This window comes from Gossypium hirsutum, chromosome D07, assembly GCF_007990345.1.
Source record: "Gossypium hirsutum isolate 1008001.06 chromosome D07, Gossypium_hirsutum_v2.1, whole genome shotgun sequence".
NCBI classification, from domain to species: Eukaryota; Viridiplantae; Streptophyta; class Magnoliopsida; order Malvales; family Malvaceae; genus Gossypium; species Gossypium hirsutum.
This window is the reverse complement of record NC_053443.1, coordinates 13,737,920-13,882,098: the sequence shown is the minus strand read 5'-3', so window position 1 is coordinate 13,882,098 and position 144,179 is coordinate 13,737,920. Positions and strand designations below refer to the sequence as shown.

The 144,179-nt window shown below is 33.4% G+C and overlaps 7 protein-coding genes, 1 long non-coding RNA gene and 1 pseudogene across 11 annotated transcripts; 5 read left to right on the top strand and 4 right to left on the bottom strand.

The window, feature by feature from the left end:
* The first annotated feature begins 8,592 nt into the window (after window positions 1-8,592).
* LOC107954095 (abscisic acid 8'-hydroxylase 2) lies at window positions 8,593-13,051 on the top strand. Of its 3 annotated transcripts, none has more exons than XM_041097539.1 (8): window positions 8,593-8,909; window positions 8,998-9,193; window positions 9,404-9,553; window positions 9,643-9,894; window positions 10,016-10,105; window positions 10,183-10,368; window positions 10,700-10,818; window positions 12,654-13,051. In XM_041097539.1, the coding sequence occupies exons 1-8, from the start codon at window positions 8,647-8,649 to the stop codon at window positions 12,769-12,771; spliced, it is 1,374 nt and encodes a 457-aa protein (XP_040953473.1). In that variant the 5' UTR covers window positions 8,593-8,646; the 3' UTR covers window positions 12,772-13,051. The 3 variants fall into 3 exon arrangements, with proteins under 3 accessions (XP_040953473.1, XP_016745061.1, XP_040953472.1); XM_016889572.2 differs by having other exon boundaries at window positions 8,998-9,316; window positions 12,675-13,051; XM_041097538.1 differs by having other exon boundaries at window positions 8,998-9,316.
* Window positions 13,052-21,809: 8,758 nt separating this feature from the next.
* On the bottom strand, window positions 21,810-25,181 carry LOC107954094 (scarecrow-like protein 34). The gene is made up of 2 exons (XM_016889571.2): window positions 24,850-25,181; window positions 21,810-24,537 (listed from the first exon to the last, which is right to left on the bottom strand). The coding sequence occupies exon 2, from the start codon at window positions 24,509-24,511 to the stop codon at window positions 22,154-22,156; it is 2,358 nt and encodes a 785-aa protein (XP_016745060.1). The 5' UTR covers window positions 24,512-24,537; window positions 24,850-25,181; the 3' UTR covers window positions 21,810-22,153.
* A 9,844-nt stretch (window positions 25,182-35,025) lies between these two features.
* Window positions 35,026-38,876, bottom strand: LOC107956634 (scarecrow-like protein 14). Of its 2 annotated transcripts, none has more exons than XM_041097536.1 (2): window positions 38,702-38,876; window positions 35,026-38,556 (listed from the first exon to the last, which is right to left on the bottom strand). In XM_041097536.1, the coding sequence occupies exon 2, from the start codon at window positions 37,593-37,595 to the stop codon at window positions 35,292-35,294; it is 2,304 nt and encodes a 767-aa protein (XP_040953470.1). In that variant the 5' UTR covers window positions 37,596-38,556; window positions 38,702-38,876; the 3' UTR covers window positions 35,026-35,291. The 2 variants fall into 2 exon arrangements, with proteins under 2 accessions (XP_040953470.1, XP_040953471.1); XM_041097537.1 differs by lacking the exon at window positions 38,702-38,876 and having other exon boundaries at window positions 35,026-37,390; window positions 37,984-38,106.
* Window positions 38,877-64,342: 25,466 nt separating this feature from the next.
* LOC121219141 (respirasome Complex Assembly Factor 1) lies at window positions 64,343-71,367 on the top strand. Its single transcript, XM_041096819.1, has 5 exons — window positions 64,343-64,364; window positions 69,700-69,806; window positions 70,064-70,167; window positions 70,889-71,018; window positions 71,136-71,367. The coding sequence occupies exons 1-5, from the start codon at window positions 64,343-64,345 to the stop codon at window positions 71,172-71,174; spliced, it is 402 nt and encodes a 133-aa protein (XP_040952753.1). The 3' UTR covers window positions 71,175-71,367.
* Window positions 71,368-72,064: 697 nt separating this feature from the next.
* Window positions 72,065-74,474, bottom strand: LOC107954092 (PGR5-like protein 1A, chloroplastic). Its single transcript, XM_016889569.2, has 7 exons — window positions 73,917-74,474; window positions 73,767-73,829; window positions 73,577-73,663; window positions 72,994-73,231; window positions 72,842-72,915; window positions 72,592-72,690; window positions 72,065-72,347 (listed from the first exon to the last, which is right to left on the bottom strand). Exons 1-7 carry the CDS (start codon window positions 74,136-74,138, stop codon window positions 72,261-72,263), a joined length of 870 nt encoding a protein of 289 aa, XP_016745058.1. The 5' UTR covers window positions 74,139-74,474; the 3' UTR covers window positions 72,065-72,260.
* Window positions 74,475-75,059: 585 nt separating this feature from the next.
* Window positions 75,060-77,748, bottom strand: LOC107954091 (xyloglucan galactosyltransferase KATAMARI1 homolog; annotated as a pseudogene).
* Window positions 77,749-87,706: 9,958 nt separating this feature from the next.
* On the top strand, window positions 87,707-88,422 carry LOC121219420 (uncharacterized). Its single transcript, XR_005916140.1, has 2 exons — window positions 87,707-87,823; window positions 88,136-88,422. It is a non-coding gene; the product is annotated as an uncharacterized lncRNA (long non-coding RNA).
* Window positions 88,423-105,432: 17,010 nt separating this feature from the next.
* Window positions 105,433-107,294, top strand: LOC107940043 (expansin-A4). Its single transcript, XM_041097535.1, has 3 exons — window positions 105,433-105,947; window positions 106,029-106,347; window positions 106,641-107,294. Exons 1-3 carry the CDS (start codon window positions 105,794-105,796, stop codon window positions 106,948-106,950), a joined length of 783 nt encoding a protein of 260 aa, XP_040953469.1. The 5' UTR covers window positions 105,433-105,793; the 3' UTR covers window positions 106,951-107,294.
* A 27,739-nt stretch (window positions 107,295-135,033) lies between these two features.
* On the top strand, window positions 135,034-135,562 carry LOC107956024 (flowering-promoting factor 1). The gene has a single exon (XM_016891782.2). It carries the CDS (start codon window positions 135,081-135,083, stop codon window positions 135,459-135,461), a length of 381 nt encoding a protein of 126 aa, XP_016747271.1. The 5' UTR covers window positions 135,034-135,080; the 3' UTR covers window positions 135,462-135,562.
* Window positions 135,563-144,179: the final 8,617 nt, after the last annotated feature.

Here is a 144,179-nt window from a genome sequence, read left to right as displayed (position 1 = left end):
TTACACCAAGGCCGTATCCTCTCGTCCTTCCATGCAAGTCAGGACCCATCAAAATTTCATAAACTTCATTTTCAAGGGCTATCCTTTCCTCCTTCGTCATGGGTTCCTCTATTTCTGAAACAATTTTCTCTAGTTCAGTCAATGCCTTTTACTATCAAGCAGTATAAACCAACATATTATATCAAATTATTATATGGTCATAAACAAGTAGCATAATTCACACAATGCAATGTGTCTAGGTCACTTATACATACATAGAGTTTCTCAGCATGCTCATTTAAGAATGTGCCATCATCCTTGTAGTGTTGATAATGAAAATGTTTAAGTCGAGAAATTTTTCTATGCTTTTCTTCCTCCTAGAAAATCATTACCAAAACAATAATGTATAAATATAAGTTTATCGTAAAGAAATACAAAATTATTGATTAAGAAGTAAAAAAAACTTACACATATCCAGTTTCGTTCAACAAAAGTCATTGGCCCCGTAGTATGAACAAATTTCATATGGGCATGTGATGTTGCTTCAATCTTCGACAATCTCTGTCAACATTCAAAGTAGGAAATAATGTATATATATATGCGTAAGTACACAAATATGCATTTAATGCACAAACATGTTGCTAACTAGGTAATGAACATCTCAATAAAATTCAGCCTGTCAACATTCAGGCTATACTTGATCTCTGCCATTTAATCTCTGTCATATTCAGCCTCTACTTGCAAATCATTACAAAAAATTCAACTAGACATTTAATCTCTGTCAACATTGAGCATATACTTGTAAGTCATTGTAACACCCCTAACCCGTTTCTTTGACCGAATTAGGGTTACGAAGCATTATTGTACAAAACAGAACCTTAAACTTCAAAATAAAACAATAATTCAACTTAAGTATAAATTTTCAATAACTCATTCCAATTATAGCAAACATACACATTTGGGCCTTAAATCGAGCTTTCGGGACCCTAAAAATAATTTAAAAATGATCAGGGATAATTTTTAATAAATAAAAAAATTTTAGGAAAAACTTGAAAAATTGAGAAAGCAGAGGTCACACGGCCGTGTGGCTAGGCCATGTGACATGGCTCAGACCGTGTGGATATTCGAAGTAGGGACACACCACTTATCATGCAGATGCAATATGTCATACAATCAATGAGCATATCATGTTTAATATTATGGTTTCAACACCACAACATGCGTTTCAGTAAACAGAATCGATGTATGCCTTGCATACTTTTCATTTTACAATAACGGTGGCATGCGTACATGCTTTCCATACAGTCATTTTCACATATGGTATGTAATTTAAATACATACATGTTCAATGTCATTCATGGCATATTACATGCATATCAATCAACGTTTCAAAATTCAGCATGCTATACATGTATACAGTACATACAATTTCATTAGGACTTAGCAATCAAAGATTTGACATACTAATATATGATCAACCAATTACAGCATAAAGTCACACATCACACACAACTTAAACACTATAATAGCCTAATTTTTAGTGATGTCGAAAACAGTGGTTCGAGGCCACCAAATTCGACGAATAAGCTTGTAAATTTTATTATTTAGTATTTACGAGCCAAATGTGATTTTAGAAAGATTTTTGAATTAGTAATTTATGTTTTAGAAGAATTTATTAGGTCAAGTGGTTTTAGAAAATGAGGTATCGAGACCTCGTTTCTATAAACCAAGCCGTAAATATTTTTATAAATATTTATGGAGTGTCATTAAGGTGGTATTAAAGTTTCACTAGAAAATTTTAACGTTTTAATAGTTAATTAATTAAAAAGAACTAAATTGAACAAGGTGCAAAACTTGTGAATTATAGGAAATAAGTGATTAAATAGCTTGATAAATAAATAAGGGAGGACTTAAGGAGCAATTAAGCCTCAAGTAAAGGCATGAGGCGGCATAAGCTGAGAAATAAATAAAAATAAAGTGAATCAAGGGCAAAATTGTAAATTTTATGAAATTATAATTAAATAAATTGGATTCTAAAGTTTTCTAGGCCATTCTTCTTCATAATTTCGGCCAAAAACCATGGGAAAGAGCTTTTAAGCTAGTTTTGCATATTTTTACTGCATGTAAGTCTAATTCTTGCCCTTTTCTTGTAATTTTATATTTTTAAGACTTTTACAATTAGATCCAATTAGCTATTTCATTATTTTTTGATTTTATTGGAAATTTTGAACGTTTCCGTTGATGAATACTGGATGCTTTCGATGAAATAACATGGATTTAGATCTTTAATTTTGTTATATGATGATTTTATAAGGTTATTTTGTTAGATATTGATTTTAGGATGAAATTGTAAAAAGATTAAATATTAGGGTTTGGTATTAAATTTTTGTTTATCAAGGGCTGTATGATAGCTTAGAATATTTAGATAAATTATCAATTAAGAAAAATTAGTTCATTTGATAGACTAATTAGTAAAGGGACTAAATTGCAAAAGTTGTAAAAGTTAGGGTAATTGTGTAATTTTAAAAATTGAAGGATATTAATGGTGAAGTGAATTGGAATTGAAATATATGCTAATGAACGAGTAATTTTATATTTTAGATAAAGAGCCCGTAGATACTCGTGAAAAAGAGAAATTAGCAAAATAGTCCCTGAACTTCTACAAATCTTACAATTTAACCCAGGTAAGTTCGTATAGTTAAACTTTAATAATTATATTGAATTTATGAATGATATTATGTATTTAGTATATTGTTGAAAATGAAATATTGTTAAATTATAAATTTGAAGTGAATATCCGGTTTAAATGGAACGCGAGATTGACTACAATCGTTGTATGGCAAAAGACAGCAAAGGAAGAATTGACAGAAAATTACCCAAGTAAACCGAGGTTCAGCATTTGTTGCGAACTTTCATGTTTATTTTCCGTTTAGCTTTCACGAGCTTCTATTTAACTCATATGAGTTTCTGTTCAACCCTAATGGGTTTCCATTCAGCTCTATTGAGCTTTTGTTTAACCCTTATAGGTTTCTGTTCAGCTCTAATGAGCTTTTGTTCAACCCTTATGGGTTTCTGTTTAGCGCTTACGTGCTTCTGTTTAGCCTTCGGGCTTCTAAAAACGATGTACTCATATCCGTAAGCCGTTCTTTGATTTGGTAAGATTTGGTAAGTGACTTATGTAATTAAAATTGGGAGACTTATTGATATTATTGATATTGGTTTGAAATAAGCATATTCATCGATTGAAGTTGTGGTTGACAGGGAGTTTTAATTGAATGAATTTATTTAATTGATTTATTATAATTTGTTCGGTAATATCTATGTTTAACCCATCAAACTTACTAAGCTTCATTAAGCTTACTCGTGTTATTTAATGTTTTTGTAGATTTTTGTAAGGTCGGAAGATTGGATCAGCGCATCAAGTCACACTATCCAGCTTATTCTGATAGTTTTTAAAGGGTTCAACATGGTTTATATGGCATTTATAGGGATTGATGTGGATTAGATTTAAGTTGACATGTTTAGATGTTATGAATGATGTTTTGTTTACATAATCAACCTAAATATATATATTTTTTAATTTAGAAATAAAGTAAATTATGACATGGTTATGATGGATATATGCTTATAGGTATTTATTTAGTAGTAATCCCTTAGTAAAATTTGTTAAATAGACTAAATAGGAAAGTTTGAGTATTTAAGATATAAGTGATAATATTTTGTATATAATACATTATTTTGGCTTGTTTTGAATGTTTGGTTGTGGTATCTTGATGTGTTAAAATGTTGTATATAGGTTGACATCTAAATGGGTGAGAAATGTGGCATTAAAATGACTTATTTTTGTCCACACGGGCAGAGACACGGGCGTATGTCTCAGTTGTGTGTGACACATGGCCTAGTACATGGGCATGTGGTTGGGCTGTGTGTCCCCTGTATCTTTAAAATTTAGAAATAGAATACCTAGGTTTTCGCACACGACCTAGCACACGGGTGTGCAGCTTGGCCATGTGACCTCTGCACCTTAATTTCATAAATTAGTATGCTCACACGGCCTAGCACACGGGCGTATGGCTTGGCTGTGTGATCCAAGTCAGAGAGTTACACGAGCATGAACACGGGTTGGGACACGATCGTGTACCTCATTTCGAATGCCCACATGGCCTAAGACACAGGCGTGTCTCTTGGCCATGTGAGCCACACGGGCGTGTGACCCCTGTACCTAAGGAAAAATTTTGAAATTTTGAGAGAAATTCTTTAAGTTTCCGGTTTAGTCTCGACTTACTTTTAATGTGTATTTTGGGCCTCGAGGGCTCATGCAATGGACAATATGAGTAATTTATGATTGGTTTCTGATATGTATATTAAATGTTATGAAATGTTCGTATTTTATCTGAAAAGTTCCGGTAATGCTCCGTAACCAAGTTCCGGCAACGAATAAGGGTTAGGGGTGTTACATACACAATTCATTAAGTCCCAATAGGACATTTAAAAATCAAGCTATCTATTTAAATACGTACCTCGCTCGACTCCTTATCTACTAGCACTTAGGCCATTCGGTCATTCCAAAACCAGCAAGCAAATTTAGCAACACTAATCTGTAAAGTTCGCACTTAATATTTAGATGAGCCTAGATGCGAATTGCACTTAATACAATTAAATATGATTTAAGACATCCTTGAAACACCCCTAAATGGTTTGGTCTAGATAGCACCACACTTTTGCATTTTCAGACTCAATCTAACAAGCAAACTTACACTGTACTGATACGAAACGTGAGTGTGAACGAGATATGTTATCATTATTGATCCGGGACGTTAAAATCAGTTCCTAAATCAGAAATAATACACAAAATCAGCAAGCAAAAATCAATTTAAGGCCTGAAGACATTAAACCAAGAACAACAAAATCAATAAAATAATATCGACACAATATCTCGTTTAAATTCGCACTTACGCTTTCATTGGTTACTAGATCTGAGATAATGATTTAAGCGAACTTGAATGCACTCAAATTAGCCAAGTAAAAGGCTTTTTTACTAGTGGAAAAATGAAGAGAAATTATGTTTAAAAGGAAAAAAAAAGCAAAAAATTTCAACAACCAAACGTGATGCTCAAAGGGCAACAACACCACTACATACAACAACAAAGGGGGCTGGCTTGAGCAGCACAAAGGGAGATTTTTGGGCAGCGGAAGGGATGATTTTAGGGTGGAAAACAACAGTAAAATAGCAACAAAAATAGACACAAAAGGGAAAGGAAAAGAGGAGAAAAGGAAATCTAACCGACACCACCACAAGTGGAGGAGAGGGGCAGTAATGGTAAAGAAAAGACGATTTTTGGTGACCAAGTCAGCAATATAATGTCTAGGAAAATGGCAGCAAAATCATAGGAAAAAAGAGAGCAAATGGACGACAAAAGGGGGAAAAAGAATTAATGAATAAGAAAAAATATAGAAGAATAAGGAAGGGATGAAAAGGACTACAAGTGTAGAAGCAAAAGAGAGAAAAACTAAAAAATAAATGAAAGAAATAAAACATATATACCTAGGGTTTAACTAGGTTGGGTGGCTCAACATAGGAGAGTTGGAATAAAAATAGCAAAATTAATAATTCGCAAGGGAAGGGTTTGAACACAAGTCTCAAAGTCTAACTCACTAATGCTTTACCATAAAGTCAATTACTCATTCTTGAAATAATTCTACAAAATTTAAATTTAAAACATAGGATGTTACAGATATGGTAGAGTATTTTTGACAATCGGGATAAAGAGATACTTCACAATCATCCATAAGATTGATAACTTCCTCGGTGGTTCGTCTAACACCCTCAGAAGGAAGCAAAGTGGAATCAATACCACCTCCACCATTAACATGATCACCGTGACTAAATTCATCCCTGTCATGTACTGTCACATTTAATCCAATAGCCTAATTTATCAAGTCCCTAGTTCTTAAATAAATATTAGTATCATTCAAACTTTTCGTATGACTTGCCATATTAGGGGAATTTGGTGGTAAAATTGACGCAAAAATTTCTCCATGAAAAGTCCATCTCTTATACCCCTTTACAAAACCATATAGACAAAGATGATTATGTACAGCTTCAAGACAGAGAACTTTATTAGAGCACTTCTTGCACGGACTATATATGTTATAGTTGTTTGTGCAGTTTTCGGTGGCATATTCAATGAATGAAGCTATTCCATTCAAGTAAACCATGCTAAATCTAAGAGCATCAACCCAACTTTTGTCCAATGTCTACATCATAAATAATATAGTGACTTAGTCATTTCAGCGAATATATAAGGTACATGTTCAGTAACAAAGTTATTCATTATTTGCATACATACAGATGAAATACTTATATCATAAATTTATTCATGCAATGGATATTTGGGATAATATATATAAACGTAAACAAAAACCCCCATTAAACTTGATATAAGTGAATTTGAAATCATATGGATTGATAAATTTTCAAGATAGTGAATATGGACATACCATTGTCTCTATTCCAAAATCGTGAATTTGTAAGGAAGCAAAAATTAGGGAGATTGAGAGATTGGCGTTAGAAGAAAGAAAGCAAGATTCAAGAGACCTACGAAGAAAGCAAGAACATAACATTTTGGTGTTTAAGTTGTGGAAAACAATTTAGAGACCTATGGAGATGATGACGGACGTCTCTAAAATCAACAACTTAGGAGACGCGAGATAGCGTCTCCATAAGTAATGTAGAGAGACACATCCTAGTGTTTTCATTGGTTAGTTCCAAGGAGACGCGATAGAAGCGTCTCCTTAAGTTAGACATAAGGAGACGTGCCGCGGTGATGTCTCTTTAATGCCTACCTAAGGAGATGCTACTTATGTGCATCTCTACATATTGATGCGAGTCAATTTAAGAAGACGCAATCCTGACGTGTCTCAAGTCATTTGTTACCTTTGACATATTTTGTTGTAGTGATAGTTGTGGGGATGAGTCAGAGGTCAGAGGTCATACGAGCACTATTGTTACATGTTGGTTATTTTTATGGTACATACTGTATGGTCCTTGTCCTGTGTTGTAGCTTATTTTGCCTTAACACTATTGTCCTTAAGGCTAGATGATAGTTAAGGTTATTTGTTTTTGAACAAGAAGTCTTGGGTGATCAAATTTAGGCTAGTGGTACCTCGTGAGAGATCGTCATAAAGGGGTAAGGGTACCTTGCAAGGGGTCATTGCGAAGGGTCAAACACAAACTGTTTGTAGATCTGTCACATGCTCTGTGGTACTGTACGTGCTTTGTGGTAACGAGATATAACAAATTTGATCTCTAAACAATTCCTACCTTGTCCCTTACTTAAAAAATATATATATATCTTGAATTATTTTAAAACTTATTAAATAAATATTAAAAAACTTATTGAATAAATAAATAAATTTTTAATTTTTAAAAAAATTATTAATGATAAAAATTGAAATTCATAATTTTTTGTATTTATATTAAATATCACATCAATATCAAAATGTTATTTTTATCGGTCATTGACTATATAATTTATTGAAATTCAATATTAAAAGTAGTAAAGTACTTTAAAATTATATTGGTCCAAACCAGCAGATCAAATAAAACCAATAAATTCAAAGTTACATAATTTTCTTAAACTTGGAAATTTTCATTGAAAGAAAAAATTACCAAAAACCTAGAAAAATATTTCCTGCTATCACCTAAAAAAGTGTGCGAAGAATTTTGTTACAGTTGTCTTTAGATTTTGTTGGAATTTTTCAAATTTTCTGAATAACTAATTATAATTGGGTTTGGTTTTTAGTTTAATAAAATGAGTTTTGTTTTATAGTTTTTGACTATTTTTGATAAACTTTCAAGATCTTTTTCATAAATATTTTTTAAAAAAATAATTTTTAAATTATTACACTATTTTAAATATAAATGATTTATTTTAATATCACAAAAATTAAATTAATTATATATTAAATGAAAAACAGAATATCATCCAAATACCTGTATTTGAATCAATTTTTGATTTATGAAAGTCATTATTTGGATAGAAAAAGAAAACTTAAAATTAAAATCCCAAATAAGTAGAGGCATTTGCAAAGACAACCATCTGTCACCTCCTGTGAATAAAAAATAACATGATTTGTAGTGAAATGGACATAAAAATTATGATTAATATGTATTTAAAATAATTGTATAAAATTGCTAAACACACACACAAGACATGAAATACATCATTTAAAATAATTATATATTATGATTAATATATATATACATATATATTTATAATTGAATCCCTTGAAACAAATAAATTAAGCCAAAATTAGGGGAAGTCATAGAGCCATCCCAGCAGATAGGTTTAAATTCGTTGCTATAGATATTCCTAAAATAGCAAAATTGAAAAGAAGTCCAAGAAGTGGGGCCATTGAAACAAAGGAACCCATCCGCTTCTCATCTTCGTAGAAAGTTCTTTTTAGTAAAGGGGAAAAGTAAATGAGAATTGAAAGAAGCTAAATTGAAGTGTTCCCAAAAATGTGGTGACGCGTGTCAAACAGGTGCCCCACGTATGAAAAGACCACTTCATCCTTCAACAGCTATTATATAAATCCCACCACCTATTCCCCCATTCATAGCCCCTCCCATCTCTTTCTTCATTCCATTCTCATTCTGTAACCATGCAACTCCAACTTTTCTTCCCATTTCCATCACCATCACCACCACCACTACCCCAAACTCCCACCCTTATTATTACATCAACTCTGTTCTCTTCTTTCTTCTTCTTCTTCTTGGTGGTGCTGGTGCTGTTCTCTAGTCATCAAAGGCGACAACCCAAGGGTAAAATTCTGCCACCTGGTTCGATGGGTTGGCCTTATATTGGAGAGACTCTCAAGTTTTACACCCAGAATCCAGATTCCTTCTTTGCCAACCGACGAAGAAGGTGCACATAGAAACAAATACCACCTATGAAAAATGGAACACACAAGCTAATGATAGAAAACTCTACCTCTTTTTTTCTTTTTTTATAGGTATGGGGATACATTCAAAACTCACATATTGGGGTGTCCCTGTGTGATGATTTCAAGCCCTGAGGCAGCAAGGATAGTTCTAGTGACAAAGGCTCATCTTTTCAAACCAACATATCCACCAAGCAAAGAGAAGATGATAGGGCCTCAGGCTCTATTCTTTCACCAAGGTGCCTATCATTCAAGGCTGAAGAAATTGGTACTGGCAGCCTTTTTACCTTCTGTAATTAGAGGTTCAGTTTCAGAGATTGAACAAATTGTTTTGAAATTTCTACCAACTTGGGAGAATACCACAATTAACACTTTACAAGAAATGAAGAGAGTATGTCGGTTTCTTCTAACTAGTAACCATTTTTAATTATCACCATTTTTATTTTTTATTTTGGTTCTTATTCGTTGGCATGCTCAGTACGCTTTTGATGTAGCAATGATTTCTGCCTTCGGCCATAAACGAGATTCAGAAATGAAAGGGATCAAGCAACTGTATCAATGCCTGGAAAAGGGTTACAATTCTATGCCACTAGATCTTCCAGGAACTCCTTTCCACAAAGCAATGAAGGTAATTTCTTTTTTCCATTCAGATTCTTTCAAGTTGAACTACCTCTCCATTCTAACGACTTCAATCACCTCGTCTGTTCTAAAAAAAAGGCTAGGAAGCAGTTGAATGAGACCCTGAGAAGATTGATACAGGAGAGAAGAGGAAATGAGAAAGCAGGAGGAGGAGGGTTGCTGGGAAATTTGTTGGGGGCCAAAAACCACAAGGTTGATCAACTCAGTGATTCCCAGATTGCTGATAATGTAATTGGAGTCATCTTTGCTGCTCATGACACCACTGCAAGTGTCTTAACATGGGTTTTAAAGTACTTGCATGACAATCGAGATTTACTAGAAGCTGTCACCGTAAATTTTCTTTTCCTTCCTCGTATATGATATTCAAGTTTTAAATAAAAAAAGAGGAGCAGTCAAATCTTGTTTGTATATCCCAATAAATATACACATTCAATGTCAATCTATATCGCAGAGAGAACAAGATGGTATTCAACGTAAAATAATTGAAGAAAACCGCAGGCTTACGTGGGATGATACAAGGCACATGCCATTGACTACCAGGGTACATAATCATTTTCACATTAAATTAAAAGAAATTCCATTTTAAGAAGGATCTTAATTAAATAAACTGGATTTCAGGTGATTCAAGAGACACTAAGAAGAGCAAGTATTCTATCATTCACGTTTAGAGAAGCAGTGGAAGATGTTGAGTTTGAAGGGTATTATATCCCAAAAGGTTGGAAAGTTCTTCCCCTCTTCAGAACCATTCACCATTGCGCTGATTTCTTTCCTCAACCCGAAAAATTCGACCCTTCAAGATTCGAGGTGAGTGAGTGACCCGCATTCAACACCAATATTTGTTCACTTTACATATATCATTGCCATGTTTAAATAAATTTGGAATCCCTGACCAAGATTCGTGAAGTGGGACATCCAATATCCGGTTTAGACAGAAATATAAGGTTATCAATGAATTATCTAATTTTTCCTGCTTTTGGTTCTGTCCTTTTTCGTGTTTTTAGTGTGTTCTTGATGAAATTTAAAAGATTCCGAGACACGTGAGTTGATTTCGTTGGCTAGTAACAGTGCAATTTGAACCTAAACTAGATTATTACATTGTCATTCATATGTTAATGTTTTGTTGTGATGTTTGCAGGTGCCACTGAGACCCAACACGTTTATTCCTTTTGGCAATGGAGTTCACTCTTGTCCAGGCAGTGAACTGGCTAAGCTTGAGATGCTTGTTCTTCTTCACCACCTCACCACTAGTTACAGGTACCCATTTATTCTCTCTTTTTCACCCTGAATTTTTTGTTTAACCCTCCAATTGAAGAGCATAATCATTTTCGCTCTCTCTCTCTCTCTCTCTCTCTGAAAACATAAGATGAAAAATAAAGCCACGTATTTTATTGTTTTTCGGGTCTACTCATAGTTGACTAAAACGGCGATTACATAGTTAAAGTGGTCCTCTTGCTTCCTTAGGCTCTAGAAATGGTCCTAATTGATTAGTACTTTTAGAGCATCTAAAGCTTCTGTTTTTTTTCAATTTAGTACGATGATAAATTTAGCTATTAAAATTTATAATTATTTTATTAATTTAGTTCTATTTTTTACTTAAATTTAATTATTATTTTTCAAAAAAGAGAGAAATCGTGTTTTCTTTAACAAAAATATTATTTAAAATATTAATTTTTTAATATCGTTGGTGCGAGAATTGCATGACAATTCATGTGTGTTTTATGCTAACATAATATGTTTTGTCTTATATACCATATTAATAAATAATTTAAAATTTATAAAAATAACAAATAATTCAAAATTCAAAAAAGTATATGTAGATTATCATGATGACTTTCACGTTTAAAATTTAACATGTTAATCAATATTTCTGTTAAAAACATCTTGACTCTTTTTTAAAAAGTTGATAATTAATTTTAACAATTTTTAAAAGAAAATTAAAATTAAAATTTAATTAAAAAATTAAATTGAAAAAATTTAAGCTAAATTTAATATTATTCATTCCAATTTTTGAACACCAAGTCGGTGGTACTTGTAAGTAAGACACATGTTCATAAATCATTTAATTGAGCACCGAATTCTAAAGTGAGCTCAGCTCGACTCCACTCCACTCCAATATATCGTGGATATTTTCAGAGGTGGCTGTGGTAGCTTTCGAGCCAACAAAAGATTTGGCCTTACAGGTGGCTACCATGCGCAACATTGTTTGACCAGACACTACCAAACCTTTGGAAAACAAAAACCTCATGTCGTGTTTGAGCCAAAACAATGTTTTGAAGGCATTATGTTTATCCAAATTCAGTTGTATGTCAACATGTCATGCTTAACATAGAAAACAATTGGGATTAGATAATAGTGAAGAAAGTATAATGATAGACAAATCAACTAGTTTTAAATTTTTAATGAAGTTAAAGGAAGATATTAAGACATAGAAATGAAAACCAAGTTTGGTTTGTCGACAATCTAGAATACAAGAGTGGGACCCTGTATTAATCATCAGCTTATTGCAAAACATAATGGGACTCCGTCCATGTTTTTGAGACATATGTTTGTTTGCAGTCCACATCAGGGATTCAAAGCCAGTGAATCCTTGTAGTCTTGTCCTTCCTCGTATCTTGTAATATGATGAACATAAAAAAAGAGGGGACTCCCCTCTTGACTTTTGAGTTAAAAGAAGAAAATGACGGATTTTAGCCAGCTGGAAAGTCTCGATTAAATGGCTATAAGACATGCATGTAGGGTTTTGCAAGCTATTATGAACGTATGCATTCAGTGGCAACCTCTCTCATTTGAAACCACGGCTTTGATCTGCAAGTTTTACGCCACACCATTTGTTAGTTTGTCGTTTTCTAACAAGATGATTTCAGTGCATTTTTTTGGGACATGTTGCACAGTATGAATTGCTTGTTTATTTTGAAATGGTTATCTACTAAAATTGGGATTATAGAAAGGAAAAGCTGCATGACGAGGATAACTATAAATAGTTAGCAAGTTTGAAGTTTTAACACATGTTGCCATCAATATTGTTTTCAGTATATTTTTCTTATTGACAAATACGGAGATCTTGCAGCCGTTTTCATTGAAATATTTAGCCCTTCAAATTTTGACTGCAGGTGGCAAGTTGTGGGAGATGAAGATGGAATCCAATATGGTCCCTTTCCAGTGCCCAAACGGGGCTTACCTGTAAAGGTCACCCCCCTGCAAAAATAAACACTAGGATTTTAGGATTTGTACTCTATCAAGATTGAAAAGTCCTTCAATGGGAGCCAACACAGTTGCGAGTTAGCCCTCCTTGAACCTTTTTTTGTTGTTGTTGTTGTTGTAAAATTTGTCTTTGTAAAATCTTTCGTAATTGCTTAAAAAGATTTATTTAGATATGGGTTTTCATTTTGTTTTTGGGCATGGCTTATTCTGGTAAAGTAAATGTATGGTGTATAAAAACAAAAGAATAAGAAAAAGAGAAAAACAGAAAGTGAGTGCAATGGTGCATTTGAAAGCAAGTTGGTTTGTTGTTGAAGATGGAATCTGTGTGGCTTGGAAGGTGGATAAAGTAGTAGCTATCAATATTCCCAGATTTTTTGCTCTCAGCATTGGTCTGGTTTCGGCTGGTGCAAATAGAGCCCAGACATAACCTTTGTCTAGAACGGATTTTGGCCCATAGAAAGTTACCACCAAGTATCCGATTGCCTAGCACGTGGCACTAGTGGGTCCTGCACGTCCGTGTCCCACGTCACCCTGAGTTTCAGCACAAGTTTACTCCATACAGTTTTGTGAATTTTGTTTAATTCTTTATTTATTGTTTTGTATTGGGTTTGATTTTACATTATAATTACTGTATTTGTGTGTGTTTGTAATAATAACTTTGAAAAAAAAAAAAAACAAGAAAAAGAGATTTTGAAAGGGATGGTCCAATTCTTATCAAGTTCCGTGATCTTTTATTACAAGGCATTGAACCAACTCTTGTGACTTTTTAACAAATTACTTTCATTCACAACATGTTTGTAGTACACAAGTTCCTGACATTGTCCCATCAAAACGTGAAAAAGGAAAAAAAAACTCTGATACCCCTCACCGGTGTTGTTGAGGTGGATATCATGTGTCTTGAGTTTGGACTGTTCCTATTGTTGGATGGTAACTAGTAGTTCACATTTGAACTTTGCTGGTTCTATGCATTCGATGAGGGATTTGTAGCCAGTCCTCTCTTAGGTTAGGTTCTTAAAGTACTTAAAAGATGGGAAGGATGGCGTCCACTTCCATCAGGCAAATTGCCGCACATGTCAGTAGACATGGCATTTAGCCCACCAACTGAGCAGAAATTAAAGACAGATCACATGAACAAACTGCTTAGTTTTTTGAGCAGAAAAATATTTTCTCTAATCCAAACGCTCCAAACTATGCAGTCAAGTAACATTTTAACTAGATCTATTTATTTATTTATTATAAGAGAGTTTTGTCTATTATTATGATTGTTTTAGAACGAATGCAACTTGACTCATTTGTTTGTCGGGTGTTCCTTAGCCAGCGTAGTATCTTTTGGCTTTCGGTTCCGTTGGGTTGGGTTGGGTTGGGTTGGGTGTAGGGTTTTTTACTTAAATATATTTTAAAAAATTAAATACCTAAATGAGTTGTCAGCTAGATTAATTACTGAAATGATACGTTTTCTTTAATCGCGCCTATTTGATAGGTGCGACTCAATTTTTATATTAAAAATATTTTTTAAATAAAATATTAATTTTTTAATAAAAATATTTTTAATATAAAAAATTGAGTCGCACCTATATTTAAATATATATACAGATAAAAATACAGTCAATAGGTCAAAATATGGGTAAAAAACGGGTCACGCCTGTCAGATAGGCGCGACCAATCGAGCCTAACAGTTAGGCGCGAATGGTCTGCCTGCACAGTCCCCCCTCTTGCAGCACCTGCTACTGCATGCCCCTGCCCCCTCTGCTTGCATAGTACCCCTCCTGCAGCAGCCGTGTCTAGTCCTTTCAATGGGAAAAAGTTACAAATGGGGGACCTTATAAGCATGGTCCCCCAAACCTCATCCACCGGAAGAGAGAAAGAAAAGAGAGAAAAAAGAAGAAGAAGAAGAAAGAAAGAAAGAAAGAAAGAAAAAAGTAATGTATTATTTTAATAAATAATTTTGTTTATAATTTAAAGAGTTTAATTAAGATATTGTGATTTTTTTTGTTATTAATTATTAATTATTAATTATTAATTATTTATGTTTAGTGTTTATAGTTTTGGATTAATATTTTGTATGAATGTAATTTTTTTGCTTTTTATAATTATTTTAAAATTAATTTGTTAGTAATTTAGGATTATGTTATAAATTTTTGTGTTTGTAATTATTTTAAAATTAATTTATTAGTAATTTAGGATTCAGTGAGTTTAACATATAAGTTTATAAAATAAATTGTTGTGTTTAATTTAGTGTTTGGTGAGTTTAACATATAAGTTTATAAAATAAATTAAAAATCAGTTCATCTGAAAATGAATTTGGACAAATGATGTTTAAGCTCATTTAATTTTTTTAAGTTATTGTTAAGTATTGGTATATTAATAGTTGCTGTTAACTTATTTAATTTTTTTATATCAAATTGGATATCAATTTGTCCAAGTTTAATCATAACTGACTCTTTTCATAAATTTATATACTTTAAAATTATTTTTATAAAAAAATGATTGTAGAAATATTGAAGAATATAAATCAATTATTAACATACCAATACTTAACAGCAACTTAAAAAATTAAAAAATTGATAATAATACATTAATAGTATCAATTAAAAGAGTTTCTCAAAACTCATAATTAAGATTCTTATTTTGAGCAATGGAGTAGAGTTTTGGCTGTGTGAAAAAATATGGGATATGGATATTTTTATCTACAATAACAAGTAGGATATGAATCTTCGAATTCTATTTAATGCACTTTTAGGGAATTTTTTTATTGTAGGTAAATTATGGAAAATTATTAGATATTTACCGTGTTTTGTTTCTGAAATTTGAAATAATTATTGTATTTTTTGAAACAAATTAAATGAATTTATTTTTTTTAATTGTAGATTTGCAGCAAATGGGTTTTTTGATTAATAATAATCACATATCAAGTACTATTAATGAGATTGTAATAAAACTTTTATTTGATACTCATGTTATTTGCTGAATTAAATTATATTGTATCAACTATTTTACTAATTTAATAATGTCAGGGTCCGTACCGCGTATTGAGGGGTCATGTTAATAGTGTAGGGATTTGCCAGATGAACGCCTAATACCATACTTAAAGTTAGTCGGGTTCAGATCAGTAGCATTAATCCGGACTTTTGATCTGCGATACAACTTGATTTCTGTTTTAGTCCAGTGATGGTGTCCGGAGACCCACACATTTCATTTGCCGTGTGGGGAGTGTACCGTCACTCTAGAGGATGTTGCACTACAGCTCGGGCTTCACTCTAGACAATGTTATTAACTGTGCAGTTCATTTGGATGTCGTATTCTGTTTCAAAAATTATGGCGGTTATTCTCATATCTGCCCATGTCCATTCAAACCTATGATGCATTAGCGCACTCATTATCAATTTTCAAGAAGTAGAGTGGTATCATGGCGATCGAGTACTCCAGCAGTTCGGTTGCATCCAGTATATCCCGACACTGCCAGTACGATTGGGAGAGATCCATGGGATGAGCGGGAGGGGGAGGTATGGAAATGATTGGGGAGAAGTGCATCAAGAATATATTAAGATGTGGAACAACCGATTAGGGAGGGTACATAAGATGGATCGTGCTTGGTATCTGCAACCCTCATTAGAGTACATGCAGTAGTATTGTGAGATAGGGAAACCATTTTTGTTTAGTAGAAGGTCAATGGTAGTCCTTCCGCATACGACACAAATTGGGCAACCCTTTCTAGATCCACATCATGCACCAGAGTCAGAGCCAGAGCTAGAGCCGGAGGCAGAGACGAAACTACATTCTGGAGATAGTTCTTATCATCCAGATTTGGGGGCGATGACTATTTCCCAGGCTCGTCAGGCCACGAATATCTTTCAGAGTTTGATATCTTTATCCCACTACCACCTCAGTACTCCAGTCATCCTAGCTCGTATCACTTCAGTACTCCGCTCCGTCCGGCCCGTATCCACTGTCGTACTCCACTCCTTCCGGCTCAAGTTCATCGATGGCGTTTGAGACATATGATTTTTCATCTATGTTACACACACCCCTACATACGGATGACGAGAATGTTGATCACCGTAATCGCCTGCAACGTGAACGTCGAGCTCCACAAAAATATACCCCTAGAGCCACACCATCAAACCATCAATTTTAGGGGGTTTTGTAATATAAATAACTTCATATTTATGTAATGAATTTTTTTGGCATTTTATTTATCAATTTAATTAATTTTTTTGTAATTTAAATAGGCAACTTTGTATTTATATAATAACTTTTTTGCCATCTTATTTATCAATTTTATGGATTTTATTTTGCAATTTCAATAAATAAACTTTATACTAACTATGTAAGTCAAATTAGTTTAACTACAACAAATTGTAGACAAATTTGTGATTCAATCCTCTCAGCATGTAATGAACTACATCTCAATTTCTACCCGATTGAGACGATTGTCCAACATGGTAGTTTCAGAGAGGGCATTTACTCCGATTATGACCGGCTAATCTGCATACGCCACACAGCTTTCAGTCAGATTTCTCCCTAATGTCCATTTTGTTATGGATTCTGGACGATTGCGGACAACCTTTCGGATTTCTAAGCAACCCTTTTGTCTGAGACAAGCTCGAAGGTCGTCGGAGGTACCTCTCAAGTAAATAAGTCAGGAAGCACGGGAAACTCGTTCTCCCATACACGCAACGTACGTTCGAGGGTGTACACTTCATCGATAAATTGTTCTATATTGAGCGAGACTTTAGCACAAGCTGCCACGACATGTGCACATGGATAATGAAGTGTTTGAAACCTCCTGCAATCACACCGTCTGTTTCAGAGATCAACTCCGTAGGACCTAGGTAGTATACCGGGTCAACGACCGATGGTCTCTGTAACTCAAAATGTTTCATTACGTCGTGAATATACTTCTACAGTCATCGACCTCACTATTCGACGATTTGTAACCATTGCATCCCTAACATCTTCAACAAATACGTGTCCTGCCTCCATCTAGTTAACTTGTTGCTGACCCATTCTTGACATCAAGGTAGCCAACCTGTAGAACGTAGCCGAGAAGACATATGAAACTGGAAGATGTCGTGTTTTTAACAACACAACGTTGATCCCCTCCACCAAGTTTGTGGTCATTTGACCATAACGAAAGCCCTCGTCAAAACTTTGAGCCCATTATCCCGGGTCCATGGTACCCAACCACTGTTGGCGAAAAATGTGTGGCTCTAGCTCGTGCATTGCATATGTATTAAGAAAATATAAGTTATAGTATTGCTCTAAAACATTAAAACTTATATCAAAAAGATAAGGTAATTCTTTTCCCATTCTCACAACTTGTCTCTTCCAGTTTGCATTCTTATAATCTCGCTAGAAGTTAGCCGCGATGTGCCGGATGTAGTAAACAGATCTCCATAGTACACCGAAACGCCTAATGGCTATTTCTTTCTATCGAAAATGGTGCAAATATTATCATTGCTAATAACATACCTCCGCAGATTGGTAAGGAAGAATTCTCACGATTCCATGTTCTCTTTATTGATGATGGCAAATGCTATCGGGAGCATGTTCCTATTGCCGTCTTGAGCAACTGCAAGAAGTAGGATCTGTGTGTATTATCCATATAGCTAGGTTCCATCTACTTGCACAAACAGTTTGTAGTGGGGAAATGTGCGCACACATGGATCAAACGTCCAGAACATCTGATGGAAATTTTTTTTTCTCGATTGTAGCTGGTCATCCGACCCGTAATAAGGTCATGTCTGTAACTCAATGACAGTCCTTGGCGTGTGTTCCTTCACAGTGGCTATCCATCTCTGTGACTCATTGTACGATGCATCGAAATCTCCGTACAATTGCTCCATTGCCATTTGTTTGGTTATCCATGCATTTCGGTATGATACTCGATACTGAAATCGTGTTTGTATTTCGGCAATCAGTACCGAAACTTTAATGGTTGGCATGTCTTTTACCATTGGCATGATGTACGTACAAATAGTTTTAGAGTCAAGTTTTCGATGATCTTCTGTCATGCGTGTTAAAGTGCATGTGTGAGGCCCAATAAATTTTCGTATCTTCCACATCTGTAACTTTTGGATAAATGCAGCTCGTATCCGCCAATTGCAGCCTTCTGCCGACCTTCAACACTCTCCAATATATAATGTTGGTTTAGACACGACGACTTTATAGTCTACTGATATATTCATTTTATACCGCTTAATGACAAATACGCATTCTTCCTTACTTTCGAATCTCTGGCCCATGAACAACTCCTCAGGATCAGAATATACGGCCATCCGGTGAACATGTAGTATTTTAGGGTACTCTAAAAACTCGGGGTTTATCCGAGACATGTGTGCCCCAGGATTATTGTGTATCACATTATAACGAATCTGGTTTCCGACTGAAGACGCGTTAACGTTTCATCCTCATTCATGCCTTCGTCGTCAATATCATCCGGGACCTCGTCCACATCAGGATCACTCTCACTATTGACTTCGTGAACAGCAGGATCACTACTATAGTATACATCATCACCAACCACATTAGTCTCGGGTGCAGCATTAAGATCAATATCAATCCTGTGTATAGTTGTTTGACTATCAGCATACGATATCGGAACCACCATAAACTGCTTTTGAACTCCATCTTCTTCACCTAATAGAGTGGGATCTTTAGTTGCCTCAACACCAGCTAACTCAGCAAATAACTTAATCGGTGTATTTTGGTTGCTCCGAGTCCCACAACAAAGAGCAACCATTGTCTCCACGCCTTCATCGTCTACAAGTTCCATTTCTATAAATTTTATTGGATCCGTCAAAACTGGAAACTTGTAGAAAAGTTTTGATATCCTTTTCCCACAATGTCTAGATATTTTTTCACTAATTTTTCCTTCATATCATCAAATGAGATATTTCTATTAAATCTCATTGCTACTTGTTTGCGACATTCAAATATACATCCCACGGTTGTTGTCAAAATTTCTCCATTGAAATAAACACATACAAAAAATCGATTCTCCATCTTCAATACTAGATCTGATAAAAAAAATTTCAAAATTCTTAAAACAATTTCGAAATGCAAAAAAATTACATAAAATTTTTAATGCAAAATTTTTCATTCAGAAGCTAACAAAATTAATAACCTAACAAAATAACTTTCAAATAATAAAATTACTAACAAGACTCTACATTCTGTTTAAAAAGAAATAAACCAAAATACCTTATCCTTCTTCTTGTTTTCCTTTCTTTTTTTCTTCTCCCTATCTTCTTATTTCCGTTCTGCTAAATTTTGTGTCTGTTCCTCTGCTAAATTTTATGTCTGTGCTCATTTGATTTTCGGAGGTATATATAGGGGAAAAATTAAGCAACAGTGGGCCCCACCATTCGCGCCTCTGAGTTAGACACAACTAGTCGCGCCTCTGAGATAGGCTCAACTAGTCACGCCTATTAAATAGGCGCAACCTGTATTTCTTATCTATACCCAGGTTATATATTGATCCGGGAAAAAATTAATAATATTTTATTGAACGAGAAAAAAAAATTTAATATAAAAAATTAATTCGCGCCTCTCAGATAGGCACGATTAAAGAAAACATACAATTTCGGTAATTAATCTAGCTGACAACCTATTTAAGTATTTAATTTTTTTAATATATTTGGGTAAAAAACTCGTTGGGTGTATATTTTCATTTATTGTCCGAGTATAATCTCTCACTGGTTATCCTTATGGACTCAAAATGAAGGAATTCAATTCCTTGTGGTGATCAAGATGCAGAACTGACATTGGGTGTTTGTTTATAATGGTATATTTAGAAATTCGTTGTAATATGAAGATTCTTGTAATAAGAGACAGATTGTATTTTATCTCTTTTATTTACAAAAATAAATAAATTAGACTCTGTACATTAAATAGATAAGCAAATTGATTTTTTTTTAAATTCATTCATTTATACTATTAAAAATTAACATTAGTTTATTTTTTGATATAACTTATAATGATTAATTTATCTATTTTTTAAGTAAATAAAGTAAAATGCAATCCGAGTCTAGTACCTCAAAGAAGCCTTTAGGACCATATCTCATACGAGTGGCCTACGCTTATGTCCTAACACTCCATCCAAGTTAACGTCCTAAGGCCAAGGATAGATGATCAATATGGAGCAAAGGACCCTATGCCTGGACTATATGTGTTCATTTCACCTGTCATGGAGGGTTGGGACAAGCTGGCGGAGTAGCTATGGCCGTTGAGAACAATGGGTAAGAAGAAATACAAAGGAAGAACACCAAATCCGCCATCAAGCAGTATATTGAATAAATAAAAGCATAAGATGCCACAACCCCCTCATAACCTTTATTGGTTGGACTGGCTGAAACTAAATGTTATGTTAACACAAAAAAAAAAGAAAAAGAAAAGCTGGTTTTAAACTCACAAAGTCCCAACCTTTCTCGTCTTCCTTTACTTCTTGCGACAAACCTAACTTGCACGAGATTCTCTCGTCTTCAACAAGTAAACTGGAAATCAAATCATTCAAAGAGCCATTGCAAAAGATGTTGAGTTTTTTGCCATCGCCTTAAATGTTAATGGTATTAACTGGAAGCAACCTGGTTTAAACTATACTTTGATGGATGATCCATAGGTAACCCGGGTATGGGTGGTTGATTGCTTCAGACACATCCCACTTGCAATTAGTGTTGAAGCTGAATTATGAGCACTCCGGGGTAGGTTTAAACATTGCCTACTCCCTCAACATTAGGGATGCCCCCATGATTGTTGTTAGTATGCAATGTTACAGGGAGGGAAATGGAAGCGCCAACACCCTTGCTTGCTTGGGAGAAAACCCACCCAGCCTGATATATCAATGGCCATCCTAATGCTTCTGTTATTTCTTCACAAAGAGTTTTAGTGATTTGCAGCAGTCAATGAAACTGACGTATCTCTCATGAAATCAAGAATAGAATCATTAATTAATTATGTACACTTAATACATTCAACAAGTTCCCACTCACCACCCCAAAAAAAAAAAAAATCAGTCAGCATGGCAACAAAGTACCAGGAAAGGGTTTCCACAAAAATTTGAACTTTCATAGACTAGCATTGATCTAATTCACTACATCAAACTCATACATAATATATTTACAATGGAAAACACGATTTGATCATAAAACATCTCAATGTGAAAGCTAGCAGGTAAATAGGTAGTACAGTCTCTAAAAAAACCAGCAGGAACTCCAAAGCTCTATTCGGCCCCTCATTCCACCTCCAAAATGACACCACAATGCACGATGCATAACTTGCAGTCGCAGGAATCTTGTGAGGAAGTGTTACCTATGTCCGTATTTTCAAGTCATCTTGTTCCTCAAAAGAGTATATTGGTCATGTTTATCGGTTCCAGCCCATATTCTGGTCAAGACTCCTCTGCAGGTACCCAACAGGAGGAAGCATAAAGAATCCTGCCTTTCCATCCCTGCAACAACCAGTGATTGTTTTCATCAATTACAAAATCTTTGTGGTACCAAGCCTTCAACTTATGCCGAAGTTTGGTCATTAGTTCCTGGTTCAATGGAAGTGGCTTGAACCCTGCTCTTGTCATCCGAATCTGCCATTGCTTGTATGTTTCTGGCCTCTGAACCCTTGCTGGACCCTCACATGCTACAACATTCACTGCTTCCTGCCCATAAAGCTCGCTCTCAAACATCAATCTTCCAGGCTCATCACGAGGTGATGTATTATCAAACATATCGAATACTGATGAAAGATGAAATAAAGCCTCCCTGAACCTTGTAACAAAGAAGGGAGAGTTGTATGATCCATTAATTATAGAGTGAACAAAAATATCAGGGTTCATTCTCCTGATCAATTTAAGCACAGCATTCCTCGGACAATCCACTTCGGCAGTCTCATCAAGCAGATTCTCAAACCGAAAAAGAGAATTTACAGCAAGCACCTCATTGCTATTAATCTTGATATCCTCAATTCGAATATTTTCCCAGTTTTGAGCTGCTATAGCCTTGTACTCAAACGGAACATTAAATCGCTCGCAATAATTTGCCAGGCGACGACCTGTTGCCTCAATCCTTTCCGTTGGGCGAAAACCACTTTGGGGAAGCTCTATTCCTGTTATGCGTAGCTTAGGAGGCCCACCAGGTCTATTTGAGAGATGCTGGATAAGAACCGGCCATTGGAAACCATACAGGATACCGAAATCTACGATATGAAGGGCACTTGCTTTCTCAGTCATGTAGTAAATCATTTTGTTTGCAAAGAAAATCGGTAGCTTCTTAAAAGGACAAGCACTAAGGTAGCCTTTGTAAGACTTCAACATATCGGCAGCTGTTGTCTTCTTGGAAGCTAGAGACATATAAAAGTTTTGCATTACAGTTCCACTGCCATCCATGCGTGCCTCAAGGCCATTCGCAAAGTAATGAGCCAACCTCTGAGTTCCGTCACCTAGAGGAGAAGAATTTTCTTTAATCTGCTTCAGCAGTTCACCAGCAGTTCTATGATCATTGGTGGAAACAGCCTGTGCACAGAGAATTAGAAGAGTCCTCAAATCCACTGTTTCTTTCTTCCCTTGTTTTTTGGAGCGAGGTTTCCCAGCACCGGATCCATTTGATTGTTCTTTCTGCCGCAAGGCTTTGTTTTCTGTGTGCTGTACACTTTCATTGTCATTGCAACATATAAATTGTCCTACAGGATAAAGTAACACCTTATCAAACATCTCCGACAATTCGCTCTCATCTGTATAAGTTGCAGATTGCTTGTTACTCCTCTCTTCTTCCAAATCCTCGAGATCCCGTCCATGGTTCTTCCTACCCCTCAACCCCTCATGCAGCTTCTCCCTCTCATCCTCACCCACCTTGACAACATCATTTGGAACCTTCCCCTTTTGCCCCGTAGGAAATACATTGCTTTCTAGACCAATCATCAGTTGATTGCTACTAGGGAGGAATTTACTGGCTTCCTCAAACCCTCTTTGGAACTGCAAGACAGATTCTTTATCGTTGAAGATGTTCTGAGCTAGAAGCTCGCTAATAGAAGATTCCATTGTCCTATTACCCGGGTTACTCAAGCTATTAGTTGAGTTGACGGAAACCTGTGAATTTGGCTGTTGCAAAGCAGGCTGGAAGTCATAGTCACCAGTAAGAGGAGGTTGTGACAAGGAAGAAGGCGACTCCCAAACCTCACCAACCACCTGATGATCATTATAATTACCAGTCCCATAATTGGTGCCAATACTAGCAGACCAATAGCCATTAGTACTACCAGAAAGATTACTTTCTGGGGCCTCCATATTCTGATTGAGCAAAGGTTGTGGTTCACTAGTTTGAGGATACGGCTCAACGAGGACTTCATATAATGATTTCTCAGTGTCTTTAAGAGCCAAATAGTTATTAAACATATGAGGCTCCTCCATGTTCTCTTCCATAAGCATCTGAGTTATGTACTTGAGAACTGGATCCGTTGAATCATTGTCATCCGAAGGTGACAAAGACTCCCCTTCCGGACTCCACCCTGTGGACGTAGAAATCGAGCTCCCATCTGTACTTACAGTGAGCGGTTGAACAAAAGTAACAGGGTCTGGTTCAGAAGGTGCAACAGCAGCATTCATGTTCAAAAAGTTAGGATCTGGAGAAGGGTCATTGAACTCGAATCCGATTGTGCCATTTGAGTACTGAACAGAATTGAGCCGAAGTGTATCATCTAAATCTTCAACACTAAAGCCGTTTATGTAATCAGAGAATTCAGTGAACTTTGGCTCCATGACCGACCATCTAAAATAACGCAATCCTACAATCCCAAAAACAGAGAATCAGAATTTGAAAAAAAGAAAAGAAAAGAAAAGAAACCCTAGAATCAGATGACACGACAGATAAAAGAAGCAACCTTTATGATGACCCAAAGACCAAAACCATTGAAGATTCAAACTTTCTGATATCTAAACAGATAAGATCACAAAACCACCGTAGAAAAGGGAACAGATAACAAAATAAGATAAACAAACGAATCATACAAAGATAAAACAAGTATCAGAGACAGACCGAATTCAAGAAAAGAAGATAAAAACTCTAATGATAAACAAGTAAAGCACTAACAAGGCACCTTAAAAGCCTTTTAAGATAGATGATGCAGAGGTGATGGTGTGTTGGTGAGAGAACCCGAACCCCTGAGATCCAAAGCCTGAACAGAAACGAAAGAAAACTTCAGTGTGAAAGAAAGAAACTTTAATATATAGAGGAATGATTAGAAGACATTTCAATGTATGGTGGAGACGATGGGAAAAGTGATGATGGGACCCGCTGTAATTTTTGCTTCTATTGGTTTAGTCAAAATGCTTATCTACTTTTACTTTGTTGTCTTTTCCTCTTTTGTTTTCTTCGAGACATCGTATCTCATCTTTTCTGGGTATGTCCAACACAAGCAAGTATTGTATAAGATTGAACCCCCCCCTCCCTATATCACTGTTTCAACTATTTTAGTAGTTGATTTTTACTAATTTCTTCCTATTGTTGGATTTCATTCATGTAAATTATTTATTGAAAAAAAAAAGTAAAATCATCAAAACTAAAAATTATAGGCTTTCCAATAGAATAGACGTATGTAGAAGTAAAAGTTGAAATGATTATTCTGTTATTAGCTTCTTCAAGATTATTTCAACAAAGTTCAATATTCATCATCCAAAAGGTATTGTACAAATAATAATAATAATAATAATAAAGAAAGAAAAAGAAATGGGGTACCTAATCCACCAAAACACTTTTCCTTCCAGTCAAATTCTGGAAGAAAAACAAACCTTTCTTCTTTTGAAATTTTAGTTAAGGGTCTGTTTGATTGCCAGTAAAATATTTTCCGTAAAATAATTTTTAGAAAATGTTTTACTTTTCTGTAAAATGATTTACTGGAAAATATTTTCTGGTGTTTGATTGAATCTATGTAAAATATTTTCTGCTGCTTGGCAGATTTTTTGAAAATATTTTTCGGAAAAGTTATTTTTACATATATTAATATATATTAATAAATTTTTATATTTTAAATTATTTTTACATATATTGCAATGATTTATTTATAATAATACTCAATTATTAAGCTACAATATTAATCGTTATAAATTGAAAAAAACTAATATCAAATAAATTATTTATAATTGTGTTAAAAAAACAAGTATTGAATAATTAAAAAAACAAGTTACTGGAAAATCGATAAACAGAAGCAGTTTTCTACCGGAAATGAAGGAAGGAATGAAGGAGGCGATAGACAGGAGAGCACGGAAAATGTCTTACGGAAATTGAAAGGGTAAGACATTTTCCCTAAAATGTAACCCATTTTCCCTTGTTTTGGAGTTCATTTTCCAAATGGAAAATGTTTTCCGCCAATCAAACGCTGGAAAAGTTGAAAATAATTTTCCGGAAAATCAATTCCGTCAATCAAACAGACCCTAAATCTCACCTTTGGTCCATCCAATATGCTTACTTTCACCCATGCTTCCTTTCGGGCCTTTTTCATTTTACAAAATGGTTAAATTTCACCTTGGCTCCCACTAAATATGCTTAAATTTAATATTTAATATTTAATATATACTTTAATTTTTAACATAATTTGGTCTTTATAATTTTTTTATGTTATTAATTTGTCCAAATAGTTAATATTATTAACTTTTCAATTAAAACATTACCTGATTACATATTATTTAAATATTAAATATCTTAGAAACTGACACGTGACTTCTTTAAATTTATGTTGATGCTTATCTTCTTCTCTTTTCCTTGCATATTTAGAAAAATTATTACATTTAAATTTTGGTCCTTCTATTATGCCTAAATTTTATATTTAACTACTACACTTTAATTTTTAATGTAATTTGATCCTTGTAGTTATATAATGTTATTAATTAGCTAAAATAGTTAATTTTTCTATTAAAACATTAGATTGTTATATATAATTTGAATGCGCTAAGGGTTTTACAGACTGATACATGGCTTTTTATTTCTTGTAGGTTTGCCTTGATTCTTTTTTTTTTGTATATTATAAGAAAATTACCAAATTTCAATTTTAGCCCGTACACTATGCTAAAATTTTAGATTTAACCTATATACCTTATTTTCTTTACATAATTTGATCTTTCTACTTTTATAATGTCATTAGCTAGTCTAAATATTTAACATTGTTAACTATTTTAATTAAAATGCTGACGTCACTTTTTCTCAGGAACATTGTTTCAACTAAAAAATACATTTTATCATGACGAGTTCCAATGGATATTTTTAAGAAAAATCTATATAAACATTTTCAATATTAATTTTATTGTTACATGACTACCAAATGATTTTTTAAATTTTAAAATGTCACACAAGTGAGTTTAATAGAAGAATTTTAATAGTGACTACGATTGGACCTAAATTTTTAAATCCAAATAAAATAAAAAATCTAAATTCTTGAAAATAAAAATAAACTTAAAGTATATTTTAACCTTTAAATTTATACTATATAATTTTATACAAGCAAATAAACAACCCAAAACAAAGTATGGCACTCATATTAGTAATATGTTAAAACTTGGGAAACAAGAATATCCAACACCAAAAACAGACAACAATAAATAATGTTATTATTATATGTATTACATGTGAACTCATGTGGAATATATTGATGTTTGATAGATTGTTTCAAAGTTTTGGGGCCACTTTGAATCTAAAAGCATTTGTTTGACTTTTATGCCAAAAATTGGCTCTCACTCACACACGCTTCGAGAAACTTGGGTTAAGAAATTTCTATCTTATTGGATCCCAACTTTTCAATTAGAGATAAAAGGGTTTAATCTACTAGAGTTTTCATGAGAGTTGTAATTCTCATTTTGTTCCTTTTATCTTTTATTGCTATTTATGTTATTTTGTTTTAGGTATATATATATGATTTTAATTATTATTTAATATGATATAATATTAATATATATTCCTCCAACACTTGGACACGTGTCAATAGTATAGATAACGTTGATCCTCCTGCTGACTTTGTTTAAGAAGATGTTTCACTAGACCATCCGTCATGATCAAAGGAGAACTAACCCTCCGGTCTCCCCAAAAAGGTTAGGCACCTTCAAGTTTGAATACATCCTAGACGCTATTAGGGCCCACATAAGTATAATCACCTCGTATTGATCGAATCAATAACAAAATTGAACCCCACTATGAATACAATGGACCTTCCATTTGTTGACATGTGACTCTCTCATAATGCTTCCTTTTTTTTTTCACTTTACAAAAATGGCTAAATTTCACCTTTGGTCCCTTTAATATGCTTACTATATACAAAGGAAAGTTCATTACGCGACTCTCTCACCCATGCTTCCATTTTTCCTTTTTTTTTCATTTTACAAAAATGATTAAATTTCACATTCGATCCTTTTAATATGCTTAAATTTGATATTTAATATTGTAAACTCCCTAACCCGGCCTAAACATTATGGCTAGAATGAGAAAGCTACGAATGGCTAAGCTATCCTACTAATACTTTTAACAATGCTAAACCAACTTATTTTAGGAAAACTGTGTTTGTTTCTTTGAGTTAGCTTAAACATTCATTTATTAGGTTGTATCTACTTTAGACTTCATTTTATTGTTATTAGTGACATTTTTAGAAAATCATTTGGTTTGTCGCTTTACTTTGTAAAAACTCAATGTAATCTAATGCAGCGAAAAATCATTGATTGAGTCAGATTTTACTTAGGCCGAATAACATACAATTACTAGTTATTAAATTCGAACCATTCGAATGAATAATACATGCATAAAAATCTTCAAAATAAAATAATCAAGCCACAGACCAGAAACTTAAAATTATAATTAAAAAAAACTAATAAAATACTTATTAAAAATACTTATTTAGAAATAGTCCAGTGTCTGAGGTGATACTTCGCGTGTTAGGTCCAGTCCTAGCTTCGAGGTTTACCTAAAAAGTTAAACACTATGGGGGGAATGAACTTGTGAAAACTTAGTTTAAGTCTAAGAGTTATTTAAACAAAAACACAACAATATAGTATGACGTAGGGACATCAACACAACGATTGTAATAAATATGACAATTTATCAATAGTGCATATATGCATTAACCAAAAGACCATAGGCCATCTTATGGAGTTCATATCAGTAAGAGTTCATATTAAACCATAACAATTAACAGAACGGAGTATGGGCATGGTATGATGCAAATGATGCAATGCAAAAGGTTTCTACCCAATCATCCGTGGATAAACCGCCAGTACAGTAATGCAGATAAAACTACCAATAAAAAAACAGCTATCAGTAAAAATGTGATAAATCGCCTAATCTCCTCAAATCTCCGGTGCAGTGCACTGACAACATTATTGTGGACTTTAAATGTCACCAGATCTCCATGGAACTCCTCCGTCAACCACAAATACCCACCCGATGCAGATGCAAAATGACATATAATTAGTGAGAATTTCACGCTACCAAAATCAATCTCGGTACAATGACATGCTTAACATGCGTATCAATAATTAGTGCCGGTGTATGCCTTGCATAATTTTCATTTAATAGTAACATTGGCATTCATACATGCTTTCAATAACATATTCAATTTCAAATTTTGCATATAGTTAGTCAACTCATTTCAAATTTTATTAATATGATAAATTCTAATTTTAGTTGAACTCTCCCTATATAAAGAGAGCATGGATCATTATTCTCATACACTTGAATTCAAAAAAAGTTGTAGAGAGAAAATTCTCTGAAGAAATTATTCAAAAAAATTTCTAGAGAAATCTTTTTATTTACAATTGACCTTAGAAGTTTAGAGAAATTACGAGATTGCCCCACTGATAATTTTGTCAAAAAAATTCTGTTTCAAAATTAGCTCACACTTAATAGACGTGAGCTTGAGGATAGCGGAGAAAACTATTTGGTTGAAGCGTTCATCCTAAACGAATCATAAATGTACGATTTTGATTAAATGATTATTACTTTAGATAACACAATCAAGTTATTATTTTTGAAAATTTTTTAAAACTCTGGTTTTCGCTTAAACCTATTTTTCACTACGTTTTTTGAACCCGATTTTCCAACATCTTGAACTATTGTGAATGGACCATTCCTCCTAGTTGGTTAGCATCGATGCATAATTATGATTGCTACTGTTAATACTGATAAGGTCAAGGGTTCTAGGTTTGGGTGTATGGGTTAAGTCTGTCGGCTTGGGATTGTTTCTGGTGTTCTTTCGTTGTTGGTCCTTGTTTCATGCTACTACATGGCTTAATATATGCTTCTTTCCATAAAAAAATAATATTGAAATTATAATATTTGATATCAATATTTTAAATATTAAAATTAAAAATTTATTATTAATATAATAATATTAGGTTTGATTGAAGCTAATTTTTATATCAAAAATAAAATTAATCATAAAGGAGTTCTTTTCGAAAAATGATTTATTCTTCTTAAAATGATAAGTTATTTTATAGGAAAAAAAAAGACTTATTTTTCATTGATCTGTAAGCCATTTTCCACTTACCAAATTGTTTTCTATGAAACAAACACTTGCAAATGAAGAAAACATTTTTTGTGAAACAAATGCACCTTTAATAACTTTATACTTGTTAGGCCCAAAAATACTAAGAGTGGGGTGAATTAGTATTTTAAAAATCTCTACAAATTTTTTTAAATGATAAGAAAATGAAAGAAAATTTGGACACTTCAATTTATAGTAATTTGATCCCAATTGTCTACGTCCACCACCTCAACTTCCATCACTAAGGATTTCCCAATTCACTACTAGAATTGATGAAAGGAGAAGGTATAACTTTTACAATCCTTATTTTTTTCACAAGGCCATGATAGAATCGCCCCTCTAGTTTTTATGGCTTAACTAGAACTCATCTTAGTTTTTATGGCTCAACTAAAACCCTCCCAATTTACATTTGTTGAAATGAAAGAGAGTAACCAAAGAGACCTCTACAAGGTGTGTGTTTACACAAATTAAGCTATCAATACAGAAATATGTGAATGATAAAAAGATTTGACATTAAGCTTCTAGAGAAAATTTACAAAAGAAATGACAGAATAAAGATTTGAATATTTTTCTCTTGATCTTGATGCATTGATCTCTCTCTATTGAGCCTCGAAGTATTTTTGAAGCGTATTTATACCAAGGAATAAGTCTGTTGATGTTTATGGTCATTGGGGATGAAATCTAATTGTTGGAAGCATTAATTTTAGGCTTAAAAATTGTCCGTGCATGTCATGTCTCAAAACCTGACAAGATGTTTCGAGACAAGTTCGAAAAATAGTTGTTGGCAGTTTATGTTTCAAGACATTCTGCTAGTCTTTAGGCATACAACTCTTGAAGCAAATTTTTGTTTCGAAGTTTTCATGTCTCGAGATATATGAACATATATCTTGAGACTTGCATACCAAAATCACTTAAAAATATTTTAAACGTCTTAGAACACTTTGATTTTAACCCAAAAACGTTTAGATAAATTAAAACATATTTTTGAGCATATTGGAAGCTTTTAAAAATGCTATGAAAATATTTAATAAAATTTTCGATCATATTTAAAAATATAATATATACAAAATTTATCTTAAATATTAGAAGAAAGCAAAGAACACTTTTTTTAATATATTAATAGTAAAGTTTAAATTTAAGACATAATTATATTTGTATGTATCCACTTTAAAGCACATGATCATGTCTCCATGATTCTCGCTTTCTCTCTTCAAATCTGCGTAGGATTCAAAATTTACTGTAGGAGACATTTTTGTTAAATGTTGATGAATTTATGTGTGGTGAATCTCCCAAAATCCCAATTCAAATATTATGTTGTAAATTATATACAATTCTATTATCATGTTTTTAATTAAGTAGTATCAATATCCACTTTGTTAAAAAAATAATTTAATAAATATTATTATGATGATATTTTTTTCCTAACAACTTTTCCTAAAATATGCTCCACTTTAAGAAATTAGTCTCGATTTAAAATTGTAAGTCTAATTGTTAACACCGTTTAAACCTTTTTGTTAAATTTAAGTTTATAATTACATCATCATTTTTTCTTGTTACATGACACTATCAAATGAGTATTTCTTTATTTCAAAATGTCACGTTAATTAATTTAATAGAAGAGTTCAAATGGTGTTAACAATTGGACTTGGATTTCGAAATATGAAGAGTAAAAAGATTAAATACCTAAAAATAAAAAGACTAAATTTTAAATGTACGAAGAGTATAAAAATTTAGAGCATATTCTAACCTTTAATATTTTCGTTTAAAATTTCTAAAAAAAAGAAGAAAATTATTACTAAAAATAAACCATATATCCAACAATAGAACCCATGAATAATGAAATTTTGTATATAAACCTTTTACTATCTCACTTAAAATTTAATTTAAATCTTTTTAATATCTTCCATGTCAATTCATGTTCAAGATTTCTAGATGTTCATTCCTTTGAACTTGCATTCTTTCTTCGATGAGTTTTATATAAGTAATTTGTCGTAATTTAATATGTTAAATTAGGCTCTCCATTACATAAGAGGAGTTTATTCTCAAGCAATTTAGGTGTCTTTTATTTATTTTTGTCGATTTGTAGTTTTTGTTGTTAATAAATTATTTTTATTAGTTTTATGCTCTTTTGACACCCAAATTGACCAAATGGTGCCATGGGAGACCCAACAATATGATTGAATGGTGTAGAAAGTCGATAAGGGCCCAAACTTGAAGAAATCATCATTTAGAGGGGGTATCACGACACTGAGGCATGAAAGCCGTGATACCCTTGACAATGCTGAAGTGAAGAAAATTGAGACTAACTATAGTGATATTGCGATGCCAAGAGTGGGTATCACGACATCGAGACCCCCAAAACTTTCAATTTCAATATTGTCTTGGGTATTGCAACACTAGAGCCTGCGTATCACGATGTCGCTACATAACGAGGAGCAAAATTGACTGCAAAGGTAGTTTTTGTCTAGCACCAACACCAATCAAAATACATCCAAAGGCATTTTGGTTCAAAATATTAGCTTGTAATAAGAAGTTAAAAGTTACTTTTGGCTGAGAACTAAGAGGTTGTTTAGTTTTACTTTTCTTTCATCTTTTTAGCTTTTTAATTGTCTTCTTCTTCATATTTTTAGGGTTTAGTTCTAAACTTTTCTGGTTTTTAGTTGTGTTAGTTGGTAGTTTGTTAGTTTTATTGTAGTTTTGTCTTAATTGTTGTTTAGTACTCAAACCTTCTTTGTATTATCATTTTAATCCATAAAATTTAATATAGCTCAGCTCTATTTCTTTTTTATAGTTAAAAACATGTTCTTTGATAGTATTTGTGACCTCCACTGTTGTCAACATTGTCTCTTCTAAGCAACCATCAAGAAATCACTAAGCTTTTTAAACCCTACTTTTGTGCTTAATCTAATGTATGCTTTGATTGTTTATTGGACTATTTTTTGTATGGAAATGATGTTAGGTGACTAAGTTTATGGTGGCTGGTTAATGGTTTGGTTAGTTTTTGGTATAAAGATTAAATTGTAAAAACTAGACTACATTGAATAACTTTCAAAACTTAGAATTGATGCCTCTAAGGGGACATATAGATGGGTGAGATCGAGAGGAGATCTTATTAAGCATCAATTCGTTTATACTGAGTTAGTTTGGTGAGGTTGAGAGATAAACCAAACTAAATAGTCTAATTTGGTAAAATTGAGCTGATTAGAAGTTTAAACTTTTTAGATCCCTAATCCAAAGACTAATCAACAATATGGAAGTCAACCGACCACTTTTTTTTGAATTGTTAATTGTTTAAATTTTTTTGTTTTACAATTTGGTCCTCCTTACTGTTAAGTAGGTACTTAGCTTAATTAACCCTGATAATGAATTGTCGTAATATAGAACTTAATGAGTAGTTAGCTAGACTTCTTTGTTGCATACTTGTCAATTAGGAATCACTTTGTCCTCGAACTCTCTTGGGTTCGATTCTTGGAATATTCCAGTGTTCTATTGTATCACTAAAAATATTACAACTCGATCTGTCACACTTGCAATATATCGCCCTATTATTGATTTTTTTTATGTTGATTATCAACTCCAGTGCGCGCAGTTGAGGGTTAATATGTAATTACCCCTGAACTTGTCCAAAAATACCTAATTGATATCTGAATTTTCTTTTGTACCTAGTTGATACCTAAACTTGTATTCCGTTACCTAGGTTGGTACCTCTATTCTAGCACCGTTAGTTTGTGCTGATATGACATTGATGGTCAATCCTATACTTACATGTGGTACCCTCTTAGAATGACACATGACGGACATAAATTAAAAAAAATTAAAAACTTTTAAAAAAATAGCAATGAATTTAAAAAAAAGTATAATTTTTTAGACAAGTTCATGTGCGAACTAAATACTTTTGGACAAGTTTAGAGGGCAAACTACATGTTAACCCTTAAAAAATTAATGTTGTTAACAAATTGGAGCAATGTATGTGACGAAATACAAATTTAAGTACCAACTAAGTAAAAAAAAAAGTCAAATACTAACTAAATACTTTTTAGACAAATTTACCCTTTTATATAATTTAATATTTCAATGAGAGCGCTAAGCTTTAAAAATGGGTGGTAAGCTTTAAAATAATCCTCACTCATCAAATTAAATTCATTTTGTTTGCTTTAGTAACCAATTATTATAGTGACTATGGAAAGATGCTACCTTTGGTTGATTAGTACATAAAATATTGCATTAAATTATATGCCAATCACCCCATATCGCCTGGTACATTGAACATTCCATGCACTTCAAAATAATTCATGATTAGCAATAGTGTTTGGTATTCAAGGTGTCAAATCATACAAACTTACATACAAATTGGGTATTAACATGGTTATATTATCTATTCAATTAGTATTTGTTTTTGGGTTAGTTGTCTTTGCTTACAGCAGAAATTGTGACATAAATTAACCTTAGTGGCGTATTGATAGTGAAATTTGGTAAATAAAAAAATAAAATAAAAAAACCCAAGAAATTAGCTAAGCCTTTGTTATTGAAAGAAACATAGTCTATGGATTGATTTAACTTTGCCTTTGTCAACATTAAGGAGAAGATACCACCTGCCCTGCGGTTTGTCAAAGCTGTATTGGACTTTGCTTAACCTCATATTTATGTAAATTAATGAACCCCCACCGCCCTGTTTGTTTCTTTTCGATTATGATGTTCTAGAAAAAAGTTAGCCATTTGGCACGTATTCAATGCTGTACGAAGCAAGGCCATGGATTATGGATAAACCAGTAGTCCTTGCATAATCTATGAAGTGGCACTGCACTAACTAGATTAGAGTACAAGAGTAGGTCAAATGAGCCGAAGGCACAATCTACAAAAGCTATGTAGCATGTTACACCATCATGTTAAGGAGCATTAAATGTAATCAATACAAGCCACTGCTACTTCATTCTGAGGTAAAAACAAAATTTTCTGATAGGTCATCCTAAAGATTGATGTCAATACCTGGCTTGAACGATGCTCTCGTTATAGCTTGCCTTTTAAACTGGATAAGATGCGGGTACCCAAGCAGAAGACGCGTAGATAATCCGACCCTTCCATCCCTGCAACATCCACCGCCCATCCACGTCCACCATAAAATCACTGTGGTAGCACTCCTTCACCTTTCCTCTAACTTTCTTCATGAGTTCAGGGTCTAATGGAAGCTGTGTAAATCCAGCCCTCACACTACGAACCTGCCATTGTTTGTATGCCTCCGGTCTTTCTACTCTTTCTGTGCCTTCGCATGCTACAATATTCATTATTTCTTGCCCGTAAAACTTTTGCTCGAGCATGGACCTCAAGTTATCTTCTTGAGAGATATTTGTCTCGGACATGTCAAATAGTGCAGAGAAATGGAAGAGTGCCTCCCGGAACCGTGTCACAAAAAAAGGGGCGTTGTAGGACCCATTAACAATGCTATGAACGAAAATATCAGGATTTATCTTCCGGATCAAGTTTAGAACGATATCCCTTGGACTGTTCAACACTACTGTCTCATCTAGTAGGTTCTTAAATCGAAACAGGCAATTCACAGCAATAACATCATTGGAATTAATCTTGAGGTCTTCAGTTTGGATTGTCTCCCATTTCTGTGCAACAGCATTGAACTCAAATGGAACATTATAACGCTCACAATACCTTGCCAAGCGATGGCCGGTCTCTTGGACAGCCTCAGCAGGCCTGAAGCCAGGCCTGGGAAACTCTATTCCCGTAATTCGTAATTTTGGAGGACCACCAGGTCTGTTTGCAAGGCAGTGGATTAGAGCTGGCCACTGAAAACCATAAAAAATACCAAAGTCTATCACATGGAGTGTCGTTGCTTTCTCTGCTACCTTAAAAATAGTGTTGTTTGCGAAAAATATTGCCATCTTCATGAAAGGGCAGGCAGATAAATAAACTTGGTAAGCTTTCAACATATCAGCAGCTGAAGTTCTTTTCACAGCCAGAGAGGAATAAATATGAGTTCCAGTCCCAGCTAAGCGTGCTTCAAGGGCATCGACAAAGCACTGAGCTAATCTCTGAGAGCCATCACCAGTGGGTGAAGAATGCTGCCTAATCTGCTTTATCAGTTCCTTAGCAGTCGCACCATCATCTCCTGAGACTGCTTGTGCACATAAAATCAGGAGAGTCCTCAAATCCACTACTTCTTTCTTCTTACCCTGTTTCTTGCCACGAGCCTTCCCGGATCCATTTATTTGCTCCTTTGGCTGCAATTTGCTTGGTCCATTGCGTGGAGTTTCATCAGCACCACAAGCAGGAGATTTTTCATTTCTTCCAGCACAAATGAGCACCTTATCAAACATGTCAGACAGCTCACTTTCATCCCCAGAAACCGCTGACTGTTTGTTATTCCTCCCTTCTTCAAAATCTTCATCTTCTCGATCATGATTCTTCTTTCCTGTCAACCGATGTGGTGAATACTCCTTCCAGTCACTCTCCATTTCGACTACCGTCACTGGAGCCTTCTGATTCAACTCTGCAGTCCATGCATTGCTCTTGAAATCGAAAGTCAGCTGATTACCTTTGGGTAGGAACTTACTAGCTTCCTCAACCCCCTTCTTGAAGTGCAATGCCAATTCACTCTCACTAAAATAATTTGGAATAGCAAGCTCATTCGAATTAGATCCCACCAACCCTTTCCCATTATTAGCAGTACCTTTTTGAAAACTAGCTGAAGACTGTGAAAAGGAATTCACAGAAGACTGAAAAACAAAGTTATCAGGAACACTTGCTTCGAATAAAGACGGCTTGTCATTGTTTTCCCCCAAATCACCATTCCACCGAGAATCAATAGACTTGCTAGTATTGGAACTAGAACCAGCATAAGTGCTATGATCACCGGACGTACGGAAAGAACAGTCATCAGGGCTGCTCTCAACACTATGGCCACTACAAAGAGGGGCTCGATTGCGAGGAGGATAGCTCTCACCAAGAACTTCATAAAGCGATTTTTCGGCAGCTTGAAGTGCCAACGAATCATGGAACAGACAGGGCTTCTCTTCCATGTCCTCTTCCAAAAGCACCTGGCTTATGTATTTGAGAACAGTGTCGGAGAAGTCACCGTCATCAGAAGGAGATGAAGAATCTCCCTCTTTGTCTGTGCTAAAAAATGAAGCATAAGTGCTAGAATTATTCAAACCAAGAGAAGGTAAAAATGGGGCACCTACAGAGCTTAAATCTAAAGATGGGTCATTTGATATAATCCCATTAGAAATCTCGGATTTAGGGTATCCATTTGAATAAGACATGCTAAACCCATTGTGGAACTTGAAATCGTTTATGGAATTGACCTCTGAACCCATAATTTACAGCCTAAACTAACAACCTAAATACAAACCATAATTCAGCACAAAAGCACGTTTTCTATCTAATCTCTAATAAGAATCCACAGACATAGAACCCCCCCCCCTCTCCATGTAGAAAAAAGAAACAATACCGTCTAAAATTCCAACAGAAAACTAAAGTTTAAGCCATACCTGAGACAACACAGAAGAAGAACCTAGGATCTAATAAAACAAGAGAAAGAAAAAAACGTTTTTTCTATTCTTCTGCTACTACTGTTTTTATTAAGGGATGGAGAACCGAAGAAAAGAGGGAGTCTATCAAAACCATTCCAGACCATAATAGTAAAATACCCAGAACAAGAAAAAAAAAAAAGAAAAACGAAAGCTTGTAAATAGGATGCCGCACCGCAACCCGCAAAATGAAAACGTCACGGCGTCACAATGGGTCAGTTTGGTCTCTCGGACAAACCAATCAACGTTGTTTGCTTGTTTCTGTATTCACCGAAGTCGATATTTAATACCGTGTGACAATACAGTCATAGTTTTACACGGCAGCTGTGGAAAATCAAATCTTCCACTTACAATAAATTAAATTAAACCATTTTTACTCTTCTCTATATATTTGGACAATTAGCATTTTCATCATTAAATCCTTATTTTATTAATAGATTTCATATAAATTTTTTCGTTTAATAAATATTAATATATATATAATATTTAAGATATTAAATTAAAAAAATAAATAAACACTAAGAACATAAAAGGTAGAATTGGAAGCAAGTTTAAGAGCATTTTCATTATCACACTCGATGTGTACAATATACTCAACTTTGCACAACATATCTCCCATCAGACTCTTCAACCCTTTCGTATTATTATTTATTACTTTGTACATGAAAGTTTGAGAAAGAAAGAGCAATTAGCTTCATATTGCTGTGAATGCATGTTTTATTTTGGTGTAGCTGCTCCAAAATTTTTCCTACAAGTCAAACCAGTGGAACTATTTTATAACTCATGCTTTAGGATTTTCATTTTGTTGAGTGATGAGTTATTAATAAATAAAAACACAATCCCAAGACACAGACCAGTTTAAGAAAACCCATTTAATAAACAGGGCAACTAACCTCATTTTGCATGGTGATTGGTCAGCACCAAGTTTTGTTCCCATGCCCTGCTTTCACCCTTTCTTATATTGATTGACATTATCGCCATTTTTTTTAATCTTGATCTTACTCACAGCTTTTATTTGACTATATTTATTTCTTTCATCCGGTCAGGAATATAACTACTTCATTAAATAAACCAAATTTAGAGCAGTTGTTCAATAAATATTGTAGGGGTAATGTGTGGGTCAGACATGCTTTGCTAGAAAAAGAATACAGACGGTCAAGATGCTAGCAGTTAGCTGTTAATTTGGTTGGAATTGAATTATAAAAACATATTATTAATTTTTAAATAATAAAATTGAGTGGGCTGGAGCAACTCAAAAACGGGAATCAATCAACAAGCTGTAAGATGGGAATGAAAGCAACCCACAGGGAACCAAACTAAACTAGAGGCTGAAATAAAATTAAAAAAATTATGAAGACCAAATCCAAAATTAAAAAGGATTAAATTGAATTGTTAAATGCAGTGGAAGGAATAAAAGAAGAACATAAAAAGGGTGTTGCAGACATAAAACGAAAGGCATTTATCTTTAAAAAAATCGAATTTTAACGTTTTCAATATGTAGTCGGTAAAGGTGTTGAAATCAGTCGGTCCCTCCTACAACTATCTTCAGAAAATTCAAAGACAGCTGGTTTGTTTTGTTTTGATACCCTTTCAGGTTCACATTTACAGGTAAAACCTGATGTTATCATCTCTTTCACATTCAAGGTGATTGTGATGTTTGGTTCAATCCTTGCAGCTCAAGAACTTTTTTCCCTTAATAATATAAAAAATATTAATAAACAAAATAGAACAATCTTTCTTTTTGTCAGCCAAAATTGTTTCAATCAACCGATTTTCATTTCTTTTCCCAATTTCGATAACCCCTGCTCATTAATCAAATCAGTTCTAAAACTTAAATGTTACCAGTAATTGACTGCTTCCATCAGACCCATTTTTGGTGTTTTCAGGTCGATTCCATCAATTGAAGAGACTAATGGGAGCTAAAATCAGTTCAATCAAACTAACTTCCGACGGTACAGATTGAAGAATCTAATTCTCCCACTTTACACTGAATCCGATTCTTCCCATCTTCAAAAAACAAAAATTAAATTATTTAAATACCTAAAAAAAAAATCAAAGTTTTGGGTCCCAAACCAATTCCGTATAAAGTTTTGAAGAATTGTTGGCGATCAAAAAATTCTCATTAAAGTTATGAAAAGCTTTTTAAATTTATTATATTAACTAATAATATTCATGCCCATGTATTAGATTCTCTAATTGTTGAATTTTAATCTAATTACCATTAATGGATATTGATAAAATTAAGTTTGATTTTGATGAGATTTGAAGTATGATTTTTGAGTACGTTAGGATTAAGTTAAAAGGTGTAGAAAAGTGTTGAAATTTATTAGAAATCCATTTAAGCTATGGTTGATTTATAATATTAGGAATTAAATTGAATGATTTGAACGTTGTTAAGAAATTATGTTATAGATTAAAAGTATGAGGTTCATAGTGATTACATATAAGATCTTGATTCAATGCTAAATATCAAAAGATATGATTATTTCGAATATAGAGACTAAAATGAATAAAATACAAATTATGTTAAATTATTGTGTTTTTTTTCATGTGTTTGTTTGAAATTAATATTATTTCTATTATCGAATTTATCGTACATAGCTAAAGACAACGTAAGTCATCTATAGATAAAGGAAAGGCGAAGGTTGTAGATGAGTAGCCTATTTTAATTTGTGCTTTCATGACTTTGAATTCAATATGTATGTGGTTCGTTTTAAATATGGTTTAATTAAGGTAACGTTGATACTTGTCTATTGATTTGATAATTATTCATGTTATGATTAAGATTAAATTAAAGATATGTGATGTGTTAACCAATGTTATGTATTGATATGTAAATGGTTTGATTGATATGAACTTGCTATATGATGGTTGCTATATGTAAAATACATATATATGTTGAGATGATGATTATCCTATTAAAGGTCTCGAATAATGTTGGGTACAATTGGGATGCCATGGGACTAGTGTATGAGATTTTACTTCGAACGTAACAATGAGACACTGAGTTTCAGATATATTGGTGTGATGGTTGGATAATCCGTGTATCCGTCTTGAGCTTGTGTCCAGTTAATAAGGATTATAAAACATGTACTTTGCTTATTAACATTGGATATTGATTGTTAAAGGTGAATTGTGAAAATGTACATTAATGATAAAGCGATGAAAGATAGCATGTGAAAGACCATGCAACCGGATTATTATAAGCCCTGAGGGCCGATACAGTAATAAAATGAATAAATAGATTCGTGATTTACATATGATTGAGATATAATGATAGGTGAATCAAATGTTGGTATATGACATGGTAATAAGCACAAAGCATGATATATTAAATACATGAGACAAGAAATGCAAACATGATTTAGATAGTACTCGAATTTTAAATTAAATGAATTTGATTAAATTTCTTATAATTGATTATTGTTTTAAATCATGATTACACCATTGAGCCCTATTGCTAAGTGCACAATTTGTGTAACACCTATACCCGACCTGATTGCCAGATTCGGGTACCAGATGCTACACCAACCCGAATAACTTAAACAGAACTTCCATTTTGAATTTAATTTCTTACTTTCATAACTCAAAAATTTTGGAAGTCTAAATACAAATCTTGTTCAAAACTGGTGGATAGCCCTTACGACCCAAATCCCAACATTTATTTACAATCTTTGGATTTTTACTCGAATATGGACATATTCAACCTGAACCTTGAGGCAAGGCTTCTATAGGGTGCCCCTCTATACATGTGAACAACTACAACCCCACCTGTTTTGGCGAAATTAGACTTGGTCCCTCATGATTCCTTTTTCTTTACCTAATCATACATTCAAGCAACAATTTCATGAGTTCAAACGAACTTAGTGATATATGCCCATAGATTATATATATGCATGGGTTCTGTGAAAATAAAACATCTAGCTAAAAATCAAACTCTCTTGTTTTTATAGTAGAATTTTCCAACTCGGCTGACAAGACTTGTGCCTCCATTACTCTAGGCCATTCATTGACGGACATGATCCTTGATGCTCATACTTAATACTCTGAACTAACGGTACTTATCATTCTTTTTCGATAACTGTTGAAATATGGGTCCTTGCCAGAACACTATCTTTATATAACATTCCCATCTCCTCGGAACACTAATGCTTACAGTGTAATCTTTACAATTCTCGCTCTTTCATTCCCTTTTAAAGTGAAGGGTTTATTGGTTCTACAGCTCCTGACTGGGTAGATTATTCGGATTATTATCTCTTTTCATGGTTCTGACGAACTTTCACCCGTCACTAGCCTTGGCGGACTCCATTAGTCCCTTAGCCTTGGGTTGGCACTTTCTTTTCTAAAGACTCTGGTAGGTTTTTCCTAACTCACATCTACTTGGTGGCTGACCTACTATTTTGCCAAAATTCTGTATCCCCCTAAGTAGTGTGGGATCCACATCCCCTTGGGCGGTCTCGAACTAAACGTAATACGTATACCTCTCTATCTAAGGAGTTACTTTCTCCTTTTATCCTTGTTAGTTTGAGACGTTCTTGGATCCACTCTTTTCATTGCCTTGGATGGATTCTCCATTCGCATACTGATCTGCGGACCCTCTAGTATAACCCTATGTTTATTGTCTTGGCGGATTACTCTATGTTTACTGTCCTGACAGACTACCCCAATTGCTATAGTCGAGCTATGATTTTACACCTTATACCTCTAAGAGGTGTTTCCACGAAGGACCTTACCGCTGTCGTAGTGTCGCCCCATAGAGCCCGTAAACTGTCGTCGCGATGTTGATTTATGGAACCTAATAACTGTTAATATCGTCTTATCATATGTCCACCTTGATGCTCGATCACAAAAGTGTCCCTCTACCCTTGCAAGGCTCGGAGCTTCGCACATCATGGTTTGCTCCAAGCAATCCCGGATGGCAAAATTAAAATGGAATTCCAATTTTTCTTTTTCCCTATTCTTCCATTTGTCGTCCTAACCTTGTTCCTCAAACATCACAGTGTCCCCTCCATAATGCCCAGAGCTTTACCATTACAGTTTACACATAGCAACACCGTATGGCAGTATCTAACATAAATTCCCATTTTCCAGGTCCTAACTTCATTTAAACCCTTTAATAATTCCCTTTCATGTTCCATTATTAAAACATGCGACATATGCTTTTCATAATCAAACATCATGGTTTCATAATCAAATCGAGTATACTAAACTAGTATGGCGGATACATGTGCCTATGAAATCTTTAACTTACTTAACATTACAAGGATAGGGTGTAGAAACTCATCTTGCTTCCTTAGTCTTAACAACTTTGTTTTGTCCAAACGCCAGAGCCTCTTTTATCCTAGCAGCTAACCATAACAACCACTTATTGGTTATCTTGAAGGTATTCAAACTTTAGAAACCCAAAATTTGTCGTTATAGAAGGCTTTTAAGAGTTCTTACCCTATCTCTTTCTTAAACCCATAAGTCTAGAAGGGTAAGAAAACTTACTAATTCCTCAATTTCTCTACTGTCAAACTTCAACTCGCACAACTACTATGGCATACAAAGCTTCCTGTAGTTAAATTCTCTTCTTCTTCAAAGTAACTTAAAGAAGATGATACTACATAAAGAAAAATGTGTAAACAGAATTGAAAAATTCTGTCTCTACACGTACCTACCTATGTATATACTCTTTTGGCGTGATTTCCACCGATTGCCACCACCATACGTTCTTAATAATTTTGTCTCTCACTATGAAACCAACAAGTTCAATCCTAACTAAACCAAAAATTGAGATCCAACTATTCACAATTCAGCCTCAGAGTTTTTCTAAATTTCTAATGGAGCCCGAAAATTTGCTAACCCCTTTCAATTTAGTCCTAACCATCCTTAAATTTTCAGGTCAGTAAGGATGTTCGAGTGTTACAATTTGTTCATTCTATGCGTAAGTCACGAACGAAAGTTTTTGTAGACTTAATCTCAAGCATCCAATTTCTCCAAACTCAACTAAGAAGACATCTTGATTCTTTTTTGTATGTACATGTGTATGTGTGTGCGTGTTTTAAATCTTGTAGCATGTACCTAAGTTAATTAGTATGCTTTTAAGTCAATATTTGGTACTTTGGTATTATGACCTATAAAGTTTTTAAAGGTTAAGTTTGAATGTGTTAATTAGTATATTAAACCTTAATGCTTTGGATGCTATGATTTAATGACGTTTGGTTGTGTTTACATGTGTTAATTTGGTGATTTTATATTGGGGCAATATTTTATTATGTTTTAGGTACAATTAGGTAAGGTTTGTATGCTTGAAAATGTGCATTTTAGGCCATTTGTGTAAGGTTTGTATGCTTGAAAAGGTTTGTATGAATTATATGATGATTAAATTGAATGTATTTGTGTTATAATAGCTTGAGTTGCTTCGACAATGTAATGTGACATAGCACATTCGAATCTGGCAATTGAGTTGGATGTGGGGTGTTAAACCTTCCATTATTATTATTATTACTTTATTAACTTAGTTACTTACTAAGTTACGTCATGAAAATAAATTATGCAAGTACAAACCGAAGGTGTCTCTTTTTCTTTTGCTTTCGACATCCTGTCATCGTCTTTGGCTACATACAAAAACTAAAATACATAAAAAATATCAATTATGAATTCAAGAAAAGGCATTAAAATAAAAACAATGAATATACATTCTTTCTTATTTAACCCACTAGGGCTTCAATATCCAATATTCTCGTTACTCACAACTCTTTCATTCAAATCTAATTGTAACTATAGAACTATGATATAGGGATCTCAAGCTATCTAAAAATACAATTATTTTCCAAAGTTCTTATCATATCACTCAAGCTTACTTAAACTTGCCAATGGTTACTCAAATAGCCCTAAATAAAGCTTCACTTACTACTAAACCCAGTATTTTCCCAACATGATTCCTTCATAAATCAAGCTTAAAAACAATTTTACATTCATGATTCCAATCTATTTCTCTCTCTCTCTCTCTACTTTAGTACATATTGATGTGGTGTAGTTTATGCTCAAATAGCCCTAAATAAAGCCTCACTTACTACTAATCCCAGTATTTTCCCAACATGTTTCTTTCATAAATCAAGCTTAAAAACAACTTTACATTCATGATTCCAATCTCTCTCTCTCTCTCTCTCTCTCTCTCTCTCTCTACTTTAGTGCATATTGATGTGGTGTAGTTTATGCTCTTATAAGCTCATTGGTGTGTGATCTGTCACAATTTGTTGTGGAAAATTAAGGTATTTTCAGCACTTAACGAGCTTGTTTTATAACATGTTTTTTTTATGTTTTTATCTAATTTTTGGTTTTTATTGCTTTGTGTTTAATTATGAAAAATAAGCGTTTTTATGCAATTTTGAGTTATGTCATGACCTAGTGGGCTACTATAGGCTTAGGGATGATCTAACGGCTCTATCTAGTATATAGGACATTATTTTTGAGCTTAAAAGATGAACGACGACTACAGCATCGCGACATCAAGAAATGGTGTCACAACACCGAACTTCAAAGCCAAAATACCTAGATTTTTTAAGGCAGTGTTGAGACACCGGTCTTATGGTGTCGCGACACAAAGTTACAAGCTAGAATTCTAATTAAGGTTATTTTAGTCCACACAATGCACCTTAATCAGATTTTTGGACCTTTTAGTAACCCTAATTAAGTTTGAGCATAAACTCCATAAATAGGCATGTTAAGTCTCATTTGAGGAGGCTTGGCCAAGTGATTCGTTTAGTTATTTTAGGGTTTTTACTTAGTTTTTATTTTATTTTCAATTTAGTCTTTTATATGCTTTTCTTCTTATTTCAACTTGGATTAGATTTCGATCTAAGGCTTTAATATAGTAGTTTTTGGTTATTTCTTTGTTGATTCCAATTGTAATAGAAGTGATCTTCATGACTATTAAAGGAGATTTCGCTTTCGAGCTCAAATTGATAGAAAAAATAAACTTATTTCTCTACCCCTTACTTTTATTTAATTTGCTGCTTTGCATGTTAAATATGAGTTTAGGGATTATAAGATTTAGATCCATGAATAGTTAATTTCCTTAGGGAGATTAATGAACGAATGTGTGAATAATTAATGAATGATTTAGAGTTTGAAATCCGAGTTAGTTGGTTTAAATTATGTGAGATTAAACCATAGGAAGTGATGCCCCTAAGAAGTAATTTAAGATAAATGAGATCGAGAGATAAGTTTACCTAGTAAATCATAATATATCCCGGTCAAGAAAGTGAGGACGAGAGGTAAGCGTGTATTGATCAATTAGTTAATTAGTTAGAGGTCAAGAGGTAAGAACTAGTTAATTACTAGCTAACTCGATAAAACCCAACTTATGAAGTTAATTAGGATCACTGAAGTAAGTTGATCTCCTGCTTGTTTTATTGTATTTATTTCGATTGTTAATTGGTTACTTTTTTTAGTGTAAATAATTTTTAGGTTAATTTGATTAATTGATGTTAATTTGGTTTTTTGTAATATAATTTTAAATCAGTACTATTTCGACTTATTAGTGTAGAAAATTAGTTTAGGTTTAATTCAACTTCCCTTAGGTATGATCCTCGAAATGCTTCCCAAAGTATTTTATTGTAACACTAATCTCTATTACAATTTGGCTCGTATATTTGCAGACACCGCTATTTAATTTTTTATCTATTTTGTTGTAGTATTTCCAGTCCAGACGTACACACGTCTAGCAGTGGTCAATGTGGTGGAGGGATGGGTTGTGCTACTATATGATTTTGCACTTCAGTACCCTTTGGTGTGGTGGAGGAGTCCTATGTATTCGAGTCATTTCCTAGTGTTTACTATAGGATAATCAAACTAAAAATTACATAATAATATGTGATTATGAATATAAAGTGAAAATTTATTCTAAAGTGAAAAAGGTTAACAAATTAAAAGAATATGTGTCTAGCAAAAAGGTTAAACCATGAGTCATAAGTCATAAGATTGAGATGCAACTATACGATTCCACATGGCTTTGGTAGAAAATTTAACAAAGGAAAATAAGGTTTGCAAATTGTACCTAAGGCAATATTTGAATTCATATGTGAATATAATGGTAAGCTAAGGCCAAAAAGGATAATGAACTTTGGATTAATCAATAATGTTATCCTCGATAGAAGTTTTGAATATGAATTACCAAGTGATCGACTAATAAGTTAAAAAAAGGTAAGTTGAGCCTCAAGGATTTGGTAATACGAAACGAGTCTATTTGAAACCTTAAATTTGATATGACTATATTGTATTAAATAAAATTAAAATGGCTCAACACTAATAATGAGATAGGATAAGTAGATTTATCTATTGAAACTTATTGAGCTCATCAAACTCACACATTAGTAGTTTAAAATGTTTAGGTACTAGATTCGTCAAGAAGTTGCAACTTCAAATAGGGAGCTTCACATCACCCTTCATTAGAGGTTGCTATGTATTCATAATGTCTAGTATAGTATGAGAACTTTGGCAGTACATAAGGACTTAGTTTGAAATGATATTTGTAATTTTGATTTGTAACTTGAATTCATAGAAAGTAGTTTTATTCCACTATTCATTTCAAATGCATGTATGCTTTTTATTTTTGAGTATAAATGAGATTATAAATTGATTTATAACTTTTTGGAACCCATTGATATAATATGACAATGTTTTCATGGATGTATGAAAGTTAAAAATATTTACAATACCACCTATGCAGTAGCTTGGGTTGCCTAGGCGGCTTCTTAACGTACAAATTTATAGTAATTATAGTATTGCCTAGGTGACAACCTAACATACCTTTTCTATTTAGATTTTAGTTAATTTCTTATAAATTCTCAAATGATTTCATAAACCTTTAATAAATGAAGTAACGTTGATACTTTACAAATCACTTAATTTTTTTCGTGTTAATAATGTAATGGCCCAAATTCAAGGTTATTGGAATAGTGGTTTCATAACCACAAATCCGATTTAAAGAGAAATTTATTTTAATATTTTTGCATGAATATGGATATGATAGGAAAATCGTATGAAAATATCGATAGAAAAATTTTACCGATTTAGTGGTTAGTTAGAAAAAGAAATTATTGAAGAAATTGGGTAAAAATAAGGTATCGAGACCTCAATCTCGTAAAACTGAGTCAAAAATATTTTTATAAATATTTATGAAGTGTTAGTAATATGGTATTAAAATTTCGTTAGAAAATTTTAATGTTTGGGTAGTCAATTAAGTGAAAATGATTAAATTGAAAAAGGTGTAAAAGTTACTAGAAGGATTAAATAGTTCAATTATTAAATGAAGAGGGACATAAATTGAAAATAATCCCAAAAGAAGATATTTTGGGCCGCATACGCTGAGAAAAGTCAGGAGAATTGAAGAATTATGGGTAAAATTAGAATATTGCAAAATTAACTTTAAAAGTTAGGACTAAAGTGGAATATCTAGAATTCTCTTTGTTTTTCTGCATTCTCATCAGCCAAAAAAACATCCTAAGGATTTCTTCAAGCTAGTTTTTCACAATTTTTGCACCAAGTGAGTTAATCCTTGCTTTTTCCTTGTAATTTTTGTGTTTCTAAGACTTTTACAACTAGGTCCTACTACTAAATTCATTAGTTTTTGATTTTATGAATGAATTTGAAAGTTGCTATGAATATGTTCTGGAAGTTTATGATGAAATAGGATGAAATTGAAGCTTTAATTTGTTTATGAGATGATATTATTAGATAATTTCAATAGAAATTTATTTGTAGGACTTACTTGTGAAAAAGTTTGGAATTAAAGTCTAGTGCTAAAATTATGAGTTCCAAAGCTTATAAAGTAGTTTAAAGTGATGGATAAAGAGTTAATTGAGAAAAATAAGCTCAATTGAGAGGCTAATTGAGCAGGGATGAAATTATCATTTATTGAAAGTTTAGGGAAAATGGTAATTAACATCATAAACTAAAACAGTTTTGGACAGCAGCAGTACTCTAACTTTGAAAAATCACCAAAAATTGTAGCGATCAAATTAGAGGATGAATAAAATATGAAATTAAATCTTATTGAGTCTAGTTTCTTATAAAAAAACAGTGTAAGTAATGGAATTGTAAATCATGAGATATAATAGATTTTGTGAGACAATGTCAGAATGAATTTGAGTTCCCCTATTCTGACTTTGGAAAATCATTAAAAATTGTAAAAAAAATATTATGAGTTATAATTCATATGATTAGAATCCTTAATGAGTCTATTTTCATAAGAAACAAATGGAAACATCATATGAATTCTGTACAATGAGATAATTAACTTTTAGTGAAGAGAGGTTGGAACTATCAAACAGTGAAACAGGGGAAACTTTAAAGAATAAACTGTACTTATTGGCTAAACCAAAAATTCTGAAAATTTTATGGTAAGAAGATATGTGAGTATAGTTTTTTGGAAAATTATCGGATCTTAATTTGGAGTTTTGTAGCTCAAGATATAAATAATTTAGTAACTGTGACTCAGTGAGACAGCTTTGAATGCACTATAAATAATAATGGAATTATAGAGAATGTTACATATGAACATGAAATGTATTAGATTAATGATTAAATTTATTTATTTAGATCCAGAAAATTCAAATACGAAGCTAGATCGAGGAAAATAAAAAGTTCGGGATTAGTAGATTTTTGGTTACGAACAAGTGTCGAGGTAAGTTCGTGTAACTTGAATTATATTCTTAAATGCCTGAAATGTTTGTTATTGATGTGAATATGATTTGAATGTTCATTATATGAAAATTGATGAAACATTGATATATTTGATAAAAAGGGGAAGAAATCCCGGTTAAATGGAAGGAAAATTCGATGGATCTCTGAAAAGGAATTGACGGTAAAAAAGATCTAGCCCGGACGGGTGATCCTATCTTAATATAGCTCTCCCGAAGAATATGTGGAAAATGGATTTAGCCCAGACGGGTAATCCGAATTGGGGTCTGAATTTAGCCTGGACTGGTAATTCAGATCCAAACTCATTAGAGTAATTGTCGTTGTAGGGGATTTAGCCTGGATTGGTAATCCCGACAATACTCTATGAGTTTATATTACAGGGGATTTAGCCTAGACTGGTAATCCCGCTGTAAGGATGATGTTCGCGGGAGTGTGCTCCCTGAAATGGAAATGTGCGCACATGAATATGAATTGACGGACCTGGATTTGTACACTAAAGTGTACCTCTGAAAATCCATCGAAATTCTGAGAAATTCAACGGGATAAATATGGAAAAATAACAAGGAAATGGAAATCATGGAATTGATGAGCTCATCAATCATGATATATATTATTGATACATGGAAATTATTGGGCTAATTTGAATGTTAAGTTTGTGCATGATAGGGGAATAATGTATTGAACGGGTGTATGAATGTTTATTGCATTGTATTGAAAATATTAGGTAAGTACAATTCTTGTTACATGAGCTTACTAAGCACAAAGTGCTTACCCTGTTTCCTTTTTCCTGTTTTGTAGTGTTAAGAGCTCAGAGGTCGGATTTGGTCAGAGACGCATCACACTATCAACCTCAAGATCTCGGTATATAAAGAAACTTTATTTTGGAAATCAATGGCATGTATAAGCTAGTAAAGTAGATGTTAATGTGAAATGAATGTATAGTTAGCCATTGGTATGGCTAACAAATTTTGGTTTTGGTAGGTGATGAGATTATCTTATGAATACGATAAATCTATCTTGAAAATATATTGAAATGGATTGGTTGTGTCGGATTGGTCTCGGTTTAAAATTTGCAAGGAAGATTAGATATTTATAAAGGGGTTATATTGAATTTAAAAAAAAATTATTCGGTAAAATTTGGTAATGCCTCATACTCTAATTTGGCGACGAATACGGTAGGGGGTATTACAAATAAAGTTTATAAGATTTTGAACTTTATTTTGATAAGAATTTAAATATTTTGTATAATTTTATAAAAATATTTTTAAGTTTAATTTTTTGAATAAATCAAAGTATCTGTCACGTTAATGCTCTGACAGCACCTCTCATTCATTGAGACAGGTGAAGATTGTTACATAATTTTAAATGGCTATTAATTCTAGTCATAACTATTATGATTAACAGAGTAAGTAAATATTTTAGAATGCCACTTGTTCTTTTAACACGAAAGCAAATGACAAACTCAAGCACTTGACCTTAATTCTTCAATCGATCACAACTCTAAGATTTAATTAACGGAGTATATGACACTTTATTGCTTTTTCTTCCTTTTTTTCAACTTCTTTTTAAAAAATTATCATTAAAAGGGAACTTGTGCGAATAAAGTATCCCAATCGATTTAGCAAAAACTAATCATCATGGAGTGTTCAATTCACATGATTTAACTCATATAATCGCACTGGCCTAAAGTGTTTCTTGTAAAGTTAAGTCATGGAATAAAATTCACGTAATGTCTAAATTCTTAAAATATCGAGGTAGTGAAATTCGTGCTACTGTTTGATAATAAAAACATGTATTCATGCGCAAAGATAAAGTAAGTTAATTGTCCTTGACAAAGTTTTGGACAAGACTTTTTCCACAACCAAAAACAGAAAAAAGAAATATCATCAATTTCAGAAGAAATTATTTTATGGTTCATTTCCACCACATTATTTATGATCCCGCCCAATTAAAAAAAGAAACATTATCTTTGATTTGGAAGTTTAGTCCAACTGCATATATGATGTGAAAAAAAAAGATGATGTGTTCATTTTTAATTGGACGAGACTATGAATGATGTGGTGAAAAAGATCCATAAAATAAATTCTTCAACTTCATGATAGGCAACAATAGATATTAATTAAGTTTCAATCTAAAGTCCCCCCACTTAATTCCACATTGTTCCAAATGTGATTACAAATGTACAAAAATAAAGGAAGGTAAAGAAATACTCCCCATATGATAGTTGGATATCGCGGGGTTGTATGAAAGACATATTTAGTTTGTGGCATGAAGGTAACTAGAGGAACTATACATAAGAATTAAAAAAAGTTAAAGTAAATAAATAAATAAGACAAAAATGGATAAAGATATGTTGATCGATTTTGATCATCTCGAATTTTTAATTCGTATTTCTTTCATATTTTGAAGTTGCAATCTTTAATATTCTCATTTGTTTAAGAAAAGGTAAGTGAGATAATGATGTAACGATTTCAATTTTAGAATCATTGTGTACAAAATGAATGAAAAAAGTTTCGAATGAGCAGATAGTACTAGATCTATAGTTTAGAGATTTCGGTGTCGCATAGGATAGATAGTTTTTAATCAAGAAAACTTTCATATTAACATTCCTGCAATGCACTAAAGATGACCTCTCTTGATCATGCAAATCAAATGAATGGTGAGCTAAAGAACCAATAGTATTTACTATGCAAACTTGGGTAACTTCACCAGGATGTTTAACAATATCATAAATATTAAAATTAACAATCTCACCATAGTAAGTATAGTGTTTTGGTTCTTACGATGCTAAGCAATGCTTTTCCTAACAAAAGGCTAGAAAGATCCGAAGAGTTTGTCATCCTTCAAGTCTACGGGAGAAATTGATAGAGATGAGGTTCAGAGTGATCCCTCCATCCTACATTATATGCGTTAGAATTTAGAAAATTTTACCTGTTGTTTACAATGTATATTTAATAGGAAATTTAATAAAATTTGAAGGTGTTACAAATTTAAAATTCCTTTCTAGATTAATAAATAAATTTATTTTTAAAATTTTAAAAACCTGCTCTCACCTAATTATTTCAGAAAATTTTTTTGTCGTCCCATCTAAAACCCTAACCCTAATCAACCTCAAAATCAATGAATGTTTTCTCTTTTACTTCTCATTTTCAATTAATTCCTATAAACTTTTTACTTCTTTTTTTCTTTCTTTCTTGCGAAGAGCCTTTGAGGAAAGCAATTAAAATTGACTATGAAAGAATCGGGGCAATTTACACAAAAAATCCCTTTTTTTAAAATCACCGAAATGAGCCCGGTATTTAATTATTTACCGGAATGGGCCATTTTCTGGCAAATCGCGGCCACGTCACGCGATTTTACCGTTTTTCCCATGTTAGGATTTTTTTGCTTTTAGGGTTTAGGGTTCAGGCTTTTTAAGGTTTTTAGGTCCTGGAAGAAATAATTTCGAGTTGACGTTTCTGAGCAAATAGTATAAAATCGCTTTTACCAGGATGTTTTATGAGAAGAATTTGTTAAATCGCGCCCACGTGGACGCGCTTTTGCTACAGTAGGTCCTGAAAAAATTATTTCGAGTTGACATTTCTGAGCAAATAGTATAAAAAACGCTTCAAGCAGGATGCTATTTGAGAAGAATTTCTGAAATCGCGCCCTCGTGGACGCGCTTTTACTACAGTTGGTCCTAGAAGAAATAATTTTGAGTTGATGCTTCTGAGCAAATAGTATAAAATCGCTTCTACCAGGATGCTTTATGAGAAGAATTTGTGAAATCGCGCCCACGTGGACGCGCTTTTGCTACAGTAGCATGTTTGGGTTGAGGCTATATGAGGCAAAAAAATGTTCTCAGAATGCATAAGTCATAGCAGAAACAATTTATAGAGGCTAAGAAGGTTAGAGTTTCAAATATGAGTGAACGTATTAGTGCTGTTATTTACTACGATGGTGAGGTTTGCCTTACCGAGAATGGTGTTGTTTTTTTGTCGGAGAATACGGTACGACTGGTTTTTAACCAAAACATAGATTTGACAGAACTTCGTAAAAGAATTAAGCGTAAAATTTTCGGAACGACGCCAATGAAAGTTCTATCTATCACGTATCGATTTTTTTTCTTCTGTTGATCCGGTGACATATGACTCGTTCGACATAAAAGGTGCTCGTAGCTTGGAGGCAATGGTGCAGACTCATCTTGCTAGTGGAGCACCTTATATTGAGTTATATGTACAATTTACATCACCAAATGATGTCCTTGCGACCGGTGTTCGAGATACATACACGACCCCTGGCCGACACTCGGTTAGCTGGTTACAAAATACGGAACAACCCATGTTTGGTAGCGGTGTCGAATGCACATCCCCTGCAAGACACTCTATCGGTGGATGGGACATGTACGTCGGTGGCTCGATGTTTGATGCTGGAAATACGTACTGGGGAACGGCATCAAGTTCTAGTGGGTGACAATCTACATCCAATTGGGGACGTTATCAAATGCCGAGAAGAAGGGATGATGTACTCCCTACGACGTCAACCGGTGAGGGGACCTCGTATGCTACAGATGATTATAGGTTAGAAGATGACTCCGATGTGGATCCACCTCGAGAGCCCGGGCCGGATGGTGCAGAAGTTGGCTTATTTTCTGAACCGGAGCCTATTCCAACAGAATTTGAAGATGCTGAACGGAGTTCAGATGAAGAAGAAAATCCACGATTCAGAGCATACTCACCTCCATCCCACATGCATAATGTCGATCTGTCTGCAGATGATGCGTTAGAGTTTCCAGATCTACCATACCGGTTGCGTGATCGTACAAGTTCGAGGGTAGATTCCGGTGAATTTGAAGTTGGTAATTAGTTTACCAACAAGGATAGTTTTATTGGTGCTTTGAAACAACATAGCATCAAAAATGGCGTTAACTACCACTCGTTAAATCCAAATCTGATAAGTTTGAGGCGAAGTGTGCGGTCCAAGACGGCACATGTTCATGGAAAATCTACACCTCATTAAGGAAAAGGACACGGTTGTGGGAGATTAAAAAGTATAAGGGTCCACATACATATGCTGCAGGTACAGTATTGACGGTTTCTGAATTATACTTTTATTATGCAATGTTGCATTATTTAATGTACTCGGTTTATAGGTGTTTCACAAGATCATCCCAAGATGGATTTAGCTATGTTAGCTAGCTTGATACTGCCCACGGTTAAAGCAGATCTCAAGACTTCAGTGCATGTGTTAATTGCCAATATTCGTAGCCAAATGGGGTACACGCCCTCTTACCGCAAGGCTTGGATAACTAAGCAAAAGGCGTTGGAGAAGATGCATAGTGGGTGGGACGCCTCATATAATGAAATATGGCAGTGGTGTCAGGTGCTAGAGAGATACGTCTCAGGTGCCATCACAGACCTTGAAACGGAACATGCGTAATACAACGACCGATTGCTACGTGGATGCCAAGTGTTTAAACGTCTGTTTTGGACCTTTAAGCAATGCCGAAACGCATTTCCATACTGCAAGTCGTTGGTACAAATTGACGGTACCTTTATGTTTGATAGGTATACTCATCGGCTATTGCTTGCAGTGGCATAGGATGGCGGTGGGAGAATTCTTCCAATTGCATTTGCAATAACACCGGGGGAGTCGTCTGGTGACTGGGATTTCTTTCTCTCTAGATTAAGGAGGCATGTGTGCCACCAACATGATATCTGTGTTATTTCAGATTGGGGCGCCAGTATACTAGCTGCATTTGATCGATAGGGAAGCTTATGGCAGCGCACGCACCATAGATATTGCCGAAGACACGTTGCTTCGAACTACTACATGCAATATCCATCTAAGAGCGAACGATGACAAGTGACCAACATGGGTATTTAGTCTATATCTGTGTTATTTCGTTTCTCAATATGAATTAATTTTGTAATACCCAATTTGCCCGGCCCAATAAAAAAATATTAAAAATCCATTAGTCCATTTACACTGCCCAATTACAACAAAAACTAAACCCAATTACAATGGCCCAAATACCTCAGCCTAATTACATTGAAACCCAAAACGGAAAACAATTTTCAGAAACCCCTAGGGTTTCCAGAATATCTCAGCCGCCGCTCCAGTGCCTCTTTGGCTCTCCTCGCCACACGCACGCCTCCACGCCACGCTCCTCCAGGCCGTACCTGCAGCAAACAACAAACAACAAGCAACCAAAAGGACAAAACAAAAAACAACAAAGGAGCAACAAATTTACAGCGAATTAAAATTTGTAACAAGAGAGAAAAAGAGAAGGAAAAACAGAAAAATAGGGATTTTTGTATTTTCTTTTTGGGCTATATAAAGCCAAATATGAAATTTGTAAGGGGTTACACAGAGACATTGAATACAAAAAAAAATTATTCAAAGAAATCAAAACAAAAAACTCGAAAGGTGATTGCAGATTTTTCTTCTTTTTTTTTCTTCTTTGGATTTTTTTTATTTCATTATTCGGGGGCAAAATAAAAGAAGAGAGGAGTTAAAGGATAGGAGCTTACCTGGCCGTCGGATCTCTGACCATCTCCGGTACAATCGGAGTCTTGGGGGAGGTCGAAGGTGCGAGAATGGTGCAGCCTTCAAGGGTTGGTACCTAGGGTTTTTTTTTTTGTTGGGGTGATAAATCTGATTTTAAGTTGTTTTAGGTTTTATTTATTTATTTTTTTAAAGTTTTTTAAAGCGTGAAACGACACCGTTTGAGACTCATTACAATGGCTACAAAACGGTGCCGTATCGTTCGACACCCGATGACCCGATCCAAATGCAGCGTGACCCGCGTGTTTTGGTAGGTGGAGGGTTATTTGCAACCATGACCCTCCACCTTGTAACAATATTTCAATTCAGTACTTTTTTATTTCATTTCTTTTTTAAATTTAATCTTTTATTTCATTTTTGTTTCGATTCGATCTGCAACAAAGTGCCGCGTTTTGAAGGATGGGGATATTTATCTTATGGTCCCCCTGTTATTCACGTATCTCGTTCCAGCCCCCGCATTTTGATTTATTTCCATTTGTTACCTTTAATTCTGCTTTAAGTTAAAATTCGACCCTTATTAAGTTGTTTTATATTTTCTTTTTTAAATATTCGTTATTCCATTATTATTTAAATATAGGAAATTTTAAATCTAATATTATTTTTAATATTTATACTTCATATCACTTTAAAGTTATTATACATAAGATTTATCGTATAATATTATTATGTACTATATTTTAAGTTTACTACATATTATTATTTTAAACATATTATGCATTATTTTTTTTATATTTCATCATGTATTATGTATTCATATTTTTGAAGTTATCGTGTATTATCATTCTAAAATTATTATGTATTATTACTTAAAAGTTATGATGTATTATTATTTTATTATTTGTACATATTTTTAACATATTTCATTTTATTTATAGAATTCTCCTTTATATTTTGTTGTGCTTTTTTTTAATTGTTCTTCATATAAATAAAAAGCTTAAATAAAAAGCTCCCTCTCGGGAATTTGATACGTTGTGTCCTAATGTATTGGATGTGGCATGTTGATTTCTCGAGACGAGAATTTTCCAAAAAATAATGAGGGCAATATTCAATGCTCGGAATTTTGAGAAATTGTGCCCTAATGTATTTGGCTTCGATTTTTCATCTGACTTAAAGCAATTGAATATCCTTTTTAAACTTCGCCGCACGAGTTTTGAAAATCAAAAGACAAGCTTATTCTCGAGGACTAAAAATGTCGTGTCCTAACGTATTGGGTGTGACATTTTATTACTTTGAGATAAGTAGGTCTTTAGCATCCGTTTTGATTTATCAAGACATCTTTTATAAAATTAACATTAATAAAAAAGGAAGTATCGTATTTTAAAATCTTTTCAAACTCTCGACACTACGACATTAAACAATCAATTCGGTACCAATTTTGGGCGTTACGAGGGTGCTAACCCTTCATCATATGTAACCGACTCCCGAACCTATTTTCTCAAAATTTGTAGACCTAAAATCGTTTTCAAGGTGATCTGATCACACCTCTTTAAAAGATCGATGACGACTCTAATTTTCGTCTTTTAAGTCGACAACTAAAATTTTTGTTTTCAAACAATGGTTTCGACAGCTTGGCGACTCCGCTGGGGACATTTAGAGAGTCAAGCCTCAAAATTGATTGTTTTTGTCTTATTGTCGAAAATTGAAAATTTGATTTCAAAAATTATGATCCTCTCTTTGTTTGTATGATTACTGTAAATTGAGCTCTATATTTTGGCATCATATTGCATAAAGGCTATTTAGTCTTGCCCTCTTAAGTGGGAGTGAGAAGCTACTCATTTGTGAGGTTTTCACCTTCGTGCAGGATAGTGAATTACTTCCGGGATACATCCGTACCTATGTCTTCGTGATATATTCATCTCCGTGCAGCCATAGGGAAATGTAATCCCCTGAACGAACTCGATCTATATGAGCCTATAACGGGTGAAGACTGAGGAATCTGTTGGTTCGGGTACCTTGACTTTAGAGCCAAACCACATATAGAAGACCTAGGAACCCATTCTAGGTAGAGCCACTCCAAACCCCTGGTACTTATCCAATTAGGTATTCTTTTTGTTTGCTTTTATTTTGTACTAACCCGTTTTGTTGTGTTTTGATTATGATTGCATTGCATTTGCATCTTAGGAAAGAGATATTGATTCAAGTCCGATTACTAAATTAGAAAGCTTATCATGGAATACAAATTTCTTGATAAGGTGGGAAATAATGCAACTGCCTGAATATATTCCGAGAAACACAAGAAAGGTGATGGAAGAGTTCGTGACTTTACTTTGCGGCCCGAGGATTCAACATGATTATCTAAGAGCCTTCGACGTTCCAATTCTCTTAAAGAAGCTGACGATTATTATGAGGATGGGCAGATAATGGATCGTGACCAGAATCAAGAAAAAGGAGCTAGCAGTGGCATCTGTTGGAAACTAGCGAGATTTAACGTATGGATGAAGGAAGGGATCGATGTTGTCTCTTAGAATATGAGGGCAAGGTCGTACATATATCCACTTTATGTAAAGAAATTTACCTTCTAGTAAAGTTTTTTAAATGTAATTGAATCAGAATCAACGTCTCTTTAGGCATTCATTTCATGCATCTGCATTACATAACATCATATGCATTAAAATTCATTGAAAGAGTCTAATTGAGTAAATTTATTACAGCTAATCTGGAAACCGACAAGAACTCACCAATTAAGCATCAATACGATACTCGTCAGAAAACTAAGAAAATGGGCCAAAGATTAGAGAAATTGGAGCAAATGCAAAAGGATATGCAAGAATGGTTACAAGTACAAATGCAAGAGCGGCTAGATAAAATCCAAGAAGACATGATAGAAAAACTGATCAAGGCTCAAAACGATGCGATGGCTGAATTGACCCATCTACTGACGGGAAGAGTAGATAAGGGAAATGGCCCTATGGCCAATCCTATAGAAGGTAATGAGGATCCATTGTGTTCTCCGGATTTTACTCCACCAAATGTACAAACCCAAGCTGAAATATACCCAAGAAGACCGTCTGTCACAATTATGTTGCAACAATTGCAAACAGGTGTCACAATCCCCATAATTTTCGAGGGAGGATCAAGTTTAAGCCCGGGAGAAAACCCAATTAATCCTATTATTCCCGATTTTGATGAAATAGCTGAAGAAGGAAAGGCGAACGCGGAATTGCCAAAACAGTGGGAAGATAGGTATAAATGGTTGGAGGAAAAATTCAAAGCCTTGGAAAGCGCTGATAGTAATCAGGGAATTGACGCCAAGGATCTAAGCGTAGTCCCAGACTTAGTACTTCCTCCCAAATTCAAAATGCTTGAATTGAAAAATATAATGGAACTAGCTGCCCCGAAGCCTATATCACCATGTTCTGTAGAAGGATGACTGGCTACATTAACAACGATCAGTTGTTAATACACTGCTTCCATGACAGTTTGGTTAGGGCAGCGTCCAAATGGTACAATCAATTGAGCCGTACCAAGATTGGTTCATGGTGAGGGACCTAGCTCAAGCATTAATGAGGCAATACAGTCATGTGACAGATATGGTTCCTGATAGAATCAATTTGCAAAACATGGAAAAGAAGCCAAGCGAAAGTTTTAGGCAATATGCATAGAGTTGGAGGGAGGTTGCAGTCCAGGTTCAGCCACCCCTCTTGGAGAAAGAGACGACAATGCTCTTCATCAATACACTGAAGGCCTCGCTCATCACGCATATGTTAGGAAGTGCAACAAAAAGCTTTTCTGACATAGTTATGAATGGTGAAATGATTGAGAATGCTATAAGAACCGGAAAAATTGAGGTGGAAGAGAGTAATAAGAGGTCAGCCCTAAGGAGAAGAGAAAATGAGGTGAACAACACAGATTACTCTAAATCAGTTACTGTGAGTTAACCAGGAAAGGTGGCTGATAATCAACAAAATTCATCAAGGCAAGATTCTGGCATGAAGACTGAGAAGTTCCAGTTTACGCCAATCCCAATATCATATAGGGAACTGTATCAAAATTTGTTTGATGCATATGTTGTCTCCCCTTTTCATGTGAAACCTCTACAACCTCCATACCCCAAATGGTATGATGCAAACGTACAATGTGACTACCATGCGGGAATTACGGGGCACTCAATAGAGAATTACACTGCCTTCAAAAAGCAAGTTGAAAGACTCATCAACATGGGTATTGTCAAGCTTGATGGCTCATCTAGTGCAGAAAGCCCGCTACCCAATCATGATTGATAATTGAGTGAATACAATGTATGAAGAGATGTTGGAAAACGTTCACATGAATCCCATGCATGAAGACACAACTGAAAAGGGTCCTTCTTAGATATTCGCCCTTATCAACTTGAAGGTGTTTTAAATAATTGGACTGCAGAAGAACTCGCTATAGTATTTAGAGCTTACGTAGAGTAATATTCAGAACACACTTGTTGCTTTTAGCCTAGAAGCAGTAAAAACTTCTTTATGAAATAGACTCATGTCTGAACGTTGTTATTTTAATGAAATACATCTTTGCGATCATTTTTGAGCAAATGTTCTTTCATTTCATCTGAATAATTATTTTGATTCCTTCATTCTTTCATTCATTCATAATTATACTACACAAATAAGTATTTATAAATTCATACATTTTTTATTCTTTGGTACCTACAATAGGTCCCTAGGTATCAATGTCATGAATGACACTGCTACAGACTTAGGATTTCTTTTCGAGCAAGACATGTATTTAGAAGGATCTCATGGCTTTAAAGATGACATAGATTGTGGCCTATCTCCAGACTTGTTGAGGATGGTAGAGCAGGAAGGAAAATTTTACCTCATGAGGAGACAAGGGAGATTGTGACCTTAAAGGAGGAAAAAGTAGTAAAATCAGAACATGGATAGTCGAAGAAATGAAGCGAGACCTTGTTCAAAGATGTCTTTCTATGATCATCCCAGGATATGTCTGGGTTAAGTGCTGACATTGAAATTTGCACAACAACACGATGTCAGAAATTTACAGTATGTTCAAGATTAACGTCATGAACTATGCAGTGAGAATTTCTTGCCAAGGCAACGCTTTTCTTTGGCTTATCACGGTTTTTCCATTGAAGTTGAGATCCCTTCTCTCCGAGTGTTGTCAGAACTAAATGAGGCAGAATGGATAAGGTTAAACTGGATCGAAGGAAAAAGGCTGTGAGTTATTCATCACGGTCAGATGTACTGGAAACGAATGATGCAAGCCTATTACAACAAGGTTCATCCTAGAGAATTCCACGAAGGTGACCTAATATTGGAAAAGATCCTCTCTCAACAAAAAGATTTTAGACATCAAATTGGGAAAGACCTTATGTTGTAGAGAAGACATTTTCCAAAAGAGCTTTGACTTTGAGTAAGATGGATGGAAAACCCGCCAAATCCTATAGACTCAGATTCAGTTAAGAAATACTTCACCTGAAAAAAGAGAAAGGATCAATGTGAAAACCCACAAAGGGCGCTTTGAGTTCAAAAAAAAATATCAAAGTGAAAACCCTCAAAGGGCACTTTAAGTCCAAAAAATGAAAAATGAAAAAAAATAAAAAGTAAAATGGAGAGGCCAAGGTGAAAACCCGCAAAGGGCGCCTTAAGACCAAAGGGAATTTGAGTCGAAAACCCAGAAAGGGCGACTCAAATTTTGGATCAGAATGGGGCACAAGGTGATCAGAACAACTTGAATTTTGACCGAATTGGGGTATGTGGTGATCTTCTTATACTTGAATCAACAGGAAAGGGTAAGCAACATCTTAGGGCATCAATAAAACACTGTAGATCTTCTAAACACATGTCAAACTCAGAATGGTCTTCAGAAAGTTTGTACAGAGAAGTTCCAGCTGCGATATCTGGGGCACCCAATTTTCATACTATTTATATTGAATTTGTTGTTCTTGGAATACTTTATTCTTTTCCAAGATACATATTCCCAATCAATTTTTTTGTTATCATTCTTTACTATTTTTGGTAATTTATTCCTTTCGAACTATGCTCAGAACCAATGTTATTTTTATCCATTGTTATGACCTTTTTGCAAGCATGTTGCATTGGAATAATGATTAATGGACTAATAAAACTTTCACAATGGAAGTTTTGCATATTACTTTAGAATTTTTTAAATAATATAGGAGCCTGAAATAGGACTATTGTTTAGAACGTACCAGGTTTAAAGGTTGGAAATCTGAAAAGGAAGAGTCTAAATTAAGACTTTCTCTTTGGATTTTATTGTCAAAACATTGATTGAACAAAGTGACAAGATGTCGTGTCGGTGATAGGGCTTCAATGAACAAGCAAGCAATAATCACCAAGTAATAAGCAGGGGTTTCCTTAAAGAAGAAAATCCTCCATATGTGCATAGGAATTTGGTATGACACACTGGGAATGGTGTAAATGACCAAAGAGTTTCACATCCTGTATCATTGAATTGTGATAGGAAAGGATTGAGGAAAAGCCACATATTTCTACCCTTGGATTACAGCAGAAGAATGATGGTACAAATTTTGGGCCCCAGTGGATTAAACTTGGAGGTTCACAGTGGGGGGCAACTTGGCTAAATGTTTCTTCAGAAAAGCTAGTCAAGCAAGAAGGCGTTGTAGCACGTTAGTCATAAAGCCTTAATAAACTTCGAACAATGATAACTTAAGCGATAAAGAAAGATCGTTGTCAAAAAAGTGACATTCTGCATTCATGCAAACATCATTCATACATACCTAGTTAGGAACATTTGGCTCATTCTGATCATGACATCCTAATCACTAGGCATAATTAGGTTCATAAAATGAATTATACATGTCATGTTCCCCAGAGAACAAACCGGTGAAACTATATGTCCTATCTCCCTGAACAGCAGTGGGATAGGTAGAAGATTGTGAGTCCTAGCTCCCTGACCAACAGTGGAATAGGTAAAAGACTGAAAGTCCTAACTCCCTGAAAAGCATTGGAATAGGCGGAAGATTGTAAATCCTAGCTCCCTGACCAACAGTGGAATAGGTGGAAGACTGTAAGTCCTAGCTCCCTGACCAGCAGTGGAATAGGTAAAAGATTGTTAGTCCTATCTCTCTGACCAGCAGTGGAATATGTGGAAGACTGTAAGTCTTAGCTCCCTGACCAGCAGTGGAATAGGTAGAAGATTGTAAGTCCTAGCTCCCTGAGCAGCTGTAGAGTAGGTTGAAAATTACAGATCTTATCTCCCTCGGTTGTAGTGGAGTAGGTTGAAGATAACAAATCTTGCCTTCCTGCATCGACAGCGAAGCAGATCGAAGACACAGCATTGCCTCCCTCGGTTGTAGTGGAGCAGGTTGAAGATAGCAGATCTTGTCTTCCTGCATCAACAGTGAAGCAGATCAAAGACACAAGCCTTGCCTCCCTCGATTGTAGTGGAGCAGGTTGAAGATAGCGGTCTTGCCTTCCTGCATCGATAGTGAAGCAGATCGAAGCCAATGGTCCTATCTCCCTGAAGTTGCAGTGGAGTGGATCGAAGTACAATTCCTATACCTCTGAAGATGCAGTAGGATAGAATGAGGCTACGTGAAGAAGAAGAGTACCAAGGTCCAGCACGACCGGGCAAAATTGGCCCTTTTAAGTCTTTGTTCTGTTCCTGTTACACAACAACGAGCAAAGATGGGCAGCTGTAATACCCAATTTGCCCGGCCCAATAAAAAAACAAAAAAATATTAAAAATCCATAAGTCCATTTACACTGCCTAATTACAACAAAAACTAAACCCAATTACAATGACCCAAATACCCCAGCCCAATTACGTTGAAACCCAAAACGGAAAACAATTTTCAGAAACCCCTAGGGTTTCCAGAATATCTCAGCTGCCGCTCCAGTGCCTCTTTGGCTCTTCTCGCAACACGCGCGCCTCCACGCCACGCTCTTCCAGGCCGTACCTGCAGCAAACAACAAACAACAAGCAACCAAAAGGACAAAACAAAAAACAACAAAGGAGCAACAAATTTACAGCGAATTAAAATTTGTAACAAGAGAGAAAAAGATAAGGAAAAATAGAAAAATAGGGATTTTTGTATTTTCTTTTTGAGCTATATAAAGCCAAATACGAAATTTGTAAGGGGTTACATAGAGACATTGAATACAAAAAAAATATTCAGAGAAATCAAAACAAAAAACTCGAAAAGTGATTGCAGATTTTTCTTCTTTCTTTTTCTTCTTTGGATTATTTTTATTTCATTATTCGAGTGCAAAATAAAAGAAGAGATGAGTTAAAGGATAGGAGCTTACCTGGCCGTCGGATCTCTGACCATCTCCGGTACAATTGGAGTCTTGGGGGAGGTCGAAGGCGTGAGAATGGCGCAGCCTTCAGGGGCTGGTACCTAGGGTTTTTTTTGTTGGGATGATAAATCAGATTTTAAGTTGGTTTAGGTTTTATTTATTTATTTTTTTAAAGTTTTTTAAAGCATGAAACGGCACCGTTTGAGACTCATTACAATGGCTTCAAAACGGTGCCATATCGTTCGACACCCGGTGACCCGATCCAAATGCAGCGTGACCCGCGTGTTTTGGTAGGTGTAGGGTTATTTGCAACCATGACCCTCCACCTTGTAACAGTATTTCAATTCGGTACTTTTTTATTTCATTTCCTTTTTAAATTTAATCTTTTATTTCATTTTTGTTTCGATTCGATCTGCAACAAAGTGCCGCGTTTTGAGGGACGGGAATATTTCCCTTATGGTTCCCCTGTTATTCGCGTATCTCGTTTCAACCCCCGCATTTTGATTTATTTCCATTTGTTACCTTTAATTCTGCTTTAAGTTAAAATTCGACCCTTATTAAGTTTTTTTATATTTTCTTTTTTAAATATTCGTTATTCCATTATTATTTAAATATAAGAAATTTTAAATCTAATATTATTTTTAATATTTATACTTCACATCACTTTAAAGTTATTATACATAAGATTTATCGTATAATATTATTATGTACTATATTTTAAGTTTACTACATATTATTATTTTAAACCTATTATGCATTATTATTTTTTATATTTCATCATGTATTATGTATTCATATTTTTGAAGTTATCGTGTATTATTATTCTAAAATTATTATGTATTATTACTTAAAAGTTATGCTGTATTATTTTATTATTTGTACATATTTTTAACGTATTTCATTTTATTTATAGAATTCTCCTTTATATTTTGTTGTGCTTTTTTTAATTGTTCTTCGTATTAATAAAAAGCCCCCTCTCGGGAATTTGATACGTTGTGTCCTAATGTATTGGATGTGACATGTTGATTTCTCGAGATGAGAATTTTCCAAAAAATAATGAGGGCAATATTCAATTCTCGGAATTTTGGGAAATTGTACCCTAACGTATTGGGCTGTGATTTTTCATCTGACTTAAAGCAATTGAATATCCTTTTTAAACTTCGCTGCACGAGTTTTGAAAATCAAAAGACAAGCTTATTCTCGAGGACTAAAAATGTCGAGTCCTAACGTATTGGGTGTGACATTTTATTACTTTGAGTTAAGTAGGTCTTTAGCATCCGTTTTGATTTATCTAGACATCTTTTATAAAATTAACATTAATAAAAAAGGAATGATCGTATTTTAAAATCTTTTCAAATTCTCGACACTAAGACATTAAATAATCAATTCGGTACCAATTTTGGGCGTTACGAGGGTGCTAACCCTTCCTCGTGCATAACCGACTCCCGAACCTATTTTTTCAAAATTTGTAGACCTAAAATTATTTTTAAGGTGATCTGATCACACATTTTTAAAAGATCGATGGTGACTATAATTTTCATCTTTTAAGTCGACAACTAAAATTTTTGTTTTCAAATAATGGTTTCGACAAGTTTTATTGGTAGAAGTGGTATAAACTATTTGCTATGTTCTTATATTGGCAGGGTATGAAATAAATAAAGATCGTTTTCACGAGATGTTGGCAATTTTACATTCAATTAACAGAGAAGGGGCGGACTACCTTTGTAACATACGTTTCGAACAGTTGGTACAACCATACGACGGCGGCCTACGATATGGCCATATGACGTCGAACCTGGCTGAATGCATAAATTCTGTTCTTAAAGGAATGCACCATCTACCAATAACATCGGTTGTGCGAGAGACATATTTTCGTTTGGCGGCGCTATTTCCAAAGCGAGCAGCAAGTTTTGCAGGCCAGATGCAGGGAGGCCATGTATGGTGCTGTAAGGTAGTTCAAGAAATTAACAAGGCTAAGGCGATGGCAAACACCATGCACACAGTGTGTAACGATCGAGACAATTTATAGTTTCGCATGACAGAGTTTGACAAACCGTACCAAGGTGTTGTTGGCGGGAAATATCGTGTACACTTACGAAATAGGACTTGTGACTGTGGGATGTTTGATGCACTTCGTTATCCATGTGCTCATGTTATTGCAGCTTGTCAGAATCTCCGTCTGAATCCGATGAGCTATGCGGGCAAAGTGTACAAATTAGAAAACATGTACAGCGTCTGGAGACACGTTTTCCCACCGGTCCCAGATGAACGTAAGTGGCCGCCCGTATCTTTTGCTCCTTTTAAGCTGTTACCGAATAGAGAATTGCGTCGTAAACCAAAGGGTCGACCTTGCTTGACTAGAATACGTAACAATATGGATATCCGAGAAAAAGCCAATCAACAGAAGTTGTGCGGATGGTGTAGGAATCCAGGCCATACAAGCCGATCATGGCCTAATCGGATTAGTTGAATATAATTGTAAATAAATTATATTTTTTTCAATTATTTATTGATAATTGTATTAATTGTTAGTAACAGTCAAAACATTTTTTCAAATCTAACATTATGTGAATGTAAAAATATTAACTGATAATTGTATTAATGGTTAGTAGAATTCTCAAATAATATCAAAATATTCAAAATATTTGTACAAATTGATTAATCTCATGTTATTACATCAAATAATATCAAAATAACTTAAAAAAATTTCTATTTTATTACATAAAATAATATCAAAATATTCAAAATATTTGTACAAATAAATTTAAATACGGCAATCAATGTCTATGCCATGGGGATTCAATGCCACATGGCGGCCGTCGACGGTTATGCACTAGATTCCTCCTTTCTCTAGCTTTCGGCGGTGGTTGTTGTTCCTTCGGCGGGGATTCTGGTTCTTTCGGTACGACATCTGGTTGTCAGACTTGGGACGATGATCCACCTTCAAAGAATAGTGTATGTGGAGGTGTTTGCATCACGAACGGCGATGGTGTTTGAAATACATACGTTGGTGGGGATTGGTAAAAAGGAGAGCTCCCCGATAGCCCCTATTGCGATCTCTCGTGCGCCGCTGGCCTATACATCGGCGGTCGACTCGGCATAACAGTAAATGGAGCTAAACCGGGCATTTCGCTCCAACTTGCCATAGGACTCGAAAAAGGATACATATAAGGGTTAGGATACATATAAGGGCTAGGAAACGCACCTGGCATCATCTGAAAAGGCAGTTGCGTGGGTATGATCGGTTGATCTACTGGGTCGGGTGACTGTGTCGATGCTCTCGTTGGGCCTGGTGATTGCACGGCCTCTAATGATGAGTCGGGTGAATGTCTGGGCCTCGTTGAGGGGATTCCTTCGTCATCTTGTCATCTTGGATTTAGAGGCCCGCGCCTTTCCCTTTCGATACGTATTTGCCGCTGCCTCTCCTCTGGCGTCAGTAAATATGGCTTGCCATGGATCCTAAATCATGGCATGTATTCCGGAACGCATGCTAACTCTAGAACGATGATTGGTTCCCGAGTAGGTATATATTCATACCGATCTTCCCACATTTCCATGTACTCAGACCAGTATCTCGGCCAATCCGTATTCAATTACCGAAGGTCGACTTTGTGTTGATCGTCAAACACCTTAGGATCTACGGGAATCGGTTGTCTACATCCAAACTGTCGTAGCACTCTGTCTGACTGGTGCGGCTCCACGGTTGCGTAGTTGATTAACATGACTTTCACGTGCCAAGCTTGTGAATTTTGTAAGAACTCTTCCGGAATTACTGCCCGAATTGTCGGATCCTCGTATGGTGTCCATTGAAACTATATGAAAATGATAGAAATATTAGTTATATACATAATTCTAAATACTAAATACTAAATACCAATCGACTAGCGAATGTATGGAAATATCTATTTTATTTAATACTTACTTGTGCTTCCGACCGTTGGTCCAATAGAAGCCGTATATCTTCAAGAGAGGTAGGTAATCGAGCATGACTTGCCGGATGGTTCCACCTAATTAAATAAATTTTTAGCATACTTTTATTTTTAAAATCTACATAATAATTGTAAAATCTAATATAAAATTTACCTCGTTATGAGTGGGAATGTATATGGGTGGTCCACTCAAGGACGTAGAAATGGAAAGCGAAACTGTGCTCATGACTGCAGTAGTGATAGGCAACCTCCGATTTTTGTTCTCCTCAGTCGCGTCGCCCTGCACATCTCCCGATATAATGTTGCAAAGACAGCAGACCCCCAACTCAATTCACCGGCTGCTCTAAAATCAACGAGTTTCAGCAGCCATCTTAGATGTACCCGGCTCCGTAATGTGTCGAGCATCAGATAACCTCTAATTAATTGAAGAATGTATGCCCGAGCATATCGGATTCTTTCAATTTCGGTTGAATCTTCATCCGGATCAGGGAATGTGTCACGTAACCAGCCCATCTCGATCTTACCTCCCTCCATTTTCTCCGGAATAGCGCCCAAAAGCTCGTAGCACACCGCCCCCCAATAGCTAGATTGGGCAGACTCGGTGACTGGGTACCCGTCCACCGGCAATCCCAATTGCAGACTGACATCTTCTAGAGTGATAGTGCACTCTCCACATGGAAGGTGGAATGTATGCGTCTCGGGTCTCCACCTCTCGATCAACGCATTGATTAGTTTCGGGTCCACCTTGCATCCCCGGCCTACCGTTGCCACGTGCCAAAAACCCGCTTTCCGCAGGTAGTTCTCTACCAACGGTGATGGAGGACCATGCATATTCCGGATATTGCATTCCAATACCCGATCTACAAACTTTTATAACAAATAATAAATTAATAATTATCTAAAAATGCATAAATAAAAAATTCTTAAATAATATTTAGAAATTAAATTTAACACTTACCATTTTCATTTGTTCCACCGATATGTGATGTTTATCAATATGAGTCAATTCTTCGACCATTTAAAACAAAATTTTTAAAATTATTTAAAAAATTTTAAGAGAAATTTAGAAATTTTTACGGTTCAAAAAAGTTTAAAACAAAAATTTTTAAAATTATTTAAAAAAAGGGAGTTAAGAGAAATTTAAGAGGAACTTGAGAGCAAATTGAGATTAAATATGAATTTGAGAGAAATTTGGAAGGAATTTGAGAGCAAATTGAGAGGAAATTTAGAGGAAATTGAGAGGAAATTTGAGAGATGATTAGTTTGTGAAAAAAAAGGGGTGGGGGTATTTATAGTTTTTTTTGGCCGTTGGGGGGGCAACAGTCAAATTTTTGACCGTTGCACTGTTCACGCGCGGGCCACGTCAGCCGCGACTTGCTGGCACGTCCTTTGACATCGTGCTGATGTAGACGCGATTTGCCAAAAAATGACCCATTCCGGTAAATAATTAAATACCAGACCCATTTCGATAATTTAAAAAAAAATTGTGTAAATTGCCCAAAGAATCGACATCTGTTAAATCGAATGCACTGCAACATCAGCACGAAAATGGTCACTTTCCCCCTTTCAAAGTCGCCAAGTTATTAGATCCAGAAGCTTCTTGGGACAAGGTGCGTCATTTTCTTATATGTTATCGTTACTTTTTGTTGACTATTTAAGAAAGTAACTATGAATTGAACGAAATAGTAACTGTCATGCTGTTTTGTTTTTTTAACTTTAATTAGTCTCTTAATTGAGCTAATTCAGTTCTGAAATAGTTTAATTTAATGGGTTTTTAATAGGATGGTCATGAATGGAGCTTGAATTGGGTAAATTTGAGAAAAAAAAAGAAAACTTGATCATGTGTTTTGGTTGATTTTTGGAGCAGGACCAATTAGGTGATGTATTGCATTGGATTCGACAAGTTGTAGCTCTTTTCTGTGGTTTATTATGGGGTGCAATCCCTGTTGTTGGAGGCATTTGGATCTTCATGTAAGTTCACAGATTCATGTTACATACATTTTATGAATTGCAGTGTTCCAAATTTGTCTGGGATTGTTGAAACTGTCCCAGGTTTGGTCAGTTCACACTAATTCTAAATAGGAATGGGGCTTTTGGAATTTGCACTAACATATATGGTGATTAGAGTTTGATATAACAGTAGATTGGCTGAGAATTGTTCACTGATAGTTCTTAGTGATTGAGTTGTGCGTAAATAAGAACTCTAACAACTCAAGCTAAGGATAACTATACCGGAGTGCATCTTAGAAGATAATTGTTAAGTCTCTCGAATAGCATTTAATAACAAAAAGTGGTTGCGCATTTTGCTATGCTGCAAATGCATATATGCATATTCAATGGTTCTTTTTTATGTGTTTTTCTCAGCCATTTCTAGAGTTATCAATTTGCTTTCTATTTCTGATGTTTTTGAATTGATAAATTAATAAAATTTCTACTTGCTTTTCCAGAGAATGAAATGTGTATGTCCCCCATCCCATTTCTTTGTAAATTGAAAGGACTATTGGCGTTGCCTTCATGGTACCATTAGAATTTAAAGCTAGCTTGTCCTTTTTAGGTTTCCTTTTTATCCATGTTGAGAAATTTATGATGCCAATTTCCCCTGCGTTGTATTTATTCATTTTCACCTAGTGTATTGTGATGTAATTTTTTTTACTGTTGTTTGCTAAACTTTTAGTCAATGGTTTGTTTGCAGTTTTCTGGCCATATCCACTGGGATTATATATGGCTATTACGCAATGATACTAAAAATAGACGAAGAAGAATTTGGAGGTCATGCAGCCCTTCTCCAGGAAGGGCTTTTTGCTTCGATAACTCTCTTTTTGGTACTTAAAAAACTTTTCACTATTTCTTTCATGTTCAAATGCCAGAATTGCATAAGATTTTCAAACGGGAAAATTTCCCATGTTTATAACTGACAAAACACCTCTTTTTGTGTTCAGTTGGCATGGATTCTGGTATACAGCTTGGCCCACTTTTGATATTCGCTGTATCATCAATTTGGCCACCCCGTGTTTCTAAGTCATGTTGAAGTATTTGACTCTGTTACATGAGGAACGATTCATTAATCAAACAATGAGAAATTTCCTTACTTGAGAAATGCTAATAGCCATTGCTTTTATACATTTCATTGTGTAACATTTTAATCTTGCAGATCATGAAGCTAGTTCTCAATCGTGGTACATTTTTTACTTCACAGTTACCTTCATAAATATCCCACTGAATGTTAGCAGTTTGAGTCACAAGCACCTAATGCTAATCAACACTGTTTTTCTTGCTTCATATTAACCATTGCCAGCAAACTTCATCGGAGTGCTAGATTTGTATGGTTTATGGCTGCTAGAAATTGTTTGTTTTGCATTTATTTATTTTCTTCAAAAGCATAAATTTCGGAATTTGGGATGCTTGAAGTTTGTTCAAATTTGTATCTTTTATAAATTGCCCTATATATATATATTCATCAGAATCTAGGGTTCAGATACTTAACCTTACAAAGCATTGCTGATTTCCAAGCTTTTATTATCTTGAACTAGATGGATGATTCATGTGTATCTTAATAGTGTACGAATGTATGCTGATTGGTTGCACTTAAAGTTTTGCAAAATATTAGCCAAGCATGGGAAATTTAGATCCAAGGATGAAGAAATGTTAGCCTCATGGTTAAATTTCACAACCTAATTATTTGACTAGATATCTAGAGGGTGTAGTGTTAAAAATGCCCTTTCGGATCTTGAAACTATAAAATTTTGGAATAGCAGCCCAAAACAAATGGCCTTTCCCTCATGGAGAAAGATGACAATATATAACCAGTCGATTGCATGAATGCAGTGACAATAATGTCCTAAAAGTTGGCTCGCTGTTTTGCACTACATTAACACTCTCCAACAGCAAAAGATAACCATTTATTTTTCTTATGAAGTACGATTAATTTTAAGAGTCTCCACAATTCGTTCTAAAGTATAAGAAGTCTGGTAGTCGATTTAGTTTCTTCAAAAATAAGTGAAAAATCAAAGAGAAAAGAATCGTGCTTCTATTAACAGTTACGTTGTGTACACATTGCAGACGGCTCACATCCACCTCCGGCTTCTACCTTTTCGTGAGACAAGATATATACGACCATATACCCACTTTCTCCCAAGTCTAGATACAGATTGCTGCAAAAACGTAAAAAACAACCGTGTCAACAACAAAAAATCCTATGAATATGTCCTGCAATTCCTATTCCCTATACAGAACAATTTATGATATGTAAATCATACAAAATATTATGAAAACAAAGACGAATGTGTGATCTAAACACTGAAAAGAGGAACATTGAAGTGAATCCTGTGAAACTAAAAAGTTAACAGGTTCTATAAAGGCCTTGTATCTATATCAAAAGTAAGCAAGCTACATTACCTCAGTCTTGGCACGAAACTCTAGAGTGCAATCACAGACATGACAATCTGCTCTGTGGGGGGAACCATTGAATTTTTCTGATTTCACAAATGCAAACACCTAAAGCAAAATAATAAATCAGTTAAGATTGACAGTGGTTAGGTTTGTAGGAGAAGATCTAATGTCTAGGTCGAGAAAAGAAGGATATGGTGGTGCTTTTAGATTTCAGAGACATAAAATAAGTGCAAGAAAAAAAATTGTATAGATTCACCTCCTCCCCACAATTAGGGCATGCACCCTTTAGAGCTACCAAGTCATTTCTCCACAGTCTTTGAAGCACCCGAACTGGAGAAAGTATGAATTAGTACAATTCTGAGGCAGCAGTCAAAAGCAAGATAAATATCACATCGTTAGAAGTCTTACCAGCAGCTGATGCAAGTGGATAGCCAGTCACTGACCCAATGCCCATAAAGAGAATGCCATTAACTGTGGCAAGAAACTCCAAGTTGGCCGCTTGGCTGTCGTAGGACGCACTAGAACTGAATGGATCTTGATACGCTAGACTAATGGTGTAAATGATAGGCACAAGACACAATGTACAGCCAAATGCAAAAATAAGGATCCATATACTTGCTAACGCCAAACCTTGAGACAAATCTTCCTGCCCTACATCCAAGAACAGCTCAATATTCAACCAGAACACATACAAATAACAAAGAGAACATATCACTGATCCTACCCACCATTTCCCAAACAACATAACAATACAATGGATCAAAACTCAATCTTTGGCGACGCATTTAACATATAGAAAAAGTACCATACGAGACCTTTACCACATCAGCTAAAAGCATATGCTGAACAATTCAGGGTGTAACATAACATAAATGGGTTTTCTTTTTTACTACATTAACAGCTGATTTGGGACAAAGATAAAGCATTGAACAGAACATAAAAACCAGGAAAAACGACATATAAACAAATAGATGATTCTAAAGAGAATTACCTCTGCATCTGCATAAGTAGAATGTCTTCTTATACTGCAACGAGGGTACTTAACAACGGATTTCGAACCATACCAACGTAGTTTTAACTGCATATAAAAAGCAATTACATTTACCATATATCAGTGAATATTAAATTAAAGAAAAACTTTCACTGATAAAAAGATTAAATATTTAAACAAAGTTAGTTACCTCTACTCTATCAAACATGTCATCAACTATCAAAGGCTCCCCACTGTAATAAGCATCCCGAGCCTGATCATTTGATTCCAAGAACAAATTTTAATTAATTCAGTTAAGAAACAGCTTAGTTGTTGAAAATTAGTGAATAAAATCTCTTACTTGGCGATAGAGAGCTTCTAAGGTTTCTTGACTGGCAGTCTCGACAGGGCCAACGAATATGCAAGAAGGCCCTTCCTCCTTGGCGGAGGTGGTGAAGCCCTGGCTATTGCTGGCGGAGAAACCCGAGACGCGAACCGAGAAGGGTGGTGGTTTGGTCCGGGATAAGGGTGGCTTAACGACGGCGGAACTTCCGACGACGTGAGGTCTAATGGAGTGGGACATGGCAGGTATATTAAATGTGACGGAGGGAAGGGAACATTAGGCGTGTGGAAACTGGAAACTGGAATCTGGAAATGGTTTTGCGACCACGAAAAATGATTGGGGGATTTGGAGGGTAGGGAGTTGGGGTTTATAAATGGGGATGGGGATGGGGATGGGGATTTTGAGGAGAATTTGTGAAGGGTAATCGTGTTTGGGCGCGTAAATATCTGCTTGCTTGGTTGGCTGATCCTCTTTGGTGATTGGTTCTGGATTTTATTTCCGTCTCTGTCCATCCCAATTACAAATATGTGCTTCCCACTCCAAACCCGGCTTTCATATAGCTCCATTCCATCTCAATTCACAATTTTCATTTTTAACTCCCAATTATTTATTGTCATAAATCTTGATTCGAGGTGGAGTTAACACAGTCAGATATTTAATAAATTGCTTAGATAATAGGTATTTACTCCTTTCGAATACTCTTTTTGTTTACACTTTTTGGAATGTGATTGGGTTTAGATGTAAATAGTCCCTGGGTTGATTGAGAGTGATTTGCAAGAACATGAGGGCATTGGTAAAAATGAATCCTTACCTTCAGTCCTTTTGCTACGTGAGTTACTTTTTTGTACGAGAGTGCATCATCTTTTTATTGGATAAAATTCCCTTATTTGTTGACTAGAGTGGCACCAAGTCTACTTGAAATGATAGCATTTGTAGGTACAACATTTGAGCAGATTTTACACAACAAAATGATGATCTATAAAGAATTTTTCTGTGTCTAGAAAGGTCTAATCAACGCTCCCATCATTGTTTCTCGTTTGACGGTAGCTTTAAAATCCATATTAGACAGACAAAACTATGATTTCGTTTCTCTAGTTGCCATCCTATATAAACAAGATTAAGGGTCAGATTACGTCTAAAACCATCACAAATTCACAGTAATGCATCACCCAAAACTGAAACCTAATGAAAGAGTCACTACATTGAAAAATACCAATCAAATAAAAGGAACCAGACGGTAGGAAAGAAAGAAAAAGATGAGTGAATCTAGTTGGTCCATGTAGCCAGCAATTCCGGGTTCGTATCTCAGCATTTGCAATCACTTTTTTTCCCCAGATTGTGGTTTCCTAAGAGAAAGATTGGCAGTAGTATTTACAATAAGCAAAACAAGAGATTCATGGTTATTCCTCCTCCTAGTTTCTTATGCTAATACATCTCCCCCCACTTCCACATTTTTCATTGAAAGGAAAAGCTGGATCACATCCATGGGAACGCACGCTCTTCGAGCTTCACCGAAAGCTTCCCAAGTTTGCTTGAGAAGAAAGGATCCCATTCGTGGCCTCCAAGTTTCCCAAATGTGAGATACTTCCATGACTCTTGCTCAGGAAATTCGGAATTCACTTCTTTCCCATCTTTCATTTGGTTCCTGATTGTTTCAACTCTGTCAAGAACTCCTTTAACTGTCAGATTGAACGCATCTCCGATGGTTTGCAATCTCGAAGCAGGATCTGCATAGATCACATTTGGAATCAGCTTTATGACCTCATCCCTCATTGCTGCTCTTTATCTCTTGGGATTCTTTGCAACAGTTGTTCAATGTTGACCTCGCCGGATTTAACGGCACTGGCCGGTATCAGCACAGAATATTTGGTGTAATCCTTGGGGAAATGCCATAAATATTGAACATATGCAGAACCTGGATGGAAGAAAACTGGAACGCAGCCTGCCAATATTGAATCAAATATTGACCTCCTGGTGTAGGAATTCCCAGGAGGTTGTAAGCAAAAGATAGAGCTTTGAAACAACTTCATCAAATTTTCTGGCTTGTAGCACCTCTGGGTTTGATCACATTCTAGGAACCTGCATCTCTTCCTTGACACTAGGCACTGGTCGATAATTTCATTGCGGATACAGTCGTCCCGATTAGGCCTTCTTGCACCTCCAAAAGAGAACAAGAAACGCCTCTTAAGTTCTCTCATTCTGTTCTGCCATTGGAACACATCATCATCTCTTGAAGGGTGGAAGTACGTGGGATACGGTATCGCGAAGTCGATGTTGTTCCAAGGACTCGACTCAATTACTAGCATTGTCATGTTCTTTGATTCGGGGTAAGTCAAAAGCCCATTGCCCCAATCAGACACATTCTTGAGGTCCCTCCTGAAATCCCAATTGATTCTTCCAGCAACCAAGAAATGGTCTCGACCCCACGTATTTTTCCATTCGGGTCTACCCGCAAGCCACTTGACAAGCTCCATTGCATCATGGTCTCTCCTATAACCAATAGGACCCCAAAGGTAACGACCAACATCAAGGCCTGCATAATATGGAACATAGATTGCTGAAGCCACCATTGGATCATTAGTTAAACACTGGTACTGCTTCATACTGTTGTGGAAAATGACTTCTAATAAGAACTGGTTCGTCGAAAACCAGCCAGTTTTTGAATAAAGCTTTTCATTGCACGGAAGAGGGGGGCCTAGGCCAAGGTTTAATGCAGACTCACACATGTCTGTCCATGAACTGAGCGACTGGCAGTTGTCCAGCAAGTCTTGGTTAAATTTCCTAGGGATATCATGAACAAATATGTACCCACCCAAACAAGGTGATGGATCGGGTTCCGGTTTTACGACATTTTGTGGTTTTGGTTCTTGGGGTTTTACCACATTTTGTGTTCTTGGTTGTGGAACAACTTGCTCTACTTTTTTGGGTATGGTGGTGGCTGCAGCAACAGCCTCAACAGGTTTAATCCTGCCTCGTCTCTTGCTACTCTTAGCTTCCCTTCTGCCCTTGATAGTGGGGAGGTCATCCCTCACATTTCTGAACTCTTCTTCAAGTATTTTTCCGGATATTGTCTCGAAAGTTTCGGTTTCATTATCATCAGCCATCAACAAAGCGATCAACCGATCGATATCGATATCCCTGTCTATGTAAAACTTAATAGGCTTCCTATCGTTTTCCGTTTCATCAATGGCCTTTCCCTTATTATCTTCAATCTTAACATCATTAACATAAGAAGCATTCCCTGTTTCATTTTTAACAACGTCGTGTAATGAAGACTCGGACGAACCCACAAAACCGGTTCGATTGTTGCCTAAGAAACTATCCCCCATCTTTCCAAATGTTATAGATGAAGAATACAAGTAAAACAATGAGAACCATATAAGAAAAGAGATCAAAACAATGTACCAGGATTGGGTTCGGCAGGGACATTTTCCATTAATTGGTTTCTCCATTGACGCTTCACGGTTTATTCAGTTTCATGTATGTACAATTCATGCAGACAAAGAAGCTGGAAAATCATGCAAAGGAATTTCTGCTGGGGAAAATGACAAGTTGTTTGAATCATTCAACATCTTTGGTGCACTGAGGAAAATTTCTATATATCTGATGCGTTGAACCACATGGAAACAAATATGAGGGCTGATTTTCAGTGATTTTGCCTACACTTAGATCAAATGATTACCGATTGATCATAATGGTCAATCATTCTTTAATCTGTAGACATTGGTTGAGGAGAATGATGAAATGGTAATCACCTTAGTATTTCAAAATAAGTTTTCCTATCATTCAAAATTTTCCCGATATTCTTGCTAGGAATGACAGTTGCTGATATAAGATTTTGTAGCATCACCATAAAACTCATGTTAACCAATCTCTTCCTTGTAATAATATTCATGTGAACTTAAAGAAAAGTGGTAGCAGGCCTTGGAAAAATATCCACTCTACAAAGTAGTATAATCATAAATTTTCAAGTGCCTACCTGTATTGGCTCATTTGCAGCCTACAAATGCACGCTAGAAAGAGTGTGCAAGTCTAAATGACTCACTGCAATTGTTGATAAAGGTTACATATGTTTGGGCCTGGAGTTAGTGGTTAGCTATGTGTTTCATATGGGTTTCAACGTTGATGTGCTTAGAAAAGGGGTGGTGATAGCGGTTAGAGGTGCTCATGGGCCGGGTCGGGTTTGGGTTGGGCCCAAAAAAATTTCAGCCTGCGTCCTAGTCCTGGGCCCGGTCCAAAATATGTGCCTGAAATTTTGTCCAGGCCCGGCCCATTTTTTTAATAAACACCAAAAATTTATTTTGAAAAATTTTTAAAAAAAGTATTTTAAAATTATTTTAAAATAAAAAAAATAAAAAAATAAATATATTTATTATATTCGGACCGAGCCGGGCCAGGCCAAAAAAGTGGTGCCCAAGGCCTAGCCCGTTTTCTAAACGGGCCTCGTTTTTTGCCCAAACCCATATTTCGGGCCTATATTTTTACCCGAACCCTTCCATATTTTGGGCGGACCGTCGGGCCGGGCGGCCCCATGAGCACCTCTAATAGCGATTAGCGCTGCTTAATAATCACACTAGCACAAAATGATATAAATTTATCAGATAGGTGGTCTATTTGGTCTATTGGTTTGATTAAATAAGTTATTAAAAAATTATAAAAATAAAAAATTAGTTCGACAATTCAATTTTACTGGTTTGTATCAATTCTTGAGTCAACCGATTCAATATCCTTTCTAGACCAGAACCCTGACCAAGTCCCATTCCAATTGATCAGGCCGGTTCAAACAAATTTGGTGTGTGCTTTTAACTTATAGAAAAAGAAAGGTTAAATTATGTCATAAGGTCCAATTAGTCTTTATACTTCCATTTCTAAGCATTTAGTCCATCTAATTTTCAGATTTCTAAATTCAAGTCTAAGTGTTAACACTATTAATTTTCTTTGTTAAATTCAAATTCAATACACACCATTTTTTTTAGTTACATGACTACCGTATGAATATTTTTTTTAATTTCAAAATATCACACCAAAAAATTAATAGCGTTAACAGTTGACTTGAATTTTGGAATCTAAAAAGTAGATAAACTAAATTCCTAAAAAATAAAAGCATAGGGGCTAAACTCCAAATTTTGAAAAGCACAAGGACTTATGACATATTTTAATAAAAAAATTAACATAAATCCTCCAGCAAATCAAAATTTAAATTATTAAAATACGTTTTTATTTCTAAGGTGTTTACTAGTACAATTACAAGTATAGTAATAAATAATAGATGTTCGATTAATCATAATTAAAATCAACTCAATATAAAGCATATTTTTAACATATAAATTGGTACTTAAACTATACTCATTTTCTCATCTTGATACTTAAATTTTTTTTTTGTTACAAGTGGTACCTAGACTATTTTTTCCTCCAAGTTGGTACTTCCGTCAAGCCTATTTTTTTTTAAAAAAGGGTTAACCATAAATTGATACCTAAAATATGTTATTTTTCCTATTTTGGTTCTTCAATATTTTTTGGTCATAAGTGGTACCTAAACTATTTTTTCTTAAGTTACTATCTTTGTTGTTAGTCAAACTACTAAGTCTATTTTAAAAAAAAAGATAATCAATTAAAAATAACCATGTAACAAAAAAAAAGACAAAAAAATATTATTATATATAGTTAAAAATTATTAAAAAACATAAAATGACAATAAAAATATCTTTAAAAAAAGGAACTGGTACAACCGTTTTTTTAGCTTGGCTCAACTTATATGTATTGGTTCATAAATCAATCAATTCAACCCCTATCTTAAGATCGATTCTCAATCTAACTGGTCGATCCAATCTAGTTCTGAAAACATTAATTTTGATCGATAAAATAATTTTTTTGATCCTGTCAAGTCGAGCAAGTAGGCAGTGAAGTTCAAAAACAAAATTAGTCACTAGTGTCTTGACCTCAAGAGGGTCAATTTCGAGTATTGTTGGCATTGTCAGATATTATAAAGGAAGAAGAAAGGAAAAAATAGAAAAAAAATAAAGAGAGAAATAATGTAAAATAAAATAAAATAAATTAATTAAAAATTACCTTTTTAAAAGTTTATATGACGTGATAGACTTTTATTGACTGGATTTGTTTAACAGATATAACATTTTGGTGTAAAATGGTTAACGGAAGAATAGTTTAGGTATTACTTGTAGCAAAAAAAGGTTTAGGTACCAACTTGAGAAAAAGAGTATTGTTTAGGTACTAATTTGTAGGTTAATGCTTTTTATATAGATTTGATGATTGACTAACAGTTTGACTAACGGATGCACCAATTAGGAAAAAAAAGTAATTTAGACACCACTTGTAATAAAAAAATTTAATTACAAAGATGACAAAATACATATAATTTAAATATTAATTTATGTGTTAACCCTAAAACATAATTCACCGAAAACTAAAATATATACAAACTTAAATTATAATAAATTTTGACAATGCCTATATTTGACAATTGCGTATGGTAAATGCTCATGTGCCTAGGGCTTCAACTTTTACCAATATTGACAAGGTCTTATCAACATTAACATGGCAAAATTTAAATGAATTATATAATGCTTTAAATATAATTAAAAAGTAAATTATGATATAGTAATGATGTAACAAATCTAAAATAAATCATATAAAAATTTAATGTGGTACTGGTTAAAATAGTAAAGTGGAGGAATTTTTTTTTGAAATATTAAATTCAAATCTTATCATATATTTGTATACTTTTAAATTACGGGCAAATAAATAAAAATACTCCTAAAATTGTATATGTTATTTTATAAAATTATTAAGATTTTTGGTAAATTCTCTGGAAATTAAGAGTACGTAAGTATAGATAAGGACGGCAAAATTGCAAATATATGCAATTGAAAATAAGGAAGGCGATGATGTTATATCCTTATTGCTTGTGCAAAATTTGGGTAAAATTAAATTAATTAAGTTAATCGATTAAATTCGGTTAATTAGTCGGTTAATAGAATTAATTCGGTTAGGGATCAGTTAATAATTTTTTGAAAGTTCAGTTAACAGTTAATTCGGTTCAAAATCGACCGGTTAACTGAATTAACTGAACTTAATAAATAATATTATAATATATAAACATTTGGTCGGGGGTTGGTTGGTTCGGTTAATTTTTTGGAAGTATAAATTAATCGTTCAATTAATTCGGTTAATCTTTTTATATGTTTTATACTTGTTTTAACTAAAATATATATATAAATTTTAATTAATTCGGTTAACCGACCAAATTAACCGAAAAAGTTCGATTCAGTTAATTTTTTTTGAAAATTTTTTAATTCAGTTAACGATTAAGGATTTAAAAAGATCAATTAAACACCTCTATTATCTAGAGTTTGAAGAGTACATCTACTCCAATTTAGTCATAGGGTGGCCTATTGCTTTTATGTGAAAGAAATAGTTAGGATGTAATGGGGAAGCTTTTAATGAAGGATAACAAGAATAGATTTGAAAACGTCTTCCTTCATTAACTAATCAAGAGTGGTTGAGCTGAATCATTTCTTCTTTCCATACAATAATTATTTCAACTCTTGTTGTTGTTGGGAATTTATGTATATCACTAATTGTGCAAGATTGTTAGATATAAGTAACTTGTTGACTTAATCACAAAAATATCCTAAATAATTTTATTTTTTAATTATAAAAAAAAATTATTAATCTATCCCCAGTGACTTCTTTTTCTTTTCCTTAGCCCAAATTTACTATTAATTAATATTAAAAACTAAAAAATATATCTACTTTTATTATTTTTTATTTTTAATAAATAAATAATTAATTGGGTCAAATCTAGCAATCAAAATTACCTTGTCCGGTCTCGGCCCAAGTCTGTTGGGTTGAGTGAGTAATATGATGTTGGGATAGATCATTTAACCTATTTGGTTTACTTTTCGGTTTATTAATTTTAAATATATCTTTAATAATTATTCACAAGTATGATATTTATGACAACCATTTATCATAAAAATATATAATAATAATAATAATAATTAGGGTAAATTACAAAAATAGTCACTCAATTATGCCTTTAGTTCTATTTTGTTCAATCAACTATTAATTTTTTTTCGATTTAGTCACTCAACTCTTCGAAATCAAATATTTTAGTCACTCTCTTGTTAGCTGTCATTAGATGAGTGATGAAAAGTTGACGTTGGCTTTTTTATTCGCATAATAACAAATTTAGCTCTTCAATTCTATCAATTTGATCCTAAATCTAAAAAATTCAATAAATTTAGTCCTCTATGTTTACAAAATTTGTCAATTTAGTTCTAATTCTAAAAGTTTTTTTATAAAAAAAAGAAAAATATTTAAAAATAATTTTTGGATAAAAATTATACAAATTTTTTAAAAATATAAAAATTATAAATAAAAACCAAAACATATGCAATAAAAAATAAAAATATAAAAAATATATATTTATCAAATGATTTAAAAAGAAGTGAACTCGAAATAGATTATGAGTATTATAGAGAGATGAAGTTGAACATCCCCGTAGGGCATGGAATCAAAAAAGTTATCTCTTTGCCTTAAGCACCTTTCATCCAATGACACCATTCGCCCTCCAAGGGTGAACCACCCTTCACTTCAACCAACCTTTCTCCTTGTTGATTCTTAGTTTCAACACTGATATTCTGATGATATTATATCTGGTTAAAGCACTTCAACTTGCCTATGTAAGGCTATCAAAATCTCCTTATTTGATACACAATATGGGATTTAGAGAGCACATTTTGATCCTTGAGGAATTTTTATTTTCTGCATTTGATTTGTTATTTCACTTTATTAGTTAGTGATTATATCCTTTTGTGTAAAAGGATAGTTTTAAGGGATGAGAAAATGGGGCCAAAATTATGTGGTTGAGATTGAAGGGATACATGCATGGATGGGTTGAAACTCATTAAATTAATTTCATCAATACTGCCAATTTTTAAGTCTAGAAGATCAGCCAACTTGAGATGCATTTTTGGATAGAATCTGGATATTTTTGGGTTGAGATGTCTCATACTGATGAAAGAACTATCTCTTATCTAGAAAACGAACTTTGAATAACCTTATTTTGACTTCGGGAGTTCAAGATGTCATCGTTTTGATGAAGATTACGCAAGCAAAATAAGTTGAATGTGTTTATTATAGGAATTATTAGTTTTAAACTTTGTTTAGCTTTTAAATCATATTAGAGTCAATTCTAAGGCTTAATTTTGATCATATATAAGCCCAATAATGTATTTATTAATACTTATAATTTTTGGATTTGTTTAAAAAAATTAATAATTTAGATTAATAAGAGTTTGACTAGGTCTAAGATTGACCAAGCCTTAGAGGTTTAGTAATTAATTAGCATTCAAGTAGGAGTTAAGCATGGTCAGGCCCATAGATGTATTTTCTTGATTTTTTATTAATAAAATACTTCAAGGGAGATTTTCTTACAAGACTAGTTTATCTCTTAATAGAACTTTTGATTTAATTCTTAAAGATTGTGGAGAAGATTCATCATAACTTCAGCTTGCATAATTCAAGCTAATTGGGAGGGTTTATTGAAGGTCAATATAGTTCTTTGTTGGTGCAAGTTCACCAAAGGAGGCTAGGCTATTTATCCAACTATTTGTCATTATTAGAATATCAATCAACTTGCAGGTTCAATTCATTAGTCTGTTATAGAGATTGTTAAGCTTGTTAAATCAGTTAGATTTGTTGTATTATTGATTAACTATCAATGCATGTCAGTAAGTTGTACTAGCTCAATGATCAAAATCAATGAACATTCTCGAGTCATTTTTAGAATTTCTATTTTCATTTTCCTATTTTCTCAACTGTTTTCCTAGCTACTAAATAGCTTTCACAGGTTAGTGTTATATTTTTACATGGTATCAAAGCTTCTTTCTTCTTCACAAATTTGGTTATATAGTTGCTTGTGTGTAACACCCCAGACCCAACTGAGTAGGTTCGACCCGAATCTGGCGTGCCACATTAGCCACCGAAGTGACTCTTTGTTAACTCTCAACCTAACCTCCAACATACCACTTACTAATGACAAATAATATGTTAAAGTAAAACACTGCAACGAAATTATTTCATACGCATAATATAAACATGCGAGTTTACAAAAGATCAAATGAAAGGTTTGTCTGTCAACAATAAAAAGACTTAAGAGTTCACAAACACAACTTTAGACTTGCATACATAAAACGACAAAGGTTCGCCTATCAAGATAACATATGAACTCACATGGTAAAATAAAGCATAAGTTCTCAAAACATTATACTGCATGTTACATGAGTTCGCATAAATCACAAGTTCACACACAATATTGTAGGTTTGCTAAATATTAATAGTTCGTAATATATAGTATCGTTTCGCAAGTAAACAAACTTCGCAAACAAAGGAGTCATATATGCATAGGTTTTCATACTTTAATAGGATTCACATACCTATATGGGCTTGCACAATTTGCCTGGGTTTGCTAAGTAGAAAGATTATCTCTATCGGGGGTACGCATGTAATTTCCAAGGTCGTAGAAAATAGTACTTACCAATAAATCTGACTCGTGTATTACTACAAAAGGAAATACACGTAACACTCATGCATGAATACCTATAAACTTTATTTATAGATATGGTTCGCAAAGATAAAATAAACTTAAACTTTTAAAAAAATTATTTCAGTAATAGAGTCAACTTATGATAAATCTAAACCCACATAAAATAATAAAACCCTATTGCCAAATTCCTAAGTTCGCTAGTATCTGATCAGGGGTGAGCCTCGCCAAGTCATTTACCTCGCCACTGCCATCCGTGACCTATTTACCTGCGAAGTAAGACAAGAGTGGGTGAGTTCATTGAGAACTCAGTGAATAATCAGGAATCAATAGAGTATGCTTAAAAACACAGAGTTTAAAAGAAAAAGGAAGCTTAGTCTGAAAAATCATATCGCGAGTTGGGTTTGCGGTGAAGGTATGAGACCAAGTTCGCAGAACCTATTTGTCATAAAATCATATAAGTTTGAAAACAGATTCGCATATATTTATTGAAAATCATACTTAAAACTTAGCTCATACCTGTTTGAAAACAGATCTTAAAATGACATGGAACATGCTCACACACTTGTCTTATCAGAATAGTAGATGAACATAAAACATGTTCTCACCCACACTTATTTTATCAGAACCTTGTCTCGTTGGATATGCGGATCTTCTTATAACATCTTAGAATGACTCAAAGAGTCCTTGTAACATGTCTCATAAGTGCAACGTGAAGCAAGACACTCTCTTGTATACCAACATGTCCCAGTGAATGGAGCATAGCTCGACATTCCCTTATCTCTTCACATGTCTCAAGGCCTCAACGCCTAAAATCACAGAACTGATAGGTGAGTACTCATCACCCTCTAGTATACCAATATATCCAACAAAAGGCTTGCAAAGGAGCATGCACAGAGACTTATCACAAAGAGCTTGCTTATCATAGAGAGCTCACATAAAACATATCTTTAAAATCATGGCATAAAAACATATCTTGAAAACAGAGTTTCAAAACGTGAAAATAGAGTTTTGTCGAAAAACTTACTCTTAGAACTTTAGTTAAAAAACAAAGTTCTCAAAAATCATAACAGTTCACATACGAGATGCGAACCATAAACATTCATGCTGAAAAACATATTAGTTAGCACACTTATGACAATTCTTAGCTACTCACCAATAAAGTTGATAAACTAAATGTAACACCCCTAACCAGTGTCCGTCGTCGAATTAAGGTTACGAGGCATTACCAACCAAAACACAACTCCGAACAGTCTTTAATTTTAAAACTTGAATATTGTTGACACCCTTTTTTAGATGAAAACGGGGTCGACTAGGGTTTTGAAAAATGAAAACGAAACAGGAGTCGCCACCGATCTTTTTAATGAGGTGAGATCGGGACACCTCGAAAAGTGGTTGTTTTTAATAAACAATTTAATTTTATTAAAACAATAAATTTGGTCTACGAAATTCAAAAAAACGGGTTCGGAAGTCGGTTACGCACGAGGAAGGATTAGCACCCTCGATACGCCCAAAATTGGTACCTAATTGATTACTTAATGTCTTAATGTTGAAAATTGAGAACTTTGGAGAATTTTAAACATACGATCCTTGTATTAAAACGTTGAAAATTTTCAGGAAAATGAGGGAATTTCACGTTATTCGAGAAAGAGAGTCATATCCAGTAAGTTAGGACACAATGTCTCGAATTCCTAATACGCGAATAAAAATGCTTATTTAAAAGATATTTAACCATCTTGGATTAAAAAAGGGGATCACGACCAGTAAGTTAGGACACGATCCTTTTTAAATTCTCGATATCGTTTAAAACTTGAGTTTGAAAAGATTCGTGTAATAAAGTTTAAAAGAATATTCAATTGTTTAAATCAAATGAAGAAATCGCAACCCAATACATTAGGGCACAATTTCTCAAAATATTAAACATTGAATATTGCATTTATTTCGAAAAATCTTCGTCTCGAGAAAACAACGTGTCACATCCAATGCGTTAGGACACAACGTATTGAATTCTTGATAACGGGCTTTTATCATTTTTAAAAGAATAATCTCGATTATTTAATTCAACGAAGAAAGTAGGAACCCAATACGTTAGGACTCGATCTTCTCCCATCTAAACACGAAATGCCATTTATTTAAAACAAGTTTGGATTTGTCGAGTAAAACAAAACACGAAGTCGTAGTAAAGAATGTGAAAACAAATTACATTGTTATTATGCATGGCAGAACCATAATGAATACGAAAGTATAAAAATGATACGAGCAATAGCACAATATAAAATAAATAAAAGGTCAAATCTATAACATACAAAATAACAATGTATATAAACGAATAAAATTAAAACATTCATTCAAAAAATAATGAAAATAAAATAAATAAATAATGAATACAATTAAAAATGTAAAGATATATATATGTACATAGATATAAATTAAAATATGTATGTATATGTGAATTATAAAATATATATAAAATATTTTAATATATAAAGAATATATAAATATTTATATAAAAAATATGTACATATATGTAGGTATATAAAAATTATGAAATATGAAAATAATGAAATACATGTAAAAGGGGTAGGTATATATGTACAAAAGTGTATATAGGTATACTTATATCTTAAGATTATAAAGTATATACAAAAGAAAAAAAAAGAATATATGTGTATATATATAGGAATTATAAAATATGAAACACATGTGTATGTATAAATATTTAACATAAAATATGTGTGTATGTATACTATAAAAATGTGTATGTACGTGTATAACAAAATTTTAAATAAATATATAAATAAACAAACAAATAACTAAATAAATAAAGGATTAAGAGAAAGGGCTTAATTGCAGCCTAAATTAAATTAGCAGGATAAATTAGAAATAAAATAAACAAATAAAGGGACCAATTTCAAATGCGCAAAGTCAAGCAGGGATTAATCAGGAAAATATCCCATTGACCTCCTGTGCTGCGTTTCAATGGGCTAAAATGGAACGAGCAGGAAATTGTGCGGTCAAAATTAAAGAAGCAACAGAAACTAGATTGAACCAAGGCGCAAGAGTGGAGGACCTGGCGCGCAAATAGTCCTTCCCATACCAAAACGCGCGGATCTAGCCGCGGTTGGATCGGGTCATCGGATACGGTCCGATACGGCACCGTTTTGGAGCCATTGGGACTGGCCTCAAATAGTGTCGTTTTAAAGTCTGTAAAAAAAATAAAAAATAAGACAATGGTCATTTTTCAATATTTTGTAAAACCTAGCCTCCCTCTTTTCCTCTATGCCGCTTCAAAACCTAGAAGCCTCTCTTCCTCAACTCCGATTTGGACGGAATGAAGAAGAGCTTCGACGGCACCGAGGTAAGAACTCTGTCTTTTTCCTTTTCTTTTATGTATATAACCTTATATATATATGCTTTAAAAAACAAAAAAGAAATAAATAAATTTGGAGACCGAATGAAAAAAGAAAAATAGGAACCTTTCTTCAAAGATTTTCGATTTTTATTGATTCAGCAATGTTTTTTTATCTTCCATCGAATCCCCCTTTACATTGTTCGATTCTTGGGTTTATAAAGCCGAAATACAAAATTCTTTTCTTCTTTTTTCATTTGTTTTTTTTATTATTTATTTCTTCTGCTTGTTGTTGTTGTTTTCGTCTTTCTCTGTCTGCAGGTACATGGCGAAGTTCACGGCTTTTTGCCGTTTTGGTGCAAGGCCGGTGACAGAAGAAGCAGCACATGGGGCGTGGTGCGCGCTGAAGGCGCACATGGGTAGCAGCGGCGCAAGGCAAGGGACTAGGGTTAGGTTTTTTTATTTTTTGCTGAAATTGTTTTAAGTTTGGGCCATAGTTGATTTGGGGTTTGATTTTGGGCTTTGGTTTAGGTTTGCTGGTATGGGCCCGGGCTGAAATTGGGCTATACAAATATTAAATAACAACCCAATCATATACATCGCTTTCACAACTATAGATCACTGAACCAAATAAAAACTTATCGTAATTAATATTTTTAAGTTATAGCAACTATTGCATATATTTATTTTATTAACAAACTTATGGCAGTATTGTTTAAATAAAAATTTGTGCATAAGAAAACTAAGTCATAACAATCCATATCTTTAATTAACTATCAAACATATTATTTTAATATATATATGCACATAACACACTATAACAAAGCCATTTAAAAAAAAAATTCAAATTCCAAATCATGGCTAATTAAATTCCTTAACTAATTAAATAAAATAATAGCAATTTATTTGTTTTGCGTATTTGCACTTATGCTTTGTTTAAGTTTTTCACATAAATAGCATATAATATAAAACTTAAGTAACTTCAATACCAATATATATGCATTTTACCTTAGCTACATTAAACAATTTTTTTTATCTTTGAAACATACATAAAAAAAATTTATTACATCGGTTTGCATGTAATTACCATGCCCCAAACACATAAACACAACAAATTAATTACCCTATATTCGACCATTAAAAATAGCCTCAATGATCAAACCATCATAAAACATGTATGTTAATTACCATTTCAAAATTTGTACCCAAATAACCATAAAAAATGCTCATATTTCTATCGTCATAGTTATTATTCATGCCGAATCATGTCATCCTATAACACACCAAACAACCACATATCATACTTCCAATACAAGATACCTATAAAGTCGAAAATACATACAAATCAATTACCACTTCCAAGTCAATTCACTAAACAAATTGTACATCAAAAATAGGTCAATATTAAGCCACATCGAATGCCAATTTCACAATCTAATCAAGCCATCACCTAGATTATAGATACATACATCACGAATCAAAGGTATGTCCATCAACGACATAAGTTATAATATGAAATGCATTTTCATAAGAGCTAGTTTATTGGCTGATTGTTGATCATACTCATTAGTACTCGTTACCTAATCATAAAACTTAACCCTTTCAAGCATGAGTATAAGTCATAACTACATATTCACAAACCACAACATTATATTTAAGCCATTTTCGCATGGCTATATATATATACACAAATTCAAAACAAAGCCTATTTAATCTAACCTATACATGCCATATGTTTAGAGTTTAAACTTTCAAAAGTACCGAATAACAGTCGATAGTGTGATGATGATTCCTGACGATCCCCGAGCTTATAATTAATTTCCAAAATCTATAAAACAATGAATGAACAAACACACCGTAAGTTGAAATAACTTAGTAAGTCATAAGCAAATACTTTTCAAAATACACATATAAATTATACAAATAAACTGAATCCTACTAATATTGTACATATACATATATACTCATATTTAAATGGTTCATTCATCTTTCATGTTACATATAATGCTTACTTTTACTATCAAGCTTTGTATAACTCAAACATACCTAAATTTTATTAATTCAATCTCGCACTCAATTTTTGTGTCGTATAATTACTTTTATATCATTCAGATTCGAGAAAGATACTCAAACGGCTCAAAAAGTTCATACAATGCCAACGTCCCAGCCATGGTCTTAAATGTAATCAAATAATGATGCCATTGTCTCAGACAGAGTCTTACACATAATTAAATAATGATGCCACTGTCCCAGACAGGGTCTTACACGTAATTATATACGACGCTAATGTCCCAGACTTGGTCTTACACGTAAATCTCAAATCGATGCCAACGTCCCAGATGTGGTCTTACACGAAATCACATTTCAGCATTCTTGTTGTTTGTATGACATTTGTATGACGTAGTTTAATCAAATTAAACTCGTAAATAATCTTTCTATGAAAAATACAAATCGACAATGAAGTATACATACACATATTTCTATTCGACTATGTATAAAATAAGCACATTAAATTTAAACTCAACTATTTACTTACGAACTTACCTCGGACAAAAACGAACGAAACGGAACGACTACTCGACCACTTTTGATTTCCCTCGTTCCAAATCCGATTTCTTCTTTTCTTGATCTAATTCAATGCAAATTTAACTTATTTAACCATATATTCATTCAAATTTACTTAAAAGCTCATAAATAGGCAAATTGCATTTTAGCCCCTAACATTTCACATTTTATTTAATTTAGTCCCTATTTCCAAAAATCACAAAATAAATCCCCAATTTGGATTTTTATCAAAAATCACTTAATTAAACATAAAAATAAAACATCAAAGATTTATTTTTCATCTTCAAACAATAATTTCATCACATTATCAACAATGGTAATTTTCAAAATCATCATCAACTCCAAAAATTAACACATAGGCTAGATAATATACAAAGCAATGATCTCAAAAACGTAAAAATTATCAAAAACAGAGCAAAACACATACCTAATTTGAACTTCCAAAGTGCCGAACCTAACTTTTCTTTTCTTTTTTCTTTTCTTTTGAAGTTTCGGCCAAGGATGAACTATGCATGGCTACTTTTTTTTTTCATTTACTTTAATTATATGTTATTTTTTCTATTTACTACTTTAACCTTAATTATAAAACATAATAATTAATTAATATATGTCTATAATGGTCCACTCAAGCTACTAATGGTACAATAACATCATAAAGACCTCCTATTTAACTAACCATAACAAATAAACACATTTAACATATAGAATGCCTCTTTTACTTTTTATGCGATTTAGCCTTTTTTCCAAATTAAGCACTCAAATAGATAAATTAAATTAGGAAAATTTAACACATGTCAATTCACATACTATAAGCACAGAAAATAATATTAAAATATTTTTTGACTCAAATTTGTGGTCCCGAAACCACTGTCCAACTAGGGTCTAAACCGGGCTATTACATTAAACAAGCTTGGCTTTGCCTTTATCCTTGTTGGTAGATGGTCCGACTAGTTCGTAATAGAAACAAACACATAGGTTACTAAGCAGACAGAACTTATAGAATTCACACTTGCAAGCAAACCTAGCTTTTTGGACAATCAACCCTAATAGGATAAAGGCTTACCTTGGGTGCTACGAACTTGGTTCAGAGTAGAGACCTAACAACAAAATATTTGATGAGAGAATTCTCATAGAATAAGGGTCGTATTTATATACCTAAGTGTCTTGAAAATCTTAGGATACCCTATTTAACTCATGAAAGGTGTTACTTGCACGAAAAGTATTCCTAGATACATCATATCTTTATTTCCTAAGTTGAGTCTGACTCTAACTTTGACTGGTGAACACCAGTTCACAACTTAACTGACGAACACCAGTTCGTAACTTAACTGCTAAACACCAGTTCGCCAAACCAACTGGCAAACACCAGTTCGCCAAACCAACTGGCAAACCCAACTAGTAACAAATCTGGCAAACCTTTTACCACATCTTTTGGCGTACACTGCTTCATCGAATTTCAGGCAAACTCCTTATTAATACTCTCTTGGCGAAATCTTTGCTAAAATTCATTTGGCGAATCCCCAATTCATTGAAGCACTGGTAAACTTCTAATTCACCGAAACACTGATGAATCCTTGTTGGCAAGGCCAAAATTCCAGACCTGGTCTTGAGATGTTACAACTCTCCCCCACTTAAGATATTCCGTCCTCGAAATGTTCTTCGTTAAATAATTGATGATACTATTGCTTCATTAATTCTTCCATTTCCCAAGTGGCTTTGTTGGTCTTATGGTTTCACCACAACAATTTGACTAAATGAATCCTTTTGCTTTGCAAGACTTTCACCTCGCGAGCCACAATTTTCACTAGTTCTTCCTTGTAAGTGAAATCAGGTCGCACTTCAATATCGTTTGCTGACACTACATGGGATGAGTCTATACAATATTTCCTCAGCATGGATACATGAAACACATCATGTATTCAATTGAGTTCGTAGGGCAACTTGAGTCGATAAGCTATAGGACCAATCCTTTCCACTACTTCGTAAGGACTAATGAATATTGGACTTAGCTTCCCTTTTGGTCCAAACCTTAGGACTTTCTTCCATGGTGATGCCTTAAAGAATATATGCTCGCCCACTTGATATTCAATGTCCCGTCATTTCAAGTCAGCATAGGACTTTTGTTTATCTGAAGCAGACTTAAACCTTTCGCATATCATTTTCACATTGTCCTTTGTTTTTGCGAACCAACTTAACTCTAACTATTCACTTTTCTTCCAGTTCAACCCAAAGTAGAGGTTTTCAACGTCTCCTGCCATATAGTGCTTCAAAAGGCACTATCTGAATACTTGCTTGGTAACTGTTGTTATAGGTGAACCCTGCCAAAGGTAAATAATATTCCCAACTTCCTATGAACTTCAAAACACAGCTTTGCAACATGTCTTTTAACACTTGTATCACTATTTCAGAATGGTCGTCTGTTTGAGGATGATAAACAGTTCTAATATAACACACTATACCCAGCCTAGATGTTAAGACCAAGTCCAGAGGCTATATCAAAACGTTTAAGAAAAAAAAACCAACCTTAAAGTAATTTAAAGTTCGTTATTTACAAACACCAAACCAGTCAAACCAACATGAAACTTACAAACTGAAATCCGAAATAAAACATATGTTAATTCAAATATAAACAAACAGTAGAATATCTAATAAAGATAGATGACCGAGCTCCCGACACGCTGAGCCTCCTAATTCTGTGTTACCTGCAATGCAGTCAACAAATAAAATGAGCTTATCACTCGACGTGTGTAACCGATATGTAGGCAAGACAACAATACAGATATAACAGTAATTGCCCAAATTCATAAACATAATCAGAAAAAGATGATACTCAGTAATATCATAACAATTCAGATAAGATGCAAAACAGATCAGATACAGATGTAGAACAGATTAGAATAAGATGCAGTTTCCTACCCCCATCTGTTACATACTATTTCTGAACATCCCAACACACTATATATGGTATCAAATACCTATATGGCCCTACACACCAATTAGTGTCGGTATGATACATTTCAGAGTAATTACATAATAGCTGCCAGTTTAGAATGCGATAAATCGCCAGAATCAGATACAGAGTTGTAGCATAGCCACTCAATTCGACAAATCATTAAACTACAAACAATTTCTTCTTAATACCACTCCCACCCAATGCAGATGTTGATTACATATATCATATATTAGGGATGTACAGATAGTTATTCAATTACAATCCACAATCAGATAATACAGATCATTATCAATTAACAGTTATCGCAACAATTATACGTACTGATAATCAACTATTTAGCCTCAGATATTAAATATCAAGTTATACAATCTAATTCAAATCATATGGACCCTACTAAATGCCTACGTTCGATTCCAACATCGCGTATAACCTTAGATAAAATTTTAGTGTTTTGGCCCACACGCCCGTATAGATTCACACAGTCTGAATGTCTGACCTATATGGTCCACATGGCCTGACACACAATTGTGTGGCTTAAAACAGTAAGTTACACGGTTTGGCATACGACTAAGCACGCGCCTGAGTGACTCACAACCCTTCAAACGACCTAGACACATGTTAGTGTCCCTGCCTATGAGACCTTAAATTCAAAATTGTAAATTATATGGTCTGGATACATGCCCATGTCATTAGCTCATGTGTCTCTAATTCGAAAACAGTGAGTTACATGGTCTAACAGACAATCATGTAGTGTCGACAACCATGTTTTTTGGTGTTCAAAAACCGCAAAAAATCAGGTTTTCGATACACACCTGGTACAGTTTTGGCATAGAAGCAACAAAGATGACCCCGAAACCTAAAAGTAACCAACAATTGTCTAGTTACACAATTTAATTAAACTTACAAGACTAATTAAATAATCAACCGAAACATGTTGAAAACTTTGATGCAAACTCCCAACTAAAAAACAACCGTTACCTTCGTACGATACGATAATTCACGGGCTTAAGGCGTTTGGGAAACATTTTTCTTCGAGACCTTCTCCTAACAAACACCAATTGAACGTTTAGACAGTGAAATTTAGTAATTTACTTAGAAAACCAATTTTGACAAAAAATGAACAACAACGAACATTAGTAGAAATTTAACAGCAGAACTTACAGAATTGACTTCCAATAAAAGAACAACGGAAAATGAAACTTTCTCGACCACAACAACAAAATTTAGCAAGTAGAATTTGAGAAACTAAGCAACAAAAATTGAAAAGACGAAAAAAAAAGAAAACGGAACGAGGGAGGGAGGGAAGAAGAACGATACGCTAACATAAAAAAATAAATATAAAAGATTTATTTCAAAAGCAAAACTAAGTGATTCCGCAAAGTAACAAAAACATATATTTGCTTCGCTTACGCAAAGACTCGAACCCCTGACCGCTGACCGCCAACATATAACTAGAGTGCAACGCCATCGATGCAAAGACTTATTAATGACAGAAGTTAAAAAACAAATATACAAATTTTTAGGGCGTTGCAACTGAATTGAAGTTTTGAACCCAAATCTTCTTGTAAGTTTTCCAAAATCTCGAAGTAAATCGAGGATCTCAATTGAAAGTAATGGAAACTGGTACGCCGTGCAATCGAACTATTTCATCAATGTAAATCTCTGCAAGCCTATGCAAAGTATAGTTGGTGCGAACTCATTTAGTCACGAAGTCATTCCACTATAGTATCGTGACTGAGCTCTTCCCAATGGCATACCATTACAAAAGCAACTCGATTAGTGCTCGTCCAATGACCTTGTCATAAGTGTGTTACCCTCATAGGATATCCTTAATCTCTTTGAGATAGTATTTTTTTCTCCCAATATGCTTCTATTTTATCTTATGGTAACCATTACATCTTCCTTCATGAAAAATCAATTATTATCAAATAGTAATCAAGTCAATCACCACAAAGACAAACAACTCTTGGCCACATTTACTTTTCATCAACCATGTAATGCCAATGAGAGGATATCATTTACCCATGTCTCGGGCTATGAATTCCACTATTGTAAATGACGGTACATATTGCAGAAGTTGTACACCCAATGCACCAGCTTTCAGTTCCTTATCTGTTCAAACTCAAACTTTTACTTACATCAAAGTGTATGAGTTATGCATCCATAGTCTGTCATCCACTCAGGATTTAAGTATGCCATACTATGAACATCACAAGTGAATAAATCCATAAACAAATTCATGATCTATTCTTCTTGAGTCCAATTCGATGTATTGTCAGTCCAGTCAGTCACATTTATATCTTTATCTTCTGGGAGTCATCCGCTCCGATGCCCAAGACAAAGTATCTCTCCAATTGGACTTGATAGATGACATATTAGTCTTCCAATCAGTTTGCTCATTTCTGATTAGACTAAGAACATGTTTAGGTTCGTTTACTAATACAAGTTATCTTTTAGTATCACGACCCGACCATGTGATACAACTTAGTATTAGGGTCCGTTTGTTTACATGTAAAAGGTTTTACAGAAAATATTTTATGCATTTTCCTGTGTTTGTTTCACAGAAAACAACTTGGTCAATGAAAAATGACTTATAGGTCAACGGAAAATAAGCTTTTTTCCTTGTAAAATGACTTAGCCTTTTGAAAAGCGCAAGTCATTTTCCGGAAAAGAGTTCCTCAATAGATAATTTTACTTTTATATAAAAATTAACTTAAATCAAGTTTAATATTATTATATTGATAATAAAATTTATTTTTATTTTTAAAAATATTTAAAATATTTAAAATATTAATATAAAATATTATATTTTTAAATATTATTAAACATACGTATTTAATTTTTTATATTTAGTCATAGAATAAATTATTAATATAATTAATATAATTAATTATTTTTAATAAATTATTTAATATTTAAATTTTATTTTAATAGTAAATTTTAAAAATAATAATTTTAAATAATATTATTCACATATTATTGAAAATATCAATATTAATATTTTAATACTAAATATTTATTACAATTACAAACATATTAACAATAAATGTTTTGCAGTATAAATGTTAAAATATGTCATAAGTCTATATACTCTTCACAAATTTGCAATTTAGTTTCTGTACTTTTATTTTCAAGAATTTAGTCCCTCTACTTTTCAGATTTGAAAATCAAGTCCAACTGCTGACATTGTTGATTTTTTTTGTCAATTTTGTTAAAGTCACATTTTTAAATAATAATAATAATCAGCTGGTAGTCATGTAACTAAAAAATAACCATTGCAATGAACCTAAATTTAACAAAATATTTTTAATATATGTAAAAACAATGTAGAATATAAAATTATAGATATAAAATAAACTCAATTAAACAATGAAAAAATAAAAAAAATCTCAAATATATGTTTGTTTAATTGAAAACGACTTTTATGAAATATTTTTAAAGAACCTGCCAAACAAAAGAAAATATTTTACACAAATTCATCTAAACAACAGAAAATATTAACTTTTCCAGAAAAGTAAGTCATTTTCCAGAAATCATTTTCCGGAAGCCATTTTCAATGAAACAAACGGAGCCTTAGTTTAAATACTAAACAACCAATGAGCAACATTTTCTTCCATTTTGCTTTGCGTACAAAAACCATTGCAAATTATATTAATGTAATTCATGAATAATTTTGTTGACCAATATGTTCGAAAAATTAAAAGTGTACTTAGATGAAAATACTACTCTTAGGGCACTAGATCCAACATCGAGCTCTTAAAATTAAATTCTGAAGCTTCTGCATCAAGTAGATTGAATCGCCATCATTCGTTGTGCCGTGAAATTGTATAATGAATATATCACTTGTTGTACTTTGAAATTTTATGGTGAATTCATCTTTTGGGTAACACTCTGTAAACGTAGATTGTTGAACTGAATTATATAACTAATTTTGGCCCTTCTTTTGGTTTATTCTTTACTTATCTTAACTAAAAATAACGAGAGGAATTGAATTCCTGTCAAGATAAAAAAAATAAAAGGAGAGAAGAAAAAGAAAAAGAAAAATATAATTATTGAAGAGACATGGGAGGAACAAAGAAATTAAAGATGAAAATTAATATGATACCATATTTGCTTGTTTGAGAAACATTTTTAAAGCTTTTATTATCTATTCCCATGGAGATAGCGTAAAGCTGAAACTATGGCTTCAAGGCATGCAAGGTTCCATCACACATGAATGCATGATTTTGTGAGGGCCAAAAGGAAAATGGTCCCTATATCCAACCAACGCTTTTGAGTGTTTGACAAAGACAAGGCGGGAGTCTCGATCATCCCTTGCTTTCATGCTAGCTTTGGAGACATTACTTATTGCACAATGCCAATCATCATTATTAATTGGTTTCAATGGTTTAAATATTTATAATCAAACTAGCAATACAATAAATGTTCACTTAAGTTGCCAAGTAGACCCACTAAGATTATGGCGAATTAGTATATATTATGCTATTTTTCTATCTTCCTTGGTACAATTGGTTTGAATTTCAGCTACCAAATATACATTCAAATGATGAATTATTTGAAACTATGGGGTTGTGAGCATATGAATATGAAAGAAGATTGACATTGAAGGTAGGTAAGGTGGTGAATTTCCAAAAAGAAGAAAGATTCCATGCAACTATATATATTGCATGTGAGGTTGCAGTGACTAGTTTTTGTAGCAATAGCCAAAAATAGTAACAGGAAGGAAATCAGATCTTGTCCCCTTCAATCATTTGATAACCGTCGTGGATACAAAGATAACACCATTTTTTATCATTGCCCATCTCCACACCCTTTGGTTCCCCCAAAGTCTTCTTCTCCATGCTAAAAGAAATGGCATTATATTAGTTTCCTTATTTTACAACTAAATCAATTTTAAATCTCCGACATGTTTGGCGCATGAATATATGTTACAACACATCAAAATGGTTCATAATTAGACAACGAACAAATCCATTTTTTAAGCTATATGAGTCATCCACTAAGCTGACAAAGCTGTCGGACACTCACGCCTGACCTCTACTCAAATTGGCTTAAAAAAGAAAGCCAAAAAGTGCACAACTTTGGTCCAGAAAATCAGTCTCTGAGGTCGGCTTTTGAAACCCAACCCTCAACATTTGTGTAATGCGGTCCTTAGCCTCATCGATGACCCTATTCGTATTAGTTTAGTTGGTTGTAATATTCAATAAATTTATAATTTTAAATAGTAAAGGGGGTTGCATCAGGTGCTGTCATGGTCGTTAAAATTAGACAAAAGAGATGATGCTCAAGGGTTTAATTTTACATGGGAAGATCACATGCCATGAAGGGACCAGACAAAGATAGGTATGGTGTGAAAGCAACATTGCTAACGGTTATGTTATCCTTCTTCTCATCCACATGCAAGCTAAGCTGCTAAATTTTATATTTAAAAAAGGAAAATCGAATGTAAAATTTTTCGAAATTAAAACAAGTTTTTTATGGTGGTAAAACCATGCACATAAATTAATAGTGTTGTGAAGAGTGAAAGGAGAGCTACCAACTCATCCCCCTTGATTGTAGCACCTAACTTTCCATGTAACTTAACGGCCTTTCCCATCTTCCTCCATATCAGCATCTTTCTCACAAAGCATGTGGAATAATTATCCTCTTCAAATGCCCTTTTCAGTAAGGAATTTCAAACTGCATTCCATGTGACCGTACATTATATATATAATATTATATTGGCTAAGATAAACATCAATCTTCTTTCTAATCCAAACCCTACATCCAACACCACAGGCTAGAGAAAAGTACCCATTAATTCGTATCCATGTAGTATTCCTAAGTACAAAAATTCAAGACATTGAAGGGGAAGTTTTTTTTATATTTTCAAGTGGAAAACGATGATGCTTTATATTAAAAAAAAACAATTGCAAATATTTGCTAAGCCCAAGAAATTAACAAATTATAACTACAAATATATTCCAAGTATATAAATCTTCCAAATTTCCCAATTGAAATGTTTTTCTTTTTGCAAATAGGTTTAATTATGATACTAGTCCCTCTATTATGTTGAAGTTTGATATTTAACCTCTCTACTTTAATTTTGTATAATTTGTTCCTTTTACTTTTATAATGTTATTAGGTGGTGCAATTGATAAAACCAACACTTATTATCGCTAATGGGATGATGTGAATTTATTTATTTTTTGTTATTTAGTTACACGATTAGGGCCAAGTGGAAAGCAAATAATAAATTTATATGATTTTTGATACAATGATGATTCAAACTTAGAATATTCTTGAGGTAGATAAACATCATGCCAATAGATCACAACTTAGGGTTGAATAAATTTATATGTTAATTGAATGTTTATGAGTGTGATTGAATACATATTGAATCGAGAGAGAATTCAGGCTGTCCACATCCAACTTTAATACAGGAACACAAAGAAGAATGCAACATAATAAATTGTAGATTTAATCCATATATGCATGCATGAAACTAATGCAAATGCATCCCAATTGATGACTACCCCTAGACCATGGTTATTATATATCTAAGGTCCTTTTTTTATAATTAAGATAAGATTTAACGCAATATAAACATTTTAAGATATTTAAATTTATAACTACAGTCTACATTAATTGATTAAGGTGGTAGAATGAAGAAAATTCAAAGTGAAAAAGGGAAATAAAAGTCATTCCCACCTAAAAACTTTATTATTTTCCCGCTAAATAAAAAGTGGTAACTGGGGTGACCACTTATTCTTCTTCTCACTCTCAACTTATGATTTGAGACTTTAATGCTATTTGCACTAAAAAAAATAAGTATATAATTACAAAAGCTAAACAATGGAGATAAGAAGAATAAGAAAATGGGTGCGTAATGGCTATATGTAAAATGCTTTAAAATATTGGTAATTGCCAATTAAGACAAATAATTGTAGAAAATATTTTTTACACACGTGGACAAAATGATTGACCCACGTTGAGGGTGCAGATTAAAGTAGCTATAGAATAATTTTTTTATGTTTTTGTGGCAAGCACGTGACATGGTTAGAGTTTAAAATAGGAAGATTGATGGGAAATTTCAGAACTGAGAAATGGAAACCTCACGGCCCCACCTAAAAGGGTGCATATCACGCGTCGCCCACTTTTCTCCCAATTCCCTCTCCGCTTCAATTCCGAGAGTATAAATCTTAAAATTATATACGAATTTTAATTCGATAGGTAATTTGATATATATAATTTTAATTTTAATTTAATTATATATTTAAAGAAATAAATATATTAGTTTATTTTTATATTAAATAAATAAAATTATATGTATATGTAATATATAATTATAAAATGATGTTATATTAATAATTGTGTTAATAATTTGTGAAAATTAGATCAAATTAAATTTTATATATAAAATTAAACAAAATCAAACTTCATATATAAAATTACACATTAGACTAAAGTTTATATATAATCTGAGATTTATGTCATTTTAAGTTTTAATGATAAATTATGTGATGCTGTAATTTTTTATGGAACAAAAGAATTTTAGCATTAATGTATTGAAAACGAATATGATTATTAAATTCTTTTTATTTTAAAAATATCACATTTCAGTTTAGTTTATTTGAATATTTATTATTAAATAAATATCTTGCATATTTTATAATTTTTTATCTTCTAATAAAATTAAATAAATTTTATGTATTTAGCTAATTATTATTAAGTGGTTGTTTGACTTAAATACGAAATTGTTTCGACTTAAATAGAAAAAATGAAAATTATGATATTTTAAAACATATATAATAAACCCAAGTTTCAATTAATATTATTTCTAAGACACTATTTGATATAGTGAAAGGTTGGAAATTAAGTTTAGGATATTTACATGTTTTGTTTGTCCAGCTAAAGTTAGAGTTTATAACCCAGAAGAAAATGAACTAGATCCTATAATCATATGTTCATATTTTATTGAATATGCAATAAGATTGTTGAATAAATAAATGCTGACTTCTTTTATAATGATGTGGTTAATGGGAATGATTCCCTCAAAGATCAAAGGGGGAGAAAGCTTAAGGAATTGGTCTCTAACATTAAGTAAACAATTGGTTGTTCTTTCAAGGAGGATGAACATTGGGAAACTAATTGTAGACGTGTGTCATGTTGAGATTGCTTCAGTGGATTATAATGAACAACAATTAGTTGAGCTTTCGCAAGAGGAACAATCGTTGTGCAACAATCTCTACAAGAGGTTATTGATGTTGGTTTGAAAAGATCTTCCAAATTAAGTGAAATGGTAGGCAATTCCTATTGATTATGTAGAGTAATTAATGAGTCTAACTACAATATAAGTGTTGAAGATGATACTATGCATTATGAGATGAAATTCGTATCAAGTAACTAAGTTTGAGACATTGTCGAGTTGCCTAAAAGAAAGAAACCTAGTGATTTTTTTAATACCAAAAATTATTCATCGACTTGTAACTAAAGGGTTCACTTAGAAAGAAAATGATTGATTATGTTTCTAAAAAGGGCTCCTTTTGTTCCATCATGGCATCAGTTGTTCATTCTAAATTAGATTTATATCAAATGGATGTTAAAATGATCTTTTCAATTGGGATTTCGAAAAAGAAGTTTAACAACTTAATGAGTTAATCTCAAGTATCGACTGATAAGAATTTGGTTTGCATTGTTAAAAGAATCAAATGTGTTTAGATAAATATCAAATTAAGCTAATAGCTCTCCTCTATCTCATTATTCTTTCAAAAAACTATAGGCAAACTTTCATGAAAAGAAAAATACAGAACATAATGGTTCATTCAATGAAAGTTGGGACAATTATATATTGAAATTATGCATGAATCTTTTTCGTCAAAGTTCTTAAACATTTTTTTTAGAATGAGTAATAATTAAATGTGTGTTTGGTTGGCTGAATTTTACATTACGACTCATAATATTATATTTTGGAATAAGGTTTTGTTGTTTGGATTCTCAACATTCCGCCCACCTATTAATCTTACATTTTCAAATAGTGTCAAGATGTTGTATTATAGAGCGTAATCTCATTATGGCCAATTTTTTAGGTTATCTTAGATGACGAAAATAATATTAAATTTTGGACCGATTGATCCTTTCTATTTATTATTTTAATCAATTTAAGTTTTTTCCTAAAATAAAATTAAAGACTAACTAAAAACAACTATATCTTTTTTTCTTAATAGTGAAATAATATATACTTTAAAATTATAATTATTGTATTTATTCTAATAAATTATTTATTAGTAAATTGATTATGGTTATAATTATAATTATAATTATGATCATTGATACAATCACTTTTAATGAATTATTATAATTATAATTTATAAAATTACTTCAACATTATATATTTACTTATTAATATGTATAAATTATAAAAAAAAAAGTAAGGAATGTAATAATTTATCATAATTTTATAGAAATTGAGACTAAAAAAAATCATAAATGAACTAAACTTATTAAAAAAACTTCTATAACAAGGACACGTTAGTGAGATGTGTTTCTAGGTAATCTTGCAATTTGGTTAGCTGAATTTTGCAGTACAACCTGTAATGCTATATATATTCCGAAATAAGATTATATTATTTGGATTCTCAACATGTAACGTCCCTCACTCGATCCGAGTAAGAGATGTTATATTTAAGCACATAGTCATCTTTTAAAATCACATTCATATATTTGCTTTATAACATTTCTATTATACATTTATAGTTCATATTTACACTACCAAACCTAAGTACACGCCATCTCTAAAATCCAAAATGTATATATATACCAAAAAGAACTTGGTCTGGTAGCTTGAATTAGGGACGTGATCCAAGTTGAAGTAACAATCCTCGTAAAGAAGTAGTCCACATACCCTCAATCTTTTTTCTTTCACCTACACGTTTAAACAAACACGTTAAACTATTTGAATAGCTTAGTAAGTACTCTACTAAATTCAATCTTACAATTATATATATTTAATAACATTTATTTTAATAACATTTATTCACACAGTTTCTTTCACTAATATACTTAAACTTTTAATTCATTTCCAAAACATAAAATCATTTAAATTAACTTTATAACTTATAGTTTTTACTTTAACACACATAGTCATTAATCAACTTTCACATTCACATACTAAAATATTTTTATCATATCACAAACGTAACATAAATACTTAATTCACATATTTCATTCACATGTATTATTGAAACACATATATCAATAACACTTTTACTTTTAAATATCACTTTTGGAGTTCTTAGTAAGTGTCAGAGGAGTTTAATAATTTTGATACGTTGCAGAGATCCCGGCCAAACACAAACTCTTGGCCTATAATAGAACTTTGATAATGGGAACTCTAGAAAAAAGTATATGGAACTCTAGTAAACACATCACATAATCCAATACTTCTCTCCTAATTCCCTCCAAAGCCCCCACATCACCAACTCGATTCCCATCAGAACCCTCAACCCCTCTCAACTCCAAAATCATTTCATTATCATATATCATATTTCCTCTGAGTTCACATATCAATTTCATGTAACTTACTTGATATATCACACGTAAATCACTTTGTATCATGTTACTTATTCATTTTGAATCACATTAACACATTCACTACATTTTTGTTTCACATATTCACTTTATTTGCAATTCATAAAAATACAAACATAACATATATTCACAACACTTAACACTTTAGATTTCAATTCACTATCATTAAAAACTTTACTTTCTTATAAAACTTCACTTAAATGTTTTATTTTACTATTTTAACACACTTAGTATTTTTTGAACATTTTACAATTTAATCTCTAAATTCATGAAAATTTAATATTTACTTTTATAATACTTAATATCACTTTTTAGTTCATTTAAACATTTAATCACAATATTTATTTCACATATCAAATTTTAAAATCTTTACAATTTAGTCCTCTCTATAGCAATTTCACTATTCTACATCTATTCACTTATCAATCAATGACAAATAAATAACTTTTCACTCTTTATAATTTAATCCTTAGTTACATAAAATTTACTAATCACTAAATTATCACTTTATCATTTCTTACATTACTAACGTACCATTAATTACATATTCACTACTAAATTCAATATACATATTCAATAATCTTAATCATATCTTATTTAATTATTTCATATTAAAATTTAAATACACAAATATTCAAATTAAAATAAACTAACTTGAATTCACTTAAGTACTTACCTATTTCTTCACTCGAACTCAGCCTTTCTCTTCACTTTTCTATGCTTTCCCTTACTCTCTCCTTCAACTAATTGATTTCCGTGGTAGAAAATGATCTCATAACACTTTAGGGTATGAAATTCGATTTAATCCCTATCCCAATTTTCCAACTCCACATATCAATACATATCCTTATCACATTCATAAATATATATATATATATATATATTCAATTTCACATCCTTTCCAAAAATGGCCAATTTGCCCTTTTAGTCCTTCAACTTTAAAAAAATTACAATTTAGTACTTGCTAAATTTCATTATTCAGACTCTCTCTAGATACTTAATTCACTCTTAAAATACTTATCCTTTCTCAAAGACTAAAATTTTGGGTATTACGCAACACTTCAACCATCTCATAAGCTTACACTTCAACTTAGAGTTGTTACTTTCTCCTATAACCTCAACTATTTCTTTATCCTATTTTTAATTGTAAAATCAAATCAAAGAATGATGCTTTCAGGTGTAGAGACATCGGAGATACGTGGTGAGTTTTAGTTTAGCATTTTTTTATTATGAAAATTAAGATTAAAAAGAAACTAAAATTTATAATCGAATATCTCAAATAAAATAAGATTACATGTTACCTATAATCCCACAAATTTATTAAACTAAATGGCGTTTGTAAGGGGAGGAATGCATGAAAGAAGATGGAGTAAACATGCAGGTTGATTAGATTAGGAAGAAAAAGAAATAAAAGACATTGGCGTGGGGGAGTAGGGCGCGAGTGGCTCGAGATTTGGGTATATGTGGGCTCCACTTACAGTTAAACTCGAGATGATTACGGGATTTAATGGGCGTTGGATGCCTTTGCTTTGTTTAGTGTCTTATAGTTGGCTTACATCATTTAACCTTCTTTTCTATGATGGCTTATTCTCATTCTCATACACACACCCCTCTTTCCTCCCGTCTTGTCTACACTCCATCATTTATATTATAAATTGATAGATTTAGTGATATTAAATCCCGATATTTCTCTTTATCCTTGAAAAATAAAATTAAAAAAAAATTTACCAAATCCAAATTCCCCCTCTTTAAGTACCCCTCTTCCGTCTCCCTCAACTCTCACCACAACCCCCACTCTTGCTCTCTCTTCTCTTCCCTTCTTCTCTACAGATTTTCAGTAACTTATATAGAGTTTTAATTATAGTGTTGAAGTTGTTGGAGGAGGGGCAAAAATGGCAGTGGCGAGTGTAGTAGCATGCATTTTGCTGTTTATCTCCTCCACAATGTGGATGGGTGAAGCTAGAATTCCAGGAGTTTATTCTGGTGGCGCATGGCAAAACGCCCATGCTACGTTCTATGGTGGTTCTGACGCTTCGGGCACCATGGGTATGTACTTTTCCCTCATTCTCTTAATTTCACATTTCAGACTCAACAAAACACTCAAACCCACCAACACTGACTTTGCAGGAGGAGCTTGTGGGTATGGAAACTTGTACAGCCAAGGATATGGAGTTAACACGGCGGCATTGAGCACTGCGTTGTTCAACAATGGGTTCAGCTGCGGTGCTTGCTTTGAGATCAAGTGTGGTAGTGATCCACAGTGGTGCCATTCAGGGAGCCCATCCATATTCATCACTGCAACCAACTTTTGCCCACCAAACTACGCTCTCCCAAGCGACAATGGCGGCTGGTGTAACCCTCCTCGTCCTCACTTTGACCTCGCCATGCCCATGTTCCTTAAGATTGCTGAGTACCGTGCCGGTATTGTTCCCGTTTCCTACCGCCGGTATGCCGCTATGTTTCCTTACCACTTTTTTTTCTAATATTAATTTGGTAATGATGTTTCGTGTTTAATTTATTTAATTGTCAGTAACATAAAATGCTACCAAATTTAATATGGAGAAACAGGGATTCAAAGACAAAAACGTATGGATTTTGTTTTCAAAATCTTTTTAAGAGCTAAATTATTATTATATGTAATTTTCGGAGAAAAAAATTTGTTTAATCAATGTTATAATGAGATCCGCTCAAGATTAAAAAGAGTTAAAAAGGGTGGTGGCTTTGATTTAAATTACACAGGGTGCCATGCCGGAAAAGGGGAGGGATAAGGTTCACAATCAATGGATTCCGATACTTCAACTTAGTGTTGATTTCCAACGTGGCGGGTTCAGGGAATATCGTGAAGGCTAGTGTGAAAGGATCAAGGACAGGGTGGATGAGCATGGGTCGAAATTGGGGTCAGAATTGGCAGTCAAACGTTGTGCTAGTTGGTCAGTCACTCTCATTTAGGGTCACAGGCAGTGACAGACGCACTTCCACCTCTTGGAACATCGTCCCCGCCCATTGGCAATTTGGTCAAACATTCACGGGCAAAAATTTCAGAGTTTGATTTCTCAAAGAAAAAGAAAAAAAGAAAAATATTAGCCCCATAAGTTAGAAAAGCCATTTCCAGTTTTACCCTTGATGGTCCAACTTTTGTTTTGTTAGGGTGATGTCTCTTTTTGACAAATTGGGTACTTGGGGTGTCTTCTTTATTTTAATTTTTGGTTCTGATTTTGGGGTTAATGGGTTTGCATTTGGGGTTGGGTGGGGTGGGGGAAGGACTGAGGCGGCTGCCACAAAATTGTAGCCCGCAGCCTAAATATTAAACTTTAATGTCATTAGCTATACTTTGGGAAAGTGTATTGTTTTTAACTTCAACTCAAATATATATTTTTATATTTGGTTTATTAATTTCATATTCTTACCAATATAATCTTTTCATTTAACTAAGCTAAACTTTGTTCTAATGTTTGGGTGATTATTTTAAATTGTATCTATCCACCTTTAATACGAGTAATTAAGGGATTTAATTTAAGCATGACTTTTTTGGTTGTTTAATTTTATAAAAAAATTTATTTTAACTATTCATTTTATTTTGTCAAATCACCTAAAAATTAATGTTTGTTAATTGTGTTAATATAGTATATCACATTAGTTCTTGATTATTTTTTTAAAATTAAATTTTTTTATAATTTTTAATTTTCAAAAACATTTTCTATATTTTTAAAATTTTTAAATTTTAAAAAATTAATTAATTGCTTATCTAATATTCATATGACAACCCATGTGTATGTCACATCAATAAAGTCAACAAATATTAATTTTCTATCCATTTTAGAGTAATTTGACAAATGACACAAATTTAAAAATTAAAAAAACGAAAAATTAAATGAGAAACTAAAATAACTTGTAAAATTGAAAGGTGAAATAAATCATTATGCTTTTAATTTATGATTTGATAATTAAATTTTCTTAGGTAAAATAGAAAACGATGGTCATAACAATGCAATTAAGGACGATTTTGCTTATGAGGCTTTGGCTCGTCAGCAAAAGAAAATATCTTTGAATCATGAGTATACTAGTTCGAAATTATCATGGGCAATTATACGAGTAGATTTTAAAGTCTCATTATATGTTGATAAGTCTCATTATATGTTGATGTCATGTGTGGATTTTTGTTCGAATTAGTCATTTTATTTGATTTTTTTTAATTCTGTACTATAATAATTTGATTTTACTTGTTCAGATATCTTCATATCCTGCTACGTTCAGTTATACGGTTTGAAACGTATATTTATACTTTAATTGTACCACTAAATTAATTTTTAAAAAAAAGAAAAGAAAGCAAACAACGGACTCTAAGGATGGATATAAAGGAGTTAATTCACTCCACGGATGCCCGCTCTGGCGACTTAGATAGAAGGTACAACATAGGATCTTTCTATTTTATATCCTTTTATGGATTTTTATGTACTTATTTCTATTTTATATATGGTAGAAGAGATTTTATGGCTAATATATAAAAAAAACCCCTTCAACTACTAAATCATATTTCAACAACCACTTATACTTATTTTGTAGTTAAATAAACTCCTAATATATTATCTTTACCTATTAAAGTCCCTAATTATGCATGTCATAATTTTATTAGTTATAAAAAAATTCCGGTAAAAGTACCACAAAACTTCCTATACTATATCTTAAATTGCATTTCAGTTCATCTATTGTAAAAATGAGTAAATTAATTCATGTACGCTAGATGAGAGAGTAAAGTAACCCCTCTGTCAAAATTTGATGTTTATATATAAGGTATAATAATAAATTTAGTCCTTAATCTTTACATATTTATTCAATTTGACCCCTACTCTTTTATTGGAAGTAAATTAGAAAATTTTAAAACTGATAAGACTAAATGGTCAAAAAGGCCTTAGTAACAAATTGAAAAAAAAAGTAAGCACTTTTAAAAATTAAAAATTATTTAAAAAATCATAAAAATTATAAATTTTAATTACAAAGTTACACAATTCATAATTTAAAAATATTAATTATGATAAGAAATTATTAGTATGATAAAAAATCATTTCTAAACAAGTAACAAAAATTAAAATCTAATATCATATGTATTATGTTAGTCTAAAAAAGTAGTTGATAATACGATTACTAATAAAAATAGCAAGAAAAATAAACATCACATACAATTTTATTTAATCGTTCTAGTGTATATTGGTTGAGTTGTTTCCTCTTTAATATTTAACATATGTTCCTTATTATCATCATATGATGGTAATTAATCGAGTTAATCATAATTTGAATTTGAATCTACATCATTAAGATTATTAAGATCTCAATCTCCTTCTTTTATGTACTCGTCAAAGTATGAATTATCTCAATTTCACCTATTATTAACGTTATGAAATATGCAACACGCTAGTATGATTTAACCTTTTTTTTATGTTATACTAAGGTGATAATGTTAATATGAGAAATATTTTCTAGAACAATAAATGTCTTCTTAACCACATTATGAAGCATTCAATGTCTCAAATTAACGAGTTTGTAATATGTCTATAGTGCTTTTTTTTGGCACCATTCTTTCAAATGGTATCACACTGTAAGATATGTTGCAAGAAAATCTTTTCTATTTGGATAATTAGCATTAACCTTATAATATTTAGGTTCACTGTCCATGTAGTCTATAGTTTTAATTATAAAAACTTAATTTGGAGAAATAGTTATATCTCTTTTTATAATTCATAAATTAAGTAAAAACAATATATAACATTTATAAAAAAAAGTTTTATATATTATCTAAAATTTTCATAGCATTTTTTATAAATAATATATTTTTGTTATAGCTTTAGAATAAGTTATGATAATATAACATTTTTATGAATAAGTATATTGTTTTTATATATATAGTATAGGCACATAAATAAGTTCTGTTGATTTTATAAATAAAGATATCATAATACTTTTTTAATATATAAATTAATTTTTATAATAAACTATTTTGTTATAATTTTAGAAATTTTTTAGGATTTAAATAATATAATTTTTTAGAATTCATAATATAAGAAAATTTTTATCATAACAATCTCAAGCATTCATACGTGTTTATGTTTATAATATAATTTTTATAATTGATATAAAAATAATTTTTTAAAATTAGATTTGGGTATAATTACTTATGTGATTATTCCAATTCTCCTTCCTAAGAAATGAAACGTGTAATTGGGGTGCTTTAATTACACCTTTATACAATTACAAATAATTATACCTAAATCCATTGATTGATATGAAATCAATTCCAAGTCCAATCTTTGAAGAAAACTTTGGAGGAGAAAGTGTGGTGCATGGAAATGGTGAGTGAAGGTGGGTTAGGTTTTCAGGGTTGATTCAAATGAAGCTTCCTTTTCTTTACCCTGTACGAACCAACATTGCAACACAACAAAAATGTATTGAAAGCAAGAGACCCTATCCTATGCTATCCCAGATTTTTATTTTCTTTTTGAACATTTGCATTTGCATTTGTATGTATATATATATGTATATAAAAGAAGGGGTAGGTAAGGTACTGATGTTCTCTCTTTCCAAATCTTGCCATTTTATAGGGGAAATTTCCGTTATCCTGTATGTTCCAAAACGCCTTATACCATTACCATAGTTTTTGCATCAACATCTACAAAAAGTTGATAGTTTGAAATTTACATATAGTTGAGGAGGATTTCAATGAAAACAAACATGTCAATCAAGAGAAGAAGAAGAAGGGTCCAATGCATTTTACCAAATTAACTTTGAGCACATGGGAGGTGGGTCAATTTAGCCTTAATCCTCTAAACACATGTGGGTAGGGTTGTTTCTCTCTTCGTTAGCTGGTTTTGACTCTGGGGGAGAATCCAAAGATTTTACCAGGGGCTTTGGATTCCTTTGTGCTCAACTTTTTTCTACTGTTTCTAGACTTGCTTCCACTATGTGGGCTTCCTCTAATCATGATGGTAACACGGGAATTTACTATCTTTTCTGAGCGTTTAAAAAGTTTGGTAAAATTTTTAAAATTTAAATTAAATAATTCGAGTTATTCAAGCTAATTGAGTTGTTTAGATCAACTTCAATAAAAAAATTATTTTTTTTGGTTTAAATCGGATATGAATTACACAATTTGAGTTATCTAAAAATCTTAATAAGAAAAGACAAAACTACGTCGTTTTGATAAATGCTTACCCATTAACCTTACCTACATAGTTAAATAATCTTCTACTTTGTTTATTATTTAAATAATCAATTAATGTAAATGTAATATTGAGTATAAATAATATGATTCGTGAACTCAACTTGAAATTTTTTGACTCGATTCGAAAAAATTTCAAATTGAGTTAAGTTGCTAAAGTATGATTTATCAACTCGACTAACTCAAAATTATTTTACTCGATTTGACTCAACTCGACCAAATGTTCACCCTTACTCCCTCAATACAAAACCTACTATCTATCCTATTGGTTTATGTTGTAATTTTAACAAGAGATATGTTGGTTAGGGGTAAACTCCATTCAATTTCAAGTTTTTTAAAAAATCTTTCAATTTGTTTATGATTTTCAATTTGATTTGATTTTTTATTTTTACTAATTTTAAAATTTGAATTTTTAGATTTATTTTCAAAAAATAAACTTTATTATATGGTTTTTGAACAATATTTAATAAAGTTTCAAATAAATTTTCATAAATATTCTTTTTAAAAAATCAAGTAAAAGATAGAAAAACAATTTTATATAAATTTTATAAGTTTTTTTCATAAATTTAAATATAATATATTTATTTTCACATAATAAAAAATTAAAACTAATTATACTTCAAATAAAAAGTGGAGTCGATTTCAATTTAAATAAATTGCGATTTTGAACTTATATTTCAAAAACCTTTAACATCGATATTTGAATCATTCCTCAGTCTGAGTCTTATTCAAAATTTGTGCTCAAAGCACAATTTAAAGGTGAAATCATGGCACTTTTATTATGATTAAATTGAATATTTAATTATGTACTTCAATTTGATAAAAATTTAATGTGATTAGTTAATACTATTAATAATTTCTAATTAAAATTTTGACATGTCCCCCGCTCTCTTTTTTACAGTAAAATCTTTAATTCATCATGTTGAAAATGAGAAATAAAATGTTTTTTTTTTAAATTTCATTTAAATATTTTTACAAAAAGAAGGGATAGTATCAATTATTTAAATTAATTAATGACATTATAAAAATTTGATGACAAATGTGGGCATGCTGTCAGAGATTTTGAAGGGTTAGGTTTGAAAAGACCCACGCACCCAGATCCTAAAACAGTAGGCCCCAATGCTTGAAAAAGATTCATAAACAGCCCATACATGACAGAATGTTAGAGACGTTAAAAGCCCATCAACAATTACAAATTTACTTTTTTTCCAACTAAACTTATTAAGATTTTTCAATAACTATCACTACATACACATTTAATCACAAATCAACTGCTGACCCCGTGACGACTGGCCTGTAAAACCGAGTTGTAAAGCTACGTCATCGAGTGTGATTGTACACTCGCTGAATGAAAGATAAAAAGTGTGTATCTTGGGCCTCCATCTTTCCACCAACGCGCAAATGAGTGTAGGATCGAGTTTGCAATGCCATAGCATATGAGATGCATATAAGAATCTCGCGTCTTGCAAGTAACCACGAATTTCGATATTTGGGCTCATTGACAAGTTATGTATGAATCCTGTAGTAACCAATTTTGCCCCAGGCCCAATCTAAAACCCAAAATAAATAAACCATCTACATTTTTTAAACCCAATTACAATACAACCCAATAAGGCCCAAAACTAGTAACCCACTAAACCTAGCCCACACAAAAACAAAATAATAGAAACCCTAGGAGCCTATTTGCTTCAGCACCGCCGCAGCTCACCCTCGCACGCCGCCGCGAATCTCGCTCTACGCGCGCCTCGCCTTGTACCTGCAGCAACACATACAAACAGAAGAGCAAAAATCGGGCCAATAAACAACAGAACAGATTTATTTAGATTTTTCTTTTTCTTTTTCTCTTTTCTATTTCGGCTATAAAAGGCCGATTTCAAGTACTGTAAAAAAAGGTCGATTTCAAGTACTGTAAAAGGGGGGATAACAGAGAAAAAGAAAAGAAATCGAAAGAAAAACAGAGAATACAAAGTTTTTTTCTTTAGGTGAATCGGATTCCTATAGTTTTATTTTTATTTTTTTCTTTTGCGTTTTATGGTTTTTTTTAAGAAATAACAAAGAAAAGAGGAAGGGAAACTTACCTCTTTGGCCAGAAGCATCGATCGGTGCCACATCCATCGCGATCGGAGCTGTGGCACACGGTTGAACAGCGGTGCGGCGGCTTGGGTATGAAACCCTAGCAGAGAACAAAAGGGGGGTGCAGCATTTTTTTTTTGTTTTAAAATGGGTTATGAAATTTTTAAAAGAAAAATTAGGTTTTATTGAAACCTCAAAACGACGCCGTTTTGTCCAAGCCTTGACCCGCGCAGTGACCCGACCCGAAGGGGAGGATCCGCGCGTTTGGCTTTAAAGGTCTAATTGCACATTTAGGCCTTCCCTTTTGCAAATGCGTTCCAACTAAGTCCATTCTACTTATTTTAAAAATTGGGCCGCATATTTTATATTTGTTTCAATTTAGTCCTTTGTTGTGCAGCGTTTTGGAAGGAGGGGATAATTTCGCTTTTGGTCCTCCACTGTTACGCGTGCGTTCAAGTCGGTCTTTTTTTAAAATTTATTTTAAATCAGCCCCCCCATTTTTGTTTAAAATTCAATTCAGTCCTTCTTTTCATTTTTATTTTTTATATCATTTTTTTACTATTATTATACCATTATTACTATTATTATGTTACATTATATCATTACTATTGCATTGTTTTCTATTATTATTACTACTGTATTTGCTATACATATACACGCATATTTTTATATATAATATATATGCATATTTTAATATATACTTTTAAGGGTTTTAAATTTGCATATATTTTACGCATACATACTTTCTTTCTTTTTTTTTATTTTTTTATTTTACTTTCCTTTTTTTTATACTTTATACTATATATATAAATACACGCTTTATAACATGGGCATTTTTTTAATATACTCATGTTCCCATTTAAAAAAATCATTATAAAATTTTTATTATTTCACATATTCTATTATCTTTTGTATATTATACATATATACTTTCAGGTTTCACCAATACATGTATACTTTTTATTTTTGTAAATATATACATATGCATACTTTTATACTTTTTTTTACATGTATTTCTATTTGTTTCTATTTGATGTATTTCATTCCTTCTTTTTGTTTGCAAATTTACTTGTATATTATACTTATATATATATTCGTAAATGTTTATTCATATATGCTTGAAGTTAGAATATTGGTTTCATGTTATACATTACCCCCTTTTTTAGCATATTTTTTTTAAAAAAAATGTATATTTTGGTTTTGTCAAAGTATTAAAATCATCATATTTTATAAAATTTCAAAATATTTGGTACTCATGATTCTCGAGAAAGATCGTATCCTAACTTACTGGATTACGATTATTTTTCGATGAATTTAGAAAACCAAGTATTCATTTTGCATTAAATTCACAAATTTTAAATAAAAGCTTATTCTTGGGAGTTCAAAAATGTTGGGTCCTAACTTACTGGTCCTGATATTTTGACTTTTCGAAATAAGAATTTTCAAAAGCAAAAGGCAATATTCGGGTATTTTGAAGATTTAAAAATATTGTGCCCCAACTCACTAGGTGTGGTGTTTTATTTATTTGAAATAAGAATGTCCTATTATTTTGATTCATTCATGAAATAAAAAGTTTCCATTTAAAATCTTTTCAAACTTTCGATAACAAGACATTGAATAATCAATTTGGTACCAATTTTGGGCGTCGCGAGGGTGCTAACCCTTCCTCGTGCGTAACTGACTCTCGAACCTATCTTCTCAAATTTCGCAGACCAAAATTATTTTTAAGGTGAGCCGATCACACCTTAATCAAGGATCGGTGGCGACTCCAATTTTCGTTTTTAAAGTCGACAACTAAATTTTTATTTTCAAAAAGATGGTTTCGATAGCTTGGCGACTCCGCTGGGGACTTTTAGAGAGTCGAGCCATGAATTGATTATGTTTTGTCTTTGTTGTCGAAAATCAAAAGTTTTTTAAATCATGATCTCCCTTCGCATTCATTGATTTTTATCGTGATACGTTTGCATGATTGGACCAAGTCGGTTACTTTGCATTTTGCATTACATGGTCAGTTTTACCCATTTAAGTGGGAGCGAGAAACTAGTCCTTCGTAAGGTTTTCACCTCCGTGCAGGGTAGTGGACCGCTTCCGGGATACATCCGTACCTATGTCTTCGTGAGATTTTCATCTCCGTGCAGCCATAGGGAAATGTATCCCCCTGAATTGAACTCGATCCACATGAGCCTATGATGGGTGAGGATCGATGAATCTGCTGGTTCGAGTACCCTTACTCTAGAAACTAAACCTCATATAGTGAGCTTTAGGAACTTGCCCTAGGTAGAACTATTCCAAAACCCTAGTGGATTCCGAAATAAGTGTTCTTGCTATTTCATGTTTGTATTGGATTATATCTTTATGTGTGATACTAACCTGGGTTTGTTTTTGCTTTTGCTGCATGACATTTTTGACTGCATGGCATTTCATCATAGAAAAGAGGTGTTGATTCACGTTTGGTTGTTAATAGAGAACTTGCCACGGAAAACGGGTTTCTTGATAATGTGGAAGATAATATGGTTGTCCGAGTATAGTCTAAGAAAACGTGACACGAAAAACCTAACAAGAAGAGTATACGACTTTGCTGTGTGACCCGAGGATTCAAATTGCCAAAGATTATTCAAAAGTCATCAAAGGTTTCAACCTCTTAAAGAAGATAATGAACGTGAGCGAGCAAGGAGTTACGACCTAAATAAAACAAGAAGGAGCTCAAATTCGCGAGATACATTTTAATACCTGAATGATCGATGTCTTTGCTTGGAGTACGAGGGCGAAGCCGTATATATATCTGCTTTGTGTAAAGAGATTTGTTTTGTAGCGAAGCTTTTCTAGTAAAGAATTGAACCAGAATCAACGTCTCTTTTTGCATTCATTTCATGCATTTGCATTTCATTACATCACATGCATTAGACACCGTTAAATGATCCTAATTAATTAAAATCACTGCTCAGTTAACTTGGAAACCAACCAACCAACCAAACACCATTACGGCACTCGAGCAAAGATTAAAGACATGGATCAGAGATTGGAAAAGCTTGAACAGTACCAGAAGGAGATGCAAGACTGACTTCAGCTACAAGTGCAGGAGCGGTTAGACAAGATGCAACAGGATATGTCTGAGAAAATACAGGAATCCCAAAACGATATGATGGCAAAGCTAACCAAACTGTTGACCGGAGGAGGTGATAAAGGAAAGGGTCCCATGGCTGATGGCCAAGAGGGTAACGATGATGAATCACTTTACCCTCCAGGCTTTACTCCTCCACAGGTGCGAACTCAAGCTGAATATTCGCACAAATCTACTGTCACAATCAGGCCTCAACAGTTCTAGACCGGTGCTTCAAACTTCCAAGCTGGATCAGGCTCTAATCTCAGAAACCACCATGCTAATTTTTCCATTCTTGACTTTGATGAGGTGGCTGAAAAAGAAAGAATAAAGGAGGAGTTATCAAAGCAGCTAAAGGAAAGGTGCAAATGGCTCGAGGAGAAAGTCAAGGCGATGGAAGTCACTGAAAGTTATCGAGGCATTGACGTTAAGGAGCTGAGTTTAGTTCCAGATTTAATACTCCCTCATAAGTTTAAGATGACTGAGTTCGAAAAGTACAATGGGACAAGCTGCCCAGAAGCTCATATCACCATGTTCTGTAGGCGAATGGCGGGATATGTTAACAATGACCAGCTTTTGATACACTGTTTCCAGGATAGCCTTGCAGGGGCAGCATCTAAATGGTACAATCAACTAAGCCGTAGCATGATTGGTTCATGGAGGGATTTAGCACAAGCGTTCATGAAGCAGTACAGTAATGTAACAGACATGGTTCCTGACAGAATCACCCTTCAGAATATGGAAAAAAAGCCGAACGAGAGCTTTAGGCAATATGCACAAAGGTGGAGGGAAGTGGCCGTTCAAGTTCAACCACTACTATTAGAAAGAGAAACAACAATGCTCTTTGTCAATACGCTGAAATCTCCATTCATTACGCATATGTTAGGAAGTGCTACAAAAAGCTTTTCTGACATAGTCATGAATGGTGAAATGATCGAAAATGCTATAAGAAGCGGGAAAATTGATGCAGAGGAGAGTAACAAGAGGTCAGTCTCAAAGAGAAAAGAAAATGAGGTGAACAACACAGGTTACTCTAAATCAGTTATTGTGAGTCAACCAAGAAATGTGGTTGGTAATCAACAGAATTCATCGAGGCAAGATTCCGGCATGAAGACTGAAAAGTTCCAGTTTACGCCAATCCCAGTACCGTATAAGGAACTGTATCAAAATTTGTTTGATGCACATATTGTGTCCCCTTTTCATGTGAAGCCTCTACAACCTCCGTATCCCGAATGATAGGATGCGAACACACAATGTGAATACCATGCTGGGGTTACGGGACACTCGATTGAGAATTGTATTGCCTTCAAGAAGCAAGTTGAAAGACTTATCAACATGGGTATAGTCAAGTTTGGTGACTCGTCTAGTGCAGAAAATATGCTACCTAGTCATGATTGAGGATGGGGGGACTGCAATGTATGAAGAAGTGGTAAGAAATTTGCACATCGATGTCATACATGCAGACACAATTAAAAGGGTCCTTATTAGATATTCGCCTTAGAGGTATTCTAAATAATGGGACTGTAGAGGAAACCCCTGAAGTATTTAGACTCTGTTAGAGTAATGTTCAGAACACACTTGTTGCTTTCAGCCTAGAAGCAATAAGAATTTCTTTGTGAGATAGGCTCACGTGTAAACATTATTGTTTTAATGAAATACATTATTGCAATCATCTTTGAGCAAATGTTCTTTCATTTTTTACGATTTTTTTCATTCTTTTGGATTTTTTCTGCCAAACCATTCATTCATATTATTCTTTGTATATCCTTTAGCACCTACAATAGGTCCTTGGATATCAATGACATGAGTGACGCTACTACAGACTCAGAATTTCCTTTTGAACGAGACATGTGTCTAGAAGGATTTAATGACTGTGGAAATGACATAGATTGTAGTCTATCTCGGGACTTGTTAAGGATGGTAGAGTAGGAAGAGGAAAAAATTTACCTCATGATGAGACAATAGAAATTGTGACCTTGAGGGAACAGGCATGACCGAAGAAACAAAGTAAGACATTGTTGAGTTACTTCAAGAATTCAAAGATGTCTGCGTATGGTCATACCGGGATATGCCCGGGTTAAGTACTGTCATTGCAATCTGAACAACAGCACAATATCAGAAATTTACAGTATGTTCAAGATTAATATCATGATATGGTGAAAACTCTACCGGAACAGTGCCTCTCTCTTTAGTCCAGGGTTTTTTTTCTATTGAAGTTGAAATTATTTCTCTCCAGGTATTGGCTGAGCAAGTTAGATGAAGCAGAATGGATCCAATCGCAATGTGATCAATTGAACTTGATAGAAGGAAGAAGGCTAAAAGCTATTCATCAGAGTCAAATGTACCAAGAAAAGAATGATGCGAGCCTATAGCAAAAAGTTTGTCCCAGAGAATTCCACGATGGCGACCTAATGCTGAAGAAGATCCTCACTCTACAAAAAATATAACGGATGCCAAATTGGGAAGAACTTTATGTTATAGAGAAGGTCTTTTCCAAATGAGCTTTGATTGTGAGTGAGATGGATGGTAAACCTGCAAAGTCTTGTAAACTCAGGTTCAGTCAGAAAATACTCCGCTTAAAGAAGGAGATGACCAAGGTAAAAACCCACAAAGGGTAGTTTGAATCCAAAAAAAAGGAAAAAAAAAAGTAGTGATGTGAAAAATGAAAAGATGAAAATGAAAAATGAAGAAGTAAAATGAAGAGGCTAAGGTGAAAACCCGCAAAGGGCGCTTTAGGCCAAAGGGATTTGAGTTGAAAACTCGAAAAGGACGGCTCAAATATTGATCAGAATGAGGCATGAGGTAATCAGAGCAGCTCAAATACTGATCAGAATGGGGTATGCAGTGGTCTTGCTATACCTAAATCAACAGGAAAGGGTAGGCGACATCTTGGGGCATTGACAAAGTACTGTTGATCTCCTAAACACATGTTAAACTCAGAATGGTCTTTAGAAAGTTTGTACAGAGAAGTTCAAGCTGCGATATCTGGGGCGCCTAATCCTTATACTATTTTTGTTATTCTTGGAACACTTCATTCATTTCCAAGATAGGCATTCCTAAATCAATTTCTTTGTTATCCATCTTTATTAACCTTGACAATTTATTCATTTCGAGCTATGCTCAGAACCAACTCTATTCTTATCCATGATCTTTTTGTAAGCATGTTTTATTAGAATAATGATTAGTAGATTAATAAAACTTTCACAAGGGAAGTTTTGTATATTACTCTTGAAATTTCTAAATAATATAGGAACCTTAAACAGGACTATTGTTTAGAACGCACCAGGTTCAAAGGTTGAAAATCTAATAAGGAAGAGTCTAAATTAAGACTATCCCTTTAAATTTTGTTGTCTAAAACATTGATTGAAAAACGACAAGATGTCGTGTTGGTGACAAAGCTTAAATGAACAAGCAAGCAATGATCACCAAATAATAAGAAAAAGTTGTTCTTGGAGAAGAAAATTCTTCATTTGTGCATGAGCATTTGGTAGGACACCATGCGAATGGTGTAAGAGACCAAAGAGTTTCACATCCTGTATCCTTGAATTGTGATAGCAGAGGATTGAGAAAAGGCCAAATCTTTTACTCTTGGTTTACAACGGGAGAAAGATGGTACAAATTTTTAAACTTTGAAGGTTACAGTGGGACAATCTGACTAAGCGTTTTTTTGGAGACGCCAGCTGAGCAAGAAGGTGTTATAACAAATTAATGATGAAACCTTAATAAAATTGGAGTAATAATAACTCAAGCGTTAAAATATCATTTTAATGACATTTTGCATTCATTCAAATGTCATTCATACATGTCTAGTTAGGAGCATTTGATTCATTCTGATCATGACATCCTAATCATTAGGCATAATTAGGTTCATAAATGAATCATACAGGTCATGTTCCCCAGAGAACAAATCGGTGAAAGTATAAAGCCTTATCTCCCTGAGCAATAGTGGAGTAGCAGTAAATCTTGTCTTGCCATACTGGTGGTAAAGTAGATCGAAAAAAGCAGATCTTATCTTCATGTACTAGCGTGAAGTAGATCAAAGATAACAGATCTTGTCTTCCCATACTGGTGGCGAAGTAGATCGAAGATAATAGATCTTGTCTTCATGTACTGGCGTGAAGTAGATCAAAGATAACAGATCTTGTCTTCCCATACTGGTGGCGAAGTAGATCGAAGAAAGCAGATCTTGTCTTCATGTACTGGCGTGAAGTATATCAAAGATAACAGATCTTGTCTTCCCATACTGGTGGCGAAGTAGATCTTGTCTTCATGTACTGGCGTGAAGTAGATCAAAGATAATAGATCTTGTCTTCCCATACTGGTGGCGATGTAGATCGAAAAAGTAGATATTGTCTTCATGTACTGGCGTGAAGTCGATCAAAGATAACAGATCTTGTCTTCCTATACTGATGGCGAAGTAGATCGAAGAAAGTAGATCTTATCTTCATGTACTGGCGTGATGTAGATCAAAGATAACAGATCTTGTCTTCCCATACTGGTGGCGAAGTAGATCGAAGAAAGTAGATCTTGTCTTCATCTACTGGCGTGAAGTAGATCAAAGATAGCAGATCTTGACTTCCCATACTGGTGGGGAAGTAGATCGAAGAAAGCAGATCTTATCTTCATGTACTGGCGTGATGTAGATAAAAGATAACAGATCTTGTCTTCCCATACTGGTGGCGAAGTAGATCGAAGAAAGCAGATCTTGTCTTCATGTACTGGCGTGAAGTAGATCAAAGATAACAGATCTTGTCTTCCCATACTGGTGGCGGGGTAGATCGAAGAAAGCAGATCTTGTCTTCACGTACTGGCGTGAAGTAGATCAAAGATAACAGATCTTGTCTTCCTATACTGGTGGCGAAGTAGATCGAAGAAAACAGATCTTGTCTTCACGTACTGGCGTGAAGTAGATCAAAGATAACAGATCTTGTCTTCCCATACTTGTGGCGAAGTAGATCGAAGAAAGCAGATCTTGTCTTCATGTACTGGCGTGAAGTAGATCAAAGATAACAGATCTTGTCTTCCCATATTGGTGGCGAAGTAGATCGAAGAAAGTAGATATTGTCTTCATGTACTGGCGTGAAGTAGATCAAAGATAACAGATCTTGTCTTCCCATACTGGTGGCGAAGTAGATCGAAGAAAGCAGATCTTGTCTTCATGTACTGGCATGAAGTAGATCAAAGATAATAGATCTTTTCTTCCCATACTGGTGGCGAAGTAGATCAAAGAAAGTAGATCTTGTCTTCATGTACTGGTGTGAAGTAGATCAAAGACAACAGATCTTATCTTCCCATACTGGTGGCGAAGTAGATCGAAGAAAGCAGATCTTTTCTTCATGTACTGGTGTGAAGTTGATCAAAGATAACAGATCTTGTCTTCCCATACTGGTGGCGAATTAGATCGAAGAAAGCAGATCTTGTCTTCATGTACTGGTGTGAGGTAGATCAAAGATAACAGACCTTATCTTCCCATACTGGTGGCGAAGTAGATCGAAGAAAGTAGATCTTGTCTTCATGTACTGGCGTGAAGTAGATCAAAGAAAGCGGATCTTGTCTTCCCATACTGGTGGCGAAGTATATCGAAGAAAGCAGATCTTGTCTTCATGTATTGGCGTGAAGTAGATCGAAGATAACATATCTTGTCTTCATATATTGGCGTGAAGTAGATCGAAGAAAGTAGGTCTTGTCTTCCCATACAGGTGGTGAAGTAGATCGAAAAAAGCAGATCTTGTATTCATGTATTGACGTGAAGTGTATCAAAGACAGCAGATCTTGTCTTCCCATATCGGTGGCGAAGTAGATCGAAGATACAAGTCTTATCTCCCTGAAGTTACAGTGGAGCAGACAGAAGTATACCAATCCTATCTCTCTGAAGTTGCAGTAAAGCAGATCGCATCAGATTTATCTTTAAGTTGTAGCAGAACAAATTGAAACTACAAGTCTTATCTCCCTAGAGTTGGAGTGGAGCAGATTAAATATAACAAATTAAGAAGCTACAGCATACGAATCTTATCTCCCTAACATTGCAGTGGAGTAGATTGAAACACTAGTTCCTATACCTCTAAGGATGCAGTAGGAAAGAACGAGGCTACTTGAAGAGGAAGAGCACCAAGATCCACCGCAACCGGGCAAAATTGGTCTTTCTTAGTCTTTGCTCCATTCTCGTTACACGACAACAAGCAAAGAGGGGCAGCTGTAGTAACCAATTTTGCCCCAGGCCCAATCTAAAACCCAAAATAAATAAACCATTTACATTTTTTAAACCCAATTACAATACAACCCAATAAGGCCCAAAACTAGTAACCCACTAAACCTAGCCCACACAAAAAAATAACAGACACCCTAGGAGCCTATTTGCTTCAGCACCGCCGCAGCTCACCCTCGCACGCCGCCGCGAATCTCGCTCCACGCCCGCCTCGCCTTGTACCTGCAGCAACACACACAAACAGAAGAGCAAAAATCGGGCCAATAAACAACAAAACAAATTTATTTAGATTTTTCTTTTTCTTTTTCTTTTTCTCTTTTCTATTTCGGCTATAAAAGGCCGATTTCAAGTACTGTAAAAGGGGGGATAACAGAGAAATAGAAAAGAAATCGAAAAAAAACAGAGAATACAAAGTTTTTTCCTAAGGTGAATCGAGTTCCTATAGTTTTGTTTTTATTTTTTTTCTTTTGCGTTTTATGGTTTTTTTAAAGAAATAACAAAGAAAAGAGGAAGGGAAACTTACCTCTTTGGCCAGAAGCATTGATCGGTGCCACATCCATCGCGATCGGAGCTATGGCGCACTGTTGAACGGTGGCACGGCGGCTTGGGTATGAAAACCTAGCAGAGAACAAAAAGGGGGTGCAGCATTTCTTTTTTTGTTTTAAAACGGGTTATGAAATTTTTAAAAGAAAAATTAGGTTTTATTGAAACCTCAAAACGGCGCCGTTTTGTCCAAGCCTTGACCCGTGCGGTGACCCAACCCGAAGGGGAGGATCCGTGCGTTTGGCTTTAAAGGTCTAATTGCGCATTTAGGCCTTCCCTTTTGCAAATGCGTTCCAACTAAGTCCATTCTACTTATTTTAAAAATTGGGCCGCATATTTTATGTTTGTTTCAATTTAGCCCTTTGTTGCGCAGCGTTTTGGAAGGAAGGGATAATTTCGCTTTTGGTCCTCCACTGTTATGCGCGCGTTCAAGTCGGTCTTTTTTTAAATTTATTTTAAATCAGCCCCCCATTTTTGTTTAAAATTCAATTCAGTCCTTCTTTTCATTTTTATTTTTTTATATCATTTTTTTACTATTATTATACCATTATTACTATTATTATGTTACATTATATCATTATTATTGCATTGTTTTCTATTATTATTACTACTGTATTTGCTATACATATACACGCATATTTTTATATATAATATATGTGCATATTTTAATATATACTTTTAAGGGTTTTAATTTTGCATATATTTTACGCATACATACTTTCTTTCTTTTTTTATTTTTTTTATTTTACTTTCCTTTTTTTATACTTTATACTATATATATAAATACACGCTTTATAACATGGGCATTTTTTTTAATATACTCATGTTCCCATTTAAAAAAATCATTATAAAATTTTTATTATTTCACATATTCTATTATTTTTTTGTATATTATACATATATACTTTCTGGTTTCACCAATACATGTATACTTTTTATTTCTGTAAATATATACATATGCATACTTTTATACTTTTTTTTACATGTATTTCTATTTGTTTCTATTTGATGTATTTCATTCCTTCTTTTTGTTTGCAAATTTACTTGTATATTATACTTATATATATATATTCGTAAATGTTTATTCATATATGCTTGAAGTTAGAATATTGGTTTCATGTTATATATTACCCCCTTTTTTAGCATATCTTTTTTTAAAAAAATGTATATTTTGGTTTTGTCAAAGTATTAAAATCATCATATTTTATAAATTTTCAAAATATTTGGTACTCATGATTCTCGAGAAAGATCGTATCCTAACTTACTGGATTGCGATTATTTTTCGATGAATTTAGAAAATCTAGTATTCATTTTGCATTAAATTCGCAAATTTTAAATAAAAGCTTATTCTTGGGAGTTCAAAAATGTTGGGTCCTAACTTACTGGTCCTGATATTTTGACTTTTCGAAATAAGAATTTTCAAAAGCAAAAGGCAATATTCGGGCATTTTGAAGATTTAAAAATATTGTGCCCTAACTCACTGTGTGTGGTGTTTTATTTCTTTGAAATAAGAATGTCCTATTATTTTGATTCATTCATGAAATAAAAAGTTTCCTTTTAAAATCTTTTCAAACTTTCGATAACAAGACATTGAATAATCAATTTCGTACCAATTTTGGGCGTTGCGAGGGTGCTAACCCTTCCTCGTGCGTAACTGACTCCCGAACCTATCTTGTCAAATTTCGTAGACCAAAATTATTTTTAAGGTGAGCCGATCACACCTCAATCAAGGATCAGTGGCGACTCCAATTTTCGTTTTTAAAGTCGACAACTAAATTTTTATTTTCAAAAAGGTGGTTTCGACAAATCCCTCCAAAACACAATCATCTGCCTATTTATATCGACAAAAATTTTAATTTAAAATATTTTAAAAAATAAAAAACTTTAAATTTAACTTAGTTGAAAATAACGAAATTTAAAATTTTGTTTTACCATTATCGCTTGAATGGCGGAAATGTGCTTGTTGTTAAAACGAATTAGAGACACTACAGCAGAACAGGTTTTTAGCGGCGTTTTTTTAAGTCTTTAGCGGCGCTTTTTAACGCCACTAACTCCATTTCCGGCGCTTCAAAAAGCGCCACAAAAAATGCCGCTAACGACAACGTCGCTAACTTTTGCGGCGCTTACATAAAAAAATGCCGCTAAAGATCATGCTCTTTAGCGGCGCTTAGAAAAAAACGCCGCTAAAGATCATGTTCTTTAGCGGCGCTTAGAAAAAAATGCTGCTAAAGATCATGTTCTTTAGTGGCGCTTAGGAAGAAAACGCCGCTAAAGATCACGTTCTTTAGCGGCGCTTTGGAAGAAAACGCCTCTAAAAGTAATGTTCTATAGCGGCGCTTGTTTAAAAACGCCGCTAAAAGTAGTGTTCTTTAGCGGCGCTTATTTCACAAACGCCACTATTTTGATATGACTTTTAGCAACGCTTTTTTAAAAAACGCCACTAATTTTGGGATTTTTTTAAAATAAATTTTTTTTCAGCCCTCCTGCAACAACAAATCAAAAGCAACCAGATCTAAACTAACCAAAAACAATAAATTTATATAATATTTCAAATTAAATGACTAAAATAATATTAATTGATAAATAAAAGTGAATTCATACTTTTCTTTACAAAAGCGTTAAAAGTATTTATGCAACATACACTATGACGGCGGAAGTTGCGACTGCTGAAACATCTTCATCATAATCTGAAGCTGCTGTTGAAGTTCGTCGTACTTTTTGCTCTGCTCTGCTTCTCTCGATGCCGCATCTTTTTGAAGTCGTAGCTGTAGTTCTTCATATTTCTTTTGAACCTCTGTTTCTATCGCTGCTTCTCTCGCTGTTTCTCTCGCTGCGGCATCCACTTCCCTCGCTGCTGCCTCTGCTTTAAGTTGCTGCTGAAGTTCTTCATATTTCCTTTGAACCTCAAATGTGGTCGCTTGCATCTGAGCCATCTGGTCTTTTAACCTCTGAACTTCAGCTTGAGATTGACTCCCCGAAGCCATGTATTGGTGCGAGCTGGATCCAAAATATTGGGTTGGGCTGATAAAAGATCCTTGAAATCGAACCCGACCATACTTTTCAGGACCCAAAACTTCAGTAATAATCCGGTTATCAATGTCTTCAAGATGAACAGAACTATCAGTAGAAGCAATTGCTTCGTACTCCGTCTTTTTTTCCTTTAGTTTTTCCTAATAAATAAATCACATAGTTAGGAACGCAATATATAGTAAAAAAAACAAATGCAATATAACAATAGTCGCATTACAAGCAATGAATTAAACCATTAGAAAATAAACACTATAAATAACTAAAACAAGTGAAATCGTATTAAGTAAACATACCATAATTTCACCAGCTTCAAGCGTCATAGCAGATCCATCTTTCTTCTTATGTGTAATTTCAAAAAGTTGTAGGCGTCCAACTTTTTGACCGGACGACCGTTCCTACAATATAGTAGTAAAAATATTACTTAATAAAAAGTTATACATATTTGAGAATATTAAAAAATTAAAAATACCTCCGCCTCAGCTACACATGCAAAACTTCTCGACCCGGCTGTGTAAGTGAATTTTTGTTGCTGCCGGCTGCTTTTTCCAACTCGTTCTCGATCCTACATTATAAAATTTTTAGTACGTAAATAGTATACTATAAACCAAAATAATTACAATAGTTTGGAAATACGTCGTACCTCGCCTTTCTGAGAATGCCAAAATCTAACCGCATCTTCCCATTGGTACCTCAACATACCCGGCGGGACATTTTGCAATTTCTCATCGAGGATTGTTTTTGTCTTATAATAATTTGTCTTCAAAATACTTTTATTGTCTCTCCATCTTTTTCCCAATGCCTTCTTTACATAAGCATCGGAGACCTCTAAAGCAAACCTCGCCTAAAAAAACACAAGTTAATAAAGTAAATATAAATGAAACTATTTCCCAAGCATTACAGATCACATTAACATTTTGTTACCTTAATATTATCGAGGGCTTGGTTTTTGTTGCTATCGGGCATTTGACGCCATGACTCGTAGTTGATAGGCAACATGTTCGCATTTCGTGCTAAAATGCCCATGTATCCTGCTAAAAGTCGAGCTTCTGTTCCAACAAGCTGACCAAAACTATTTCTGCATACCTTGACACGCTCGACTAGATCTAACTCGTATAACTCTCTAAGTATCGTACGTCCTCGACCTCTACGCGTCCCACCATTTTCAGCTAGAAATGGTATATTATAATATAAGAATTTGAAAAATAAATCAATTATAAGTCAACACGCATGAAATTAATGTAAGTTACTTTGAACTTCCGTAGGATCCTCGTGTGTAATCGGAACATTCGAAGATCCAATTACTATCTGTTGTTCAGTACTATTTGTTTCTGTCGAGTTTGGATCATTTTGAACAATGCTTTCCCTTATAATTTATGTAAGTTATGTAAGATATTTAATTTATGTAAGTTATGTAAGATATTTAATTTATGTAAGTTATGTAAGTTATTTAATTTACTTAATTTATGTAAGTTATGTAAGATATTTAATTTATGTAAGTTATGTAAGATATTTAATTTACTTAATTTATGTAAGTTATGTAATTAATGTAACTTATTTAATTTGTGATATGTAAGATATTATTCAATTATGATTTTTAGTCTAAATGTCATAACAGGGTTTAAAAAAATTGTTGGCTATTTTAATAATCACATACTGTAATGTGATATTTTTAATTACATATTTTAATAAACATTCAAACTTTATTTATCATTCAAAATATACGAATACATGAGAAATTTTGAATACAATAATATTAGATTAGAGATATGTACCTTTTAATCGAGATTGAATTTTCATATATTGAAATATTAAAAGTTCTGCAGGTCATACTCTATACAGTTAGAATTGAAGCATGCCTTAAAATTTTTAATGTAAGAGATTGTTGTCCCAATTTTGTAGAAATTTAAGAGGGTTAAATTTGTTATCATTGTTAGAGATTAGAGATATGTATTAGATCAATAAAAAAGTCTCGTGTCAGCTTTTCGTCTCTCATTTAACAACAATTAATCTCATTTCGTGCTAAAGTATTTAATTTCAAAAAGTTTAGTAATTTCAAAATAGAACAAATAGATTAGTCACTATTTTTATACTTTACAAAAAAATCTAACACGCTGTAGCTTTTCGTAGGACACTTTTAATACTCTGCCCGCATTGTGAAAGCAAAGCTCCTTAGCAAAAACAAAAATTATGCAATAACATTTGGACCAAAGACATATAATACATTTGGATACAATTAATTGGTACCAATTAATTTTTTACGTTGTGCACCAAAGGCATATAATATAATTGGATACAATTATTTTCAAATTTGAGTACTTCTAAGTATTCAAAAGGATGAAAACCCAAATCTAAACATTTTGGACCAAAAGAAAAAATTTATTGTGGAATTCATTTTCCTCCTAAATATGTAAGTTGTGAGCTCAGGGCATGGGCTGATTTGATTTAAAAACATAAATAATTTTACAATATTTTACACCTTTTGGTAACAAAACTTTTATTCAGAAAACTCAACATGAAACCATTTCTCCTCTGTGATTGTGAAGAGGAAATAAATAGGAAACTTTCTATGCAATTCTGTAAATTGAAAATTCCAATGAATGATCTCATCGAAAAGGAAATTATGCAGTACCATGATTCAAAATCAAATTTGCAGGAGTATAAAATATTTAATGTATTTGTATAATTTGAACATAAATTTAATTTAAGGAAGAGAATAAAAGTAAAAAATAACAATCATGAAACTGAGCATATATAGAGAAGAAATGTAATATAATACCTGTTAGAGAATAACTAGATAAATAAAGATATCTCAACTGCGGTAGATTACCAATTTATTGTGGAACTACACCTACACAACAGCAATAATTTATTAAACAAATATATATTTTATTTTACTTTTTAAAAATCAAATTTAAAGCTAAAGGCTTAATACTGTAAATTTTATAAGCACCAACTGGAATTTGTAAATTAGACCAATCCATTTTTTTACATCCAGCACCAAAGACATATAAAATATTTGGAATTTAGTTCTAATTTTATTTTCAAGTATGAGTACTTTTAACAATAACTAATTTTGAATTTAGTTCTAAAAATGCAATTTAACATGAAATATTGAATATACATTTCTATTTATAGTTTTTCTTTACTAAAATGCTTCTATTTTTCAAACAGTGAAAAATATTGTAACACTGCATATTTCAACAAATCAGCAAACTACCCTAAATACGAGCAGTAAGGAATGCACCAAAAATTCCAAAAAAAAAACGAATTAAAAGCAGTACTATAAATACGAGCAGTAAGAAATGCAGAAAAAATTCCAAGCCATTCAACTGTTGATAAATGACCAAATCAACAAACTTACCTAAGTACACAATTTTCAGTTCTCCTTCCTTTAACAGTTGGGCAAATGCAGTGTTGCTCCTGGGGAACAAGACATGAATATAGAACAGTATAAGGAAAAAAGTAGAAGAACAAACTAGAAATAAAAAAGCTCGACAGGATCGGAACTTCTTCCCAAACCCTAGACATGCAAAAATTCCCAAATTCCCAAAATTCCACACCAAATTGGTACAAGCTTCGTGACTGAACTAGGATCCTAAACCTTAAATTCCCAATTTACTCTGAACCTAAACCCTAAATCAAGATACACTGTTTCCACAGAAAAAAAGCTTACCTTTTAAACACAAATGACGCAGCTTTGATAGTATCCTCTAAAGCCTTCGTTTCCACAGAAAGAGTTCTCCTCTCCCTTTCTTACTTCGTTTTTTCTCTTTCGATTTCACTGCTTTCGTTTTCCCCCAAATTTGTTTTTGGAATGTATTGAATTCTGGCCACTGAGATATAGAGAAAATTATAAGTTAAAACACGGTACAGAAACGACGACGTTTCGCCGAAAGTTTAAGAAACATTTGTGGCGTTTTTGAAAAAACGCCATTAAAATTTAAAGTTAAAACAGAAACGGTGCTGTTTTATTAAGCTGTAATGCACAATTCTGGTGTTTTCTCAATAAACGCCACAAAAAATTAACAGAAACGGCACCGTTGAATTAATATAGAGAAAATGCTAAGTATAAAAGCGTGTACAGAGACGACGCCGTTTAGCAAAAATTTGAAGACACTTTCTCGGCGTTTATTAAAAAACGCCACTATAGCTTGAGTATTTGCGGCGTTTCTTGACAAGCGCCACAAATAATGAAGGTTCTAATCCGAAACAGCACCGTTTTGCTTGGATTTAATGCACATTTCTGGCGTTTTCTTCTAAAGTGCCACTAAAAATTAATTTCCTTAAGTTAGACGTCGACGTTTAGCCAATATATCAAGTCACTTTTCCGGCGTTTCAAACACAAACGCCACGAAAAATTAACATAAACAACGCCGTTTAGTTAATATAGAGAAAATGCTAATTTAAAAATCGTGGACAGAAACCGCGTCGTTTAGCAAAAATTTTAACTTATTTTTTAATTCCATTTAAACTAATATTAATTAAATACATCAATTGGTTTAGATTAAATTTTTAAAATATATTTTAAAAATACTAATTACTCTAAACCCAAAACCCTGATCTGACCCCAAAATCCTTAATACTATGATCCCAAACCCTAAATCCATACAAGTGTCCACCAAGCATTGCTATCCCATTAACATATGTAAGTTTAAATACAATTAATTAATCTGATTTTTATTCCAGCCAATTGATTTTTTTGCTATTTCTCTAAGAATTATTGTTTTATCGTGCTTTAATGTGGTGTTTTATTAATTATTTCAGATTTGGTTGGTTAATATATAATTTTTATTTATGTTCAAAAATGTAAGAACATATTTAAAATATAAATTAAAAAAACTAAATAAGATCTAAACCCTAAGTCCCTAACTATTAACTTCTAACCCTAACCCTATAACCGTAACCCTAAATTCATATATACAGGTGTCCACCAAGCTTTGTTATTCCATTTACATATGTAAAAGATCTAAACCTAATACCCTAACCCGACCCGCCTAAATCCCTGGCTAAACCATAAATCCCTAACTCCTAACCGGCCCATAACGTCTAACCCAGCTCCTAACACCTAAACATTAAATCTGATCAGCTCTTACATAATACTATATACAGTACTCCTGATCAATTACAATAACCTTAAAATAGTAACCCGACCCTAAATATGACCTAGCTAAAATCTTAAATTAATAATCATATATATATTATACTGAACAGAGCACTAAAAATACTGAACCGAGATGGGATAAGATGGGGATATCCTTCTGGATATAGCTTATATCAATTTTGAATAACCAAATCTTCACACAATTTTAAAGATCGAAATTAATATTATATCTTTTACAATTATATAAGAAATTAATTAATATATAAATTAGAAAACACTAGTTAATCTAAACTGTAAACCATAAACCCTAAATTAAATCATAAATCCTTAACATATAACCTTAAACCTTAAACCCCAACCTTTAAACCATAAACCATAGACCAAATACGATAAACTAAACATATATAATAACCTACATTATATAATGCATGGTTAAGACCAAAACTCTGCGTTTTGGTTAAGACATTTTCCGGCGCTTATCAAAAAGCGCCGCTAATACCATGCTTTAGCGGCGATTTCTCGTGGACGCCACTAATTCCAGTATACATCAAGACTTAAACGCTGCATTTTTGTTAATATCTTTTCCGGCGCTTATAAAGAAGCGCCGCTAATAATATACTTTAGCGGCGATATCCCGCAAGCGCCACTAATTCTAATATACCTCATGTAAAAACTCAGCGTTTTGGTGAGCATATTTTACGGCGCGTTTGCCCAAGCGCCGCTAATACTATGATTTAGCGGCGTTTCTTAATATGCGCCACTAATAACTGTATACATCAAGACAAAAACGTTGCATTTTTGTTATCAAATTTTACGGCGCTTAAACGAAAGCGCCGCTAATTTATGCATTAGCGGCGTTTTCCCTCTGCGCCACTAGTTCTAGTATACCTCAAGACCAAACTCTGCGTTTTGGTTAAGATGTTTTGCGGCACTTACCACAACACGCCGCTAATATTATACTTTACCGGCGTTTTATATTAAACGCCACTAAGTGTAACATACACCAAGACCAAAACGGTGCACTTTGGTTAGGATATTTTGCAGCGTTTTTCCATAAGCGCCATAAATTGTAACATACCTCTAGGCCAAACTCTGCGTTTTGGTTAACATATATTGCGGCGCTTTTAGTAAGCGCCGCTAATACTTGCTTTAGCGGCGTGTTTTTTTAAAGCGCCACTAACGCTAATATATAGCGAGACAAAACGATGCGTTTTCGTTTAGATTTTTGTGGCGCTTCAGCCATTGCGCCGCTATTAATTGCTTTAGCGGCGATTTACTATAAACGCCACTAATTCTAGTATACATCAAGACCAAAACGATGCGTTTTGGTCTTCAGATCTTGCGGCATGTGATGGTAAATGCCGCTAATGATGTTCTTTTACGGCGTTTTTCATGATGCGCCGCTAATGCCTGATATTTAGCGGCGGTTTATTTTTTGCGCCGCTAATGCGAGATTATTAGCGGCGTTTGTAGTAAAAACGCCACAAAATATACCGCTAAAAGCCTCATTTGGTGTAGTGAGAGGTTATCATTCGTGAAAATTTAATTGAAACGAATAATATACGAAATAATTAAATAAATCTATGATATTTTTAAACAAACGTATCAGAAAATTGAGAACAGAACTTGAGAAAATTGAGAGAGTTGAGAGTTTATAAAGAATTGAGAGAGTTGGATTTAAGTGAAAAGAATAAAAAATTGCCTAGTATTTATAGGAAAAAAATTACCGTTAGGGCCCTTCAAAAATTTTATCATTGTCAACGTTAAAAAAATGACTGTTGGTCCCCTTCACACACTATCTCCAAAGTCAACTTATTTTCCCGATTTAAAAAAAAACAACCTAAAAGACCAAATAACAAAAATGACATAATTAACTAATTTAGCCTTAAATTACTATAACCTGTAGTTAAAATTTTAATGCTGGTCTAAAATAGAATGGGAAACATTCAAATAAGAGATAAGGAAAAAAAACATACTCTTGGTGCATAGATATGCAGTGATTAATCTTCCATTTTAGTGTCTAAGAAAGTAAGAATTCAATGCAATGATCCTAATTAATTCTTCAATCACCCCAATTACATGAGCTTGCAGCCTACCTCTACTCTAGTTGGACTATACATAACAACATCCGACGTATCACAGAACAAACGCATTAGCAATAACATGTTGAATGTGCGATAGAGTGGGCACTTGGAACACTTAGGGGTGTTTCGCCATTAACGAAAAAAGTGAGTTTACCATCTGCGACATGAAAAACGAAGTGGATAACTCATATAGCTTACAAGCAAGTGATTCACTCTCTTGGGTCCTTTACCATCAAATCAAATGTTCTAGTTTGGACAACTTACTTATACTCTTACTAGAAACCAGATTCCTTCAATTCATTGTTTCAATATCTCATAGATTCATGATAAGCCATAAAAGTAACATGTTTTTTATCCCATTCTTAATGCGTTTTTGGATGATTTAGTATGTAAATTAGTGAATTTGATCTCCTAATCCTTTAAATTCATGTTTCTATACTTAAGTGAGCATAGGGGAGTGAAAGGAGCGAAAAATGGGCCAAAATAAGACAAAAAGAGCTGTTTTCAGGATCCACACGGCTTTAGCTTTTCCACACGGGCTGGGCACACGCCCGTGTGAACCACACGGGCTGGCCACACGCCCATGTGCTGGCCTGTGTCGATTTTGCACCCTGCTTCCCTTTTTCACAAAAAATCTAATTTTTAGGGTTTCGGAGCATTCTAAAGTTTATAAATACATATATTAGAAGAGAACCCAAAAGAGGACCCATAGAAGATTGAAGAAAATACTCGAAGAACGCCATCGGAATCATCTTGGAAGCGGATCGCCTTCAAGATTGAAGATCTCCATTTAATTTCTTTAGAAACTTATTTGGGTTTCTTTATGACTTGTTGTTATCTTAACTTTGAGATGTTTCTATTTAAGATTATGAACTAAATTCCCTAGATACCTAGGGAAGATGAAACCTATGATGAATCTTATTATTTAATTTTTGATTTACATGATAAATACTTGATTCTTGTTCTCAATTATGTATGCTTATTTCATGTTTTAATAATCTAAGGATATTAATTCATGTTTAATGTACTTATTTTAGTGGAGCAAAAGTCCCTGTATAGCATAATTGAGTGGAGTTGCATGCAATCCTAGAAATAGGACGACATAAATCTACCGGATTAGAGTCAAATATAATAGGGGAATCCATAGATCGAGTTAATGCGACAATAGGAGTTTTAATTAGAAAGAGATTTCAATTAATCAACCTAGAGTTAGTTGTTCATACTCTCGAAAGAGATATTAACATAATTTAGGGATTTCTACGGATCAAGGCATAAGCGAATAAATCATTTAATTCAGATTCATAATAATAAGTGAAGTGTAGGTGGATTTTTTCCTGGGTATTATCTCTCTCATTGGCATCTTCGGTTATTTTCCTATTTTATTCTATGTTGCATTCTTAGTTAAATTAGTTTAGTAATTTTAGATTAAAAACAATCACTCCAATTTATCGGCTAAATAATAGAAAACCGGTAATTACTAGTACTTTTAGTCCTCGTAAATACAATATTCCCTACTCACCGTAACTATACTATTGTTCGATAGGTGCGCTTGCTTTAATCGTATTTATAGTTAGTTTAGTGACAATCAATTCAAGAATACGATGAACTATTATTTTGTACAATAAAGCCCAAATATATATATTCTTGAAGTTACAATTAACTATTGAGTTGGCATTTATCTAAAGAATGTAAGGTGCCGGTAATACATTACTATATATAATAAAGTAGTCTTTACACTGGGAGTCCCTTGTCCTATAAAGGTGGAGGCACGGGCTTTCAAGTTTCAACCTAGCAACAATTAACTAGCCATCATCTCTTGTGTCTAGGCATACAATGTCGGGTGTATGGATATTTGACAAAAATGGTGTGGCTCGATTGATATCCAATCCAACCAGAGAATCCTTCGAGGAAAAAGATCCTATTTATCCGGGAACGTCGACCGCACCAGGGGCTCGACCACGCGTCCTAGTCTACCGCCCCACGAACCAAGTGATCCGCTCCTACTCCGAACTGGAGCAGCGTCTGGGTGAGCTTGGCTGGACTCGCTACTACAACTCGGACCAACCTGAGCTTCTCCAATTCCACAAATCAGCAAACTCAAGTCACCTCATTTCCCTCCCAAGGAACTTCGACAACTTCAGGTCCATACATATGTACGACATTGTCGTCAAGAACCGGTCTTTCTTCGAAGTACGTGATCCTTCACAGGCGTGACATTGCGCCTCATCCACCACAACTACACTGAAGCATAACACCATTTATATATGTATAAATATAGCCCTGGAACAAAGTGGCTTTTCTTGCGAAATGGTGTAAGTATAGTCCACTGGAACAACAGTTGCTTCATGTTAACTACTGTGTTTAACGAGAGTGATGCTTGGCTCTTTCGTTTTAGTTTTTTTTTTTTGTTCAAAGTTCAAACTTTCTTTGATCATCTGATTCCTTTTGCTTCACCATTTCCAGTTGGCTTCTGTCTCTTCCATTCGTTTTGCGATAAAAACTCCAACTTTTTTCCCAATACGAGAATATTGTTTTTGTTTGCTACTGCATGCATGTGAATGTGATGAGACCATTACTGCCTATCATTATCAGCTGGTTCTATCCCAGTGACCCTTTTGATCTTTTCGGTTCATCAATGGGGTCTTTTAAAAAAAAATTGCAGCTTGCAAGTTTTTGATATATTTATCAAAAAAAACTAAATATAAAATATAATACTATAAAAATAGTATTTGACATGAATATATAACACATTAACAATTTATGTTTTTATTTATTAGTGTTATATATTACTAAATTTTATGCCACATGCAAAAAATGCATGTGAAATTTATTTTTGAAATTCAAAAAATGTTAATTAATATGAAAAAAAAATCAAAGTGCCTTGAAAAAGCACATTTAAAATTGTGAAATAAGATAAGGGGCTGTGGTTAACTGTAATGGACAAAGGTGGATAAATTTATATATATACATACCTATTGGTGCAGTATAACTTGTGAATTAATTTAGTGAAAAATATATTATATATCTTTATTATGTATAATTTATTAATTGAGTTGATGTTATGAACCAATCAAATAAATTATTTTTTTGATACAATAGAATCTCAAGCTCACACATATTTAAATTATCACATAGGCACAATCTCTTGATCGATCCCACAATTTTGAGATATAATGAACACCTTAACCAATAAACTAAATGTTGGGTTCCAAACAACAACTTAATTAAGAAATTATTAAATGATTTAATCTTCATAATAAATAACAATATAATTATAAGGATAATTTCCCTTTTTTTCATGAAGTAATTTGTTTTTTCTACCTTGTTTTGCTTAACAGTAGTGCTAGTCTTTGAGTTGGTTACTATTCACCTTTTTCTCTCTTTCACTATTTTTTTTTTGTTTTTCTTATTCATTTCACGTGTCTTTTCCTTTTTCAGTTTGCAGATGTGTTATAGATATCTTTGTTGTCTTCATAAGTTGTGATGGACAAATGGCCAACAATTTTTCTTGAAAAGTTGGTTGGTTGTAGATACTCGAACAGTGGCCTTCTTCGACTTCTTAATCTATTTTGTTTTGAGAGTATTTCAGAATAATAAATTATTTTACGAGTTATTTTGGACTCATGTTGTCTTAAGTATTATATGTTTTTTTCATTGTTTAATAATTCTTCATTTTGGAACTTTTTGTCTTACATTTTATAACTTTTTTAGTCTTGCTTATGCATGTAGTCTTGTTTTTGTAAGTGAATTTAGGGATGGTTTTGTCGTTGTCTTCTCTAGTTTGGTGGATGCTTTATTCTTTTACTGATTTTTGCTCGACACTTTAGAGAATCCAAGGTTATTTTCCTTATTGTGTTAAGTGCTTGCAATCATTTTGGGTATACCGTGCTTGTAAAGTAAAGGTATTTTTGTCTTTTTCCAACCGAGTTTTGTACTCAATTAACACTTCAACCCATTCAAAATTTTATAATAAGTATAGATATTTAAATTTAGGGTTAGTATTTGGTATACTATCAATGTATCTATTTTTAAAAAATATTTTACTATATCCTATAATACACTTGTCAATTTCTAACCTTAATTGTGGAGTCTAAAAACTCCACGAGCAGCGTACCAAATATTTTCTTGTAAATTTAATATATTTAAAGGTTTTCACTTTAACCCAAAAGATTAATTTTGGAATGAAAAATTTACCACTATATTTAAACTAGTATTTGGTACATTGGTAGTATGTTTTTTTTTATTCCATAAGTTACCTTAAAAAATATCATGTATTTTTTTAAAATATATTTTTTATATTTTACTATACTCCTATGAGACATTTGTCAACTCTTTAATCCTACTTATGGAATCTAAAAACTTCATTAGCAATATATAAAATATTTTTTCATATTTAAATAGAGAAATTCAAAAGGCTAAGCACTCATTTGTTTTAATACATTTTAAAGTTATTTATAAATTCATTAAACCCTTTAATTAATTAAATTAGTAGAATATTACACTAGTCAAACTTGTAATTTCTAAGAAGTAACTACGGTGTTATTCAAGGGGGTGTGTTTTAGTATTATTTTAAAAAAAAACACTTTTGGATAACAACATTCTTAAATAAATTGCTTTTTGAGAGAGAAAATGTTTCTCCCAACTTAAAAATTAACCCAAAAGTATTTTTTTTTTTAGAAATTGAAAATTTTAACTTCTCTTCAAGTCAAAAGTGTTTTTTTTTCTCAAAAATATTTTTGAGAAACAATCCTAAATTAACCGTCAATCTTAAATTAATTAAACTTCGCAATGATCTTTAGGTTTTTTTTTAAAGTAAAAATATTGGATCAAGTACAAATATATATATTAAAATAATTAACACAAAAATTAATATAATCAAATTAATAATCAAAATACATCTAAAATTAAATTAAAAAAATTAATTTTACTTGAATAAATTTCATAAATCACACATGATAAAACTTAAAAGCAAAATAAAATTTAAAGTAAAATTTTACATATAATTTACACATAACATAAACTTTTTCACTTGAATTTAATAAATAAAAGTTCCTAGTCTACAAATTTTAATTTTACTTGAATAAGGAAGAGCCTTAAAAGGCGCTGTAGCGCCGGCGGCAGAAAAAAGTAGGATGAAAGTGAACCATAATTAACAGCAACTTTGGATTTGACATAACAATGGGATAGATAGGGTGATGGAGTTTTTCATACAAGTGCTGCTGCATCTGTAACACCGGTGGCTCCTCCATGTTCCTCTTTTTATTCCTCAGTAGTACGGACCGGACAATGTATTGTTAATTCTGATGAAATCCCTTACCTTTTTTCGGCTCATCAGCTACACCTACGATGCTCAACACCTAGGCTTTTGTTCCAACTCAACTCATTCATCCATAGCCATACCAACTCCAAAAACTTGGTTAAAATCAAATTTATTGTAATTTGGTATGTTAACTTGCTCCACCTCTCCTTAACTGTCCACCTAACCAAGGTTCATTCTCTCATCAATGGTAAAACTCTCCCTACTTCTCATTCTTAAGTTAAATTCTCCCTCTATATTGCAAATTTAATCTCTATATTTTTATTTGATCAACTTTAGTTATTGTATAGTTTTAATCTCTCTACTTTTTAAACTTTAAAATTTTAGCCCCGACTCAAATAGTAGCAACTAAATCTATTTAATTAAATTCAATTACTAGTCATGTAATATTCATACAATTGCAGATTTAGTCCATTTTCCCTATTTGTATTATTCTAAGTCTCTATACTTTTTGAATTTTGAAATTTCAATTTTAACGCAAATGACAATCATTAATCCTAACTGGATTTTTAGAAAGTAATATGTGGAAATAATAAACTAATATGACATTACACATATGGTAATATGTTTGTCACATCAAATTTTGGAAATAGCAAAACATTATTTAATGAATTTAACAATTATTGTTTAGTGAGAACTGAAATGACTAAATAAAAATGTATGGATTAAATCTACAACTTTTACTAAATACATAGACTAATAATAGAATTTTACCTAAAATTCACCGACTTTATAACCTTAAACTATAATGGTTTGAGTAAAAATTATGGTCATTGGTAATATAGTATATCGCAAATGGGTCACTCATTATGTGCGTCTAATCTCAATATCTTCACACATAACGAGTACAATATTCTCGTGATTAAACTTCAGGAGATTATTTTGTGTTCTTTCTGTTCTCTTCAAGGTTCATATAAGGAAATAAATCCTGGGACCAACATATTTTACTTTTAAGAGCAGGCTACTATACAACTGTTAGTAGAGTTAGTATGCAACACCCGAATTCATTTAAGCACATTTCAAGTTTTCTTATCATCTTTTTACTTAGTGAAATAATAAATTTTTGTATTCACAATTATCTTCAAAACATTAAACATAATTGATTGCCTATGAATACAATTGAATCACACGCTATAATGATTTTCCCTTTTTCTTAAACCTCTCTACTTCAATTCAACTACACTTTAGTTATATTTCATTAGATCGAATCATACATATTTAGTCATTAGATTGAATCATACATAATTATTGAAACTTCAAGAAATAGTCAAAGGTCATAAAGGTACTTAATAGAGAGATTTACTGTTAATCTCATTGGTCTCACCAAACTTGGAAGCAAATATCAAATCTTGGATGGTGCATTCTTTGGGCATAAATGCTTATAGCCGAATACACTTAAACCCGCATTGGTAATCCTCGGTCGAACAATATTTTCGCAATTTGGAGTGGACTTAGAAGGATTAGTTTACTCTTTTAGCAAGGCATTAGATGGGTAGTATGGGATGGGAATATCACTAGACAGGTTTTGGTGCACCTAGATCTTTCCTAACAAGGCTACTACGACTAGAAGAGGAGGAAAAATCCTTTCTACAAGTTAAAATCGAATAGGATGAACGACAAGCTTCTACCCTCTCTTTTAACCTCCCGTCGAATATTCTCAATATGTTCCTAAGTACCCTAACAGTGTCCCACTTGCAAGATCAAGACATGATTTTTTGGTCACGATTGAATGTTGAGATCTTTTCCCTTTCCAGAGCCTATGGTATGGCCAATAATAGGCCTCCATTTGTTGATAATTGGGATAAACTTATTTGGGATTTTGTTTGGAAAACAAATCTCTCTCCAAAGGTGAATATTTTCTGATAGAAATGCAGCATTTGCATTTTGCCTACTAAGATACGCTTGTTTGAGAGGGATATGACCATTGACTTGTCATGTCCCCTATGTGAGAATCACCAAGAAAACATTGAAACATCTACTTCGCAAATGCCTAGCCAATGATCTCTAGTTGAACAAATTGTGCAATCTAGAGAACATTAATCAAGTACATAACAGAGGTTGGATACTTTGGCTATTTGAGAATCTTCACTTAGAAGCTTGGTTTTCTAGGCCATCCCTACCTTGGAATGTTGTTTTTGCTTACTTTTTTGGGAACTTTGGATCTTACAAACCAACATTGTCTTTCACTCCACCCTAATTAACAATGATATCCTTCAGCATACCTTTGAACATGCTTGTGTTTTCTATGCACTTTGTAACAGGCCAATTTTATCAGCCCAAACCCAAAACAAATAAACCAAACAATAATCAAATAAATAAATAAATGAATAATAAAAGTCCATTAATTACAATCCCAAATAGCCCAAATACAAAAACCCTAAAATCCCAAAACATTAAAAAAATATCAGTAACCCTAGCCTTCTTAAGTCTTTAGCCCCCGCCTCTGCCACATCAGCAATTGCGTCGCCCAAGGTCTACCTTTTTAACTAAAATGGCAAAAAACACGACTCCCCACCATGGTTGACCGAAGAGCTCCTTGCCACCATCACACGAAACCACCTGTAAGACAACAACAAAGAACAAAAGCAGAAACAGAGAAAAGACAAAACAAAACAAAAATATAATGTATTATATTTCGGCTATAAAAACCGAAAATGATTTGTAACAAAAAAAGAAAAATCGAATAAAAAAAAGAACAACAAAAGTTAAAAAGAAAATACGAAGGTAGTCTTATTTTATTTTTTATTTTTTTCTTTTTTGTTTCGAAAAATACAAGAAAAATAAAACAAAAGGTTTAAACTTTCTTTTTACCTGTTCATCTTCCACCACCGTCGACTTCTTCATCGGAGAAGAGGAGTCAAAAGGTTCTTTTGATTTCCAATCAAGTTTCGAATAGATTTTGGAGGATCTAACTCTAGATACATAATCTACTCAAAAAGAGGATAAAAATGGCCTATTTTGGGGAACTTTGGCCACTGGAGGTGGCGGTCTCCGTCGCAGATGATTGGTGGCCACGGGGGAGATTCACTGGCACATGGGCCAAACGAAAAGGGAGTGTTGAGAGAGAGAAAAAAAAAAGAAACAAGAAAATTTTTTTTAACTGATGCAAAAAATGATTTTTTAAACTTATATAGCCCCTTCAAAATGACGTCGTTTTGGGCTTGGCTTCAGACACCCAAAACGACATCGTTTCAAAGCTGACCCAAATAATCCGACCCGACCCCTAGGATCCGCGTGTCGTAGCTTGGAGGGGGAAATTTCCATTTTATTTTCGTCTTATTCCTTTTAATTTTTTTTGTAAATTTTACCCATAATTTAATTTCCTTGTAAATCGGTCCTTTGACCCACTATTGAAGTAAAGAAATGACATGGGGTTTGGATAATTTCCCTTTGGGTCCCTAAACTTTTCTATTCCTATTTTAATTTAATCATTTATGTTCTATTTGCTCATAATTTAGATGTTATATTTTGTTATATTTTCAATTTAGTCCTTTATTTCTCATTCTCTTATTTATTTTGCAATTTATGCATTAAATTCTGTTTAAGTTTCATTTTAATCCCTCGTTTATTTAATTCTGCCTCTCTATTTACTATTTTTATTATGTTATTCCTTGAAATTTTTTTATGGTTTTGATTAATCTTTCTTCATTTAATCATGCCTTTTTATTTATTTATTTATTTAATTTTCAGCATTTTCAATTCCCTATTTATATTTTATCCTTTAATTTACATAACTTGCATTTTTATCTTTAAGTTTCTTAATCATCTCATTTTAGTTCATTTTAGTTCATTTTAGTTTTTATTTTTTATGTATATTTTGTAATGTTGATATTTTTGTTAAATGATTATTAATGCTAGTTAATATCTTATTATTATTATTATTAATATCATACTTTTTATTATTTTTTACTATTTTTGTTATTGCTAATGTTCCACTTATTATTTTACTAATTATTGTTATTATTAAATAGTATTATTAATCGGCTAACAAAATTATTTCAACTATTACTTTTTATTATCTTATTATCATTTTTTACCCGCGTAAACTATTTTATCCTATTTTTGCCAGTACCATATTATGTAACACGTTTAAATATTTGTTCATTTTTGTACCACTACTCGAATAAATTAGTCGCATATTGCTTTAAATGTTAGGTTCATTTTTATATGATGTATATTTAGTAACTTGAATCAAGGCAATGTTCTTTATTTTGAGGATTTGAGAAATTGTACCCTAACTTACAGGGTACAATTCTCTCATTGAACCGAAATAATTGGATATCCTTCTCCCTTTAAAGGAAATTTCCTTTTTTTCAAAAAAAATTATTTAAAATATATAAGATTTAGACAATAACTAAATGGCGAGAATTCTTGTTTTCGAGAATTTGAGATTTTGTGCCCTAACTTACGGGACATATTTTTTGTCTCGATCAATTCAAAATGAGAAAACCTCCTCATTAAAAATTTGATTTAGATTGGGATATTTTCAATACCATCAAACAACATCGCGCAAAAGGGATCGTATTTTAAATTCTCTTCGAATTTTCAATTTTCGACATCAAAGCATCAAGTAATCAAGTAGCTCCCAATTTTGTGCGTTATGAGGGTGCTAATCCTTCCCCATACGTAACCGACTCCGGAACCCATTTCCTGGATTTTGTAGACCGAAGATTACCGTTTTAGTAAATCTAACGTTTTATTAAAATGATCAAGTTTTGAGGTGATCCAACCACACCTAAATAAAAAAAGGATTGGTGGTTACTCCATTTTTGTTTTAAAATAAAAAGTTGATTTCAAAAAAGGTTTCAACAGCTTGACGATTTCGCTGGGGACGAAATAAGAGAGTCAAGCCGCGAGTTGATTACTTTTGGTCTTTTTGTCAAAAATTGATAATCCGGTTTAAATTTACGATCCCTTCATTGCATTTCATCTTTCATTTTTGTGGTCTTTATCATTTTGTTACATAATGATATGTTTACTTTATTGGTTCAAGTCTCATGGTATGTTTCCACATATTGCTGCATTGCATAATCGTTTGATTTTGCCCTTCTTAAGTGGGAGTGATAAGCTATTCCTTCGTGAGGTCTTCACCTCCGTATAAGATAGTGGATCGCTTTCTGGATACATCCGTACTTATGTCTTCGTGAGATCTTCATCTCCCTCTAGCCATAGGGAAATGTATTCCTCTGAACCGAACTCGGTCCATATGAGCCTATAATGGGTGAGGATCGAGGAATCTGTTGGTTCAGGTACCCTTACTTTAGAATCAAACCGCATATAATGAGCCCTAAGAGCCTACCCTAGGTAGAACCACACTGAACCTCAAGTGGTCACCTGATTGGGTGTTCTATTTCTTATATCTTGCTTTGAATTCTAGGTTTGTATGAAATGTACTGACTTTTTTCATTTTGTTTCAACTGTGATTGCATTGCATTTTCATCATAGAAAAGGGTATTGATTCACGTTCAGTACTAAATAGAGAACTTGTTATGGAAAAGGGATTTGTTGATAAAGTGAAAGACAATGCGGTCGTTCGGATATGGTCCAAGAAGACACAACAAGAAAAGGGTGACAACCTGACAGAGGGATACATGTCAAAATTATGGGATTTCACT

Bases quoted from the DNA above. Each gene is read 5' to 3' on its own strand.
- LOC107954095 (XM_041097538.1), top strand. From the start codon at position 8,647: ATGCAACTCCAACTTTTCTTCCCATTTCCATCACCATCACCACCACCA. The intron at 8,910-8,997 runs GTGCACATAGAA...CTTTTTTTATAG, and splicing joins TTTGCCAACCGACGAAGAAG to GTATGGGGATACATTCAAAA. The intron at 10,819-12,653 runs GTACCCATTTAT...TGAAATATTTAG, and splicing joins CACCTCACCACTAGTTACAG to CCCTTCAAATTTTGACTGCA.
- LOC107954094 (XM_016889571.2), bottom strand. From the start codon at position 24,511: ATGGAGCCAAAGTTCACTGAATTCTCTGATTACATAAACGGCTTTAGT.
- LOC107956634 (XM_041097536.1), bottom strand. From the start codon at position 37,595: ATGGGTTCAGAGGTCAATTCCATAAACGATTTCAAGTTCCACAATGGG.
- LOC121219141 (XM_041096819.1), top strand. From the start codon at position 64,343: ATGGCGCAGCCTTCAGGGGCTG. The intron at 70,168-70,888 runs GTAAGTTCACAG...GTTTGTTTGCAG, and splicing joins GGAGGCATTTGGATCTTCAT to TTTTCTGGCCATATCCACTG. The intron at 71,019-71,135 runs GTACTTAAAAAA...TTTTGTGTTCAG, and splicing joins CTTCGATAACTCTCTTTTTG to TTGGCATGGATTCTGGTATA.
- LOC107954092 (XM_016889569.2), bottom strand. From the start codon at position 74,138: ATGTCCCACTCCATTAGACCTCACGTCGTCGGAAGTTCCGCCGTCGTT. The intron at 73,664-73,766 runs GTAACTAACTTT...TTTTATATGCAG, and splicing joins ACATGTTTGATAGAGTAGAG to TTAAAACTACGTTGGTATGG. The intron at 72,691-72,841 runs GTGAATCTATAC...ATTTTGCTTTAG, and splicing joins GCCCTAATTGTGGGGAGGAG to GTGTTTGCATTTGTGAAATC.
- LOC107940043 (XM_041097535.1), top strand. From the start codon at position 105,794: ATGGCAGTGGCGAGTGTAGTAGCATGCATTTTGCTGTTTATCTCCTCC. The intron at 105,948-106,028 runs GTATGTACTTTT...CTGACTTTGCAG, and splicing joins TGACGCTTCGGGCACCATGG to GAGGAGCTTGTGGGTATGGA. The intron at 106,348-106,640 runs GTATGCCGCTAT...TAAATTACACAG, and splicing joins GTTCCCGTTTCCTACCGCCG to GGTGCCATGCCGGAAAAGGG.
- LOC107956024 (XM_016891782.2), top strand. From the start codon at position 135,081: ATGTCGGGTGTATGGATATTTGACAAAAATGGTGTGGCTCGATTGATA.